A 144179-nucleotide genomic window follows, 5' to 3' on the forward strand; every position below is an offset into this window, starting at 1 on the left:
ACCTATTAAACAAGGTCTTCACCTACCCACATCAGGGACCTAAGGACTGGAGGCTCAACTTGGGTTGCCCAGCCACCCGCGACAGGGGTCCAGGGATAACTGGTACCTCCTAGTCCTTACAACTAAAAAATTTGGGTGCCCATGGTCCCCCTGCAGAGCCCACCCACCAACATGCTCTAGGGAAGAGAGACGCGTTTTCCTCAGAGACACTTGGGGGTCGGTTCTCAGCCTCCTGCCTTGTTCAGAGCGTGACCCCCTGCTGCAATCAGATATGGGTATATAAGCCAATCACCCCTGCCCCTCTAGGACTGGAGGACAGAGCCTGTACCACACACGTGATATCAGCTACCATGTGCTGAATTCATACAAGAAAGCTGAATGGACTTCTAGACTGATATACCTGATTACAGCTCTAGCCAGCTGGGAACAGGACACCAGAGCTCCAAAGGCAAAAATAATCAAGCGAGCTCACTCAAGCAACCCATAGGGGTATACCAAAACAAAACAAAGCAAGCAGCTACAACACAGTAAGCAAGCATAAACTAATATAATAACTTATAGAGGGCTGAAGACAACAGTCAATATCAAGTCACATAAAGAAACAGGCCATGATCACCTCAACAGGCTCTCAAAACAAAAAATTGAGGGATCTTTTAGATGAAAGTGCATTTCTGGAATTACCAGATGCAGAATACAAAAGTTTAATGTACAGAACCCTTCAAGACATCAGGAAGGGAATGAGGCAATACGCAAAAGAAGCCAAGGAACACACAGATAAAGCAACTGAAGAAATCAGAAAAATTATTCAGGAACATAACGAAAAGTTTAAGAAGCTGAAAAAAATCCATAGACAGATAGTAATCAGAAATTCAGAAGATTAATAAAATTACAGAATTAGATAACTGAATAGAAATTCAGAGGAGCAGAATTGAGCAAGTAGAAGCTAGAATTTCTGAACGTGAAGATAAATCACTTGGCACTAATAAATTTGAAGAAAAATCACTTAAAAGAATTAAAAATGAAGAAAACTTAAGAATCATGTGGGACTCTATCAAGAGAAATAACCTATGAATTATTGGAGTACCAGAACAGGGAGGGATAACAAAATACAGAGAAAATTGTTGAGGATTTGTTGGCAGAAAACTCCCATGATATTGTGAAAGATTAGAAGATATCTACCCAAGGTGCTCATCAAACTCCACATAAGGTAGATCTTAAAAGAAAGTCACCAAGACATATTATAATCAAGCTTGCCAAAAACAAAGATAAAGAGATAAGTATAAGAGCAGCAAGGGATAAAAGAAAAGTCAACTACAAGGGAGAGCAAATAAGAATAAGCTCGGACTACTCGGCAGAAACCATGCAGGCAAGAAGGAAATGGGATGATATATTTTAAAAATTGAAGGAAAAAAAATGCCTGCCAAGAATCATATATCCACCAAAACTGTCTCTTATATATGAAGGAGAAATTAAGACACTTCCAGATAAACACAGGTTGAGGGAATTCATAAAAACCAAACCAAAACCACAAGAAATAATAAAGGGAGTTCTTTGGTTAGAAAATCAGTAATATCAGGTATCGACCCAATAATAGAACACTGGGCAGAGCAACCAGAAGTCAACCCAGAAAGGGAAATCCAAAAAAAAAACAAACAAAGCAAGATTAAAAAAAAAAAAAAAAAAACCCAACACAGGGTAATGGTGATGTTATTATATAAAAAAAGACAACATTAAAATAATAAAGAGGGACGAAGAAATGCAATCATACTCCTTCCATATGAACAGGAAGGTACGGCTATAGGAAGACATAAAAGTTAGTTATAAATAGAAAAATGGGGTAAATAATAAGGTAACCACAAAGGAGACAAACTATCCTACTCATCAAAATAAAATACAAGGGAAAAATACAGACTCAGCAGAAACAAAATCAACAACAACAACTATAAGGAAAGGATCACATATAAAGCAAATCTACTCAGCACATAAAATCAAGTGGGAAAAAGAAGCTGTCAACACACGAAAACAGACACCAAAATGATAGCACTAAATTCATACCTATCTATAATTACCCTGAATGTAAAAGGACTAAATGCACCAATAAAGAGACAGAGAGCGGCAGAATGGATTAAAAAAGAAGATCCGTCTATATGCTGCCTACAAGAGACACACCTTAGAAATCAGAGACACAAACAAACTAAAGCTCAAAGGATGGAAAAAAATATATCAAGCAAATAACAATCAAAAAAAGAGCAGGATTGGCAATATTAATTTCTGACAAAATAGACTTTAAAGTTAAATCCATCAGAAAGGATAAGGGAGGAGATTAAATAATGGTTAAAGGGACAATACACCAAGAAGATATAACCATATTAAATATTTACGCACTCAATGACAGGGCTGTAAGATACTTAAAACAATCTCTAACAGCATTGAAAAGTGAGCTAGACATCTCTACAATAATAGTAGGAGACTTCAACACACAACTTTTGGTGAAGGACAGGACATCCAGAAAGAAGCGCAATAAAGACACGGAAGATCTAAATGCCACGATCAACCAACTTGACTTTGTGGACATAGACAGAACACTTCACCCAACAGCAAACAACTGTACTTTCTTTTCTAGTGCACATGGAACATTCTCTAGAATAGACCACATAATAGGTCATAAAGCAAGCCTTAGCAGAATCCAAAACATTGAAATATTACAAAGCATCTTCTCTGACCATAAGGCCATAAAAGTGGAAATCAATAACAGGAAAAGTAGGGAAAAGAAATTAAACACTTGGAAACTGAAAAATAACCTGCTCAAGAAAGACTGGATTATAGAAAACATTAAGGATGGAATAAAGAAATTCACAGAACCCAGTAAGAATGAAAACAATTCCTGTCAGAACCTTTGGGACACAGCAAAAGCAGTGCTCAGAGGCCAATTTATATCAATAAATGCACACATCCAAAAACAAAAAAGGGCCAAAATCATAGAACTATCCCTACAACTTGAACAAATAGAAAGAGAGCAACAAAAGAAACCCACAGGCACCAGAAGAAAACAAATAATAAAAATTAGAGCTCAACTGAACTAAATGAAATAGAAAACAGAAAAACGATTGAAAGAATTAACGAGACCAAAATCTGTTTTTTTGAAAAAATCAACAAAATTGATAAACCATTGGTCAAACGGACAAAAGAAAAACAGGAGAGGAAGCAAATAACCTGAATAAGAAATGACATGGGCAATATCACAACAGACCCAACTGAAATTAAAAGAATCATATCAGATTACTATGAAAACCTATGCTCAAACAAATTTGAAAACCTAGAAGAAATGGATGAATTCCTAGAAACACACTACCTACCTAAACTAACACAATCAAAGGTAGAACAACTAAATAGACCCATAACAAAAGAAGAGATTGAAAAGGTAATCAAAAACTATCAATAATAAAAAGCCCTGGCCTGGACTGCTTCAATACAGAGTTTTACCAAACTTTCAAGAAAAGTTAACACCAGTACTACTAAAGGTATTTCAGACCATAGAAAAGGGTGGAATACTACCAAATTCATTCTATGAAGCCACCATATTCCTGATACCAAAACCAGGTGAAGACACCACAAGAAAAGAAAATTATAGACCTATATCCCTCATGAATGTAGATGCAAAAATCCTCAACAAAATTCTAGCCAATAGAATTCAACAACATATCAAAAAAATAATTCACCATGACCAATTGGGATTCATACCAGGTATGCAGGAATGGTTCAACATTAGAAAAACAGTTAATGTAATCCACCACATAAATAAAACAAAAGACAAGAATCACATGATTTTATCAATTGATGCAGAAAAGGCATTTGACAAAGTTCAACACTCATTCATGATAAAAACTCTCAGCAAAATAGGAATAGAAGGAAAATTTCTCAACATAATAAAGGGCATTTATACAAAGCCATAGCCAACGACACCCTAAATGGAGAGAGCCTGAAAACATTCCCAGTGAGATCGGGAACCAGACAAGGATGCCCTTTATCACCACTCTTACTCAACATTGTGCTGGAAGTCCTAGCCAGAGCAATTAGGCTAGATAAAGAAATAAAGGGCATTCAGATTGGCAAGGAAGAAGTAAAAGTATCTCTATTTGCAGATGACATGATCTTATACACAGAAAAGCCTAAGGAATCCTCCAGAAAACTACTGAAACTAATAGAAGAGTTCAGGGGAGTATCAGGATGCAAGATAAACATGCAAAAATCATACAAAAATTGGATTCCTCTACACTAACAAAAAGAACACTGAAGAGGAAATCACCAAAGCAATGCCATTTACATTAGCTCCCAAGAGGATAAAATACTTAGGAATAAATCTTACCAGAGATGTAAAAGACTTATACAAAGAAAACTACAGTACACTTCTGCAAGACACCAAAGGAAGCTTACATAAGTGGAAGAACATACCTTGATCATGAAGAGGAAGACTTAACATCGTGAAAATGACTATTCTACCAAAAGTGATCTATACATTTAATGCAATTCCAATCCAAATCCCAACGACATTCTTTAATGAGATGGAGAAACAAATCACCAACTTCATATGGGAGGGAAAGAGGCCCCGGATAAATAAGGCATTACCGAAAAAGAAGAACTAAGTGGGGGGCCTTACTGTACCTGATTTTTGAAACTATTATACCGCCACAGTAGTCAAAACAGCCTGGTACTGGTCCAACAACAGATATATGGACCAATGGAACAGAATTGAGAATCCAGACATAAATCCATCCACATATGAGCAGTTGATGTTTGACAAAGGCCCCAAAACAGTTAAATGGGGAAAAGACAGTCTTTTTAACAAATGGTGCTGGCGTAACTGGATAACCATCTGCAACAAAATGAAACAAGACCCATACCTCACTCCATGCACAAAAACTAACTTAAAATGGATCAAAGACCTAAATATAAAATCTAAAACGATAAAGGTCATGGAAGAAAAAATAGGGACAACGATAGGAGCCCTAATACATGGCATAAACAGTATAGAAAACATTGTAAAGAACATAGAAGAAAAACAAGGTAACTGGGAGCTCCTAAAAATCAAACACTTATGGTAATCCAAAGACTTCACCAGAAGAGTAAAAAGATCACCTACGGAGTGGGAAATAGTTCTTAGCTATTTTTATGACATTTCTGATCAGTGCCTGATCTCTAAAATCTACATGATACTGCAAAAACTCACCTGCAAAAAGACAAATACCCCAATGAAAAAATGGGCAAAAGATATGAATAGACACTTCACTAAAGAAGACAATCAGATAGCTAACAGATATATGAGGAAATGTTCATGATCATAAGCCATTAGGGAAATGTGGTTCAAAACTACAATGAGATTCCATCTCACTCCAACGAGGCTGGCATTAATCCAAAAAACACAAAATAATCAATGTTGGAGAGGCTGTGGAGTGATTGGAACACTTATACACTGCTGGTGGGAATGTCAAATGTTACAGCCACTTCGGAAATCAATTTGGCGCTTCCTTAAAAAGTTAGAAATAGAAGTACCATACCCTCCAGCAATCCCACTCCTTGGAATATATCCTAGAGAAATAAGAGCCTTTATACCAGCAGATATATGCAAACCCATGTTTATTGCAGCACTGTTTACAATAGCAAAACCATGGAAGCAACTAAGGTGCCCATCAATGGATGAATGGATAAATAAATTATGGTATATTCACACAATGGAATATTACACATCGATAAAGAACAGTGAGGAATCTGTGAAACATTTCATAACATGGAGGAACCTGGGAGGCATTATGTTGAGTGAAATTAGTTGCAAAAGGACAAATATTGTATAAGACCACTATTGTAAGAATTTGTGAAATAGTTTAAACTGAGAATAAAACATTCTTTTTTTTTTTTTGTGGTTACGAGAGGGGGGAGGGAGGGAGGGTGGAAGAGGGGTATTCCCTAATTAGATAGTAGATAAGAACTACTTTAGGTGAAGGGAAAGACAGCACACAATACAGGGGAGGACAGCACAATTGGACTAAACCAAAAGCAAAGAAGTTTCCTGAATAAACTGAATCCTTCGAAGGCCAGCGTAGCAGGGGCAGGGGTCTGGGGACCATGGTTTCAGGGGACATCTAAGTTAATTGGCATAATAAAATCTATTAAGAAAGCAATCTGCACCCCACTTTGAAGAGTGGTGTCTGGGGTCTTAAACGCTAACAGGCAGCCATCTAAGATGCATCAATTTGTCTCAACCCACCTGGATCAAAGGAGAATGAAGAACACCAAGGACACAAGGTGATTACGAGCCCAAGAGACAGAAAAAGCCACATGAACCAGAGACTACATCGTCCTGAGACCAGAAGAATGAGATGGTGCCCGTCTACACCCGATGACTGCCCTGACAAGGAACACAACAAAGAACCCCTGAGGAAGCAGAAGAGCAGTGGGATGCGGACCCCAAATTCTCAGAAGACCAGACTTAATGGTCTGACTGAGACTGGAAGGACCCCGGTGGTCATCGCCCCCAGACCTTCTGTTGGCCCAGGACAGGAACCATTCCCGAAGCCAACTCTTCAGGCTTGGATTGGACTGGACAATGGGTTGGAGAGGGATGCTGGTGAAGAGTGAGGTTCTTGGATCAGGTGGACACTTGAGACTATGTTGGCATCTCCTGCCTGGAGGGGAGATGAGAGGGTGTAGGGGGTTAGAAGCTGGGGAAAAGGACACGAAAAGAGAGAGTGGAGGGAGAAAGCACACTGTCTCATTAGGGGGAGAGTAATTGGGAGTGTGTAGCAAAGTGTATATGGGTTTTTGTGTGAGAGACTAACTTGATTTGTAAACTTTCACTGAAAGCACAGTAAAAATTATTAAAAAAAAAAAGCCAAAGAAAAAAGTATAAAAATTTGTTTTATTACTCATTTAAAAAAAAAAAAGTTGCTATTTCTTTTAAAATAAGGAAGCTGAAATTATAACCTCTCAGGTGGTTATATCTGATTCCAAACTCCACAAGCAAAGGAAGTAAGCTTTTTTTCTCACCACAGTTAAGCCTGGGCCTCACAAAGAGCCTGCTTATAAAAGCTCAAAAAATAGTTGCCAAATTAATGATTAGATTCATAAATAATAATATGAATGATTATATGCATGTATGAATGAATACAACAGAATTTTAGTGAGCAGCATAATGATTGAGGAAATACAAATTGTTACATTATTATTTCATCCTTTTTTACATAACCCATTGCCATGGAGTTCATTCTGACAGGGACCCTCTGCCATCAAGTCCATTCTGACACAGAGTAGAGCTAAACTGCCCCATAAGTTTTGAGGAAGCTGACTGCTACATCTTTCTCCTGTGGAGCTGCTGTTGTGTTCATACCACTAAATTTGTGGTTATCAGCATAGTGCTCAAATACTGTACCAGAAACTCTATGGGGCAGTTCTACTCTGACCTATAGGGTCGCTATGAGTCAGAATCGACTCCATGGCACTGGTTTTTACTGGGTTTAGGGCTTCTTCCTTGTGTACAGACAAAAGATACCAAGCCACAAAGTAAGTCACTCATAAGTAATTATTTGGGTTTTTTGAAACTCAAAACATGAAACATTTCAAAAAAGTCAACTCATTCTGTTTATCCTCTTGAAGGAAAAGAAAAAGGAAAGGGAGACAAGGAGGGAGGGAGAAAGAGAGGGAGGAGGGAAGAAAAGGCACCTTCAGACTGGTTATATTTCTCTGTCATAATTATACTAATTTAATAAAATTTACTAGCATTGGCTAATTCCTCTAAGCACTATGTTAAAACTCTCCATTTGAATTACTTTTCTTGATATTCATCAGCATATTCTTCCTATTTTATAGCTGACAATGTAAAAATAGAAACATTAAAGAGCAGAAGACGATATTACTTACAGCTACTTATGAATTGACTTTAAATGCACGGCTTTGAATAAAAAAAACTATTGCATGACATGAATTTTGATGGAATTTCATAAATAGTAACAAATAAGAGACTATTTTAACATAAACAGAATTTTGGAACAATGATACTATAAGTCCTAAGATAGACACACATGCTGAGGGTAGAACTAGGAACTTGAAATCAAATCTTAACACAAATCTCTATCATTGACTAATTTTGAGTAAGTCCATACACTCTACATCTTTTAAACTTAATAGGAATCTTATGCAGAAACATATGGGTGTGTTCTTCTGGCCCAAAATCAGTGTAGAAATAAAAAAAACAAAAAAAATAAACAAACCCTTAAAGGGAAAATAAATCTGCACATGAGGCAAACAGAAAGGCATGTGCAAAAGAAGATAGGCTCTCAAACTTATCTCTGTAATGCTAACAGAGTTAGGTTGAGTTTGTATGTATTGACTGTTTCTGAGTACTAAATTGTGGATATTTCATTTACCACCTAGCTGAGGCACTGAAGCCAGTGCACAAATAATATGGGACCTTTGAATATATGGACTCTGAGATAATCTCTATAATTAACTATAAACTAAAAATGACACACACGCACAAAAACTTGTTGCCATTGAGTCGATTCTGACTCACAGTGACCCTATAGGACAGAACAGAAACACCCTATAGAGTTTCCAAGGAGCGGCTGGTGGGTTTGAACTGCTCACCTTTTGGTTAGCAGCTGAGCTCTTAACCACTGAACCACCAGGGTTCCAAGAATGGCACCCAAAGACAATGTCTATAAAAATCTAGAAACTATTAAACATATAAATTACAGTTGGATTGTTATATTTATTTGGAGAGCTTTTGGATAAGATATTAATAGCCACCATTTCTTGTATACTCATTATGTGCTAGGAATTCCACAAAGCATTTTCTAAGACATATATATATGGAAACGCTGGTGGCATAGGGGTTAATTGCTATGGCTGCTAACCGAAACGTCAGCAGGGCGAATCCAGTGGACACTCCTTGGAAACTCTATGCGGCAGCTCTACTCTGTCCTATAGTGTTTCTCTGAGTCAGGATCGACTCGACATCAACGTGTTTGGTTTGGTTTTGTATACATATACAGGAGTATGTATGAATATAGACAGAAATAAATATATACAGAAGTATGCATACAAATGTACAGACTTATACACAGTATACATATGCCATATAAAAATTCATATACATAAGAATATAAGAATAAAGCTATACTTGAAGGGTTCTTAACAGTGAAGTTTACTATTAAACTCATCAAAGGACAAAAAAGTGATAAGCTGGAATTTTCTTTATATAAATTGTATTCTAAGTATTCAAATATTATGTTTGCCTAAGAACAAGCATGGAGATCAATACAACAACTAAAGAAATATATGTGCATATATGTGTAAAGAAGCGATTTAACTGAACACACTGTCCATTCACGGAAGAACCACATTATGTGTCCTATACCTGGAGAATAAACTCAGAGATCACAGGGGCTGAGTCTGCAGAAGAGGAAGATGCACTTTTGCAGACATGAGGTTGAGTAGCATATAAAGAGTTAGCTCATCTCTGGACATTAAGTGGGAGTTCAAATATTGTGAGGCAAATTCAATCTTATCAATAGAATTAAAAGAAATAGAAAACTATTTTAAAATAGATTGTCTACAAAGAGCTTTTTGAAATGACGGAAGTACTAAAACTTACATGAGTCACTGCTGGGTTGCCATATGGACTTTACTAAGACAGTTGGAATTTGCCGACTCTTTTATTTCAGAAGTTCTACTGGAATAACCAGAGCTATCATGACATTAGAAATGTGATCTTCTCATACAGCTTGCAATCTGCCTCACTTGTACTTTGCACACTTTCTTTCAGAGGAGGTGGAGATGAAAATGTATTTGTCATTGAAGGGTAATTTTGTCCCAGTGGGATGATTACTAACAAGTTCTTTTATATCACAGACTAAAATATACCACAGACTAGCAAGTATTATTTCTACCTAGGGATTCACACTTCTAAGGATCATGCTCCCAACCTTTCTTTAGCCTCTTGTTACTAGTGTGGCATTAATTTCTTATGAATATTTATTCACAGGCAAGATGTCTGAGCATTTTTTAGAGTTATCATTAGAGTCTTATAAAGTAACTTATTCTCTCTGTGGGCTCTGTGAAATAAATATTGTTTCAAGCCACATTCCAATTGCTGTAATAATCCAGTTCCAGTTGTCATCAAATCAACTCCTATGCATGGCAACCTGTTAGGTGTCAGAGTAGAATTGAGCTTCATAAAGTTTATAATGGCTAATTTTTTTTGTTGTTACTTAAATGAAGGTTTATAGAGCAAATCAGTTTCTCATTAAATAATTAACACACATATTGTTTTGTGACGTTAGTTGCCAACCCCAGGCATGTTTACACTCTCCCCTTCTCGACTTTGGGTTCCCCATTGCCAGCTTCCCTGTCCCCTCCCGCTTTCTCTTCTTTGCCCCTGGGCTAGTGTGCCTTTTTTGTCTTGTTTTGTTTTATGAGCCTATCTAATCTTTGGCTGAAGGACAAACCTCTGAAGTGACTTCAGTATTGAGTTAAAAGGTTTTCCGGGGGCCATACTCTCAGGGTTTCTCCAGTCTCTGTCAGACCAGTAAGTCTGGTCATTTTGTGAGTTAGAATTTTATTCTACATTTTTCTCCAGCCCTGTCTGGGACCCTCTAATTGTGATCCCTGTGAGAGCATTTGGTGATGGTAGCCAGGAATCATCAAGTTGTGCTGGACACAGGATGGTAGAGGCTGTGCTAATTGTGGTCCATGAGTCCTTTGGGCTAATCTTTCCCTTGTGTTTTTGGTTTTCTTCATTATCCCTTGCTCCAGATGAAGTGGGACAAGTGGAGTATCTTAGATGGCCACTCACAAGCTTTTAAGACCCCAGACACTACTCAGCAATGTAGGATGTAGAACATTTTCTTTATAAACTATGTTATGTCGATTGAGCTAGATGTCGCCCAAGATCAATAGCTAATTATTGGGAAGTAGAACACCAGCCCTTTTTTCTGAGGCACAGCTGGGTAGACTTGAACCTCCAACCTTTCAGTCAACAGCTGAGTGCATTAATCATTTGCACCATCCAGGGACTGCTGCTCAAATAATAGATACAGCAAAATGTTGAAATGTAGCAAAACTATAACTCACATGGACAAAATGGAATGTCTTTTTTTTTCTATATCCCTCAATTAAATTTTATTCAATAATTTGAAAAAATTGAGTATCTACTACATCCAAAACCACAGGATAGCAAGTCAAGAATGAGTAAGACAAAGTGCCTATTTACATGGTGCTTGCAATTTAGAATGGGCAATTAAAGAAAAAGAATACAAAGAGAAAAGTATACATATTGCAAGAGAAGATCAAATAAAACTGCAGAGATATTCAGCATTGGGAGAGATTATATTTTTCCAGAAAGGAAGAAGTATGAAGAAAGAGAAGGATAGAGAAAGAAATAAATGCAAAGAAGAAGGAAAAAGACAAAAATATAGTATTGGTGAAGGGCCTTAAATGAGACATAAAGTATTGAAAGGCAGAGACAGTGAGATAAAAAAGGTTATGAAGTATATGCAGACCAAAATAAACAAAGGCATGAGTGAAGAAAAGTGGAAGTGACCCAAGGACCACTGCTGGAGCTTGGCTAGGGCATAGCATATGTCAGAGAGTTTTACTGGACTGTATTTTGGAGGATCTTAAACAAAGGCTTAATATTGAAGGATTCTACAGGGAAAATATTAAACGATGCAGGAAACATTAAAAGAAGATGGAAGGAATACACACAGTCACTATACCAAATAGAATTGGTCAGTATTTTAACCATTTCAGTGGATCACATATGATCAAGAACTGATGGTACCGAAGGAAGAGGTCCATGGGGCAGTGAAGGCATTTGTGAAATACAAGGCTTCAGGAGCTAACAGAATACCAATTAGGATATTTCAACAAAAAGACACAGCACTGAAGTGCTCACTCGTCTATGACAAAAAATTTGGAAGACAGCTACCTCATCAACCAGCTGAAAGAGATACATATTTATGCCTATTGCAAAGAGAGGTGATCCAACCAAATGAGGAAATTATCAAATAATATCATTAAGATAACATGCAAGTAAAATTTTGCTGAGGATCATTTGAAAGCCTTTGCAGCAGTACATTGGCAGAGAGCTGCCAGAAATTCAAGCTGAATTCAGAAGAAGATGTGGAACACTGAATATCATTGCTGATGTCTGATGGATCCTGGTCTAAAGCACAGAATACCAGAAAGATGCATACCTGTGTTTTATTGACTATGCAAAGGCATTCGACTGTGCAGATCGTAACAAATTATGGACAACATTGCAAAGAACGGGAATTCCAGAACACTTCATTTTCTCATCAGACACCTGTACATAGATCAAGCCATAGTCATTCAAAAAGAACAAGGGGATAGTGTGTGGATTAAAATCAGGAAATATGCACATCAGGGTTGTATCTTTTCACCATACATAACCAACCTATATGCTGAACAAATAATCAGAGAAACTGGACTATATGAAGAAGAAAGGGGCATCAGGGTTGGAGAAAGACTCATTAACAAACTGCGTTATGCAGATGAAACAATTTTGCTTGCTGAAAGTGCAGAGGACTTGAAGCAGTTTCTGATGAAGATCAAAGACTACAGCCTTCAGTACGGATTCCACCTCAATATAAAGATAACAAAAAACCTCACAACAGAACCAGGAAGCAACATCATGATAAACAAATAAAACACTGACGTTGTCAAGGATTTCATTTTACTTGGATCCACAATCAACACCTATGGAAGCAGCAGTGAAGAATTCAAACGAAGCATTGCATTGGGCAAATCTGCTGCAAAAGACACTTTTAAAGTGTTGAAAATCAAAGTTGTCGCCTTGAAGACTAAGGTGAGCATGAGCAAGCCAAGGTGTTCTCAATCGCCTCATCTGCATGTGAAAGCTGGGTAATGAAAAAGGAAGAACTAAGAATTGATGCCTTTGAATCGTGGTGTTGGCAAAGAATATTGTATATATCATGGACTGACAAAAGAACAAACAAATCTGTCTTGGAAGAAATACAGCCAGAATGCTCCTTAGAAGCAAAGATGGTGTCGCTATGTCTCACATACTTTGGACATGTTGTCAGGGGGGTCAGTTCCTGGGAAAGGACATCATGCTTGGTAAAGTAGAGGCTTAGCAAAAACGAGGAAGACCCTCAATGAGATGGATTGACACAGTGGCTGCAAGAATGAGTTCAAACATAACAAAGATTGTGAAGATGGTGCAGGATCAGGCAATGTTTCATTCTGTTGTACATAGGGTTCCTAATTGTTGGAACAAACTCAACCGCACCTAACAATTATAAAAACATATTTGTGTCAATTTGTTATAATCTACTACCAATCTCTGTTTTTCACATGGTGTATTTCGATCCTTTATGTTTAATGAAATTATTGATAAATTTGTGCTTACCTTGGCCATTTTATTTTTTGTTTTCTGATTGTCCCTCTGATGCATATCTGTTTTCTTTTTTTTTTTTTTTTGCCTTCCTGTTGGTTGTGGGTATAGGTAACTTAGATATTTATTAAAATGTCCTTTGATTTAACTAGTATTTTGAATGTATTTCTTTGGACAGCATTTATAGTGGTTTATCTAGATATTACATTATATCTACATAATATAGTCTACTTGTGATGCCATTTTTTCAGTTCAGTTGAAGCATACAAACCTTACCTTCCTTTATGCTCCTTTACCCTCCACCATCAATAATATAATTATCTCAAATATTTTCTCTACTTACATTTCAAATCACATTAGATAGTGTTATAATTTTTCTTCAGCCATTTAACAGGATCAGAACAACTCAGCGGATGAAAGAATATCTGTTGTATGTGCCTATATTTTTGATTTTTGTGTTCTTCCTTCCTTCCAGATGTTCCAAGATTGTTTTTTATTGGTTCCTTTCTGTTTATCCTTTATCCTTTCCTTTAGGATCAGCAGTCTGGCGACAAATTACCTCAATTTATCTTCATCTTAAAATGTCATTATTTTTCTTCATTCATGAAGAATATTTTAGTTGGGTATAGGATTCTGAGTTGACAGTTCTTTTCTTTCAGCACTTGAAATATGTTATGCCACTTCCTTCTGACCAAAACAGCTTCTGAGATTAAAGCCACTGTCATTTGAATTGTTTTTTCTTGTAGGTAAAGTGTTGTTTCTCTTTTAATATTTTCAGTGTTTCTTTTTTTTTTTTTTTTTGTCTTTAGTTATCAGGAGTTTGGCCACCATGTGTCTTGCTATGAATTTCTTTGGGTTAACCCTGTTTGGGGGTTGCTTGGGTTCTTGAATCTGTAGATGTATGGCATTTGGGAAATTTTCATTAATTATTTCAGGTGATTTCAACTCCACCTTCATTCTTTTCTCTTTCTGGGACTCTGATGACACAAATCTTAGATCTTTTGTTATAGTCTCACAGTTCCCAGAGGTCCGTTCATTTACTGAATTTTTTCTTTTTTGCCTAATGTTTTTCTCATGATTATATTCAGGATAGAGATTTTCTCATGATTACCCAGAATATGGGTATGGAATGAAGAACACAAGAAAAAGATTTCATACTCATCACATCATATGAAGGGTACATGTTATCAGCATAACCTATTACTATTGGCATTGACCTTGAGTATCTGGCTGAGACAGTGTTTGTTGTTCTCTCCACAGTAAAGTTAGACTTTTTTCCTCTTTTACTCTTTGGAAGAAAGTCTCTATGGGGAGCTCACACTTAAGGAGTGAGGAGTTATGCTCTTCCTCCTTGAACATACAGTGTTCTCATTTATTTTTAGTCTATTTTCTCTCAGATTATGTAATTTGTTTTTTTCTATGTTTAGTTCACTATTTTTCTTTACTCTAACTCCTCCACTCTGCTGTTAAGCCCATCTATTGAATTTATTTATTTATTTAATTTAGTTATTGCTAAAATTTTCATTTTGTTTTTCTTTATATCTCCTATTTCTTTGCTGAAAATTTCTATTCTTTGCTGAGGATTTTTATATTTATCATCTGCTTTGAATGTGTTCATAATTGCTCATTGAAATATTTTTATGATGACTGCTTTAAAATATTTGTCAGATACTTCTAACTTCTCTGTCACCTTGGTGTGGCATCTACTGTCCTTTTTCATTCATTGTGAGATCTCCTGGTTGTATGACTAGCAATTTTTTTTCTTGAAACCTAGGTATTTCAAGTATTATTGGAATGGACTTCATTTAAACCTTCTATCTTAGCTGGCTTTTCCTTATACCACTCTGTCAGTGGAATGGAAGGGGGGTGTTGCCTTGTTACTGCAAAGTGGAAGTAGAAGTGAGGTTTCCCACTCTACCTCCACTGATACCCAAGGAGGAGGGCTCCTTGGCACTGCTTGATGGTAGCAAGTGTTCTGACTTTCCACTAGACCTCAACTGATACCTCTTAGACTGGGAGTAGGAGAAATACTTTGTTATTGCTTTATGACCTCAACAGACCCCATGAGAGTGAAATGGTGGTTCCTTGCTTGACCTTCTTTGACCTCCACCACAGGCGGTTGGAGGGGAGAGTTGGGCCTGATATGAAAGGGAACTAGAAGTGTAGGATCCCCACTTGACCTATGCTGACATGAATGGGGTTGGCACCAAAATTTGTTTTTTTTTTTTGTGGTATTTGGCTAGAGTAGAGTGGTTAGCGTCTAAAAGTTTTCTGAATTGCTAGGCTACTTCTTTCCAGGTCCTTCTTTCTTTCCTTCCTTCCTTCTTTCTTTCTTTTCCTTTTTTTCCCTTTCCTTTTCTCTCATTACTTTCCCTTTCCTTCCCTTCTACCCCTCTTTTTCTGTCTTCCTTTTGCTCCCATTGATACTTCTGAATTTCTGGCTTCTTCACCTCCAAGAAAATTCAGGGAACTTACTACCAGGTCATTCCTTGAGTCTCTAGCCTGTCTGCCTTCGTCTCTCCAATTCTTAGAGTATTATTATGTTTATTTCAAAGAAAATTCTCATGTTTTCACTGGTAAATAGGAGAAGGAATACAGAAGAACAAAAAAAATCATTTTCCCAAATGCATCATTTACCTGCTTTTTTTTTGATGGTAATATTTTTATTCACTTTTAATATTTAAACCATTTTAAACATGTTCACTTCATATCTTTTTCCAATAGATTTATTACTTACATGGGAAAGGGGAGGTTAGCCTACTGTTTATTCTGTCTTCTAACACTTGTTCATTGTAGGTATGCTTCCCATGTGTTTTGTGAGTTTGATTATGAACTCGAATTTAGCAGGTTTTGGGTGCCGGAATTCCGTGTGGCCAGTGTTAAGGGTGTGACCGAACAGAGAGGTTTTTGTCTTTATTTTTCCAAATGCACCAAGAATTTCACTGACTCCTGAAATGAACTATATTTTATGCTGATTTTTTTTTCATATTAAAGCTCTTCTGACTATGCAGGGAGTATAAATTCAAACTCTGAATTCATATATGGACAATCCCATGATTATGATTTCCAAGAGTGAACAATTTTTCTAACCATAAAAACTAAAAAAATTTTTTTTTTTTTTTAGGTCAGGCAAATTAGAACACAGTTTTGGTATTTTCCCTGTGCTTCTCAGAACACTCTTCAAATCCACATCTTCATAGAAGGAAAAGGCTCTAAGAGCCTCAGATCCAAGGGTTCTAATTGTACTTCACACTCTTGAAAGGACAAAATTTCTACCTAATGGCTTCCTGTCATTTTGACTACCTGAAATCACTTCCCATCACCATTCTTCTCTCAAAGCTTGCAGTCTTTCAGATGCGATGACATCATATGTCTGTTTTAAAGAATGCTTCCAGAATTCATAGGCATTTTACTTAAAGTATTCTGAATACCTAAATTTCGACATTATCAGTAATAGAAGTATAATCTTCTTCTAACCCTGTCGTGTTTTGTGAATGTCAATTGAGATAATATATAAGATACCATTTGTAAACCATATTTAAAAAAAAATCCCAAACACTTTGCCATCGAGTCAATTCTCCATTTTGCCATCTGATGTAATTATCCTATGTATTATAAATCCGTACCTCTATGATGTTAAACAGGTAGGATTAGAGACAGTTATGTTAATGAGGCAGAACACATCTCCAGGATTAAGTTTATCTGCCATGAATGGAGCACCTTCTTCCGATCTGGAGTCCCTGCACTGAGAAACTTCTAGACCCAAAGGAAGATTGATGACAAGGACCTTCCCCCAGAGCTGACAGAGAGAGTGAAAGGCTTCCACTAGAGCTGATACCCTGAATTTGGACTTGTAGCCTCAAAGATTTTGAGAGAATGCATTTCTGTTTGTTAAAGCCCCTCATTTATGGTATTTCCATTATAGCAGCACTAGATGACTAAGGTAGGTGGTATGTGTTATATAGCAGGACCAGGAGATTAGTAAAAGAATACATAGAGCAAAGACATATATTTAGCAGTGTTGTTGAAAAAAACTTTTATTTATATAGAGTGAGACATTCATTACTGCATGTAGTCATTGAGCTACTGACTTTGAGTGGCAATTCTGAACTTTAATTTAATATGTTGAGACAAAGAAACACTAATTGTGGGTCCCTATTTTGATACTCGAAAGATGGTGAAATATGCTGCATTTACATGGTTAAGTACATGAACGTAATTTGGTTTCTGAGTTCACCAAAAATATTCACTATTTAGTCCTTAAGTTTGGATAGTTGGTAGAGTTCACATTGCAACAAATACCATTCCTATACCAAAAGAAATTACCTCCAAGTATTTAATTGCTTAGTTCAAATACAGCAAAGGATATAAGTGGATGCCTTTAGTATGGTTGTCATTACCACAAGGGAAAGCCAAGAAACCTTTAGGAACTTACTTGTTCTCTACTCAGTTTCTGCATTGCTGATATTATCTCCTTATTTCTGAATGTGTAAATAATGGTGTTTAAGAGAGGGGTGAAAACAACATAGAATATTGAGAGGATATTATTCACTAGGAAGCTGCTAAAAGGCCAGGCATAGATGAAAATGCCAGGCCCAAAGAAAAGGCTCACCACAGTGACATGGGCAGTCAGGGTGGCCCAGGCCTTGGCCATGCTTGCTGAGGATTGTCTCACAGTGACCAGGATGACTGTGTAGGAGATGAGCAAGAGCACAAAAGAGCTCATAGCTATTAGACCACTGTCTAAAAACATTAGTTTCTCAAAGATATAGGTATCAGTGCAGGCAAGTTTGATGACTAAAGGAAGGTCACAGAAAAAGCTGTCCACTTGATTTGGACCACGGAATGGAAGGTTTACTATGAAAACCAACTGGCTTACCGAGTGTAGGACCCCAATGAGCCAGGAGCCCACAACAAGGCCTGTACACTTGCGTACACTCATGATGGCTGCATAGTGCAGGGGTCGACATATGGCTACATATCTGTCATATGCCAAGGCCACAAGGAGCATCATTTCACCACCGGCAAAGGCATGATGAAAGAATATCTGGGCCATGCAGCCCTCAAAGGAGATGGTCTTGTGCTCCTTGAGGAAGTCAACAATCATTTTGGGTGCGGCAAAAGTGGATAGACACACATCAATGAAGGAGAGGTTACTGAGCAGGAAGTACATGGGTGTGTGTAGTGCAGGTTCAGAGAGGACTGTGAGCACAATGAGTAGGTTTCCCAGCACAGTGGATGAATAAAAAAGTGTGAAAAATGCAAAGTAGAAAAGTTGTATCTCTCGAGGACCTGAAAGACTGTGCAACACAAATTCAGTCACTCTTGAGTTATTTCCTTGGTCCATGATTTCAAGTTCCTGAGATCAGGTCAGGAAATGTCCTGTAAAGACATGGAATTAGAGATAATATCATAGGATTGTGGGAGTAAGTGAGCAAAACCAAGCCTGGCATCAAACCTTACTCTATATACTTATTTACTCTAGATTTTCGTGCTGTTGTTATGTGCAGTTGAGTAGATTCAGGCTCAGTGGATTCTGTAGGACAGAGTAGAACTGCCTCATAGGCTTTCCTAGGTGTAATCCTTACAGAAATAGAAAGCCAGGTCTTTTCTCTTGTGGAGCTGTTTGTGGGTTCGGATTGACAACCTTTCAGTTAGCAGCTGAGAGCTTAACCATTGCACCATCGGAGCTCCTTTAGATCCTGTTAAGCATGCAAATACACATTGTCTGTAGCCATTTCTTTTGTAGAGACTGCGTGTGCTTGGCTTTCATCTCTGCATCACAGCATAGCAGCTATATTCTGAAAATACAATTTTTACCCCTCACCTCCACCATTTAAAAATTCCTAGTAAATAGGATAATGAAGCTCTAGAGTCAAACTGATAGGCTTGAAATTCTATCTCTTGTAATTTCTAGCAGTATGACCTTGGACATGTTCATTAAGTTCCTGTGCTTCAATCTTTGCCTCTGTAAATCAGGGGAACAATGATATATGCTTCATATAATTGCTGTAAGAATTGTTATATTAGGTGAAATCCTTAAAATAGCTGTCAGACCCATAGACATTCAGTACTATGTCTTTTTTCCATCAATGATGAAAATATTTCTATATGCGAATTAACATGGTAGACAAAATACCAAAGTATTTTCTCATCCTACTTAACAGAGGAGGATATTTCATAAACTTTAGTGGCATCTATTTGCATTCAAGCATGTAAATAAATATTTGAGATAATATAATTAATGTCATTTTTTATCTTTTTTTAAGCATTATTAATTTAAACTATTTATAAAGTTGTGATGGCTCTTCTTCACCCAATGACTCTGACATTGAGTGAATTTAATATGTGATCGTCAGTATGAAGTACACAAAAAATGTCATATTTGCTGATATGATCAACCTTTCTTGCCTATAATTTATGTAACATATTTTATGATTCTGAAGGAAAGGGACCATGTTTTGTCCTTTGTTTTTCTTTGTTTGTTTTTCAAAGCACATTGCACATAGATTGTGTTCGATAATATTTGTAGATCTAAATGTATTTTTAGCTTCATAGCAGTCGAGAGAGAAGTGGTTTTATTTTACTGGCCAATTATATCTATGTTCTTTGAAGAAAGCACTAGAAAAAACTGTTTCTTAAGAGCCTCAGATTTTTTTTTTTTTTAATCTGAGAAATAAAACAGTTCTATTTTGGTAAATTTTTAAGTTTTTACTTGGTATGAAAATTAATTTACTAGGATAATTATGAAGAAGTTAAACAGGATGCCAGAATAAAGTACACCTGGATGCAACATCATAGGAATCTTGCCTTTAGAAATGTGGTCTCCAGATTTTTTTCATTGCACCTCTCTAATAGCAAAAGGTTATGACCAGGTTTATTCTATTACCCATAAATTATATACATGTACATATTCACTAAAATATTACATGCAATATAAAATATAATTGAAGTTTAAGCAAGAATGAACTACTAATATGTTTCTCACATTTGAGCACCTTACCTGCTGGGATACATATGTGCACCCTACTTTTGATTCCATTGATCAAGAAACGGAAGTGGCTCATTCTCTGGACAGAAATTCCCAAAAAATCCTGACCTGGGGGAGAGTTAAGTCATTGCATGTAGCACTCTATTTCTGGAAGAGAAGACAGGAAGTCACTGTAGAGCAATAAATTGCCTTCCATACGTTCCTTAGCGGGTGCAGTTAAGTACTTGACTACTAGACTAGGGGTTGGCAGTTTAAACCCTCCCAGAGGATTCTCAGAAGACAGATATTGCAATCTGCTTCCAAAGGGTCACAACATGGAAAACCATATGGATCAGTTATACTCTGCTCACACGTGGTCATCATGAGTCGGAACTGATTCAACAGCAGCTAATAGCAACAACAAAGATGCTTTCACACCTTGGTCAAAATTGTCAAGATGGTAAAGGACCTACTTTCCTTTGTTCACCAAATGTCAGTTAATTGCTTCTCTTGTATCTGTTCCCTTTTAGGATTCCAAGCTCATCAGGCCCCTTCATCCAGATAGCTGATGAAACCTGCATCGGGCAAAATAAACATTCTTAACTGTTCAAAACTCACTTTCTTTACTCAAAATGAAAGAAAAGTGCTATAGGGGCATGAAACTCACTTGCTAAAATGACTTCCACAGAGGTCTCTTTTTAAAATTGCAACAGACAGGGTCGCTAAGACTCAGAATAGACTCAACAGCACTAGGTTTCTAGGTTTTATATATACATAGAAAACTTTTCACATCCCTATGACAATGTTAAGGGTGGTTGTCTGTCTTAGTCATCTAGTGCTGCTATAACAGAAATACTACAAGTGGATGACTTTGATGAACAAAATTTTATTGTCTCACAGTTTAGGAGGCTAACTGTCCAAATTCAGGACATCAGCTCCAGGGAGAGGCTTTCTCTGTCTGCTCTGGAAGAAGGCCCCTCTGTGTGCTCCAGAAGAAGGTCCTTGTCATCAATCTTCCCTTGTTCAGGAGCTTCTCAGCACAGGGACCCTGGGTCCAAAGGATGCTCTTTTTTCCTGCTCTTTTTTCTTGGTGGTATGAGATCCCCACGTCTCTCTGCTTGCTTCTCCATTTTATATCTCAAAAGAGATTAGTTTAGGCACAATCTAATGTTGTGGATCTCATCAGTATAACTTCTGCTAATCCATATCATTAACATCATAGTGATAAGATTTATAATACATAGGAAAATCACATCAGATGACAAAGTGTTGGACAATCACATAATACTGGGGATCATGGCATAGCCAAGTTAACAGATATTTTGTAGGAACACAATTCAATCTATGACACTATCTCTGGAAGAGAGTCATTTTATTCTGTGTATAATTCTGTATTTCCTCAGGTTTTTTTTTTTTTTTTTTTTTGTCATGAGCATTTCTTATCATATTAACGAAGGAGGCCTGTTGGTGGAGTGACTAACCACTCAGCTGCTAACAGAAAGGTTGGCAGTTCAAACCCACCAACTGTTCTAAAGTACAAAAATGGTCTGCTTCCATAAAGATTACAGGCTAACAAACCCTATGGGGCAGTTGTACTCTATAGTATGGGTGGCTGGGAGTTGGAATGGACTCAAGGAGACATATAAACAACATTTTTTCTATCAGATTTAAAAAAAAAGTAAGGCTCTTTTTAATTGATAAGGTTCTATTTTTTTAACTTACAAAAGTCAAATAAGTTATATGATAAAATTAAAAATTATCTTTAATTAGAACACACAGGTATAATACCTATACATACATTAAAAAATGTATGTATTATCCCTGTGTGCTCTAATTAAAGGATATATGTATCACTATATGTATGTACTGTACATATTATTTTATAACACACCAGTCAATGATTATCATAAATGTATTTACATATCAACAGAGTGATTTTATACCAGCTTTTGAAAATATATTTTTGATATTTTATGAAGTGAATGTTTTCAGTTTTCCATGTTATTATAAATAGCCATATTTTTAACTAAAACTTTATGAGTATACTTATTTATTTAAGATATCTCATTATAAGTATACGCTGCAGAAACTTTCTGTTTGTTATATCACAACTCTTCACACTAAATTGGTGTATGAGAATGCCCGTTCTTCACCTATCCCATTCCTGGCAAGACAACATATCACAGTTTTTGTCTTATTTGCTTCATGAAAGTACATCTGAATGATGTTTCCATGCATTTAGCCATTATTAATGGGGTTGGCCATTTATTCATTCACTAATTGGCCGTTTGTATTTTTTTTCTCCTCAATAGCCTATCCATATCTTTTGACCCTTTTTCTACTGGGCTAGCCATCTTCTTATTATTTACCTATAAAGATGCATTAGCTATTCAGGTATTATCCTTTTTTACAGATACCTTGCAAACATTTTAGTTTATTGTTTTCCTTTTTATTTGTGTCAAATTTTCCATAAAATTATTTAAATGTTTTCTGCCTTTGTTGTCCAACTTAAAAAGCTTTTGTTCACCAATGTATATTCATTATTTAAAAAAAAAAAGTCAAAAAGCTTATAAATTGATAAATTCACTTTTTAAATAAAACTTTGAAAACAACGATGACTCTGGGAAAAGTATATTGAGTGAGTTCTTACTAGTGCAAGTTTGAGAGGCCACATCTTCAAATGCCACCTTTACTGGAAAATGGGCATACCAGTGCTGGTTGGAGGTGATTATGAAGGATTCCATTTCCATGGTAATGAAAGCCTTATGTTAAAGGAGATTAAATTCCCTCTTAGGAAATACAAGTACCAGTGAAGTGTTGAAGGATGCTAAGAAATGAACTTTTCAGCATGTTGCTGAAATCACTCCACAAAATTTCCAACTTTTTTTTTTTTATTACTTTTGCCTAGTACTAGGCTAAGAAGCCTCATAAGCAGGCTAATCTCTCTTGTGTGTTCTTGTAATTGGCCATATATTTTCTTTAACTTTAATCTCCTAAAATAAACCAAACCTTACTACATGGAGTTACCAGAGAAAGATGTAATAGCAGAGGCTCCAAAGATCAGAGGGTAGTCTAAGACATTCTTTATTATCCAAGGGAGGAGCAAAAACAATCAACTCAAAATAAAAATGCATAAAAAATTGTTTTATTAATCATTTAGTTGCTATGTATTTTAAAATAAGGAAGCTGAAGTTATAACCTCTCAGGTAATTAAATATGATTCTAACCTCCACAAGCAAAGGAACAAACCTTTTTTTTTTTTCTCACCACACTTAAGCATGGGTCTTACAAAGGGCCTGCTTATAAAAGCTCAAAAAATAGTTGCCAAATTAATGAATAGATTTATAAATAATACTAATAGGAATGATTGTGTGCATGAATGAATTAATACAATACAGTTTTAGTAGGCAGAATAATGATTGATGAAATACAAATTGTTACATCAACATTCCGCCCTTGTATATAAAAACCCATTGCCAACCAGTCCATTCTGACCCATAGCGACCCCCTAAGACAGAGTAGAAAGACTCTATAAAGAATGAGGAAGCAGGCTGGTACATCTTTCTCCTGCTGAGCTGCTGTTGTGTCCAAACCATTGACCTTTGGCTTATCAGTCTAGTGCTTAAATACTGTGCCACCAGGGCCCCTTTCTTGTGTACAGACAAAAGAAGCCAAGCCACAGTAATTACTTGGATTTTTTGAATCTTCAAACATGAAAAATTTCAAAAAAGTCAACTCACATTCTGTGTACCATCTTGAAACCATGACTATGCTAAAGGACAATTGATTTTTGAAAAGAAAGGAAGGAAGGAAGGAAAAAAGGAAGCAAGGAAAAAAGGGAGGGAAGGAGGGAGTAAGGAAGGAAGGAGAGAGGGGAAGAAGGGAGAAAGAAAGGAAGGGTGTCTTCAAACTGGTTTTATTTCTCCATCATAATTACACTAATTTACTGAGCATTGGTAAAGTCCTGTGAGCACTGTGATAAAACTCTCCATTTGAATCGTTTTTCTTAACATTCATCAGCATATTCTTCCTATTTTATGGCTGACAATGTAAATATAGAAACAGATATCGAAAATCAGAAGGCAATATTACTTGGAGGTACTGACTTAGGAATCACATTTAAATGCATGGCTTTGTATACAAAAAAAAAAAAGAAACCTATTGCATGACATGAATTTGGGTGAAACTTCATAAATAATAAGAAACAAGACACTGTTTTAACGCTAATGGAATTTCTGGATCACTAGGTACTGTAAGTCCTGAGGTAGACACACATGCTGAGGGTACAGGACTAGGAACCAGAGGTCAAATCTTAATCCAAATCTCTATCATTGATTATTTAATTTTGAATAATTCCATAGACTTTACATCTTTTAAAGATAATGGGACTCTTATGGAAAACCATATGGGTGTGTCCTACTGACCCCAAATTAGTATAGAGGGAAAAAAATAAAAAGAATAAATCCTTATAGGGAAAAAGCATATTCACAATAAGCAAGCAGAAAGGCACATGAAAAAGAGAAGATAGACTCTCAAACTTATCTCTATAAATTTAAGAGTTAGGTTGAGTTTGTACGCATTGGCCCTTTCTGAGTGCTAAATTTTTGATACTTTATTTACCAACTAGCAGAGGCACTGAAGCCAGTGTGCAAATAACATGAGACCTTTGAAAGTATGGAGCCTGAAATAATCTCTGTAATTAACTTTAAACTAAGAATGGCACCAAACAAAAATCATTTGCCACTGAGTGGATTCCGACTCATAGCAACCCTATAGGGCAGAGTAGAATTGCCCCATAGGGTTTCCAGGGAGAAGCTGGTGGTTTCAAACTGCTGATCTTTTGATTAGCAGCTGAGCTCTTAAGCACTGTGCAACCAGGGCTCTAGGAATGGCACCCAAAAGACAATAGCTGAAAAAACTTAGAAGCTATTAAATGTAAATTATAATTGGATTGTTGTATTTATTTTTAGACTTTTTGGATGAGATATTAATAGTCACCATTTCTTGTATAATCATATGCTAGGAATTCTACAAAGCATTTTAAGACTATTGATATATCTATTTCAATATATATACATATATACAGAAGTGTATATAAATATACACAGAAATATAAATATATGCAGAAGTATACACATATATACAGAATTATACTTATTGTTAATATATATAAACGTATATATGCCCTACAAAAATCCATACATATGCATACATAAATACATATATGCATATATAAAGCTGTATAATCTAGAATGCTTATAATAACACTTCAAGTATTCTTTTATTCTTATATAACAGAATCTCAGTGAAGTTAAACTATTAACTTAATCATATGACAAAGAAGTGACACAGGTAGATGTTTCATTATATAAATTTTAGCCTAAGCATTCTAAGATTGTCTAATTACTTGCATGGAGATAATGCGACAACTGAAGAAATGTACGTGCATGTATACGTAAAGAAGCAATTTAAGCAGACACACTGGCCATTCACAGAAGAACCACATTATGTGTCCTATAACTGGAGAATAAACTCAGAGATCACAGCGGCTGAGTCTGCAGAAGAGGAAGAGGCACTTTTGCAGACATGAGGTTGAGCAGCATTGAAAGAATTAGCTAATCTCAGGACAGTAAGGGAGAGTTCAAGCATGGTGAGACTAATTCAGTATCACTGGTGGGATTAAATAGAAAACTATATTAAAATAAATTGTCTACAAAGAGCTTTTTGAAGTGACAGAAGTATTAAAACTTACATGAGCCATTGCTGGGTTACCATATAGATTTTACTAAGAGAGTTGGAAATTGTCACCTCTTTTTATTTCAGAAGTTCCACTGGAATAGTCTCAGCCATTAGAAATGTGATCTTCTCATAGTGTTTGCAATCTGCCTCACTTGTACTTTATACACTTTATTTAAGAGGAGTTGGGGACGAAAATTTGTCATTGAAGGGTAATTATGTCCCAGTGGGACCATTGCTAACAAGTCCTTTTATATCATAGACAAGCAAATATTATTTCTACCTGGGGTTTCACGTGTCTAAAAATCATGCTCCCAACATATATTGAGCATCTTGTAACCAGTGTGGCATTACTTTCTTATGAATTTTTATTCACAGGCAAGATTTCTGAGCATTTTTTAGAGTTATCATTAGATTCTCTTAAGTAACTTTTATTCTCTCTGTGGGCTCTGGGAAACAAATATTGTGTCAAGCCACATTCTATTTGCTATAGTAACCCAGTTGCCAAAAAAAAAAAAAAAAAAAACCCGTTGCTGTCGAGTCAATTTTGACTCAGTGACCCATAGGAAAGAGTAGAACTTCCCCATAGAGCTTCCAAGGAGCACCTGGTGGATTTGAACTGCTGACCTTTTGGTTAACAGCCGTAGCTCTTAACCACTATGTCACCAGGGTTTCCAATCCAGTTGCAGTTGATATAAACTCAACTTCTACAAATGGCAGCCCCATGTGTGTCAGAGTACAACTGTGCTTCATGGAGTTTTTAACGGCTTTTTTTTTTTTTTGGTACTTTAGGTGAAGGTTTACAAAGCAAATTAATCTCTCATTAAACAATTAATACACATTTTGTTTGGGACATTGGTTGCCAATCCCAAATGTATTTACACTCTTCTCTTCTCAGCCTTGGGTTTCCCATTACCAGCTTCCCTGTCCCTATCCTGCCTTCTTCTCCTTGCCCCTGGGCTTGCGTGCCCATTTAATCTTGTTTTGTTGTATGGGCCTGTCTAATCTTTGGCTGAATGGTCAACCTTAGGAGTGACTTTAGTACTGAGTTAAAGGTGTGTCTGAGGGCCATATGCTCAGGGTTTCTCCAGTCTCTGTCAGACGAGTAAGTCTGGTCTTTTCTTGTGAGTCAGAATTTTGTTCTACATTTTTCTCCAGCTTTGTCTGGGACCCTCTATTGTGATCTCTTTCAGAGGAATTGGTGGTAGTAGCCAGGCACCATCAAATTGTACTGGACTCAGGCTGGTGGAGGCTGTGGTATTTGTGGTCCATTAGTCCTTTGGGTTAATTTTCCTGTGTCTTCAGTTTTCTTCATTCTCCCTTACTCCAGAAGAGGTGAACCAGTTGAACATCTTAGATGGTCACTTTTAAGATCCCAGACACTACTCATCAAAGTAGGATGTAGAACAATGTCTTTACAAACTATGTTATGCTGACTGAGCTAAAGATTCCCCAAGATCAATGGCTAGTTTTTTGGAAGTAGATTGCCAGGACTTTTTTCTGATGCACTGCTGGGTGGACTTGAACCTCCAATCTTTCATTTAGCAGCTGAGTGTATTAACCATTTGCATAAGCCAGTGGCTGCTACTCTAATAACAGATATAATGTTATTGAATGCAATGGGTTCGCTGCTTTTACTCTCAGTAAGAATAACTAAGAGTCAAGTGGATTTAAAACAAGGCATAGTTTATCACTTTCAGCAAGTAAGGAGAGAGGGAGATCACTCTCAAAGCACTGTCTCCTTGAACAAAGGACTGGAGAAAGTTTTATGCTACATAGGAAAGGGGAAGGCATACATATTCATTAAATTTGTGGGAAATAGCATGCATATTTACTGTGGGGCAGGGCTAGGAATTGGCCCGGAAGAAGCCAATGGACCTCATGTTTCTGAATGGCCTCGGCTGCTGCTGATGATATAAGTCCTATGACTTTTAGTTCCTTGTCATGAGTCTTTTGTTTCCTTGACATAAGTTTCAGAGCTCAGATTCAACTTCAGGTCCCCGATTGTCTCACCCCATATGCGCAGGGGTCTGGCTTCAGCTGGTTGACCTGAAAAACACCTGCAAGTGGAACGATTAGGAAGAAGTGAAAGCCATTACACTTAAACTTTAACTGCCCTTTAAGGAGGGGTAAACAATTCTTTGTGGTCAAGCCATCATGTTTAAACTTTAATTACCCTTTCAGTGGGTTAAGCCATGGTTTGTGGTCAACGCTATTCTTTTTCTAGAAAATTTTAACTGACACAGCTTTTTGTTTACGGCCTTTTTTCTATTCTTTGCTGCTCTCAACTTCCCACTGAGAAATTCACACTCCTCATTCTGGAGAAATTTAAGGACAGATGACTCCTCTTCTGAAACTGCTTCCTGCTGATTGAGAGCACAGAGGCCTAAAGGTTAGAGGAGTGGAACTCTGTGCTGCCTTTGCTAAAGTATCATGCTCTTTCTTATTCTCAAAAGGCCCTTCATATAGTGGCTTGATCTCGACCAAATACCTCTACAGTACTTATTCCACGATACTTACCTACCATCCTTGTTTTGTCTCTTGAACAGCCACTTAAGTCCTTCAACTGGTTCACGGGTGTATGACTCTCAATTTATGGAAGATTCATCAAGGTTTTCAGATGGTGGAAGAGGTTTGAGTTGAGAATGTTGGACCCATGGAGTGACTTCTTTTAACCTGAGAGCAGAATGGGTTGTTAATAATACCTGATACAGGCCTACTCATTTTTCAGCCAGTTGGTCTCCTGGGCTCCCCTCTCACCAAGTTTTCAAAAGCACCAAGCCTCCTGACAGGTACTTAAGCAAGTCACCCTTGGTAGGTTCAGGGAGTATCTGGTTGTCATATTTTTGGAGTGCTCTCTGCAGTTTTCCCAGGTTAATGATATATTTTAATGCTTGTTGCATCTCTTGATCCAAAATATCATCTACCTCGAGAAAGGGCCTCCCATAAGTCAGTTCAATGGACTTAATTTTGTAATTCTTTTGGGGACGGCCCATATTCTGATCAAGGCAATAGGTACCATATACATGTCTCCTAGGTTTCCTGACATAGTTTGGCAAGAGTTCTCTTCAGAGTCTAGTTCATCCTGTGAACTTTTCCTGAGGACTGAGGACTTCACACTGAGTGGAGCCTATATGTAAATTATTTTAGCAGTAAATGCAGGGACAATTGTCACTCTGGAGAGACCAAGATAGATCAGACCTGGGGATGATCTCTTTTCGAAGTCATTCACATACTTCAGTAGCTTTCTCAGTCCTAGGAGGAAGGCCTCTGCCCATCTTGTGAAGGTATCTACAAAGACCAACAGATATTTGAACCCTTGGCATGAGGACATCATTGTAAAATCTATTTGCCAATCCTCCCCTGGGTATGTTCCCCAATGCTGAACAGGTTTTATTAAGGGAAGAGGTATTGGGTGAGTATTTGGACTATTTCTTAAGTATATCTCACATTCTTTAGAAACCTGTTGTTTCACTTTCTTTAAGTGTCTTCCCGGTATAGGGTTTAAGCTGAAGATGCAATGTCTCCTGACGATAATAACTAGCCTCCTGGCTCACCTTAATTTCTTTTCAGAGTTAATTTCTGGAGATGTAAACTCTTTTATTTTCATTTTGGTACCAACTGTTGGCTTGCTTCTTAAATCCCTGAGTTTCTGCATCCTGAATATCTTCAGGACTGTCCTGGGGGTTAATGGCTGAAAGGTTGATGTAAGGAATTAGGACCGTCTTGGTTACCAAAGCCGCTTTCTTAGTGACAGCGTCAGGTTTATTGTTACCCCAAGAAACTGAAGTGCTCTCTTTCTGATTTGTCTGCAACGTATAACAGCCACTTCAGGGGGTAGTTGTATTACCTCTAGAAGTTCTAAAATAAGGTTACCATGCTTAATGGTGAATTCTTTGAATTTAAAATCCCTCTTTCCTTATAAATAGCCCCATGAGTGTGTATGATAGAAAAGGAATACTTGGAATCTGTACATATGTTAATTTTTTGTCTTTTGCCAATTACTGTGCTAGAGTGAGGGCAATAAGCTCTGTGTTTTGTGTAGAAGTTTGAGGGGGTTAGGGCTGTGCCTCTGTATTGTCATGTAAACTTACTGTGGCATAGCTTGTTATGCGGATACCTTGTTCCACCAAACTACTCCCATCAGTGAACAAGTCTTTATCTGGGTTTTCTAAGGGACTGCCTTTCAGGTCAGGCCTGCTGGAATAGACTTGGTCTATTGTTTCAGTAGAGTTATGGACTAGCTCGTTGTCTTTTGAGGTTACAGCAGGCAGGACTGTAGCATGATTTACAACCTGACAAATGTTTAGAGTCACTTCGGAAGAATCTAATAACGTGGTCTGTACTGGGTTATTCTGTCTCCTATAAGCCAGTTTCCTGCTTTAACTTCTAAAAGAGTTTGGAACTGATGGGGGGGTCAGCACCTCTGTAGATTGTCCCAAAGTAAGTTTATATGCCTCTTTAACTAGGATCACAATGACAGCAACTGTCTGTATACAGGCCGGCCAGCCCTGCAACACTGGGTCTAATTGTGTAGAAAAAGAGGCAATTGGTCTAGTGAGAGGGCTGATTTACTGCATAAGTACTCCCAGGGCTTGTCCTTGTCTTTCATGTACATATAACCTAAAAGATTTTGTTAAATCTGGAAGAGCCAATGAGGGGTCTCTACCTAATTCTAATTTGATTGTTTCAAAAGGTATTTGGCACTCCTGGGTCCATTCTAAGGATCCTTTCTCTTCTCCTGTTAAGGACTCATATAAGAGTTTTGCTATTAGCCCAAAGTTGGGTATCTGGATCCTACAAAATTCAAGCATGTCCAGAAATTTATACCGTTGCTTTTGTGTGGTAGGGGCTGGGAGAGAAGTTATGGCTAATTTCCTTTCAGGCAACAATTGTCAAATGCCTGGAGAGAGCTGAAACCCTAAATATTTCACTTCTTGTTGAGTAACCTGAGTCTTCTCAGGGGAAACCTTAGAACCTTGATTTGCCAAATGATTCAGTGTCTGAATAGTATTCTTGTCTGAACTTTCTTTTTCTTTGCTGGCTATCAATAGGTCATCCACATATTGGAGCAGTATTCCTCCTTCTAGTTCTAAGTTTTTGAGATCTTCAGCTAATGTTGAACCAAACACGTAGGGAGAATTTTTAAAAACCTGAGTGAGAACTGTCCACTTAAATTGGATTCTTTCTCTGGGGTCTGGGTCTTCTCATTCAAAGGGAAATAACTCTTTGGAGTCAGTGTGCTGGAGTACATAAAAGAAACCATCTTTTAAATCTAACACAGTAAAGCAGGTGGCAGCTGTGGGTACCTGAGTAAGCAGGGTATATGAGTTGGGGACCAGCTGGTGAATTATTACTACAACCTCATTTACTGCTCTTAGACATTGCACAAAGAGATATTCTCCACTAGGCTTTCTAACAGGTAAAATGGGAATGTTACAAGGGACTGGCAAGGTTCAATAAGTCCTTGTCTCCAGAGTCTTTCTATTAATGGCTTAATCCCAGCTCTTGCCCCTGGCTTAAGCAGGTATTGACTGCACCAAGGGAGGGCAACTCCCGGTTTTAGTTCAACCTGGACAGGGTTGGGATTGATAGCTCTTCCTGGTTGGTTCATATTCCCAACTAAAGGGTTCACTTATGCTCAGATATGTTGAGGGATATTTGGTGTCTTTCACCCTAAGCTCTCTGTCTCTAGGAGTGCCAGAAATTCTGCTCCTTCACTTTTATCTATTCTCACAGTGACTCGATACCCAGAGAGGAAAACAGTAGCCCCTAATTTGGTTAACAGATCCCTATCGAGCAAAGGAAATGGACACTTGGGTATATACAGGAAATAGTGAGATACAGTACATATACCTACCTCACAAGATAAAGGGAAGGTAAACCTCTCTGTCTGAGACTCTCTTGAGACTCTGGTTATCACACAATCATGATTGGAGAGTCTGCCAATACGTTTGTTCAAGACAGGGTAGGCAGCTCCCGAATCAAGTAAAAATTTGGTTTTCCTACCTGCCATGTTGAAGGTAACCTGAGGTTCCACAGGGGTGATGGAGATGAGCTGCTCTTGTTCCTGAGAGCCGGACTGTCTTCTGGGCCTCATCACTCGGAGAATTGTGGCATTTGCCATTTGGGGTCAGGGTTGGGAGAGTAACCAGACCGTCCTGACCGAGGGCAGTCTGGACATTCCCATTTCCAGTGTCCCTCCTTTTTGTAAAATGTACACTTTTGTGGCCCCAGCTTTGCTGGAAGCCCTGAAGTGTGACTCCTAGGCCTTTCTGCTTGTGGCTACTTACCTACAATTGCCCTAGTCCCCAGAGGTTACCTTAAGGTGGTCCTGAACAACTGCAGCCAAAAAATGGGCTTTTCTCTCTAGCCGTTTGTCTTTCTTTTCCTCCTCTGCCTTCTCTCCTTGGTTGAACACTTTAAAGGCTTCCTCTACTAGTTTGGGCAATGGGATCTGGGGTCTAGCCTCCAGTTTTTGGAGCTTCTACCTGGGCACTCTGAGTTACAAAGTGTAGGCCCAGCAGAGGGACAGATTCTGGTTCCTCTGGGTCTATGTTGGTAAACTTCTTAAAGTTCTCTGTCAGCCTGCTCAAGAAAGCCACAGGGTTTTCATTCTTTCCTTGAGTTATCTCTTTGAATTTTGAATAGTTAACTGGCTTGTGAATGCATATCTGCATTACTTCAACCACACAGGTCAGAAAATATTTTATTCTTCTCCAATCTAGTGGGGTGGGTTCTGATAATTCCACTCCTCAGTCCTGGGAACTGCCTCATAGCCTGGTCTCAGAACATTGTGCCTGGGGTTAGTGGGGATAAAGCTGTCAGCATACTCTCCTGCCTTTGCAAGTATTATTTTTTCTCATCAGTAGTGCAAAAAGTGGTTAAGATTACTATCACATCCGCCCAGCTAAGAACAAATTTAAGGCTAAGTTCAAGAAACTCCTCTCTGAATCCTTCTGGGTTTTCTGAACACTTACCCAGTTTATCTTATACAGACTTAAATCTGAAACTGAAAAGGGGACCTGTCCCCAAACCACCCTTCCCTGTCCATCTACCACTTCTTGCAGGGGATGAAGCCCACCTGAGGTCTTATTAGATTCTGGAAGGGGAAGATAAAGATTGTGAAGACAGAGGACCATTGGGTTAGAGGAAGCTCACTAGGACCTGTCACTAAAGAGGCTGTGGACCCTAAATGAGGAGTAAGGGAAGTGGGAGCAGCTGGAGTGTTAAGGATGAGATTAGAAACAGTGAGGGAAGAGGAGCTTGGAGGGAGGTATGCTGGAGGTCCAGGCAGAGGCATTGGCAGAGTCAGCACCAGATCTTGATTCAAGAGGGGGTCCTCTAAAATGTCTGCTTCCCCAGATTCCTTTGGAGGCTGTTTAGATCGAGTTTTGGCAGCTAGAGCCACATGGGTCAATTTCCATTTTGTCTGTATCCCCTTATTCTGGTAAAGAGCCAGAAAGGATTGAACCTAGTGGATTTCACCCTATTTTTCCTCCCTTTTGCAAAGTAAGTCCTGCTGTAAAATTATGTGAAAATTAAGAGACCCAAGCAAAAAACATTTTTCCTGGTCAGTTAGGGTATACTGTGGCCACGCAGTTGTGCAGAAAAATATAAGTTTCTTTCTCTTTAATTGATCCTAAGAAAAGAATGTTTAAGAATGCACCCTAGGGGTGAATCTCTTGGTGTGTTCTCCTGATTTCCCATTCTGTCCAAAGAACCACTCCCAAGAACCTAGTTTTTAATATTTACGAGTATTTGATACCACCAGTTTTTTTTTTTTTTTTTCTTTCAGTGCAATAAGAATTTGTCTCTCACACTGCAGCCAAGAGTTGTCCCAGCTCTGGAGGGAATCTCTTTTTGAAATCTTAACACTTTGTCCATAACATTCCCATTCTAGACTGAAAATCTCCTCTCCCCTTGCATCTCTTTCTTCAGCCCAATCAATGGATTCCCAGGAGTCTCTGCAGGTATATTCTAATTCAAGCTGAATTTCTTTCCACTAATCAATTTCCATGCTTGTACTCTTATTAGGAATAGCTAAGAGTCAAGAAGATTTAAAACAAGGCGTAGTTTGTTACTTGCAGTGAGTAAGGAGACAGGGAGGTCACTCTCAAAGCACTGTCTCCTAGCAGAAAGGACTGGAGAAAGTTTTATGTTACACAGGAAAGGGGACGTCATACATATTCATTAAATTTCTGGGAAATATCAAGCGTATTTTTTGTGAGGGCAGGCTAGGAATTGGCACAGAAGTAACCAATTGACCTCATGTGCCTGAAATGGTCATGGCTGCTGGTCATGATGTAAGTCCGGTGACTTTTAGTTCGTTGGCATGAGTCCTTTGGTTCCTCGACGTGAGTTTCAAAGCTCAAATTCGACTTCAGGTCACTGATTGTCTCACAGCACATGCATGGGGCTCTGGCTTCAGCTGCTTGACCTGAAAAACAAATTTAAGTAGGACTATTTTATTAGGAAGAAGGGGAAACCAATGCACTTAAGGTTTAACTGCCCTGTGAGGGGGCCAAAGTATGCTTTGTGGTGAAGCCATTGTGTTTAAACTTTAACATCCTTTTAACTGGGGTAAGCAATGCTTTGTGGTCAATGCTATCCTTTTTCTAGAAAATTTTAACTGACAACAGCTTATTGTTTAAGGCATTTTTCTGTTTTTAGCTGATCTCAAAAGCGTAATGTTGAAACGTAGCAAGACTAAAACTCACTTGGGCAAAATAGAATCTGTCTTATTTTTCTGTATCCCTCAATTAAATTTAATTCAATAATTAAAAATTGAGTGTCTACTTCATGCAAAACCGTAGAATAGCAATTCAAGAATAAGTAAGCCAAAGTGCCTATTTGCAAGTTGTTTGCAATTTAGAATGGGCAATTAAAGAAAATACATAAAAAATAATACAAATATTGCAAAAGAAGGGTAAACACAATTATGTACATAGTCAACACTGGAAGAGATTCTATTTTGCTGGAAAGAAAGAAGTACAAAGAAGAAAAAGGATTGAGAAAGAGATAAACACAAAAGAGAAGAAAAAGACAAAAATGTAGTATTTGTGAAGGGCCTTGAATGAGACATAAAGTTTTGAAAGGCAGGGATAGTGAGCAAAAGAAGATTATACAGTGCATATAGACCAAAATAAACAAAGGTGTGAGTGAAGAATACTAGAAGTGACCCAAGAACCACTGCTGCAGCTTGGCTAGAGCATATGTGTCAGAGAGTTTTAAAAATGCACACAACAAGAGAGAGTTTTACTGGAAAATAATTTGGAGAATCTTAAACACAGGCTTTAGGGCATTGTACTTAATCTCTTGGAAGACAGAACGCTATTCATGGTTTCAGTGCAGGGGGCTATGCTTTAGGAATATGTAGAATATGGATCTGGGAGTGTTTGTGGAATTGACTAAAGGGGGAAAGGCTAGAGGCGTGTGGGTACAATTGGAGGCTATTGGAGAAGTTCCCTGCATATGCCCACTGAAGTCGCGAGGTGGGTATGGATGGAGATGGGACTAAGATAGAAGCATTTCAAGGATAGGATGATTCCTGTTAGCTGCTGTCTAGTGGGCCCCTGATCCGTGGCAAGCCCAAGCACGTCGGGATCAGACCATTGTGATCCATAGGGTTTTCATTGGCTGTTGTTTGGAAGTAGACCACCAGGTCTTTCTTCCTAGTCCATCTTAGTCTGGAAGCTCTGCTGAAATCTATTCAACATCGTTAGAACATGCAGACTTCCACTGACATATGGGTGGTGGCTGTGCGTGAGGTGAATTTGGCAAAATCAAATTTGGGTCTTCTCATGGAAAGTGAGAATTCTACCCCTGAACCACCACTGCCCTCCAGGGATAAGACATTCACTCTTAATTAACCAGTTGAAAAGAAAGATCAAGAGAGGGTGGAAAATCAAATTGTGAAAAACCTGGAAAGAACCAGGTGGATACTCTAGTGCAGAGAATTTCACAATGTGGTCCATGGAACTTGGAGGTGCTGTTCTGATGCACCACATGCTCCTAAAGGGGAATGGAGGCTCCAGATCTGCCCACACTTCCAATATGCTACAGTCAGGCTGGCACAATACAAATAGCAATCCACAAGTTAGTAGGTAAATATTGTGGTGCATACAGTAGGGTAGTGCTCAGCAATAAGAAGGAATGAACTATTGAGAAACACAACGACTTGGATGAATCTCAAATAATTATACTGATGAAAGAAGCCAGACCCTCCCTCCAACAGAAGAGTACAAAAGATGGTTTTGGGGAGGGTTGGGAGAAAACTTTTGGGGTGATGCATCTGTTCATTATCTTGATCGTGGTGATGGTTTTTGAAGTACACATGACAAAACAAATTGTGCAGTTTGAATATGTTTGGTTTATTGTATATCCATTATACCTTAATAAAGTTTCCTTTTTTAATACAGCCACCATAAGGCTCAGTAATCTCACTACTAGGTATTTACTCAAGAGAAAGGAAAATATCTTCATCCAAAAATACGTACAACAATGTCTGTAGGAACTTCATTCATAATCCACCTAAATTGGAAACCTCTCAAATATTCATTATCTGTTAAATGGGTAAATAAAATGTGATACATCTATACAATGGAAAGCTAGTCAGTGATAAAAGAAACAAGGCAATGCTCAAGAATAATTGATTCACAAACAAAATGGTATGAATTTTAAATACATTTTGCTGCTTAAAAGAAGCCCTTCATAAGATACTCTGGAAAAGGCAAAACTACAAGAAGGAAAACAGATCAGTGCTTACCAGGAGTTGTGGAGAGAGGAAAGAGGTTGTCCATATATGGGGTAGCATGGGGAAACTTTTGGGGTGAAAGAAATGTTCCGTATGAAACTGTGATGGTGGACATGACTCTGTATTTGTCAAAATCCTTAGAAACACACACAACAAACAGTGAATTTTGTTCTTTCCAAACTTGAAAAAATCACGAATAATTAAAGAAAAAGGCGTACTTAACATAGCAAAAGTACAAACAGGCTGATGAAAGCAATACTAAGTGTCTAAAAGGGTGTGGAATGTGAGGACAATTCACAAAAGATAACTTCATGAGAAATCAAGGAAATGCAAAAGAAAAAAAAAAGGAGTCATTAAACTTTCTCACTAAATTAGCACATTAAAATTTGATACTCCATGATGCAAAAATCTATGTTTAGTATGCAGTAAGACAAATACTCTGGAAAGCAATTTTGAAAAATATAACAAGAAACTTCAGAATACTCATGTTTTGTCTTCCTAATTTAACTCCCTTTCAGTGGAAAAGGAATATAAACTTCCAGAAAAATATTTAAATAGTAAAAAATATGTAAAGATGAAACATACCCATAATGGAATAAAAAAAATTTTTTTTTAATGGAATATGATGTGTTTATTAAACTAATGATATTAAGAAATTTTTTGTTTAATATTTAGGAATATTAATTACATGAGTATATTTACTGTATGGAGAGTGATGGTACTTCTGGCTGGTGCCTGTGAATCACCTTAGGCTCTGGTCACCTCACCACCAGCACATATACATTAAGGAATAAGGAGATCCTTCGATCAGAGCCTGGCCAGGTAGAAGCTCTTCAACTACAAACTGACAAGCAGAGAGTTCCTGGGGCACACAGCCCAGGGCTGGGGTCCATGAAATGCCATTTTCTCAGAATCACCTTCTCCCATATTGGATAATGCCTCAGTAAATGTTTTGCTTGGGAGAAGAGACTCTATCCCATAATGAGTGTCTGACTCCAGCAGAGAGGGCTATGAATGAAGGTCAGTGGTGTGAGTGGCAGCTAAGGTGGAAGAGAGCATGCTGTGCAGACCCAGCAGGAGATGGCATTTCCTAGACTGACATTGTAAGGGATGGAAAGAGGTTTGGTCTTGCTCTTCTGCCTAGTTTTCTGTGGGTTTCTAGCTGTACTCATCTCATTCACAACACGGGCTATGCCTCAGACTCTGAGCCATGTGTTTCCAAAATGGAGTGGACAGATTTCTAGTCCAGGATTTATGGTTTTTCTAATACCAGTGACTGCATCGATATGTCTGATTCAAGTTCCCATTATAGATGTATTGCAAACCTTAATAATTTTCTAAGGAAACACTAGAGGAAGAAGTGCACAATCAGTCCTGATGGAGTAGTTTTTGAATGGAAAGGCCCAATCTATAATGCATGGCAGTTTCCCGATACGCTACTTGAAACATGCAGTGGTACGATCCTTTTTTTTTTTTTTTTGCCTATCCCAAAAGAAACACTTGTATTTTTGTGAAAATGAAGGGAATAATTGGATTCACGTCTTGAGGTGAAAAAAAAAAAAAAAATGATCACGTGGGCTTTGAAGGAAGAATACAAGACAGCTATGAAAACTAATACTCACCATGGAGATAAAGCCTTATTTTCCACTTTGTGGTGGTAAATTGCATACAGGGTATCTAGAGACAGTTGTTGATGTCCACATAGTCTTTGATTTTATTGCTGATTCAAGGAAAGAAGCAAGTAGAATGCAAGATTTATAGATCACCCAAACGAAAAGACCAGGATGATGGTGACAAGTTCTTGGGATGAGTTAAATTCCAAATCACAGTGCCTGCATAGTATGAGTAGGATACTTCCACAGAGTCAATGTCCATTTTTGTATTAGCTTTACCTGTCATTCCAGAATGAGATACCTTGAGAAAGTTGGGGTATACATGACACTGGAATAACATCAAAATATGTTTGTTCTCAGATCAATGTTCTCCAAAGTAACTTCCTCTTGCCTCTGCTGCCCTTTGAGCCAGTGTACAGACACCACGTCAAGGACAGATGAATATCTGATTCACAACATGTACAACGTGAGCCTTTTCCTATTTTTATGTAGTTTGAATTGCTAAGTGTTTGAAGCTTAATGTGTTGTGCTATGTAAATATTTTATTGCTTCAAAACTCATTAACTCTTATATTTTGATGTCAATGTGGCTTTAGGGATAAAATGACAAAAAACAAAATGACATGTGAACAACATCAAATAATTTAATATTTAATAAAGCTGAAAAAATTTATGGTGTGTGGACACCCATGAAGCTCTGAATGTGAGGAGGAAGAAATAAAAAAATGGTGGATATGAAAAGTGCTACATTGAAATTTTATAAATTATTTTGTACATGCTGAGTTAGTCCACAGATGTTTTTATTGAGAGCACAAACATTTTGATGTAAAATATGTGGAAAAAGAGTACAGATGGGATTATTTTTGTGCTGGAACTAGACTTTACAAATTACTAGGAGTATTTTAAACCATAGTGCAACACAGCATTTTAGTTTAGCTGCTAGGATTATGAACCTAAATTTTCAGGTAATTAAAATCATAAAATTTACATTTTACAATACTTTGTAAAGCAGCCTATCACTATTTTTATATAGTGATTCAATTATCTGCAGATTTTGTGAAAGCTGAAACAAGTTTTGGCTTCTTTCAAATCAAGTGCTCCTACAAGAGTGCTGCATCAGACTTATACATGTACTTGAGCTCAGACATCATAGCTTTTACAGGTCTTGACTTAGATCTCGTCCTTTTCTTGGCACACTATTTTACCCTTTTCTCATTTCATCATTTCTCCATTTCATTCAGAACTGGGGATTGAACTGGACCATGGCAGATGAATGTGTTCCATGGAGATTCCTTGTCATTAGCTATTTGCTGGGGTAAATGGCTGAAGTCCAGAGAGCCAAAACACTGTCAACCTTTCCCAACTCCCAGAGTTATTATCCTGTGTCACACTCACTGCCAATTATGAGCACTTTATTTCTAACAGATTTGGGGAAATTGGTTACTTCATGAAGAGTTGAATTGAATCTTTAGTGATATTACCCATAACAGGATGAAAAAAATGGAAAAGCTCAGCAGAGAATATCTGATCCTCTGCAATGGTAATGTATCATGAGTTTCTCTTTTAATCTTAAATGTTAAATACCATAAATACATCATCAAAAGTGAACATATTTGCACTCTAACAATATGCCTTAATTATTGTGTGAAGTGACAATATCATAACTTGGATGTGATGTGCTAATTTTTTTTAATTTTGAAACATAGAGAATATAGGTTATTTATTTCCTTCTGACAAATATTTTGTTTACTAAAGTTTTTAAAAAGCTTTGGATCTATGAATGCAATACTTAAAGGACAAGAAATTTGCACTCTACTTGTGTATGGTTAAATAAGCCCTGACCCACTTTTAAGTGCAGAGTTATTAAAAAAAAAAAAAAAGACATAGTGCAAAGGCATTGCAACACAATTGCTTTTGAGATGACGGGTAAGAGTTTCATAAAAGATTTTACTATGCAGTTTCTCATAACCTCCTCAAGAACACTTCATATTCCTATATAATTTTTTACCAATTCTTTCACGCATACTAAGACATATGGATATCCTCCTCTGACTTCCTTTCTTTTACTTCCCATAGATCTTTTTTTCTCCCATTTGTGGATTTTTCTAAGGCACAATGTAATGATTAAATAGAATAAGTAACTGTATAGAGCTTATTCTTAAGATATATCTCGGCCAGGTATATCCTACCTGATATGATGCATATCAGAAAAGGAAGCTGAATTCTCCACTTTATCTATTTTAGGGTTAATCCTTCCAGAGTAGTGATATTTATAGGTGCCTTCTTCTGTCATCAAATTACAAGAGAACCATGGTTCTATCTAAGTGATCTCTTGAAGCTCTTGAGATTTAACAATAGATAGCCAAGGTTCATCTTCCAGTAGTAATTATGAATACCTTCCACCAGATATTTCCACTGGAACAAAGCAAATAACATATCACATAGTTGACAGTTACAATGAGGACTGAAGAACCACAGGGAAAAAAGAAAAGAAAAGAAAAAACCGGAGGGTCCTTTCACCCTTGGGCAATATGTGGAGTCAACTATCTTCTGTGAACTCTGTACAATTGAACCGGCTACTCCAGGGGAAATGTGTGGAAAAGTACATGCTTTTGCCCAAATGAGAAATGCTTTGATTTGGGAATGGAAGTGAATACTGTTTTCTTGCCACATGAGTATGTGGTGACATGGGGGAAAGGCAATTACTTATAGGACATAACTTCTTATTTCCAACTAAGAAAAGATGATTGGAGAGATCACTTTAATTTTTCTGAGCCTCAGTTTATTCTTGTATAAAATGATTTTTAATATGTCAAACACACAAAAATAAAAAGAACTTTGAAATGAATATACTTAAAGTCCATGTTAAACTTTGACAAATCCCAATATTCTGCCACATTTTCCTCTATTTGCATCTTATGTATCACCATAAATCATTTTCCCACAACTAACCCATAGTCTGAATTTGATATTTAGCATTCCTAGGATCTTTATAGTCTTACCACATAAAAATATATCTACAAATACAAATATAGTCTAGAGTTGCATGTTTATGTACTTTCATACAAGTGGTATCATCCTCTATGCCTTCTTTCACAACTTTCTATTTCCACACAATAATTTGTTTTGAATAGTTTTCTATAAGGATATAGAGAATTTTAGCTCATTCATTTTAATACTGTGAATTTTTTCTCAAATACTTTCTTCATTTGTCCACTCTTGTATGAATGATCATTTAGGTTGCGTTTGATTCTTGCTTTTATGAACAGCAGTGTAACAACTGCCATGGATTGAATTGTGTCTCCTAAAACTATGTGTGATCTGTGTTAGGCCATGATTCCCAGTATTGCGTGATTGTCCTCTGTTCTGTGATTTTCCTATGTGTTGTAATTCATACTCTCTGTCTGTGGTTAAAGAGGATTAGGGTGGAATACAACACCCTTGCTCAAGTCACATCCCTGATCCAATGTAAAGAAAGTTTCCCTGGAGTGTGGCCTTCACCACATTTTATCTTACAAGAGATAAAAGGAAAGGGAAGCAGGCTGTGTTGGAGGCCTCGTACCACCAAGTAAGTAACAATGGGAGCAGAGTGCATCCTTTGGACCCTGAATTCCTGTGCAGAGAAGCTTCTTGATCAGGGGAGGATTGATGAGAAGGACCTTCCTCCAGAGCTGAAAGCGAGAGAAAGCCTTCCCCTGGAACTGAACCCCTGAATTTGGGTTTCTAGCCTACTGTGAGAAAATAAATTTCTCTTTGTTAAAGCCATCCACTTATGATATTTCTATTGTTGCAGCACTAGATGAATAAGACAGAATTTGGTACCAAGAGAGTGGTATACTGTTCTAACAGATACCTAAATGTGGAAGCAGTTTTGAAACTGAATGGATAAAACACTCGGAAGAAAATGAGGAGAACTGTTAACTTCAGAGAGGGCACAGATGGTGAGAAACAGCATCAGAGGGCTGGCAGCAGCAGCAAACTGACAGCAGCAGAACCAGAAGACCAGCGCCAGACAGCACTGGGGCTAACGCATGGAGCGAGAGACCTGACTGCCTGTGAGCAGGAGGCTTCCTGGCAGAGTGGGGTGCCTCCAGGCACTTATCAGTGGAGCTACTGAGCTTTGGAACACTTGCCCCAGTAGGGCAGATATGGCTGTGAAGCCCAAGGGCTGAGAAGCCAAGGAACAGAGAGAGCAGAGCTGCCTCAATCTCAAAAGGTATGGCTGCAACCTCTGTGGTTTCAAAGATTGAAGCCATGGCCTCTGGTGTTTCTAAGGGTGCAGTCACCACTCAGATGGACTAGAAGAATGGTGTGCCTAAAGCTGAGGGAGCAAGCTGCCATATCAGTGGGCCTGGAAGGCAGAGCTGAAGTCCAGGGCCAAGGGGTTTCCACTCAGAATCCCAAGAATATGGCCAATGCCTAGAGCCTGGAGGGCAGCACTATTGTGCAAGTGATTTCAGAGAACAAAGGATAATGTTCAAAGTCTTGAGGGCTAATGTAATGTGTTTTGCTGACTTGCTTGGTGCCTGTTATCCTTTCTTTCCCTGCAATTTCTTCTATTTGTAATGGAAATGTCTTCCTTTGCCTATTTTACCATTGTACTTTGGAGGCAGATACCTTGTATTCTAGATTTCGCAGATGAAGAGGGTTTTTTAGATTTTGGACGTGGAGTTGATTTAAAACTTTTACTATGATATGATGGGGTGTTTCCGAATGCCCTGAAGTCAGCAGTATGGGCTTGAAGACATCTATGGAGTCTGCTGTAGTCATGAGTCCAGAACACAGTCTCTGTGAATTGCAGCCAACACCTGGTAATAACCTTTCTGCAGTCATCTGAATATAGAAATCAGAGTTCCCATTCTGAAGAGTTCCTGTCCATACCACACCCAGACTTCCTCTGCTCCCCCACACCACTGGCTGTTGTTCACCTCACTGATACCCCACTCCTGCCCCACACATACTCCAGATGGTGGCTTATTGTTTGCCCAGCAGTTATAGACCAGTTCCAACCTAGCCAAATTAGTGAACGTCTTTATTATCTGGTTGAATGAGCCATACCTCCAAAGAGGCTTGAACTTTTTCCAAGTTTGTGTTTCGTTGGGTACTCTCCCTCCACACTAAGATAACATTAGCCCATTGGCATCAAGGCAATTCCAACTCACAGCAAACCTATTAGGACAGAGTAGAACTGCTCCAGGTTCCCAAGGCTATAATCTTTACAGGAGCAGACTGCCACATCTTTAACCTACCAAGCACCTGGTGGGTTTGAAGCACCAAGCTTTTGGTTAATAGCCAAGAACTCAACCACTAAGCAACCAGAATTCCTTTAGGGTAACATCAGAGTTTTCTTATATCTTATAACTATTTTACCCTATCATAGTTAATAATTATATATATTGAATTTCCTCTTTTTAATCAGTGTGGTTTCTAGCTCATTATTAGAACCAGCGTGCTACACAATTCTACCAACATGCATGAAAGCTCTGATGTTATACATGGTCAAACACACACACACACAAAGAACTAGTTGCATTTAAATCGTTTCTGACTCTTTGTGACCGCATGTGTGTCAGGGTAAAACTGTGCTCCACAGGATTTTTGATGACTGCTTTTTCAGAAGCAGATTTTCAGGTCTTTCTTTTGAAGTGCCAGTGGTTGAACTGTAACCTCCAACCCTTCAGTTAGAAGACTTTGGTGGATTGAAACTTTTCTCACTATTCAATGTTCCTCCCTGTGGTTGGTAATTTTTTTTTTTTCTGATGTCTACTCTATCTGATATCTGAAAGTCAATTTGCTTTCTTTCAATTAATGTTTATGTGATATATCTTTTACTATCCTTTTTCTTTCAAGCTTTCTACAGTGTTATATACTCTTATATTTGATATGTGGATTTTCTTTGACAAAAATCAGAAAGTTGGAAACAAAGAAGGAGGATTGGCAGTTAGAAGATAGGGCCTAGATGATGGAAATGATGCAGGAGATCTCATGATAGAACTTTGCAAGACCAGCAATTTCTTCATGGCAAATACCTTTTTTCAACGAAATAAAAGATGACTATACCCGTAGATCTTACCCAATGGAATACACAAGAATCAAAGTGACTATATCTGTGGAAAGAGATGATGGAAAAGTTCAATGTTATTCTTCAGAATAAGGCCAGGGGCCGACTGTGGAACAGACCATTAATTACTCATATTCAAGTTCAAGCTGAAGGTGAAGAAAATTAGAACAAGTCCAAAGAATGACTTTGAGTATATCCACCTGAATTTACAGACAATCTCAAGAATAGATTTGATGTGTTGAACACTAATGACCAAAGACCAGACAAGTTGTGGAATGACATCAAGGACATCATACATGAAAAATGCAAGAGGTTATTAAAAAGACAGGAAAGAAAGAAAATACCGAAATGGGTGCCAGAAGAAACACTGAAACTTGCTCTTGAAGGTTGAGTAGCTAAAGTAAATGGAAGAAATGATGAAATAAAAGAAGTAAACAAAGATTTCAAAGGGCAGCTCTAGAAGACAAAGTATTAAAATGATGTGTGCAAAGAGGAGATAGAAAACCAAAAGGGAAGAACCTGTTCCACATTTCTGAAAGAAGTGAGGGAAAAAAATTCAAGCTTTGAGTTGCAATACTGAATTATTCTATGAGGAAAATATTAAATGATGCAGGAAGCATCAGAAGAAGATTGGAGGAATATGCAGAGTTGGTATACCAGAAAGAATTGGTTGATGTTCAACCGTATGATCAGGAACCCAGGGTACTAAAGGAAGAAGTCCAAGCTGCACTAAAGGCATTGGAGAGAACAAGGTGCCAGAAATTGTGAGAAAACCAGTTGAGATGTTTGAACAATCAGATGCAGTGCTGGAAGTGCCCATTCATCTATGCCAAAAAATCTGGAAGAGAGCTACCTGGCAAACCAACTGGAAGAGATCCATATTTATGCCTATTCTCAGGAAAAGTGATCCAACAAAATGAGGTATTTGTCCAACAATATCATTAATATCACATACAACTTAAATTTTGCTGAAGGTCTTTCAAAAGCAGCTTCAGCAGTACATCGACAGGGAAATGCCAGAAGTTCATGCTGGATTCAGAAGAGGAGGTGAAACCAGAGATATCACTACTGATGTCAGATAGATCCTGTCTAAAAGCAGAGAATACCAGAAACATTTTTACCTGTGTTTTGTTAACTATATAAAGGCATTCAATGGTGTGGATCATAACAAATTATGGATAACATTGCAAAGAATGGGAATTCCAGAACAATTTATTGTGTTCATGAGGAATCTGTATATACATTGAAAGGCAGTTGTTTGAACAGAACAATGGAATACTGTTTGGTTTAAAGTCAGGAAATGTGTATGTCAGGGTTGTATCCTTTCATCATATTTATTTAATTTCTATGCTGAGGAAATAATCCAAGAAGCTGGACTATGTGAAGAAGAACAGGGCATCAGGATTGGAGGAAGACTCCCTAACAATCTACATTATGCAGATGACACAATTGTGCTTGCTGAAAGTGAAGAGGACTTGAAGTACTTACTGATGAAGATCAAAGAACACAGCCTTCAGTATGGATTACACCTCAACATAAAGAAAACAAAAATCCGCACAACCGGGCCAATAAGCAATGTCATTATAAAGGAAAAAAAGGTTAAATTTCTCAAGGATTTCATTTTACTTGGATCCACAATCAACATTCATGGAAGCAGCAGTCGAGAAATCAAACCACACATTGTGCTGGGCAAATCTGCTGCAAAAGAACTATTTAAAGTGTTAAAAAGCAAAGATGCCACCTTGAAGTTTAAGTTGCACCTCACCGGAGTCATGGCATTGTCTATTGTCTCATATGCATGTGAAAGCTGGATGAGGAATAAGGAACACCAAAAAAAAAAAAAAAATGATGTCTTTGAATTGTGGTGTTGGTGAAGAATACCATGGACCGCCAAAAGAAAAAACAAATCTGTCTTGGAAGGAGTTCTGCTAGAATTCTCCTTAGAAGCAAGGATGGCAGGACTATGTCTCATATACTTTGGACATGTCATGAATGATCAGTCCCTGGAGAAGGACATCATGCTTAGCAGAGTAGAAAGTCAGCAAAAAAGAGGAAGAGCCTCAACAAGATGGATTGACACAGTACCTGCAACGATGTGCTCAAGCATAACAAGGATTGTGAGGATGACATAGGATTGGGCAGAGTTTCATTCTGTTGTACATAGGGTTGCTATGAGTTGGAACCAACTCTACAGCACTTAACAACAACAACATAGTTGGCTCAATTTTTTTTTAATCCACTACCAATCTTTGTCTTTTACATGGGGTATTTCAACCATTTATATTTAATGAAATTATTGATATGTTGGGGCTTACATAGACCGCTTTATTTTTGTTTTCTGTTTGTTCCTCTGGTGTATATCTGTTTCCTTTTTCTTGCCTTCCTGTAGGTTACTTGGATATTTATTAAAATGTCCTTTTGATTTAATTATAAGGTTTTAAATGTATTTCTTTGCACAGTATTTGTAGCTGTTGCTCTAGATATTACATAATATCTACATAATTTATTACAGTCCACCTGTGGTGTCATTTTTCCAGTTCAATTGAAACATATAGATCTTAACCTCCCTTTATGTTCCTTTACCTTCCACCATCAATAATATAATTGTCTTAAATATTTCCTCTACATACATTTCAAATCATATTAAATAGTGTTATAATTTTTCTTCAACCATTTAATATGATTTGGACAACTCAAGAGATGAAAGAATGTGCCTATATTTTGCTTTCCATGTTCTTCCTTCCTTCCTGATATTCCAAGACCCATTTTTTTTATTGCTTTCTTTCCATTTATCCATTCATTTAAGGTTGGTAGACTGGTGACAAAATATCTTAGTTTTTTTTCATCTGATAATGTCATTATTTCTGCTTCATTTATGAAGGATATTTTAGTTGGGTATAGGATTCTGAGGTGACAGTCTTTTTCTTTCAGCACTTGAAATATGTTATGGCACTTCCTTCTGACCAGGATGGGTTCTGAATGTTAAATCCACTGTCATTTGAATTTTTCTTTTCCTATGTAGGTAAAGTGTTTCTTTTTTACTATTTTCAATGTTTTTTCTTTCACTTTAGATACTGGAAGTTCAGTTGCCATGTGTCTTGATATGAATTTCTTTGAGTTTATCCTGTCTGGGGTTTGCTCAGCTGCTTGGATCTGTAGATGTATGGCTTTTGCAAAACTGGGGAACTTTTCAGTCATTATTTCAAGTAGCTTCAACTCCACCTTCATTCTTTTCTCTTTCCAGGACTCTGATGACACAGTGGTAGAGTTTTTTTTTATAATCCTACAGTTACCTGAGGTTTGTTCATTTTTTGAATTTTTTTTTTACATTTTATTTTAGATTACTTTTTGATTTACAGAAAAAAAATGAATATAGTAAGGAGTTGCCATATACCCACTCAATTTTCTCTATTATTAAAATTTTACATTAGTATGGTACATTTATCACAACTAATAAACATTGATGTATTATTTTTGCCTAAAATATATACTTGATTTAAATTTCTTTAGTTTTTAGGTAATATACTTTTCTATTCCAGGATCCTATCTTGGGTGCCATATTGGATTTGGCACTCTTGTCTCCTTAGGCTTCTCTTGACTGTGACGGTTTCTCAGACTTCTTTTTGTGTGTGTGTGTGATTTTAACAGTTTTGAGTTGTACTGGTTAGGTATTTTGTGAAATTTCCCTCTACTAAGATTTGTCCAGTGTTTTTTTTTATCATGATTAGGCCAGGCTTATGGATTTCTGGAGGAAGAATACAGGAAAAAGATGTCATTCTCATCTCATCATATGAAGGGTGCATGATATCAGCATAACTTATCACTGTTGATGTTGACCTTGATTATCTGACTGAGATAGTGTTTGACAGTTTTCCCATTGTAAAATTAGTCTTTTTCCTCCTTTCTGTACTTTACTTTTTAGAAGAAAGTTACTATGGGGAGCTCACACTTAAGGAATGAGGCATCATGCTCAAATTCCTTGAGAGTCAAGAGTCCTGTTCATTTATTTTTAGTCTATTTCCTCTCAGATTATATAATTCTATTGTTCTCTGTTCAGTTTACTGTCCTTTTTTAGGCCAATTCCTCCACTCCGTAGTTAAGCCCATCCATTGAATTTATTTATTGTTAAAATTTCCGTTTTTTCTTTATGTCTTCTGTTTCTTTGCTAAAACTTTCTCTTCTTGGCCAAGGATGTTTTTGTTTGCATTTTTTCAAGTGTGTTCATAATTGATCATTGAAGCATTTGTATGACAAAGGCTTTTAAATATTTTTTTCAGATACTTGTAACATCTTCCTCACCTTGGTGTGGCATCTATTATCCTTTTTCATTCATGGTGAGATTCCCTGGTTATTTGTATGACTAGTGATTTTTTTTTTCTTGAAATCTAGACATTGCCGGTAATATAACCAGACCTGTTACTGTTAAGTCAATTCCAACTCACAGTGACCCTATAGGGCAGAGTAGAACTGCCCTGTAGGTTTTCCATGGAGCACCTGGTACTTTCAAACTGCCAACCTTTTGGTTAGCAGCCACAGCTCTGAACCTCTATGCCACCAGGGTTTCCATTATAAGAATGGACTTCATTTAAACCTTCTCTTTTACCTGGCTTTTTTTTACACCACTGTGGCGGGGGATGACGAGGATGCTGTCTTGTTACTGCAAGGTGGAGATAGAAGCCTGGTTTCCCACTCTACCTCCACTGATACTCAAGGGAGGGGGGTCCTTGGTACTGCTTGATGGCAGCGAGAGTTCTGACTCTCCTTTAGATCTCCACTGATTGATCTTAGACTGGGAGTAGTAGAAATGCCTTGTTACTGCTATATGGCCACCTCTGATCCCATGGGAATGAAGTGCTGGCTCCTTGCTTGGTGTTCTTTGACCCCACCACAGGAGTCAGTTGGGGAGGGGGAGTTGGGCTTGGTATGAAGGGGAAGTAGAAGTCTAGGATCCCCACTTGGCCTTTGTTGGCGTGAGTGGGTTTGGCTCCAAAGTTTTTTTTTTTTTTTTGTAGTGTTTGGCTGGAGTAGAATGCTTACTGTCTAACAAATTTCTGTATTGCTAGGTGCCTCTTTCCTGGTCCTATGGATAGAGAGAGTAGATTTTCCTTTCTTCTTTCTTTCATTTTCTTTCTTTTCCTTTCCTTTCATTCCTTTGTTTTCCCTTCCCTTCACCCTCTTCTTTCTGTCTTTATCTCACTCCCATTGACAGTTCTGCATTTCTGTCCTCTTCAACTCTGGGTCCAGGATATACAATCAAAAAGAAAAGCAGGGAACTTACCACCAGATCACTCCTTAAGGTCCTAGCCTATCTGTCTTCTCTTCAACTATTAGAGTATTATTACGTTTGTTTTGTAGAAAATGCCCGTGCTTCAGTAACGATTAGGAGTAGGAATACAGATAAAGAAAAAAAATCATCTTCCCAAGAACATAAATCATCTGCTTTTTTAATAGTAATATTATCTGTTTTATATTCACTTTGAATATTTAACAGTTTAAAATATATTCAATTTGTATCCTTTCCCAATAGATTTATTTCTTACTTAAGTGCAGAAGGGGCAGTTAGTCTGCTGTTTATTCGGCCTCCTAATGCTTGTTCATTGTAAATAGGCTCCCCATGTGTTTTGTTCATTCAATTGTGAACTCAAATTTAGCTAGTCTTTGTGTGTCAAAATCCTGTGTAGCCACTGTTAAGAGTATGGCCCACCAGAGAGGACCTTGTCTTTATTTTTCCAAGTGCCCCAAGAATTTCATTGATCCCTGGAGTGAACTATATTTTATGTTGATTTTTTCAGATTAGAGCTCTTCTGACTATGCTGAGAGTATAAATTCAAACTCTGAATTCATATATGGACGATCTCATGATTTTAATCCAGAAGTAAACAATTTTTCTATCCATAGGCCAGGCCAATCAGAGCACAGGTTTGATATTTTCCTTGTGCTGCTCAGAACATTCTTCTAAACCGCACCTCACTGAAGGAATAGGCTCTAAGGATCTCAGGTTCAAGGGGTCTAATTCTACTTCACTCTCTTCGAAGGACAAAATTTCTCCCTAATGGCCTTGCATCCTGTGATTACCTGAAATCATTTCCCATCACCCTTCTTCTCCCAAAGCTTCTACTCTTTCAGATGCTGTCTTAGTCATTGAGTGCTGCTGTAACAGAAATAACACACATGAATGGTTTTAACAAAGAGAAATTTATCCTTTTACAGTCTAGTAGGTTGCAAGTCCAAACTCAGAGTGTCAGTTCCAGGGGAAGGTTTTCTCTCTCTGTCGGTTCTGGAGATAAGTTTCTTGTCACCCAACTTCCTTTGGTCTGGGAGCATCTCAACGCAGGAACCTCAGGTCCAAAGGACATGCTCTGCTCCCGGTGATGCTTTCTTGGTGGTATGAGGCCCCGCAACTCTCTGCTTGCTTCCTTTTCCTTTTATCTTTTGTAAGATATGGTACAGGCCATACCTCAGGGAAACCAAGGTAAAGGATTTGACCTGAGCAAGAGTGTTACTTCTCAACCTAATCCTTTTTAACCACAGACAGAGATTATGATTTATAACACATGGGAAAATCACAAAATGGAGGACAACCACACATGGTCTAACCAAGTTGACACATATCTTGGGGGGACACAATTCAATTCATTACAATTCAATCCATTACAGATGCCATGACATTGTTTGTTTTAAAGAATGCTGCCAGAATTCACAGGTATTTTTAAAGTATGTCCAAATACCTAAATTTCAACATCAGTAATAGAAGCATAATCTTCTTCCAAGCCTGAGATATCTTGTGAGTATCAACTGAGATAATAAATAAAGAACAATTTGTAAATTATATAATGACCATTAAATATAAATTTGACTATGTTATCATCATTTTCATATTCATCTTATGATACAGTCCTACATTAGTATTTTTTTTTTAATTCTGTTTCAGAAAAGATTCAACAGAGTAGAGTCTTGCAGAATGGTGAAGCGATAATGGAGCAAAGTGAGTTAAACATTGTTTAAAGCCTACTTGATATTAAATCCTATTCCAATCTACCATTTGTCCCACAGTATTTCAAAAGCATAATTTCACTTTGGGGTATGGCTTTCAATATCAGAAGATTAAGATTAAGATGACTGCCTGGAATTAAAATGTGATATCAGTTAAAATGATTACTGGGTAAAAAAAAGTTGTGAATTAAATACCATTCTGAAACTTTAAAAATATTGTTTAAATATGTTATATTACTTTAATATTTTGTACATTTTCATATTTATCATGTTGAGTGGAGGAAGCATGAATTTGATAGAGGTATGAGTTTAACAGGAAAAGAAAAATGTTTTATTATTATGAATAATTTTACTCTAAAGCAAATAATAATTATTTCACAAACAAAAGATGAGGAGTCCCATTTTCCTTTTTTTCTAAAGTGGTCTGTTTTCAGTTATAAAAACAAGTGCTATAAAAACAAAGAAAATGTGCCCTATAATCTTTCAGATGTTACAGTAATTCACAAAGAACAGTGAAAAATGTAGACTTCTTATAAAAAGTCAAAACAATGACCTTATAAATTTTGAGAGCTTTGAAAAATGTGTATTTTCACTTATGTTTTATTGGGTGCTGTTATAGATTGAGCTGTGTCCCCCCAAAATGTGTGTCAGCTTGGCTAGGCCATAATTTCCAGTATTGCCTGGTTGTCCTCCATTTTGTGATTTAATATAATTATCCTATGTGTCTTATTTCCTAACCTCAATGATGTTAATGAGGCAGGGTTAGAGGCAGCTATATTAATGAAGCAGAACATATCCACAAGATTACGTTGTATCTTGAGTCAGTCTGTCCTGAGATATAAAAGAGACAAGCCAGCAGAGAGGAGAGCGACCTTATGTGTTTTTTGGACCTGGAGTCCCTGCACTGAGAAACTCCTAGACCCAGGGGAAGACTGATGACAAGGAACTTCCCTCAGAGTTGACAGAGAGGCAGAAAGCCTTCCTCTAGACCTGGCACCCTGAATTCAGAATTCTAGCCAGCCAGACTATGAGTTACTAAATTTCTGTTTGGTAAAGCCATTTGCTTGTGGTATTTCTGTTATAGCTGCACTAGAAAACTGAGACTGGTGGTGTAGATTATATGGCAGGACATGGAGACTGGTAAATGAATACAGAGAACAAAGGGATATATTTAGCATTGTTGTTGAAAAAATATTTTTTACATAGAGATATCCATTTTAGCTTGTAGTCCTTGAACCACTAACACTGAGTGGCAGTTCTGAACTTCAATTTCATATGCTGAGACAAAGAAACATTAATTGTGAGCCCAAATTTTGATATTTGTATCATGGTGAAATATGGAACATACATGGTTAAATACATGAATCTATTTGGTTTCTGAGTTCAGTTAATGAGCTCACCAAAGCTACTCACTATTTAGTTCTTAAGTTTGGGTAGTTTGTAGTGAGAGTTCACATTGTAACAAATACCATTTCTATATATAAGACATTATCTCCATTTATTTAATTTCTTAGTTCAAATATAAATAGTTTTAATAGCAAAGATATAAGTGGGTGGCCTTTAGTATAGTTGTCATCAGCACAAGAAAGAGCCAAGAAACTGTTAGGAATTTACTTGTCACCTCCACAGTTTCTGCATTGCAGATACTACCTCCTTATTTCTTAATGTGTAGATCAAGGAGTTTAAGAGAGGGGTGAAAACAGTATAGAATATTGAGAGGATATTATTCACCAGGAAGTTGTTGAAAGAGCAGGCATAGATGAAGATGCAGGGCACATAGAACAGGGTCACCACAGTGACATGGGCAGTCAGGGTGGTCCGAGCCTTAGCCATGCCCACTGAGGATCGACGTCTCACAGTGATCAGGATGACCATGTAGGATATGAGCAAGAGCACAAAAGAGCTGAAAGCTATTAGACCACTGTCTAAAAACATCAGTTTCTCAAGGATATATGTATCAGTGCAGGCAAGTTTGATAACTAAGAGAAGGTCACAGAAAAAGCTGTCCACTTGATTTGGACCACAGAATGGAAGGTTTACTGTGAAGACCAACTGGCTTACTGAGTGCAGGACGCCAGTGAGCCAGGAGCCCACAACAAGGCCTGTACACTTGCGTACACTCATGATGGCTGCATAGCGCAGGGGTTGACATATGGCTACATACCTGTCATATGCCATGGCTACGAGGAGCATCATTTCACCAGCAGCACAGACATGCTGAAAGAATATCTGGGCCATGCAGCCCTCAAAGGAGATGGTCTTGTGCTCCTTGAGGAAGTCAACAATCATTTTGGGAGTGGCAAAGGTGGATAGACACACATCAATGAAGGAGAGGTTACTGAGCAGGAAGTACATGGGTGTGTGCAGAGCAGGTTCAGAGAGGACTGTGAGCACAATGAGGAGGTTTCCCAACACAATGGATGAATAGAAGAGTGTGAAAAATGCAAAATAGAAAAGTTGTAGCTCTCGAGGACCTGAAAGACTGTGCAACACAAATTGAGTCACTCTTGAGTTATTTCCTTGGTCCATGATTTCAAGTTTCTGAGATCAGATCTGAAAATTTCCTGTAAAATGAAATGGAAAAAATATCATAATTTTGTGGGAGTAAGCGAGCAAATCCAAGCCTGGCATCAAATCTCACTCTATATACTTATGTACTTTAGATTCTCAGGCTGTTGTTCTGTTCTTTTGAGTAGATTCTGACTCAATGGACACTGTTAGACAAAGTAGAACTGCCCCATAGGATTTCCTAGGCTGTAATCTGTACAGGAGTGGAAAGTCAGGTCTTTTCTTTCATGGAGCTCTGTTTGAATAGCCAACCTTTCAGTTAGCAGCTGAGCACTTAACCATTGCACCATCAGAGCTCCTTTAGATTTTCAGAAGCACGCAAATACACATTAACTGCAATCATTTCTTTGGTAGTGAGTGTGTGTGCTCGGCTTTCATCTCTGCATCCCAGCATGACAGTTATATTCTAAAAATACAATTCTTACTCCTTACCTTCACCACTTAAAAATTCCTAGTAAATAGGACAACGAAGTTCTAGAGTCAAACTGATAGGTTTCAAATTCTATCTCTTTTAATTTCTAGCAGTATGACCTTCGACATGCTTATAAGCTCTCTGTGCCTCAGTTTCTGTATCTGTAAATTAGGGGAAGAATGATATATGCCTCAAAGAATTGCTATAAGAATTAAGAGCTATAAAAGGTGAAATATTTAGAATAGTGCCAGACACACATTTGGTACTACACCTTTTTTCCATCAATGATGAAAATATTTCTCTGTGCAAATCAACATGGTAGACAAAATATCAAATTGTTTTCTTATCACATGTAATAGAACAAAATATTTCATGCACTTTAGTGTCATCTATTTATATTCAAGCATGTTAATACTTGAGTTCATAACATAATTAATATATTTTTGTCTTTTATGAGGCATTATTAATTTAGACTATTTATAAAGTCATGATGGCTCTTCTTCACCCAGTGACTCTGATTTTGAGTGAATTTAATACATGATCTTTAGTCCGAAGTACAAAAAAAATCATCTTTACTGATATGACCGACCTGTCTTGCCTATAATTTATATAAATATGCTTTATGATTCTAAAGAAAAGGGATCATATTTTGTCCCTTGTTTTTCTTTGTTTTTCAGAGCACAGTGCACACAGATTGTGTTCAATAATATTTGTAGATCTAGATGTGTTTTTAGTTCATATCAATTGAGAGAGAAGTGGTCTTATAGGCTAATTATCTCTGTGTACTTTGGAGAAAAATCCAGAAACTGCTTCTTAAGAGTCTCAGATTTTTTTTTTTTTAAATAAATAAAAAACAGTTTTCTTTTGGTAAGTTTTCAAGTTTTAACTCAGTATGAAAATTGATTTGCTAGAATAATTATGAATAAACTACACAGGATGGAAGAATAAAGTACCTGGATGCAACAACATAGGGACTTTACCTTCAGAAATGTCTCCAAATTTTTTTCATTCACTCCTCTAAGAGCAAAAGGCTATGACCAAGTATATTCATTTATCTGTAAATTATATACATATACATGTTCACTAAAATATTACATACATGATAAAATATAATCGAAGTTTAAGAAAGAGTGTTTTATAAATAGCAAGAGAACTACTAATATTTTTCTGACACTCAAACAGCTTGCCTGCTGGGATATGTATGTGCACCCTACTTTGGATTTCATTGATCAAGAAATGGAAGTGCCTCATTTTCTGGAGAGAAATTTCAAAAAGCCTGACTTGGGAGACAGTTAAGTCATTGCATGCAGCGTTCTGTTTCTAGAAGAGAAGACAGGAAGTCATTGCAGAACAGTTAGGTGCATTCCTTAGGTTCCCTAGGTGGTGCAAACAGTTAAATGCTTGCCTACTAGCCTAAAGGTTGGCATTTTGAACTCACCCAGAGGCTCCTCAGAAGACAGACCTGGCAATCTGCTTCCAAAGGGTTACAACCTTGAAAACCGTATGGATCAGTTCTACTCTGCACACATAAGGTCACCATGAATTGGAACTGACAGCAACAGCAAAGATGCTTTCCGACCTTGGTCAAAATAATCAAGATGGTAAAGTCTATCTTTGGTTCCTTCTGTCTCTACATTCCTTTGTTCTCCCAAAGTCAGTAAGTTTCTCCTGTTGTCTCTGCTCCGTTTTAGAATTGCAAGGGCATCAGGACACTTTCTCCAGACAGCTAGTGAAACCTGCAGTCAGACAAAATAAACATTCTTAACTGTTCAAAACACTGTTTCTTTACCTGCAATAAAAAAGAATTACTATACGGGTATGAAACTTACTTACTAAAATCACCTCCAAAGAGATCTCTTTGTACTGTCCCAACAGTGTATATATACATAGAAAACCTTTTACAGCCCTATGCCAATGTTAACAGTGGTTGTCTAGTGCTGATGTAACAGGAACACCATAAGTGGATGGCTTCAGCAAACAGAAGTTTATTCTCTCACAGTCTAGGAGTCTAGAAGTCTAAATTCAGGGCATCAGCTCTAGGGGAAGACTTTCTCTGTCAGCTCCAAAAGAAGGTCCTTATCATCAATCCAGGAGCTTCTCAGCACAGGGACCCCAGGTCCAAAGGATGTGATATTCTCCTGGCTCTTTTTTCTTGGTGATATGAGGTCCTCATGTCTCTCTGCTCACTTTTTTTTATATCTCAAAAGAGATTAGCTTAAAACACAATCTAATCTTGTAGATCTCATCAGTATAACTGCCACTAATCCATCTCACTAACATCATAGTAATAGGATTTACAATACATAGGAAAATCACATCAAATTACAAAACGGTGGACAATCACACAATACTGAGAATCATGGCACAGCCAAGTTGAAAGATATTTTTGAGGGACACAATTCAACCTATGACATTATCTCTAGGTGAGAGTCATTTTATTGTGTATACATTTCTGTATTTACTGAGGTATTTGTTTTCCTGAAATCAGCAGGTATTATCTTTTTAATCAAGGAGCCCTGTTGATGCAGTGGTTAAGTACTCAGCTGCTAACAGAAGGGTTGGCAGTTCAAATCCACCAACTGTTCTGAAGTTGAATCAGTTAGGTTTGTCATGGATTGAATTATGTCCCTCAAAAAATGTGTACCAATTTGGCTGGGTCATGATTCCCAGAATTGTGTGGTTGTCCTTCATTTTGTGATTGTAATTTTATGTTAAAAAGGATTAGGGTGGGATTGTAACACCTTTACCCAGGTTACATCCCTGATCCAATGTAAAGGGAGTTCCCCTGGGGAGTGACCTGCACCATCTTTTTATCCTCAAGAGATAAAAAGGAAAGGGAAGTAAGCATAGAAGGGGGACCTCATACCACAAAGAAAGCAGTGCTGGGAGCAGAGCGCATCCTTTGGACCCCAGGTGCCTCCATGGAGAAGCTCCTAGTTCGGGGGAAGATTGAAGAGAAGGCTGGCAGAGAGAGAAAGCCTTCGCCTGGAGCTGAGATCCTGAATTTGGGCTTTTAGCCTACTTTACTGTGAGGAAATAAACTTCTCTTTTTAAAGCCATCCACTTGCGGTATTTCTGTTATAGCAGCACTAGATAACCAAGAAAAGGTTCTATTTTTTTTTAATTTAGAAATATCAAATAAGACATATAAAATTAAAAATTGTCTTTAATTAGAACACACAGGGATAATAACTATCTGATATATATATATATAGCCCTCTGTGTGTTCTCATTAAAGGATATACATATATCACTATATGTACAGTGCATATTATTTTATAACATATCACTCAATAGTTATCATAAATATATTTCCATGTCAATAGAGCACTTTCATGTCAGCTTTTTAAAAATATATTTTTGATATTTTATCAAATGGATGTTTTCAATTTTCCCTATTATTATTGTAAAATAACCATATTTTTAGCTAAAAATTTATGGGCATACATAAGTATTTATTTAAGGTATCTCATTATAAGTATACACTGTAGAAGCTTCCTGTCCGTTTTGCTACAACTCTTCATACTAAATTGATTTATGAGGATGCCCACTTCTTCACCTCTCCCTTTCTTGGCAAAAGAGCATGTCATGCTTTTTTTATCTTTACTTATTTGCTACATGAAAGTGCATCTTAATGATGTTTCAATGCACTTAGTGATTATTAATGGGGCTGGCCATTTGTTCATTCATGAATTGGCCATTTGTATTTTTTTCCTCAGTAGCCTATCCATGTCCTTTGACTGTTTTTCTGTTGGACCTTCCATCTTCTTAATATTTACATATAAAGACACTACCCATGAAGGTATTATCCTTTTTTGCAGATATTCCACAAAATATTTTAGTTTACTCTTTTCCTTTTATTTGTGTCAAATTTCCCATAAAATTATTTTAAATATTTTAATAAATTTAGATCTAATATTTTTCCAAATGCTTTCTTCCTTTGTTGCCCAGCTTAAAAAACCTTTGGCCACCAATGTGTTTTCGTTATTTAAAATAAAATAGTGAAAAAAACTTATAAATTGATAAATTTACTTTTTAAACAAAACTTTTAAAACAATGGTGGCTATGGGAAAAGTATTTGCATGAGTCCTTACTAGTGGAAGCCTGAGAGGTCAAATCTTCAAATGCCACATTTACAGGACAATTGGGAGTGCCAGTGTAGGGTGGGGGTGATTATAAAGGATTCCATTTGTATGGTAACCAACACCCTATGCTAAGGAGAAAAAAATTCTCTCATAGAAATTACAGGTATCAGCAAAGAGTTGAAAGAGGGTAGGGAATGAGGTTTTCAGCTGCCTCTGAAATCACTCCATGAAATTTCCAACTATTTCATCTAGCTGGTGCCTTTGCCTAGTACCAGGTTAAGGAGCTTCATAAATATGCAAATCTCTCTTGTATGTCCTTGTAATTGGCCATATATTATCTTTAACTTTATTCTCCTAAAATAAGCCAAGTTGTTAGCAGAAAAAGATGTAATATCAGAGGTCCCATCAATTGGAGAGAAGTCTAAGACATTCTTGTTTATTACCCAAGGGAGGACCAAGAACCAATTAACTCAAAGTAAAAATGGATAAAAATTTGTTTTATTACTCATTTAATTGCTAATTATTTTAAAACAAGGAAGCTGAAATTATAACCTCTCGGGTGATTAAATTTGATTCTGAACTCCACAAGCAAAGGAATGAAATTTTTGTTGTTGTTATGCTTTTCTTTTTTTTTTTTTCTCACCACAGTTAAGCCTGGGCTTTACAAAGGGCCTGCTTATAAAAGTTCAAAAAAATAGTTGCCAAATTAATTTATTCATAAATAATACTGATATGAATGATTATGTGCGTGCATGAATAAATATAACACATTTTTAGTAAGCAGAATAATGGTTAATTAAATACAAATTATTACATTAACATTCCTCCCTTGTGTATAAAAACCCATTGCCATCCAGTCCGTTCTGACTCATAGTGACCATCTAGGACAGAGTAAAACCGCCTCATAAAGTCTGAGGAAGCAGACTACTACATCTTTCTCTTGCTGAGCTGCTCTTGTGCTCAAACCATTGACCTTTGGCTTATCAGCCTAGTGCTCAAATACTGTGCCCCCAGGGCTCCTTTCTTGTTTACAGAAAAAAAGAAGCCAAACCACAGAGTGAGTCATAAGTAATTATTTAAATTTTTTGAGCCTCAAAACATGAAAAATTTCAAAAAAGTCAACTCACATTCTGTCTATTGTCTTGAAACCATGACGATGCTAAAGGGCAACTGATTTTTAAAGAGAAAAGAAGGAAAGATAGAAAGAAGGAAGGAAAAAAGGCAGGCAGGGAGGAAGAGAGGAGGGAGAGGGGGAGGGAAGGAGGTGGGAAGAAAAGGCCTCTTCAGACTGATTTTATTTCTCCATTATAATTATACTAATTTACTGAGCATTGATAAATCTTCTAAGCACTATGATAAAACTCTCCATTTGAATCATGTTTCTTAACATTCATCAGCCTATTCCGTTTTATAACTGTGAATGTAAAAATAGGAACAGATATTGAAAACCAGAAGGCAATAATATTACTTAGAGCTATTGACTTATGAATCAATTTTAAATGTATAGCTTTGAATAAAAAAAAAAAAAAAAAACTACTGCATGACATGAATTTGGGTGAAATTTCATAAATAATAAGAAACAAGAGATTATTTTAATATAAACAGAATTTTTGGGTCACTTGGTACTATAAGTCCTGAGGGAGACACAAATGTTGAGAGTAGAACTAGAAACAAGAAATCAAATCTTAATCCAAATCTCTCTCACTGATTATTTAATGTGGAGTAAGTCCATACACTCTACATCTTTTAAATTTATTAGGAATCTTATGGAAAATCATATGGGTATCTCCTTCTGGCCCAAAATCATTCTAGAAGTAAAAGGAACATAAAATAAACAAACCCTTAAAGAGGGAAAAAAAAAAAAAATCACAAGGGGTGAGCAGAAAGGCACGTGGAAAAGAAAAGATAGACTCTCAAACTTATCTCGATAAAGCTAGCAGAGTTAGGGTGAGTTTATACACATTGGCTCTGTCTGAGTACTGAATTATGGATACTTCACTTACCACCTAGCTGAGGAACTGAAGCCACTGCACAAATAACATGGGACCTTTGAATGTACGGAGCTTGAAATAATCTCTGTAATTAACTATAAACTTAGAATGGCAGCGAATAAAAGCCCGTTGCCATTGAGTTGATTCCAACTCATAGCAACCCTATAGGGCAGAGTAGAACTGCCTCATAAAGTTTCCAAGGAGCAGCTGGTGGATTCAAACTGCTGACCTTTGATTAGCCGCTGAGCTCTTAAACACTGCACAACCAAGGCTCCAAGAATGGAACACAAAAGACAGTATCTGTAAAAATTTTAAATATAACTTATAATTGGATTGTTATATTTATTTTTAGAGTTTTTTGGGTAAGATATTATTAGCCATCATTTCCTGTATACTCATTAGGTGCTATGAATTCTACATTTATAAGACTATTGATATGTATATTTCAATATATATCATATATACAGAAGTATATATAAATATACACAGAAATAAATATAAAAATATATACAGAAGTACAGATACATATATACAGAATTATACTTATAGATAAAATATGTACATATATACCACATAAAACTTTATATATACACATGCATGTATGTATAAATATATAATCTGGAAAGCTCATAATAATCCTTCAAGCATGGTTTTATTCTTATATAAAAGAATCTCAGTGAAGATAAACTATTAACATAATCATATGACAAAGTAACCAAGCCTAGATTTTGCATTGTATAAATTGTAGTCTAAGCATTCTAAAATTGTATTTGCCTAGTTAAGAGCATGGAGACCAAGGCAACAACTAAAAAAATGGATGTCTATTTTTTTTTTTTTTATACATGTGTAAAGAAGCAACTTAAGTGAACACACTGGCCATTCACAGAAGAACCATATTATGTATCCTACAACTGGAGAATAAACTCAGAGATCATAGTGGCTGAGTCTGCAGAAGAGGGAGATCCACTTTTGCAGACATGAGGTTGGGTGGCATATAAAGAGCTCATCTTTAGGGGAGTTAAAACAAGGTGAGACAAATTCAATCTCACTGATGGAATTAAAAGAAATGGAAAACTATATTAAAATGAGAGACTTTACTAAGAGAGTTGGAGTTTGTCGACTCTTTTTATTTCAGAAGTTCCCCTGGACTAGCCTGAGCTCTCATGACATTAGAAATGTGATCTTCTTGTACAGCTTGCAATCTGCCTCATTGTACTTTACACGTTTTATTTAAGAGGATGCGGAGGTGAAAATGTACTTGTCATTGAAGGGTAATTTTGTCCCAGTGGGATCATTGCTAACGAGTTCTTTTCTATCATACACTAGCAAGTAATATTTCTACCTAGGGATTCACACTTCTAAGAATCATGCCCCAAACTATCTTGAGCCTCTTGTAACTAGTGTGGTATTAATTTTTTATGAATATTTTTTCATAGGCAAGGTGTCTGAGCATTTTGTAGAGTTGTTATTAGATTTCCTTAAAGGAACTTTTTTTCCTTTGTGGTCTCCATGAAACAAATACTCTTTCTAGCCACATTCTAAGTGCTGTAATAATTCAGTTGTATTTGCCATTAAATCAATTCCTACTCATGGCAACCCCACATGTGTCAGAGTAGAACTGTGCTTCCTGGAATTTTTAATGGCTAATTTTCTTTTACAGTGATTTTTGTTTTTTATACTTTAGATGAAGGTTTACAGAGCAAATTAGTTTTTCTCATTAAACAGTTAATACACGTATTGTTTTGTGACCTTGGTTGCCAACCCCACAAAGTGTCAACACTCTCCTCTTCTCTACTTTGGGTTCTCCATTACCATCTTTCCTGTCCCCTCCTGCTTTCTCATCCTTGCCCCTGGGATGGTGTGCCCCTTTAGTCTTGTTTGGTTTTACAAGTCTGTCTAATTGTTGGCTGAAAGGTGAACCTCAGAAGTGACCTCACTACTGAGTTAAAAGGGTGTCTGGGGGTCCGTACTCTCGGGGTTTCTCTAGCCTCTGTCAGACAAGTAAGTCTGATCTTTTTTCTGTGAGTCAGAATTTTATTCTACATTTTTCTCCAGCTCTGTCTGGGACTCTCTATTGTGATCCATTTCAGAGCAGCCAGTCAAAGCCATTGTCATTTGAATTGTTTTTTCCCTGTAGGTGAAATGTTCTTTCTCTTTTCCCTGTAGGTAAAATGTTCTTTCTATTTTCAGTGTTTTTTCTTTGTGTTTAGTTATCAGAAGTTTGGCTGTCATTTGTCTTGGTGTGGATTTCTTTGAATTTATACTGTTGGAGTCTGCTAGGCTTCTTGAATCCTTAGGTATGGCTTTTGCTAAATTTAGGAAATTTTCAGCCATTATTTCAAGTGGTTTCAACTCTACCTTCATTCTGTTTTCCTTCTGGGACCCTGAAGACACAAATATAGATCTTTTGCTACAGTCCCACAGTTCCCTAAGGTCTGCTCATTTTTTGAAATAACTTTTTTTTTATTATTATTATTGCCTAATGTTTTTCTCATGATTATACCCAGGATATGGATTTTTGGATGAGGAACACAAGAAAAAATGTCCTTCTCGTCACATCATGTGAAGTGTACATGTTATCAGCATAATTTATCACTGTTGGTATTGACTTTGATTATCTGTCTGAGACAGTGTATGTCAGTTAGATTTTTTTTCTCTTTTCCATATTTTATTCTTTGGAAGAAAGTCAATATGGGGAGCTCACACTTAAGGAGTAAGCAGTTCTGCTCTACCTCCTTGAGGGTAGAGTGTTCTTTTCATTTATTTTTAGTTTATTCTCCCTCAGATTATGTAATTTGTACTGTTCTTTGTTCAGTTCACTATCCCTCTTTACTCCAATTCCTCCATTCTCCTGTTAAGCCCATCCCTTGGATTTTTTTTTTGTTGTTATTGTTATTGCTAAAATTTCCATTTAGTTGTTCTTTGTATCTCGTATTTCTTTGCTGAAACTTTCTATTGTTTTCCTGAGGATTTTTATCATTGGTTTCAAATGTGTTCATAATTGCTCATTGAAGACTTTTTATGATGATTGCTTTAAAATACTTGTCAGATGCTTTTAACCTGTCACCTTGGTGTGGCATCTATTGTCCTTTTTCATTGATAGTGCGATTTCCTGGTTATTTGTATGACTAGTCATTTTATCTTGAAATCAAGGCATTTTGAGTATTACAGGAATGGACTTCATTTAAACCTGCTGTTTTAGCTAGCTTTTTCTCATACCACTGTGTCAGCGCAATGGGAGAGGAGATGTTGCCTTGTTACTGCAAAGTGGAAGTAAAAGCAAGATTTCCCACTCTACCTCCACTGATACCCAAGAAGGAGGGCTTCTTGGTACTGTTTGATGGCAGTGAGAGTTCTGACCCTCCACTAGACCTTCATTGATACCTCTTAGACTGGGAGTAGTAGGAATGCATTGTTATTGCTATATGGCCTCCAATGACCCCATGGGAATGAAATGCTGGTTCCTTGCTTGACCTTCTTTGACCTCCACCACAGGCAGTTGGAGGGGAGAGTTGGGCCTGGTATGAAGGAGAAGTAGAAGTCTAGGATCCCCACTTGACCTTTGCTGGCATGAGTGGGGTAGGAGTCAATTTGTGTGTGTGTGTGTGTGTGTGTGTGTGTGTGTGGTGTTTGGCTAGAGTAGTGTGGTTACCATCTAAAAGTTTTCTGTATTTCTAGGCTGCTGCTTTCCTGGTCCTATGAATAGAGTCTTTTTTCCTTCTTTCTTTCTTTCCTTCCTTCTTTCTTTTCCTTTTTTTCCGTTTCTTTTCCTCTCATTACTTTCCCTTCTCTTCCTTTCTATCCCTCTTCTTTCTGTCTTTCTTTTGCTCCCATTGACGTTTCTGAATTTCTGCCTCCTTAACCTCCAAGAAAACTCAGGGAACTTACCAACAGATCATTCCTTGAGTTCCTAGCCTGTCTGTCTTCTCTTTAACTCTTAGAGTGTTGTCATCTTTGTTTCAAAGAAAATTCCCTTGCTTTTAGTGGTAATTAGGAGAAGGAATACAGAAGAACAAAAAACTCATCTTCCCAAAAGCATAAATCACCTGTTTGTTTTTTTTTATGATAATATTATCTTATTTTTATTCACTTTTAATATTTAACCATTTTAAACAAATTCACTTCATATCCTTTTCCGATAGATTTATTACTTATTTAAGTTGGGAATGGGACGTTAGTGTACTGTTTGTTCTGTCTTCTAACTCTTGTTCATTGTAGATATGCTCCCCATGTGTTTTGTGAGTTTGATTGTGAACTCAAATTTAGCAGGTTTTGTGTGTCAGAATTCTATGTGGCCAGTGTTAAAGGTGTGGCCCTCCAGAGAGATTTTTCTCTTTACTTTTCCAACTGCCCCAAGAATTTCATTGACGGCTGGAATGAACTATATTTTAAGCTATTTTTTTCCGATTGAAGCTCTTCTGACTACTCAGAGAGTATAAATTCAAACTCCGAATTCATATATGGACAATCCCATGATTATTATTTCCAAGAGTAAATAATTTTTCTATCCATAGACCAGGCCAATTAGAACACATTTTTGGTATTTTCCTTGTGCTGCTCAGAACGCTCTTTAAAACTACATCTTCACTGAAGGAAAGGGCTTAAAGTTCTCAGGTCCAAGGGATCTAATTCTACTTCAGATACAGGGACAAAATTTCTCCTTAATGACCTTGTATTGTTTTGATTACCTGAAATCATATCCCAACACCATTCTTCTGTCAAAGCTCCCACACTTTCAGATGCCATGACATCATATGTTTGTTTTAAAGAATGCTTCCAAGATTCACAGGTATTTTACTTTAAGTATCTCTGAATACCTAAATTTCAACATTGTCAGTAATAGAAGTATAATCTTCTTCTAACCCTGTTGTATTCTGTGAATGTCAACTGAGATAATATATAGATACAATTTGTGAACTGTATAAGTGACCATTATATGCAAATTTGACTTTAATGTCATCATTATTATATTCATCATATGACACAGTCCTTTATTAAGTTTTTTTGTTTCTTTGTTAAATCTCAGTTTCAGAAAGGAATCAACAGGGCCTCTTGGAATGGTGAAATTATAAAGTAGCAAAGTGAGTTAAACATTGTTTAATGCCTAATTGATGTTAAATCTTTTTCCAATTTGCCATTTATGCCAGACTATTTCAGTTTTTTTTTTTTATTTCAGAAGCAGGAAACCCTGGTGGCGTAGTGGTTAAGTGCTACAGCTGCTAACCAAGAGGTTGGCAGTTCAAATCTGCCAGGTGCTCCTTGGAAACTCTATGGAGCAGTTCTACTCTGTCCTATAGGGTCGCTATGAGTTGGAATCGACTCAACAGCAGCGGGTGGATTTCTGAAGCATAACTATACTTTGGAGTGTGTCATTCTCTTTCAGACACTAAGCATCAGGGGATCTCTTGATTGCCTCAAATTAAAATGTGATATCAGTTAAAATGAAGACAGGTAAAAGAAAATTATAAATTAAATACTATTCTGAAACTTTAAAAATATTCTTTAAATATGTTATCTTTAATATTTTGCACATTTTCATATTTATTATGTTGAGTAGAAAAAACATGAATTTGGTAGAGGTATTAATTTTAGAGGGAAAGAAAAATATTTCATTCTTAGGAATACTTTTAGTCTAAATCAAATAAAAATTATTTTATAAGCAAAAGATAGGAAGTTCCTTTTTTCTGTTTTCTGAACTGGTTTGTTTTCAATTATAAAAATGAATGCTATAAAAATAAAGAAAAGGTGTCCTATAATATTTCAAACATAACTACTTCACAAAGAAGAGTGAAAAATGTAGACTTCTTATAAAAAGTCCTTATATTTTTGAGACCTTTGAAAAATATGTATTCTCATTTATGTTTTATTGGTGGTGTTACGAATTGAATCGTGTCCTCCGGAAATGTGTGTCAACTTAGTTAGGCCAGGATTCCCAGTATTGTAGAGTCTTCCTCCATTTTGCCCTCCGATGTAATTATCTCATGTGTTGTAAATCCTTACCTCTATGATGTTAATGACACAGCATTAGAGACAGTTATGTTAATGAGGCAGAACACATCTACAGGATTAGGTTGTATCTGCCAAGAATGGAGCACTTTCTTTGGACCTGGAGTCCCTGCACCGAGAAACTCCTAGACCCAAAGGAAAATTGATGACAAGGACCTCCCCCAGAGCCAGTGGAGAAAGAGAAAGCCTTCCACTAGAGTTGATACCCTGAATTTGGATTTCTAGCCTCCCAGACTGTGAGAGAATAAACTTCTTTTTGTTAAAGCCATCCATTTGTGGTATTTCCATTATAGCAGCACTAGATAACTAAGATAGGTGGTGTAGATTAGATAGCTGAATCAGAAGATCGGTAAAAGAATACATAGAGCAAAGGCATATTTTCAGCAGAGTTGTTGAAAAAACCCTCTATTTATATAAAGAGAAAAATCCATTTTGGCATATAGTCATTGAACTACTAACTTGGAGTGTCGACTCTGAACTTTAACATGTTGAGACAAAGAAACACTACTTGTGGGTCCAGATTTTGGTATTTGGACCATGGCCAAATACGCTGCATTTACCTGGGTAAATACATAAATCTACTTGGTTTTTGAGTTAATGAGCTCATCAAAGCTATTCACTATTTAATCCTTAAGTTTGGGTAGTTGGTAGTAAGAGTTCACATTGCCACAAATACCATCCCTAAATACAAGAAATTAACTCCAAGTATTTAGTTTCTTAGTTCAAATATAGCAAAGCATATAAATGGATGCCTTTAGTATGGTGGTCATTATCGTAAGGGAAAGACAAGAAACCATTAGGAACTTACTTGTCATCTCTTCAGTTTCTGCATGGCTGATATTACCTCCTTATTTCTTAATGTGTAGATCAAGGGATTTAAGAGAAGGGTGAAAACAGTATAGAATATTGAGAGGATATTATTCACTAGGAAGTTGCTGAAAGGCCAGGCATAGATGAAGAGGCAGGGCCCAAAGAAGAGGCTCACCACAGTGACATGGGCAGTCAGGGTGGCCCGGGCCTTGGCCATGCCTGCTGAGGATCTACGTCTCACGGTGACCAGGATGACTGTGTAGGAGATGAGCAAGAGCACAAAAGAGCTCATAGCTATTAGACCACTGTCTAAAAACATCAGTTTCTCAAAGACATAGGTATCAGTGCAGGCAAGTTTGATAACTAAAGGAAGTTCACAGAGAAAGCTGTCTACTTTATTTGGACCACAGAATGGAAGGTTTACTGTGAAGACTAACTGGCTTACTGAGTGCAGGACCCCAATGAGCCAGGAGCCTACAACAAGGCCTGTACACTTGCATACACTCATGATGGCTGCATAGTGGAGGGGTTGACATATGGCTACATATCTGTCATATGCCATGGTCACAAGGAGCATCATTTCACCAGCAGCAAAGACATGCTGAAAGAATACCTGGGCCATGCAGCCCTCAAAGGAGATGGTCTTGTGCTCCTTGAGGAAGTCAACAATCATTTTGGGTGTGGCAAAGGTGGATAGACACACATCAATGAAGGAGATATTTGGTACTATGCCTTTTTTCCATCGATGATGAAAATATTTCTATGTGCAGATTAACATGGTAGACACAATATCAAAGTGTTTTCTCATCCTACTTAACAGAAAAGGATATTTCATGCACTTTAGTGGCATCTCTTATATTCAAGCATGTAAATATTTGAGATAATATAATTAATATCAAATTTTTGTTAGACATTATTAATTTAGATTATTTGTAGTCATGATGGCTCTTCTTCACCCAGTGACTCTGACTTTGAGTAGATTTAATATGTGATCTTCAGTATGAAAAAAAAAATGAAGTACACAAAAAATGTCATATTTGCTGATATGATCAACCTGTTTTGTCCATAATTTATGTAAATATATTTTATGATTCTGAAGGAAAGGGATCACGTTTGTCCTTTGTTTTTCTTTGATTGTTTTCCAGAGCACATTGCATATAGGATGCATTCAATAATATTTGTAGATCTAAATGTATTTTTAGCTTCATATCAGTCTAGAGGGAAGTGGTTTTATTTTACAGGCTGATTACTTTTGTGCACTTTGAAGAAAACTCTAAAAAAAAACTTTTCTTAAGACCCTCAGATTTTTTTTTTTCCATCAGAGAAATAAAAACAGTATTATTTTGGTAAATTTTTAAGTTTTTACTTGGTATGCAAATGAATCTACTAGGATAATTATGAAGAAGTTAAACAGGATGCCAGAATAAAGTACACCTACAACATAGGAATCTTGCCTTTAGAAATGTGGTCTCCAAATTTTTTTCATTGAATCTCTCTAACAGCAAAAGGCTATTACCGGGTACATTCATTTACCTGTAAACTGTATACATATATATATTCACTAAAATATTACATGCAATAAAAAATATAATTGAAGTTTATGTAAGAATTAACTGCTAATATGTTTCTCATATGCAAGCAGCTTACCTACTGGGATATGTATGTGAACCCTACTTTGGAGGCTTCCCATAGATATGAATAGATACAAATGGAAATGACTCATTTTTTGGACAGAAATTTCAAAAAAGACTGACTTTAAGTTACTGCATGCAGCACTCTGTTTCTGTTGGGTCCAAAGGATGCTCTATTCTCCTGGTTCTTTTTTCTTGGTGGTATGAGATTCCCATGTCTCCCTGCTTGCTTCTTCCTTTTATGAGATTCCCATGTCTCCCTGCTTGCTTCTTCCTTTTATATCTCAGCAGAAATTAGCTTAAGACACAATCTAATCCTGTGGACCTCATCAATATAACTTCCCACTAATCCATCTCATTAACATCATAGTGATAGGATATATAATACATAGGAAAATCACATCAGATGACAAAATGTTGGACAATCACACAATACTGGGAATCATAGCATAGACAAGTTGACAGATATTTGGGGGGAACACAATTCAATCTATGACACTATCTCTGGAAGACAGTCATTTTATTCTGTATATTTTTCTGTATTTCCTGAGGTATTTGTTTTTCTGTCATGAGAATTTATTATTTTTTTAATGAAGGAGCCCTGTTGGTGGAGTGGTTAACCATTCAGCTGCTAACAGAAAGGTTGGCAGTTCAAACCCGCCAACTGTTCCGAAGTACAAAAGTGATCCGCTTCCATAAAGGTTACAGACTAGCAAACCCTATGGGGCAGTTGCATTCTGTCTTATCAGTGGCTATGAGTTGGAATCAACCCAAGGGCACACAAAAACAACATCTTTTTCACCAGATTAAAAAAAAGGAAAGCCTCTTCTGAATTGATAAGGTTCTATTTTTTTTAATTTAGAAATATCAAATAAGTAATATCATAAAATTCAAAATTATCTTTAATTAGAACAAGCAGGGATAATAACTATACGTACATTATCCCTGTATATTCTAATTAAAGGATATATATATCACCATATGTACAGTACATAGTGTTTTATAACATACCACTCAACATTGTAAATATATTTACATATCAACAGAGTAATTTTATATCAGCTTTTAAAAACATATTTTTGATATTTTATTAAGTGGATGTTTTCATTTTTCCCTACTATTATATAATAACCATATTTTTAACTAAAACCTTATGGGTGTACTTATTTAAGATATATCATTATAAGTATACACTGTAGAAGCTTCCTGTCCATTATGCCACAATTCTTCACACTAAATTGGTGTATGAGAATGCCCATTCTTCACCTCTCCGTTTCTTGCCAAGGCAACATTTCACACTTTTTATCTTATTTGTTACATGAAAGTACATCAGAATGATGTTTCAATGCATTTAGTCATTATTAATGGGCTTGGCCATTTATTCACTCATCAGTTGGCCATTTGTATTTTTTTCCTCCCCAATAGGCTATCCACGTCTTTTGATCACTTTTCTATTGGGCCATCTCTGTTCTTATTATTTACATATAAAGACACATTAGCTATTAAGGTACTATCCTTTTTTAGAGATACTCTACAAATATTTTAGTTTACTGTTTACCTTTTTATTTTATTAGTGTCAAATTTTCCATAAAATTATTTAAATGGTTTTTGCCTTTGTTGTCCAACTTAAAAAGATTTTGTCCACCAATGTATTTTCATTATTTAAAAAAATATAGTGAAAAGCTTATAAATGGATAAATTCACTTTTTAAACAAAACTTTTAAACCAACGTTACCTATGGGAAAAATATATTGAGTGAGTTCTTACTAGTGCGAGTTTCAGAGGTCACATCTGCAAATGCCACCTTTAGTGGACAAATGGGAGTACCAGTGCTGGGTGGGGGTGATTATGAAGGATGCCATTTCTATGGTAATGAAAGCCTTATGCTAAAAAAAAAAAGCATGCTAAAGGAGACTAAATTCCCTCTTCAAAGTTACAAGTACCAGTGAAGAGTCGAAGGAGGTTAAGAAATTAACTTTTCAGATGCCTCTGAAATCACGCCACAAAATTTCGAACTATTTCTTCTAGCTGGTACTTTTGCCTAGTACCAGGCTAAGAAACCTCATAAGCTGGCTAATCGTTCTTGTATGCCCTTGTAATTGCCCATATATTTTCTTTAACTTTAATCTCCTAAAATAAACCATACCTTACTACAAGGAGTTACCAGAGAAAGATGTAATACCAGAGGTTCCAAAGATCAGAGGGCAGTCTAAGACATTCTTCTTCATTACCCAAGGGAGGACCAAAAACAATTAACTCAAAGTAAAAAGGTATAAAAAATTGTTTTATTACACCTATCTATTTTAAAATAAGGAGGCTAAAATTATAAGCTCTCAGGTGATTAAATTTGATTCTAAACTCCACAAGCAAAGGAACCAAGCTTTTTTTCTCACCACAGTTAAGCCTGTTCCTCACAAAGAGTCTGTTTATAAAAGCTCAAAAACAATAGTTACCTAATTAATGAATAGATTCATAAATAATAATATGATTATATGCATGCATGAATGAATACAGCACAGTTTTAGTAGGCAGAATAATGATTGATGAAATACAAATTGTTACGTTATCATTCTGTTCTTGTGTATAAAAACCCTTTGCCATCTAGTCCATTCTAACACATGGTGACCCTCTAAGACCAAGAAGAACGGCCCCATAAAGTATGAAGAAGCAGACTGCTACATCTTTTTCTGGCAGAGCTGCTGTTGTGCTCAAATCATTGAACTTTTGTTTATCAGCCTAGTGTTCAAATACTGTAGTACCACTAGGACTCCTCCCTTGTTTACAGACAAAAGAAGCCAAATCACAGAGTACGTGAGTCATAGGTAACTAATTAGATTTTTTGGATCTCAAAACATGAAAACTTTTAAAAAAGTCAACTCACATTCTATCATCTTAAAACCACAACTGTGCTAAAGGACAACTGATTTTTAAAAAGAATGGAAGGAAAGAAGGGCCCATTTAGACTGATTATGTTTCTCCACCATAATTATACGAATTTACTGAGCGTTGATAAAGTCCTCTAATCACTGTGATAAAACTCTCCATTTGGATCATTTTTTTCTTAATATTCATCAGGATATTCTTCCTATTTTATGGCTGACAGTGTAAAAATAGAAAAATAGAAAAAGATAATTAAAAATCAGAAGGCAATATTACAGCTATTTGCTTATGAATCACTTTTAAATGCCCAGCTTTGAATAAAAAAAAATCTATTGCATGACATGAATTTGGGTGAAATTTCATAAATAATAAGAAGCAAGAGACTGTTTTAACATAAACAGAATTTCTGGATCACTCAGTACTCTAATTCCTAAGGTAGACACACAGGATCAGGGTACAGAACTAGGACCCAGAAATCAAATCTTTATCCAAAATTCTATCATTGATTATAAGTAATTTTTTCAGTAGTTCCCCACACTCCACATCTTTTAAACTTAATAGAGACCTTATGGAAAATCAAATGGGTGTGTCCTTCTGACCGAAAATCATTATAGAAGTAAAAGGAACAAAAAATGAATAAACCCTTACAGGGAAAATAAATCTTCACAAGAGGCAAGGAGAAAGGCATGTGCAAAAGAGAAGATAGACTCTCAAACTTATCTTGATATAGGTAAAAGTGCTAGGTTGAATTTATATGCGTTGGCTCTTTCTGAGTACTAAATCGTGGATACTTCATTTACCACCTAGCTGAGGCACTGAAGCCAGAGCACAAATAACCTGGGACCTTTGAAATTATGGAGCCTGAAATAATCTCTGTAATTAACTCTAAACTACTAATGGCACCAAACAAAAATCCATTGCCATTGAGTTGATTCCGACTCGTAGCAACCCTATAGGGCAGGGTAGAATTGCCCCACAGGGTTTCCAAGGAGCAGCTGGTGATTTCAAACTGCTGACCTTTTGGTTAGCAGCTGAGCTCTTAACCACTCACTGTGCCACCAGGGCTCCAGGAATGGCACCCAAAGACAATGTCTGAAAAGATTTAGAAGCTATTAAGTATATATTATAATTGGATTGGTATATTTATTTTTAGAGTTTTTGGATGAGATATGAATAGGCATCATTTCTTGAATATTCATAATACACTATGAATTCTACAAAGTATTTTATAAGACTTGATATATCTGTTTCAATACATACACATATATACAAAAGTATGTATAAATACACATAGGAATAAATATAAATATATGCAGAAGTATACACACATATATACAGAATTATACTTGTCAATAATATATATATGCCTTACAAAAATCCGTATATATGCATACGTATAGTCATATATGCATATGCATATATATATAAATATATAATCTAGAAAGCTTATAATATTTCGAGTATAGTTTTACTCTTATATAACAGAATCTCAGTGAAGTTAACTATTAACCTAATCAAGTGACGAAAAAGTAATAAAGCTAGATGTTTCATTATGTAAATTGTAGTCTAAGCATTCTAAGATCGAGTGTTTGTCTAATTACGTGCATGGACATCAATGCACCAACCAAAGAAATGTATGTGCATACCTGTGTAAAGAAGCAATTTAAGCGAACACACTGGCCATTGACAGAAGAACCACATTATGTGTCCTATAACTGGAGAATAAACTCAGAGATTACAGTGGCTGAGTCTGAGGAAGATGTGCTTTTGCAGACATGAGGTTGAGTGGCATATAAACAATTAGCTCGTCTCAGGACATTAAGGGAGTTCAAACATGGTGAGACAAATTTGATCTCACAAGGGAATTAAATAGAAAACTATATTAAAATAAATTGCCTACAAAGAGCTTTTTTGAAGTGACAGAAGTATTTAAACTTACATGACTCATTGCTGTGTTGCCATATAGACTTTACTTAGAGAGCTGGGATTTGTCGACTCTTTTTTATTTCAGAAGTTCCATTGGAATAATCTCAGTTCTCATGACATTAGAAATGTGATCTTCTCATACAGCTTGCAACCTGCCTCACTTGTACTTTACACACTTTATTTAAGAGGAGGTGGAGATGAAAATGTATTTGTCATTGAAGGGTAATTTTGTCCCAGTGGGACCATTGCTAACAAGTCCTTTTATATCATAAGCTAGCAAGTATTATTTCTACCTAGGGATTCACAGTTCTAAAAATCATAACTCCCAACATATCTTTAGCATCTTGTAACCAGTATGGCATTAATTTTTTATGAATATTTATTCATAGGCAAGATTTCTGAGCATTTTTTAGAGTTATCATTAGGTTCTCATAAAGTAACTTTTATTCTGTCTGTGGGATTTATAAAATACAAGTTGTTTCAAGCCACATCCTATTGGCTGTAATAATCCAGATGCACTTGCCATCAGTTTGACACCTGCTAATTTTTTTTTTTTTTTAATGGTGACCGCCCACGTGTCAGAGCAGAACTGTGCTTCATGGAGTTTTTAATGGTTAATATCTTTATTTTTTTACAAATTTTTTTTGGCACTTTAGATGAAGGTTTACAAAGCAAATTAGTTTCTCATTAAAAAATTAATGCTCATATTGTTTTGTGACATTGGTTACCAACCTCAAACGTGTTTACACTCTACCTTTCTCAACCTTGGATTCCCCATTACCAGCTTTCCTGTACCCTCCTGCCTTCTTGTCCTTATACCCTTGGACTGGTGTGCCCATTTAGTCTTGTTTTGTTTTATGGGCCTGTCTAATCTTTGGCTGAGGGGTGAAGCTCAGAAGTGACTTTAGTACTGAGTTAAAGGTATGTCTGGGGTCCATACTCTCAGGGTGTTTCCAGTCTCTGTCAGACCAGCAAGTCTGGTCTTTTTTTGTGAGTTAGAATTTTGTTCTACATTTTTCTCCAGCTCTGTCCAGGACCCTTTATTGTGATCCCTTTTTAAAGCAGTCAGTCATGGTGGCCAGGCACCATCAAGTTCTTTCTGCTGGACTCAGGCTGGTGGAGGCTGTGGTAGTTGTGGTCCATCAGTCCTTTGGACAAATCTTTCCACTATGTCTTTGGTTTTCTTCATTCTGCCTTGTTCCAGATGAGATGGAACCGGTGGAGCATCTCATATGGCCACTCACAAGCTTTTAAGATCCCATACGCTACTCACCAAAGTAGGATGTAGAACATTTTCTTTATAAACTATGTTATGCCGATTGAGCTAGATGTCCCTCAAGATAAATGGGTGATTTTTTGGAAGTAGATCACCAGGCCTTTTTTGTGAGGCACTGCTGGGTGAACTTGAACCTCCAACCTTTCAGTCAGCAGCTGAATGCATTAACCATTTGAACCACCCAGGGACTGCTGCTCTAATGATAGATGTAGTGTTACCAAACACAATGGGTTCGCTAGTTGTACTCTCCTTAAGAATAACTAAGAGTCAAGTGAATTTAAAGTGAGGCATAGTTTATTACCTGCAGTGAGTAAGGAGACAGGGAGAGATCACTCTCAAAGCACTGTCTCCTCAAACAAGGACTTGAGAAAGATTTATGCAGCACAGGAAAGGGGAAGTCATACATATTCATTAAATTTCTGGGAAATAGCATGCATATTTATTTTAGGGCTGGGCTAGGAATTAACACTAGGAATTGGCATGGAAGTAGCTGATGGACCCCATATTTATGAAATGGACTCTACTGTCACTGATGAGGTAAGTCTGGTAAATTTTAGTTCTCAGTCTTTTAGTTCCTTAACATGAGTTTCAGAGCTCAATTTCAACTTCATGTCACTGATTGTCTCACAGCACATGCCCGGGGTCTGGCTTCTGCTGGTTGACCTGGAAAACAACTGCAAGTGGGAGGATTAGGAAGAAGCAGAAGCCATTGCACTTAAACTTTAACTGCCCTTTAAGGGGGGTAAACAGTGCCTTGTGGTCAAGCCATCCTGTTTAAACTTTAACTGCCCTTTAAGCGGGGTAAGCAATGCTTTGTGGTTAATGCTATTCTTTTTCTAAGAAAATTTTAACTGACACAGCTTGTTGTTTCAGGCCTTTTTCAGTTCTTTGCTCTTCTCACCTCCACCCTTAGAAATTCACACTCCTCATTCTTGAGGGGTTTAAGGATGGTGGTCTTTCTCGTTCTGAAACTCCTTCCTGCTGATTGAGAGCACAGAGGCCTAAAGGTTAGAGGAGTGGAACGCCCTGCTGCCTGTGCTAAACTATCATGCACTTTCTTTATCTTAAAATGCCCTTCATGTAGTGGCTGTGTTTCTTCTTGAGCTCAGCCTAATACCTCTACAGTACTTATTTTCAGGATACTTATCTACCGTCCTTGTTTTGTCTCTTAAACAGCTGCTTAAGTCCTTCAACTGGTTCACAAGTGTATGACTCTCTATGGAAGATTCATCGAGGTTTTCAGGTAGAGAAACAGGTTTGACTCAAGGATGATGGACCCACAGAGTGACTTATTTTAACACGAGAGCAGAATGGTTGTTAGTAATACCTGATCCAGGCCTACCCATTTTTCAGCCAGTTGGTCTCCTGGGCTCCCCTCTTGCCAGGTTCCAAAAGCACCAAGTCTCCTGGTTGGTACTTAAGCAAGTCACCCTTTGTAGGTTCAGGAAGTATCTGGTTGCCATATTTTTAGATTGCTCTCTGCAGTTCTCCCAGATTAATGATCTATTTTAGTGCTTGTTGCGTCTCTTGTTCCAAAAGATCATCTACCTTGAGAAAGGGCCTCCAGGAAGTCAGATCAAATGAGCTTAATTTTAGAGTTCCTTTAGGGGTTGCCCGTAGTCTGATCAGGGCAATAGGTAGCATATTGACCCATGGCTCCTGGGTTTCCTGACATAGTTTGGGAAGAGACTGGTTCTTCCTTCAACTTTTCCTGAGCACTGAGCTCACCACCCAGAGTGGAGCTTATACATGATGTCTAAGCATTGGGATAAATTCTGAGTTATTGTAGCCATAAATGCAGGGCCATTGTTACTCTGGAGATTCCAAGGTAGGCTGAACCTGGGTATGATCTCTTTTAGAAGCCATTCACATACTTCAGTAGCCTTCTCAATCCTAGCAGGGAAGGTCTGTACCCATCCTGTGAAGGTATCTATGGAGATCAATAAATATTCGAACCCTCAGAATGAGGGCATCATTGTAAAACCTATTCACCAGTCTTCCCCTGGGTGTGTTCTCTGATGCTGAACAGGTTTTACTAAGGGAGGAAGTATTGGACGAGTATTTAGATTGTTTCTTAAGCATATCTTGCAGCCTTTAGAAACCTGTTTTATCACTTTCTTTAAGTCTCTTCCCTGTATTAGGGTTTTAAGCTGAAGATACAGTGTCTGCTGACCACAATGAAGGGGTTCCTGTCTTGCCTTAACCACCTTGGAGTTGACTGCTGGGAATGTAAACTCTTTTATTTTCATTTTGGTACAACCATAGGCCTGCTTCTCAAATACCTGAATTTCTGCATCCTGAATATCTTTAGGACTGTCCCGGGGGTTAATGGTTGAAAGGTTGATGTCAGGAATAAGGGCCATCTGGGCTACCCTAGCTGCTTTCTTAGCAACAGTGTCGAGTTTATTGTTACCCTGAGAAGCTGGACTGCTCTCTTTCTGGTGTCCTCTACAATATATAACAGCCACTTCAATGGGTAGTTGTACTGCCTCTAGAAGTTCTAAAAAAGGTTACCATATTTAATGGGTGAGTTCTTTGAATTTAAAAGCGCCCTTTTCTTCTAAATAGCCCCATGAGTGTGTATGATAGAAAAGGAATTCTTAGAATCTGTGTATATGTTAATCTTCTTGTCTTTTGCCAATTGCAGTGCTCAAGTGAGGGCAATAAGCTCGGCTTTTTTGTGCAGAAGCTTGAGGGGGTAAAGGCTGTGCCTCTATAATGTCATGTAAACTTACCGTGGCATAGCATGTTCTGCGGATGCCTTGTTCCACAAAACTACTCCCATCAGTGAACCAATCTTTATCTGCGTTTTCTAAGGGACTGTCTTTCAGGTCAGGACCACTGAAGTCGACTTGGTCTATTGTTTCAGTACAGCTATGGACTAGCTCATTGTCTTTCAAGTTTACAGCAGGCAGCAGTGTAGCAGGAGTTACAACTTGACAAACCTTTAGAATCACTTCAGAAGAATCTAATAATGTGGCCTGGTACTGGGTTATTCTGCCTTCTGTAAGCCAGTTTCCTCCTTTAACTTCTAAAACAGTTTGTACCTGATGGGGGTCAGCAACTCCGTAGGTTGTCCCAAAGTAGGGTTAGATGTCTCTTTAACCAGGATCACAGTAGTAGCAACTGTCTGAAAACAGGTCGGCCAGGCCCACCCCACTGGGTCTAATTGTTTAGAGAAGTAAGCAACCGGTCTAGTGAGAGGGTTGATGTGTTGGGTGAGTACTCCCAGGGCTTGTCCTTGTCTCTCATGTACATACAACCTGAAAGATTTTGTTAAACCTGGAAGACCCAATGAGGGGGCTCTGCCTAATTCTAATTTGATGGTTTCAAATGCTATTTAGCGCTCCTGAGTCCATTCTAAGGGTCCGCTTTCTTCTCCTTTTAGGGACTCATATAAGGATTTTGCTATTACCCCAAAGCTGGGCACCCAGATCCTACAAAATCCGACCATGTCCAGAAATTTACGCAGTTGCTTTCATGTGGTAGGGGCTGGAGAGAAGTTATAGCTAATTTCCTTTCAGGCAGCAATTGTCAAATGCCTGGAGAGAGCTGCAACCCTAAATATTTCGCTTCTTGTTGAGTAACGTGAGTCTTCTCGAGGGAAACCCTGTAACTTCAATTTGCCAGGTAATTCAGGGTCTTAATAGTATTCTTGGATGAACTGTCTTTTTCTTTGCTGGCTATCAGTAGGTCGTCCACATATTGTAGAAATATCCCTCCTTCTAGTTCTAAATGTCTGAGATCTTTAGCTAAATTTGAACCAAGTAGGTGGGGAGAATTTTTAAAACTCTGAGGGAAGCTGGGTTCTTTCTCTGGTGTCTGGGTTTTCTCATTCAAAGGCAGGTAACTCTTGGGAGTCAGGGTGCAGGGGTACACAACAGGAAGTATCTTTTAAATCTTGCACAGTAATTCAGGTGGCAGATGAGGGTACCTGAGGAAGCAGGGTATGTGGGTTGGGGACCAGCCTCTGAATTGTCACTACTGCCTCATTTACTGCTCTTAGATCTTGCACAAAAAAGATATTCTCCATTAGGATTCCTAACAGGTAAAATAGGAATGTCTCAAGGGGACTGGCAAGGACCAGTAAATCCTTGTCTGAGGAGGCTTTCTAATACTGGCTTAATCCCAGCTCTTGCCTCTGGTTTAAGCGGGTATTGATTGCACCAAGGGAGAGCAACTCGAGGTTTTAATTCAACCCGTACAAAGTTGGCACTGATGGCTCTTCCTGGTTGGTTCACATTCCAAACTAAAGGGTTCACTTTTGCTAGGTATGTTGAGGGATATTAGGTGTCTTTCATGCGGAGCCTTCTATCTCAAGGAGTGCCAGAAGTCTTGATCCTTGGCTTTTATCTATTTCCACAGTGGCTTGATTCCTGGAGAAGAACACAGTAGCCCCTAATTTGGTTAACAGATCCCTATCAAGCAAAGGAAACGGACACTCAGGTATATACAGGAAGGAGTGAGATAGAGTACGTACACCTACCTCACAAGATAAAGAAAAGGTAAACCTCTTAGCCTGAGACTGTCCTGAGACTCTCATTATCACACAATCATGACTGGAAAGTTTGCCAATAGGTTTGTTCAAGACAGAGTAGGCAGCTCCTGTATCATGTGAAAATTCAGTTTTCCTACCTGCCACATCCATCAAAGGTAACCTGAGGTTCCACAGGGGTGATGAAGATTGGCTGCTGTAGTTCATGCGGAGCCGGACTGTCCTCTGGGCCTCGTCACTCAGAGTTGTGGTATTTGCAGTTTGGGGTCACAGTTGGGGCAGTGACCAGATCATCACGGCTGGGGACAGTCTGGACATTCCCTTTTCCAGTGTCCCTCCTTTTTGCAATATGCTCACTGTTGGGGCCCCAGCTTTGCTGACAGCCCTGAAGGGCAACTCCAAAGCCTATCTGGTTGGCTACTTACCTGTGACACCCCTGGTCCCCAGAGGTTACCTTGAGGTGATCCCTGAATAACCACAGCCAACAACTGGGCTTTTCTCTCTAGCATCTTATCTTTCTTTCCTTCCTCTGCCCTTTGTTGTTGGACACTTTAAAGGCTTCCTCTACCAGTTTGGACAATGGGGTTTGGGGTCCAGATTCCAGTTTTTGCAGTTTCCTCCTAATATCTGAGTGCTCTAAGTTACAAAACGTAGGCCTAGCAGCTTGACAGACCCTGGTGCCTCTAGGTCTCTCTTGGTAAACTTCTTAAAGTTCTCTGTCAGCCTATTCAAGAAGGCCGCAGGGTTTTCTTTCTTCCCTTGAGTTACACCTGGTTTTGAATAGTTAACTGGTTTGTGAATCCATTTCCGCATTCCTTCCACCACACAGTTAGAAAATGTTTCGTTCTTGCCCAGTCTAGTCGGTCCTGATAATTCCATTGAGGATCTGTGCTGGGAACTGCCCCATCCCCTGGTCTCAGAACATTGTGCCTGGGGTTAGTGAGGATAAAGTTGTCAGCATGCTCTCTTGCCTTTGCAAGTATTCTGTTTTTCTCACCAGCAGTGCAACAGATGGTTAAGATTACTATCACAACCTGCCAGGTAAGATCAAATTTAAGTCTAAGCTTAAGAATCTCCTCTCTGAATCCTAACCCAGTTTCTCTTTACACACACTTAAAACTGGAACTGAAAAGGAGACCTGTTCCCGAACCACCCTGCCCTGTCTATCCACCATCTTTCACAGGAGGATAAAGATTGTGAGGACAGAAGACCATTGGGGTAGAGGGAAGCTCACTAGGACCCATCACTAAAGAGGCTATGGGCCCTAAATGAGGAGTAAGGGAAGAGGGAGCAGCTGGAGTGTTGAGGATGGGATTAGAAACAGTGGGAGAAGAGGAGCTTGGAGGGATTGGCAATGTTTGAGAATGCTGCAGGTCCAGTTGGAGCCATTGGCAGAGTCAGCACTGTACCTCAATTCAAGAATGGATCCTCTAAAACGTCTGCTTACCCATATTCATTTGGAGGCTGTTTAGATTGAGTTTTGACAGCTACAGCCACACAGGTCAGTTTGAATTTGTTTATAACCCCTTATTCTGGTAAAGAGCCATAAAGGTTTGAACATAGGGGATTTCATTCCATTTTCCTCCCTTTTGCAAAGTAGATCTAGCTGTGAAAATTAAGAGACCCACGCAAAAGCCATCTTTCCTGGTCAACGAGGGTATATTGAGACCAGTCATTATTACAGAAAAATATGTTTCTTTCTCTTTTATTGATAATACGAAAAGAATTGGCAATGTTTAAGAATGGACCATAGTTGTGAACCTCCTGGTATGCTCTCCTGATTTCCCATTCTGTCCAATTAACTGTTCTCAAGAACCTAGCTTTTTATTTTTGTGGGTGGTTGATACCACTAGCTTTTTCCTGTTAGTCCAAGAGGAATTTATTTGTCTCTCACACTGCAGGGAAGAGTTTCACTCCATCCAGGAGAGAACCTCTTTTTGAAATCTTAATAGTCCATCTGGAGTGTTCCCTTTCTAGACTGAAAATCTGCTCTCCCCGTGCATCTATTTCTTCAGTCCAATCGATAAATTCCCAGAAGTCTGTATAGATTTGTTCTAATTCAACCGGAATTTATTTCCAGCAGTCATTTTCCATGCATCTCACATAAATCACACATAAGACGAGCAGATAGAGAGTGCTCAGACTAGACAAGCCAGAGAGGGAAAGGGGAACAAGGATGATTTTAGTGAGGTTCATTACTCCCCTTTCATGAGGAATGGGTAAGTCCCCACTTCAATCCTGCAGATAGCCCCTATCCCCAATACCAGATGGAGGGACTTCAATCTCCCAGTTGGGTGCTGATGGAGATGTCTACATCCACTCCTAAAACCAGAACCAGACCAGGGTGGAGGGGCTTCAGTCTCCCAATCTAAACAGATAGAGATGTCTATGCTTACTTCTCAGAACGAGAGTGCACCTACTAGAGACAGACAAGCCGAAAAACTATGCCTGCTTGTTAGCCAAATTGAAAGTAAACTCTCAAAGCCAGAACTCACCGAGCATGAAGGGCGCTGAACAAAAGGAGTTCAAATGGCCACTTTGTCCATCCAGAGAAGGTTAGATCAGCTCCGGTAGTTGACTTGGGAGACCCCAGTTAGGGTCTCATCTGGGTTGCCAGGAAATTTGTTACCAAATGCAATGGATTCGCTGCTTGTACTCTTGTTGAGAATAACTAAGAGTCAAGTGAATTTAAAGCAAGGCATAGTTTATTACTTGCAGTGAGTAAGAAGACAGGGAGAACACTCTCAAAGCACTATCTCCTTGAACAAAGGACTGGAGAAAGTTTTATGCTACACAGGAAAGGGGAAGTCATACATATTTGTTAAATTTCTGGGAAATAGCATGCATATTTATTGTAGGGCAGGGCTAGGAATTGGCACGGAAATAGCCAACAGACCTTATGTTTCTGAAAAGGAATCAGCTGCATAAGCCCCATGACTTTTAGTTCCTTGGCATTAGTTTTTCGGTTCCTTGACGTGAGTTTCAGAGCTCAGGTTCAACTTCAGGTCACTGATTGCCTCACAGCACATGCATGGGGGTCTGGCTTCAGTTAGTTTACCTGAAAACAACTGTGAACTGGAGGATTAGGAAGAAGTGGAAACCATTGTTCTTAAACTTTAACTGCCCTATAAGGGGGGTAGACAATGCTTTGTGGTCAAGGCTTTGTGTTTAAACTTTTACTGCCCTTTAAATGGGGTAAGCAATGCTTTGTGGCCAATGCTATTCTTTTTCTAGGAAATTTTAACTGACACAGCTTGTTGTTTAAGGCCTTTTTCCGTTCTTAGCTAATCTCAATAGCACAATGTGGAAAAGTAGCAAAGCTATTAACTCACTTGGGCAAAATAGAATCTGTCTTATTTTTCTGTATTCGTCAATTAAATTTAATTCAATAATTTAAAAAATTGAGTGTCTACGACATGCAAAATCATAAAATAGGAATTCTAGAATAAGTAAGGCAAAGTGTCTATCTGCAAGTTGTTTGTAATTTAGAATGGGCAATTAAAGAAAATAAAATGAAAAATAATACAAATAGAATAGCATGCTTATCTCAAGAGAAGAGTAAACAAAATTACATACATATTTAACATTGGGAGAGATTATATTTTGCTGGAAAGAAAGAATTGCAAAGAAGAAGGACTGAGAAGGAGATAAATACAAAGAAGGAAATACAAAAATGTATTTGTAAAGGGCCTTGAATCAGACATAGAGTTTTGAAAGGCAGGAATAGTGAGTGAAGGAAGATTACCCACTGTATGTAGAAGTGAAAGTGATCCAAGAACCACTGCTGTGGCTTGGCTAGAGCATAGCTTGTGTCAGAGTGTTTTAAAAATGTACACAAGTGAAAGTTTTACTGGAGCATAATTTGGAGGGGCTTGAACACAGGCTTTAGGATGTTGTAATTAATCTGTTAGAAGATAGAATACTATTCACAGTTTCAGTACAGGGGACTATGCTTTAGGAATATGAGAATATGGGTCTGGCACTGTTTGTTAAATTGACTAGTGGGGAAAAGGCTAGCGGCATGTGGGCACAATTGGAGGCTATTGGAGAAGTTCCCAGAATATGCCCACTGAAGTCATGAGATGGGTATAAACAAAGATGGGACTAAGGTAATAAGCATTTCAGGGATAGGATGTTCCTTGTTAGCTGCTGTCTAGTGGGCCCCAATTCATGGCAACCCCATGCACATTGGGATCAGACCATTGTGATTCATAGGGTTTTCGTTGGTGGTTGTTTGAAAGTAGATTGCCAGGACTTTCACCCAAGTCCATCTTAGTCTGGAAGCTCTGTTAAAACCTATTCAACATCATACGAACATGCAAACCTCCACTGATATATGGGTGATGGTTGTGTACGAGGTGTATGGTCCAGGGTCAAACTTGGGGCTCCTCATGGAAGGTGAGAATTCTACCACTGAACCACCGCTTCCCTCCTGGGATAGGACATTCAGACTTAATTAAATGATCGCAAACAAAGTCCAAGAGAAGGTGGAAAATCAAAATATAAAATACCTGGAAAGAACTAGAAGGATATTCTAGAACAAGGAATTTTACAATGTGGTCCATGGAATATGGAGGTGTTGTGTAGATTCCCCACATGCCCTAAAAGGGAGTGGAGGCTCCAGATCTCCCCTTACTTCCAATATGCTACAGTCAGGCTAGCACAATGCAAATAGCAATCCACAAGTTAGTAGGTAAATACTGTGGTGCATACAGTAGGGCAGTGCTCAGCAATAAGAAGGAATGAACTATTGAGAGCCACAACAACTTGGAGACTCTCAAATAATTATACTGAGTGAAAGAATCCAGACTCTCCCTCCAACATAACAGTACAAAAGATGGTTTTGGGAGAGTTGGGGGAAAACTTTTGCGAGTGATGAATAGGTTCATTATCTTGATTATAGTGATGGTTTCACATTATCTTGACCGTGGTGATGGTTTCTGACATACGCTTGACAAAACTTAACCAAATGCGAACTTTCAATATGTTTGGTTTATTATATATAAATTACACCTTAATAAAGTTTTTTTTTTTTTTTTTTTCCACATATAGCCACTGTAAGAACAAGTAGTCTCACTCCTAGGTATCTATTCAAGAGAAATGAAAACATCTTCACACAAAAATCTGTACATCAATGTCTGTAGCAACTTCATTCATAATCCTCCCAGACTGGAAACCTCCTAAATATCTGTTACCTGATAACTAGATAAATAAACTGTGATACATCCATACAATGGAAAGCTAGTCAGCGATTAAAGAAATGAGGCAACCCACAATGATGATAGACTCGTGTAACAAATGGATGAATTTTTAATGCATTTTGCTGATTAAAAAGGGCCATTTATGTGATACTCTGGAAAAGACAAAAGTACAAGAATGAAAAGAGATCAGTGGTTAGCAAGAGTTGTGGGAGGGGAAAGAGTTTGTTCATATATGGGGTAACATGGGGAAACTTTCGGGGTGAGGGAACTGTTCCGTATGGAACTGGGGTGGTGGACAAATTGTAAGGGGGAGGGGGAGAGCTTGCACTTGGGAAGAGGAAGAGGCAGGGGGTGGTGACATTCCTCAATAAGACAATCTCTACAAAAGAAGAGACAGGGGGTAGTGTCATTCCTCAGTAAGATGGTCCCTACATAGTTCAACTTTAAGCCAAGGAAATGATCTTTACAGGGGTCTTTGATTTGATAAAATCCTTAACTTGATAAAGCCCCTAACTTGATAAAGATCTCTAACTTGGTTATTAAACCTTAGGCCAAGGAAATAGTCTTCATGGGGCGGGGGGAGGGTCTTGTCCTGGCTTTTAAATGTTAATAGAAACAGATCAAGAGATAAAAAGAGTATAAAACCCTCAGATGGGACACTCAGATTCTTTCTCTACCTGAGTAGCCCGCTTGATGCTTCCTAGCCAAGTGTACTTTTACTACTAACCGTCTGCTTCCTAATAAACCTCTACTCACTTGGCACTATTTGTCTCAGTGTTTGAATTCTTTCCTACACCTAAGACAAGAACTGAGGCCATTCTCTGGTAACAATATGACTCTGCAGTTGTCAAAATCCTTAGAAATGCACACAACACAAAGAGAATTTTGTTCTTGGTAAACTTTTGAAAAAAATCACAAATAATTACAGACAAAGGCATACTTATCTTAACAGCAAAAGTACAAACAGACTGATGAAAAAAATACTAAGCTTCTAATAGGGCATGGAATGTGAGGACAATTCACAAAAGATAAAAAACTTCCCCAGAAATCAAAGAAATGTGAAATAAAACAGCAGTCATTAAATTTGCTCACTAAATTAACATATTAAAATTTTATACTCAGTGATGCAAGAATCTGCTTAGTATGCAGTAAGAAAAAAACTCTGAAAAGCAATTTTGGAAAACTATGTCAAGAAATTTTAGAATACTCACATTTTGTCTTCCTAATTTAACTCTGGGAGCCTTTTGGAAGAAAAGGATCATAAACATTCAGGATATTTCTAAATAGTAAAAAATATGTAAATGATGAAACATGCATATAATGGAATATCACATCTTTATTATACTCGTGAGCAACATCACAATAAACAGAGAAAAGATTGAAGTTATCAAGGATTTCATTTTACTTGGATCCACAATCAACAGCCATGCAAGCATCAGTCAAGAAATCAAAAGACACATTGCATTGGGCAAATCTGCTGCAAAAAAAAGGACCTCTTTAAAGTGTTGAAGAGCAAAGATGTCACCCTGAAGACTAAGGTGCGCCTGACCCAAGCCATGGTATTTTCAATCACTTCATATGCATGTTAAAGCTGGACAATGAATAAGGAAGACCGAAGAACAGTTGACGCCTTTGAATTGTGGTGTTGGTGAAGAATATTGAATATACCATGGACTGCCAAAAGAACCAACAAATCTGTCTTGGAAGAAGTGAGTCCACAATGCTCCTTAGAGGCAAGGATGCTGAGACTGCATCTTACATACTTTGGACATGTTGTCAGGAGGAACCAGTCCCTGGAGAAGGACATCATGCTTGGCAGAGTACAGGATCAGTGGAAAAGAGGAAGACCCTCAACGAGGTGGATTGACACAGTGGCTGCAACAAGGAGCTCAAGCATAACAACGATTGTAAGGATGGTGCAGGACCAGGCAGTGTTTCGTTCTGTTGTGTATAGGATCACTATGAGTTGGAATTGACTCGACAGTACCTAACAACAACAACAACATCATATTCATGATCATTAAGAATTTTTTTTTTTATATTTAGAAAAATGCTTAACTTGTTATACATGAGTATATTAGTAGTATGGAGAGTGACAATGACCCTGGCTGCTGCCTGTGAATCACTGCAACCTCTGGTCACCTCACCACCCACACATACACATTAACGAAGAAATGGAAATCATTCCATCAGAGGCTGGAAGAGCGGAAGCTCTTTATCTTCAACCTGACAAACAGAAAGTTCCTGGGGCACACAGCCCAGGGCTGGGATCCATGAAATGTCATTTTCTCAGGATCATCTGCTCCTGTTCTGGATAATGTCTCAGTAAATGTTCTGGTTGGGAGATGAGACTCTCTATCCCATAGTAAGTGCCTGACTCCAGCAGAGAGGGCTATGAATGAAGGTCAGTGGTGTGAGTGGCAGCTAAGGCTGAAGAGGGCATGCTGTGCAGACCCAGCTGGAGATGGCACTTCCTGTACTGACAGTGTAAGGGAGGGAAAAGAGGTTTGAGCCTGTTCTTTTACCTAGTCTTCTGTGGGTTTCTAGCTGCTCTGCTTTCGTTCACAGTGTGGGCTATGCTTCTGACTCTGAATCATGTGTTTTCAAAATATAGTGAACAGATTCCTAGTCTGGGATTTACGGTTTTTCTAAAACCAGTGACTCTATTGATATGTCTGATTCGAGTTCCAGGCCTTAATAATTTTCTAAAGATATACTAGAGGAACAGAAGAATTTTGCAATCTGTCCTGATGGAGCACTTTTTGAACAGAAGAGCCCAATGTATAGTGTATGTCAGTTTCCTGATACCCTACTTGAAGAATGCAGTGGTATGATCCTGATTTTGCCTATTGCAAAGATAACCCTTGTATTTTTGTGGAAATGAAGGAAGAAATTGAATTGAAGGCTTGAGAAAAACAAAGAAGCATGTGGGCTTTGTATGAAGAAAGACTACAAGACAGCTGTAATAAGTAATCCTCGCCTTGGATTTACACCCTTAAATTATTTTTCATATATTTGGGGAAATTTCATTCAAGGTATCTACAGACAGTTGTGTCTATCCAAGCAATCTTTGATCTTATTGCTGATTCAAGAAAAGAAGCAAGTAGAGTGCAGGATTGATGGATCATCCAAACAAAAAGAGCAGGATGATGGTGACAAGTTCTTGGGATGAGTTATGTACAAAATCACAGTGAATGCATAGTATGAGTAGGATATTTCTACAGAGTAAATGTCTGTCTTCATTTTGTATCATCTCTACCTGCTATTCCAAAGTGAGACCACTTTGGAGAAATTTGGGGTGGTACATGACACTGGAGTAACTTCATAATTTGTTTCCATATCAGTGTTCTCCAAAGTCACTGCCTATTGCCTCTGTTGCCCTTTGAACCAGTGTACAGACACTGTATCAGGGACTGATGAATACCTGATTGACAACACATATAATGTGGGTCTTGCTCTATTTTTTTTTTTTATGTAGTTGAATTGCTAAGCATCTAAAGCTTAAAGTATTGTGCTATGTAACTTTTTTTTTTTTTTAGAACTGGTTAGCTATCATATTTTGATGCCAACAGAATAAATGATACCTGAAAAGCATCAAGGAATTTTGCAAAACTGCAAAAAAAAAAGGGGGGGGGCGGAATTGTGATGTGTGAAGACTCATGAAGTTCTGTATGTGGAGAAAAAATAAAATAATGGTGGATTTCAAAAGTGTCACTTTGAATTTTTAAAACTTTTATTTTTACATGCTGAGGTAGTCTATGGATTCTTTTATTGAGGGTACAAATGTTTTGATGTAAAATATGTGAAAAAAGAGTACAGATGGGGTTACTTTTTGTGCTGGAATTAGATTTTACAAATTACTAGCAGTATTTTAGACCATAGCACAACATAGCATTTTAGTTTAGCTGGTGGAATTATGAATCTAAGTTTTCATGTAATCAAATTCATAAAATTTATGTTTTACAATACTTTGTGAAAAATCCTTGCACTATTTTTACATACAAGAGTATGGACACTAATTAAAAAATACGAACTGTGAAATATTTTAAAGATACTATAAAAGAAAAACCCAACCCGTAGCCACTGAGTTGATTTTGACTCATAGCAACCCTACAGATACCATAGCAAATATTATATATGAGCATATATATATAAAGTTAGAGAACACAGGCTTCTTTAATACAAATATTTGACTAAAAAACATACATTGCATTTATCAGTGTAAACAAACTAAAAATAATAATGGTCACGAGAATAAGGTAACATCTACATTTACTCAAGTCTCCTGTCTACTCAGTTCAACAAATTTACTCTGTGAAAGACTGTTGGAAAGGGAGCCTGGACCTTACATACTTGTCCTTAAGTTTATGCATTGCTGACTTCACCTCTTTGGCACTCAGTGTGTGAATAATGGGGTTTAATATACGTGTGAAAACTGTAGAGAACACAGAAAGGGCCTTATCCACCAGGAAGTTGCTGAAAGGCCAGGCACAGATGAAGATGTAGGGCCCAAAGAAGAGGGTCACCACAGTGATGTGGGCCATCAGGATGCTGCGGGCCTTGGCCATGCCTGTTGAAGATCAACGTTGCACAGTGACCAGAATGATCATGTAGGAGATGAGCAAGGGCAAGAATGAAGTCATCACCATTAGACCACGGTCCTAAAAGCATCAACACTTCAGGTACACAAGTATCTGTACAGGCAAGTTTGATGATCACACCAAGGTCACAATAACTATCCACTATGTTTGCGTCACAGAAAGGTAAGTTTACAGTGAAAGCCAACTGGCTCAGGGAGTGTATAACCCTAATAACCCAAGATCTTACAACTAGGCCTGTACATTTGCATATGTTCATGATGGTTGCATAATGAAGGAGTTAGTATATGGCTACATACATGTCATATGCCATGGCTACAAGAAGCTTCATTTCTCCACCGGCAAAGACATGGAACAAGAATATCTGGGCCATGTAGCCTTCAGAGGAAATAGTCTTGGGTTTACGGAGGAAATCATGAACCCGTTGTCTTGGGAGTTGCATAAATGGCCAGAAACACATCAAGAACAGAAAGGTTACTGAGCGTGATGTATATGGGTGTGTACAGGGCATGTTCATAAGCTACTGTGAGGAAAATGAGATTTCCCAGCTCAATGGTGATATACAAGAAGTTAAAAAACTCCAAGAAGAAAGAATGGAGCTCCCAGGAACTGGATAGTTCCAACAACATAAATTCAGCCACCCTAGAATAATTTCCCTGATCCATGTCTGAAGCCACAAGAGAAGTACATAAAAGAGATACATTGATTATTATCAAGAGCAAGAAAATTCAACCACGATTCTGAAGGATCCTTCTTAACGTTAATTTAAAATACATGAGGTTTATTCCTATTCAAGAATGTCTTATCTGTAACTTTGACAAATAAATTTCTCTCTCAATTATCCTTACTACTGAAGGATATCTGTGAAGTGCAAATGACGTAAATAAATCAACAAGTCCATTTTATAAAGTTGTGGGTTCAATCTAATCTCGAATGCTAAACAGATAAGAGCTGTACATTGCAAAGGGCACAATCAAAAGGGAGTGTTAAGGGATCCATTTCGTACTACTTTCCTTGCCCTCCTTCTTTTCATTATCCACTGACAATTATCTATAATTCTTAGAGAATTCCAAAGAGGCCACACTTAGAAGGAAAAGTCCTATCTTTTTAGCCAATTTTTTTTTCTTTTTGGTAGCTATGGTTTAGTATCTTCTTGCATTTTTCTACTACTTAACTCCTACAGCCACCACCATTAAAAGTATTTATCTCCGAATTTATGACAACTGATTTCATTACAGAAAAGTCCGTTGCAGTTAGTTAACGTTGAACTACGTGAGAAAAAGTAACCAGAAATGGCTAATATGTTGGTAAAGAATACCAATAGATGAGGTGATGATAGCTACAAAAAGCAAAAATCTGCTTTCGTTAAAGTTGTTGGAAAGCAGAACATTTGAAAGTCAATGGTAACATTTTAATGATTACTCCAGAAACTTTCCTGGATATAGAATGTGTAGGCTTTAACTAGGATTTTTCTGACCCAAAAAGACAGGCTATACTCTTTGAAAAATATCCAGCAACACAATTCTTTCTCCTTAAGCAAAAATTGAAATAATAAGCAATTTGTCAATATATTGTAATATAATCCATTCTGCCTATGTTTTCTCTGCAGCTTCTTTGGAACACTGCACAAAAGCTTCCAAGGAGATAGGCTGTGATTTGAATATTCATAAAAAGTGTGTTTAGAAGTTCAAGAATCTCCTTGCTGAAAGAAGGCAGGGTGCTTTTGTTGTTGTTGTTTGGAATAATTAGAAGCTATTATGTGTCAGTTTTTATAAAAGATAATGGAAAAAAGATGGTGTCAGTGGAAAAAACTGTTTTGTTTAAAAATGGTTTTCCATACTATATGTGAGCATCAAACATTACAACAATCTGATTGTAGGAAGAGATTATTTTCCCCATGTTACATATAAGGAAATTAAGACTCAGAGAGGTCATCTAATATATTCAAGATTATACAACCAGCAAGTAAAAAACCCAGAACCTCATCCCAAGCCTTCAGGACTTTTTCCATTACACTTCATAGTAGGGTCTCTAATGGAATCTAAAAGTAAGTTTATACCATGAAAGCTATTAGACAGATTCAAAAATGAGAGAATTAGTTTAGGGAGTTGATGTAAAACCTCTGTAAATATTATTAAATAAACTGTAATTGACTTTCATAATACGGGTTATCTCTATTTTAAAAGGTAAAAAAAAAAAATTAAAAGGTAGGAGGTAATATATATATATATATATAAAAATATATATATATATATAGTTTTCCAAAATGGCTAATACATTGTACTTAAAGGGTACATTTTAGTTTGCAATTTATTAGGTAGAAAAACTTTATTCCCAGTCATGAATTGAATTGTGTCCCCCAAAAATATGTGTGTCAATCTGGCTAGGCCATGATTCCTAGTGCTGTGTGATTTTCCACCATTTTTTCATCTGACGTGATTTTCCTATATGTTGTAAATCCTACCTCTATGATGTTAACGAGGTGAGTGTCAGGCTGCGTTCTCTAAAGAAGCAGAACCAGTAAAGTTTATAAATATATATAGATGGAGATTTATATCAAGGAAACTGTTTACACAATTGTAGCAGGTGGAACGTCCCAAGTCTGAATCAGAACAGAGGCTTCTCCTGAATAGTGTAGCCACAAGGGTTGGCAAACCCAAGATAGGCAGATCAGAGATCAGGGCTCTTGCTCACAGGCTCTGAAGATCAACGAATCCCAAGACTGGCAGGCAAGCTGAGAGCTCAAGTCCCAGGAACCGGAGATCAGGTGAACAGCCGGCAGCCACAGGATCCAGAGCAAGCAAAAAGCCAGAATGTCTACTTATATTTGGATGCAGGCCACACCCTCAAGGAAAATCCCTTTAAACTGATTGGCTATTCACAGCAGACTCCATCATGGGAGTGGTCACATATAAACACTGAGAATCATGGCCCAGGCAAGCTGACACACAATCTTAACCATCACATTGGGATAGGTGGCTTTTATGTTTATGAGACAGGACTCAATCTACAAGATTGGATTTTGTCTTCAGCGAGTTTCTTTTGAGATAGAGAGACAAGTGAGCAGAGTGCCAGGGGCACCTCATACCACCAAGAAAGCAGTGCCAGGAGCAGAGCGTGTCCTTTGGACTTGGGGTTCCTGCTCAGAGAAGCTCCTAGTCCAGGGGAAGATTGATGACAAGGATCTTCCTCCAGAGCTGAAAGAAAGCCTTCCCCTGGAGCCGACGTCTTGAATTTGGACATCTAGCCTACCAGACTGTGCGAGAATAAATTTCTGTACGTTAAAGCCATCCACTTGTGGTATTTCTGTTACAGCAGCACTAGGTGACTAAGGTACTCCTTTGTAATATCTGCTAAGTGTGGTTTGTTGCTATATTACGCTTTACAAAGATTCTTACAAAATCTTGAGTATAGAAAGAATCAGTGGCATGAGTAATGTATGCTGTGACAAAAGAGCTAAAACTGAACCACTCCAAAGGATATTTAAATTAACACTTATCACTCAGAGTGGGAGAGGATGCCCCTCCAGGGCCATTTTTTCATGGGACCAAAATTTGTTATCCAAAAGGAGCAAACCTCCTATTCTTGACCACATTTTGTTAGTTGGTCAGTCACTTAAGAAGTGAGGACTGTCTTCTAGTGAAAGTAAATGAGAAATTAATGGGGTAGGAGAAGGGGAGAAAGAAAAATCAGAAATCCTCACGGAGAGTGAATCTATACATTAGTCAAATGCTATTTTTGTGTAGGTGCTAGACTGCGCATGGATTAACTGAGATAAACGTAAAGTGACCTTATTATGCTTTGGTAGTCTCTCCTCTCCTTGGTACATCAGAAGGAAAGCCTTAACACCAATCAGTAAATCAATCAATCCAAATAATACAGAAATTGATTCCTAAGCTGTTTTACATCACATACAAAGTCAAATTTTATGTACCAGACAAACACAGACGTAATTTTTTTTTTAACATAAAACCATTTGAATAGAATTACAAGTCCAGATATTAGAAGTTATTGCCCCAAGTTTCTCCTTCTCTAGATAAAGGTCTAATTAACATTTTCCAAAAAGAAATTCTCAAGCAAATGGTAGACATAAAGAAAATGCACCTGATTCAATCATCTGCAGTTTCTGTGAAAGTTGAAAGAAGTTTTGCTTCTTCCAAAACAAATGCTCCTACAAGAGAGCTACATTAGATGTATATGTTTTTGATCTCCGATATCACAGCTGTTATAGGCCTTGACTTAGATCTTGTCCTCTTCTCGGCACCCTTTTCCCATTTCATCATTTCTCTATTTCATTCAGAACTGGGGATTGAACTGGACCATGGAGGATGAATGTGTTCCATGGAGATTCCTTGTCATTAGCTGTTTGCCGGGGGAAATGGCTGAAGTCCAGAGAACTAAAACACTGTCAACTTTCCTAACTCGCAGAGCTATTCCCCTGTGTCACACTCCCTGCTAATTACGAGCACTTTAGTTCTAACAGATTTGAGGAAATTTTGCACTTCATGAAGAATTGAATTGAATTGAATCTTTAGTGATATTCCCCATGTTAGCAGGAAAAAAATGGAAAAGCTCAGCAGAGAATATCTGATCCCCTGCAATGGTAATGTATGATGAGTTGTTCTTTTAAACTTAAATGTTAAAAATCATTAATAAGTCATCAAAAGTGAATATATTTGCATTCTTAGAATAAACTTTAATTATGGTGTCATGCAACAATATTATAGCTTGGGTTTGATGTACTATTTTTTATATTTACAATTTTGCGTATGGGTTTGTAAGTGAAATTGGCCAGTAGTAATATTAAGTCCCTGGGTGGAATCCCTGAGTGATACAAATGTGTAACATGCTCACCTGCTAATCAAAAGATTGAAGGTTGGAGTTCACCCAGAGGTGCATTAGAAAAAAGGCCTGGTGATCTACTTCCAAATAATTAGCCAGTGATCACCCTAGGTACACAGTTCTACTCTGACACACACGAGGTTGCCATGGGTCATAAAAACTTGACAGCAGCTGATTATTATTAAGTGCTATTCACACCCAGTTTTGGTGTTAAGACAATGATAGTCTCAAAATCATTTGCTGTTCTCAGGAAAATACTGCATTTCTACATGCTAGTATTATTTGTTCTTCACAGTTTGAAAAAACTTTTACATAAACTTGAATATATCTTGTGACTTTGAATGGTTAAACCTTTTACTTCCTTTCCAATGTATTCCATTATTGCTATATTTTACGTCTTCAATTTTCTTTGTCTCCTTTGGCAAATTTGGTATTTTATGTTTTCTTAGGAAATCAACAAATTCATTTGGGGTACTGTGAAGTCAGAAACTATGTTATTGTGTATTCCCAACCGACATGGTACAGAAAAAAAAAAAAAAAAAAACATTGGTAGCAGATCTGTTCTATAAGAAATACTAAAGCAAGCCTTCAGATTAAAAAAAAAAAAAGACATCAGAAAGTAACACAAAGAAAAAAAAAAAGTAAAGGTATTATGTAGGTAACCATAAAGAACTATTAGTAGATATTTTTCTGCTCAGATTCTGATTTGAAAGTCAATTTTATAAGTGTGAAATTTTATTTTATTGTGAGCATGCTCAAAATATATTTCAATACAGCTTCCAATAGAGTCAACCTGCTAATATGTAACCTGAAGATTCCTTAGGAAATGGTGCCATTTCAGAGTTTGTGCAATAGTGAACCTAATTGATAATCAATTATCCTAGCCAAATTAGTTATTACTTACCTCCTGGTTCATTGGTCCAATTATTCTATATTAGACAGATAGTGATAAAAACTTCCAATTCATTTGAGCTCTCACTGGGTTCTCTGAAAGTGCTAAAACTTTGGAACTAAGTTTCCAAAGCTTGCAGGAGTTAAAAAAAAAACTATTGCTGTTGCGTCCATTCTGACTCATAGCAACCCTACAGGAGAGAGTAGAGTTGCTCATAGTGTATCCAAGGAGCGGTTGGTGGATTCCAGTTGCCTACCTTTTGATTAGCATTAATAGCCCTTAACCACTGCATCACCAGGGCTCCAAAGTTGCAGGAATAGAAAACATAAATTCCATCAAAATTCACTGCATGTGAGGGTGAAAGGGATCATTCCTACTTTTACCCCTTGGTTTCTAGATCCATGTCTTCCAGTCGGTGAAAAGAAAAAAAAAATCTCCGTAGCTTTGACTCAATGGATATATGTATTTTGAACACCACTCTCCAACGATGCATTTGATTTTTGTATGCCCCCAATCGCTTTCCCCATCTTATTATTGAGTTTTAGGAGTTCTTTCTAACTTTGTTACAAGTCTTTCATTCAGTTTCTGTTTTGCAAATATTTTCTCCCAGTTGTGGCGTATCTTTTCATTCTATTAGCAGTGTCTTTCACAGACTAGAAGTTTTTAATTTTAGTGAAATAAAATTTATAAACTTTTTTTTTTCATGCATCACACACTTGGTGTTGTATCTAAACCCACATCACAAAACTCAAGGTCATCCAGATTTTATCCTATGTTATTTTCTGAAAGTTTTATAGTTTTACATTTTACCTGTAAGTCTATTATCCATTTTGATTTAATTTTTGTGAAAGGTGTAAAGTCTGTGTTTGGATTAATTTTTTTTTTTTTTTTTGGATGTGGACGCTCTGTTCCACCACTACTTGTTGAAAACCATCCCTTTCCAGTGAAATGCCCCCTTGTTTCTTTGTCAAAGTTTGTTGTTCTTATTGTGAGTCATCATGCCATTTCTAACTCATAGCAACCCTATAGGGTAGAGTAGGAATGCCCTATAGGATGACATTTTATTTTTAACTTATAACTATGAAGATGTAATACATAGGAATGGGGAGGAAGTGGAGATAGATTAGAGCAAAGTTCATATATTTTACTGGAATTAAGCTAGTTTTAATTTTTTTCCACATTTACAATTTAATGACCGATTATATTTTTCATGAAGTGTTACCATTTCACTATTTTTAAAAATATTCATTGTATTTTTGGTGAAAGTTATCACAGGAAATTTGCTTCCCATTTAACAAAAAAAAAAAATTTTTATACATATTGTTCAGTGACATTTTTCAAAACATACAATATTTCATCATTTCCATTCTGGTTGTTCTGTTTCTCTTCATCTAGCTTCCCTTCCCCCCTTTCCTTTCTCATGTTTGGCCTAGGGAAAATGTTTACCTTTTAGTTTCATTAAGATGATTGTTTAGAGAGGTATAGTACTTATGAGTGACTTTCTTTTTGTTTGTTTTTTTCGGATTTTTTATCTTCTTTGTTTTGTTTACTCATTTTTTGTTTGTATCTGGGTGTTTTCTTCTGATAAGCCTTTTTGTTAACTTGCTTCTTCTGACTATTTCTTCTTGGTGATTTCTTAGTAGTTACCACATATGTTGCATCACATGCCTTACAATTACTACAATGTCTAGCATATGAATAACTGTTAACATATAACCTTAACACAATAAATCTATTCCTGGTATGCTCCTCCGCTCTCTATTTCTGTTGATATGTCTCCATTAACATCAATATACAACCTATACTCAATAGATTTAGTTTGTTTTTTTTTTCTTAAAGTTCTTGCCTTTGCATTTGGAGTACTCCCTTGAGTAATACTTGCAAAGCTGGTCTGGTAGTGGCAAATTCTCAGAGCTTCTGTTTGCTTGGGAATGTTTTGATTTACCCCCTCATTTTTGAATGACAACTTTGCTCGGTAAAGTATTTTTTTTCTTCAGTATTTTATATATATATTGCTCCATTGTCTTCTGTCCTCTAGGGTTTCCAGGCAGAAACCTGCACTGATTCTTCTGAAAGACATTTGTATGTTAAATTGTGTTTTTCTCTTGTTGCTTTCAGAATTCTCTCCTTGTCTGTGGTTTTTCAAGAATTTTATTAGAATATGGCACAGAGTTAATCTTTTTGTGTCTCTTCTGAATGGGGTTCTTGAAGTTTCCTGTATTTGCAGGCTTGATTATCTGCTAAGGCCTGGGATATTCCCTCTGATTATCTCTTGGAAAGTTAAGATACATAATTCTAATGTTATGTGTCTAATTAAACTCCACATTTCCTTTTGGGTTTGTTCATAATTCTTTGTTCATTTCCCTTGTTTCTCTTGAGACTTGATAAATTCAGTTTTCTAATCTTCTAGTTCACTTATTCTATCTTCTGGCTGTTCAACTCTGTTGGCAAGGGTGTCTCTCCTTTTTTTTTCCCCTGATTTAGATGTTTTATTCTTCATTTCCAGTAGTTTTCTTTGTTTGGCTTTTTTTATGTAGTCAATTTCCGTGTTAAGTTTCTCATTTTGTTCCTCCATTTACTTTCTGGAGTCCACTAGTTTGTTTTCTGTGTGTTTTTTGCTTTCTTTAAACATATTTAGCACCATACTGTCAACATCAACAATTCTTTGCATCATTCTGGCCTCCATAGGAGAGATTTCCTCTTCTCCATGTTTTGGTTTTGATTTTTTCCTTCTTCTCTTATGCTTTTTTATGTTTTATAGCTTTTGTTGGACTTGAACCATTTTTTTTTTTTTTTTTTTTTAGTTTTTCATTCTGTTTATTGGGTGGGAAATTTTCTGCTTGGGTGTTCTGGTGGAGTAATGCTGTGAATAATTTGAGTGTACCTATCAGAAACTCAATTGGCTCCTACGTTTTGATTGCAATGTATAAAAATATCACGTGCTCAATTAAAGAGAATTATAAGTTTCTTGCAATGTGCTGTTGAGTCAATTCCAGCTCATAGTGATGCTATGTCACAGGGTAAAACTGCCCCACAGCATTTCCTAGGCTACAATCTTTATGGAAGTGGATCACTAGATCTTTTCCCTGCAGAGCCATTAGGTGGGTTCAAACTGCCCACCTTTTGGTTAGCAGCTGAGCACTTAACCATTGCACTGAAAAGCTTCTATTACAAGTTTAGGAACATGAATAGCATTTTATTCCTGTTAGAATCTATTTTCTTTATAGAATATTTGAAAGTATTACTAAATATTTGCAAGGCAATTGCAATTTTAGAATTTTATGTAATTCCCTTTCATTTTGGGGAAAATAAATTCCATAACTAAATAAACTGTATCATTAGCACAGATGGCAGCACAAAGCTGTGATCCATTGGAATTTTTTCATTTCCATACAAGATTATCCTCTCTCATGGTGGTTCCCTAGTTTTTCCAGGAGTTCACATGACTGTTTCTCAACTTCTGCGTGACTGATTTTACATTTTCTTTCTTCAGACAGTGGGTGTTGGTGTTCAACAGGGGTGTATGAACAGTATAGAACACAAAAAGGGACTTATTCACAGGAGGTCTGCTAAAGGACCATATGTAGAAATAAACACATGCTCTGAAGAAAAGAATCACCACAGTGATGTGGGCAGTTAATGTGGAAAGCACCTTGGAAGACCTACTGGACGGTGGTCAAAATGGTGGCGTAGAAAAGTAATTAAAGCTAGAAAACAGCTCAATGATATTAGGCCACTATTAGTTAGGATCATAATTTTCATTTCATAAGTATCCATGCAAGCCAGCTCTATCACCAGGGAAGGTCACAAAAGAAGTTACCTACCTCACTAGGGCCACAGAATGGCAGATCCACTGTAAAAACCAATTGGATCACAGAATGAAGAATGCCCACATCCAGAAAATAGATACAAAAATTATACATAGTCTCTGATTCATGATTGTATATAGTGTAGGGGCTTAGATATGACTATAAATCAGCCATATGCCATAGCTACAAGCAACGTAATCTCACTCCCAGCAGAAATGTGAAGAAGGACTACCTGGGCCATGCAACCCTCAAAAGGGATTAATTTTATGCTCAACAAGGAAGTCTGCAAGCATCTTGGGGGCGACAAAGTTAAACTGAAAGATATCACTGAAAGAAAGATTACTGAGTAGGAAGTACATGGGAGAGCTCAGATAGGAGTCAGAGGAAATGATAATAATAATCACAATGTTGCCTAACATAGATGCCACATATAGAGACTGCAAAAAAGAAAAGCCGAAGTTCCCAAGATCAGAGAGTCCCAGCAGCAAAAACTCAGAGACCATTGATTCATTTGTGTGAGCCATGTAGCCAGTGCACAGTACCTAAATGAAAGAAAATCAGGAGCATATCACAATTATTCACAATAGACTATAACTAGATTATATAAAAAATAAATATAAGCTTTCAATTAAGTCAATTCAACTGAATGAAATATGGTTATCAATTGACTGCTGTTTAAACCCCTATGAAGATGATAGGAAATGGAAGAAGCATGGGGAAAAAAATGAACAGATTAGACTCCTACCATAATTAAAAAGATAAGATTAGCATATTGAAAAATAAATAATATGAATTCAGAAATAGGCAAATATAAATGAGTGATAGATTTATATCATAAATATTAGCAAATTGAAAGAGATTATGCCAAAGTGGTAAGATAAGGTTATTATGGAATAGAAATTATTTGAGTTAAAACTTATTAAAACTTTCAAATTTACTAGACAAAAATGAAAGAGAAGTCTATTTCAGGCAGGGGAAATAATAAGAAGAAAAATACAAAAGTAAAAAAGCATAAGACATTTTCAAGGACCCATGAATGGAAGGGTCTACCTGACGGACAGGGTGCACATTAAGAAACAATAAAGTGTAAGCAGAGAACAGTAGATCAGGATGTAATTTGTGGATGTAATTTATCTTGAAAGCAAGGCTAAGTAGCCTTGACTAATGGTCTTGAAATTAAGAATCATAGACTTGGAAGTGTTTTAAGAAGTTTAAAGCAGCATGTTGCCATATTATTGAATGAAGGAGAGAAATTCTAGAGATAATGGCGATACTCTGAAAGTTTCTGTGAAGATCAAGAGTATTTCTTTTCAACCAATTTTAATCAAATTCAACTTCTGTCACATAAAGACTAATCAGTTATGAATGAACTATATATGTATCCGTCTATTTGCTCTTACCTTGTCTTTTACCTCTTAAATACTCTTTGGCACACATAGATTTATCAAAATCTGTAACATCTTTCAGGAACGCTCCTTTTGAAAATGTCCCATATAACTCAAATATACATGGTAAATTTTGAACACATAATTGCTTCTCAAGAGGAAAAATTTAAGTAGTGTGTAAATTGCCTCTGGAATGTTTTTTGACATTTTGCTTAACACACTGGGCACAAAGTGACCACTTGGTACAACAGGAAAAAGTTGTATACCATCTCCAGTGTTTAAAAAAACATATTTGGCTTTAGCCATGTACCCACCAATACAGAATAGATATTTGTCCTTATATTAATTGAAGATCTGCACCCCATATTCTTCAGTGGTTTGTTAAGACCAAGTTATTTATATATAACTAAAATAGCAGACATTTAAAACTTTTAAAAGTGAAAACTGTATAGGTAGCCACAATTTCATTGTATAATTTTACCCTAATTGTTGAAGTGCTAAATTCTAACATTTAAGGGTTTCCTTCTTTACATTTGAGGTATAACACCTAGTTTAAGAAGAATTCGGAAACTTAATTTACCCAAGTATACGATTAGGTCAGTGAGGCCAGAACTACCTAAGTATGAGTTACCACCACAGAATTTTCATTTCAATGTGGAAGATCTGAGGAAATGCTGGCATATCTGATTGTGTGTTTACATGGGCCCGGGAGATAAGGAAGCAAACAAACTTTAGAAAGGAAGTAGAGCCCCACTTCTAAGACTAAAAAACGGTCCTGAAGAGCTACAGTTATAAAACAATAAAAGCTGGCATTACAAGGGACTTCTAGAATCCCGTCCATTGTGTAAAGTCTGCTAAATATTATGGCAATTTCACAGATTAACACGCTGGAAGAAAAAGTCAGTCATCTGGGGCTAGCAAGCAAAATATTATTCTTAATACAGAGTATATACATACATTTGGAAGATAACAACACTAATTATAATCCATTATAATCACAGTAAGACTCCAGCATAGAACATCTTGTATAGACTTCTTTTATATCAAATATTATAAAATATGCTTTCCATAGTAATAACAGTAGTAATAAAAACTTTTATACCACCATGTTACGAGCATTCTCCTAAGAGCATTACATGAATTAACTCACTTAATCCTCACAATGACCTTGCAAGGTAGCTGCCATTCATATGTCCGTTTTACACATAAAGCACAGAGGAACTCCACTGTTCTCAAACTGATTCTTACTCATAGTGACGCTATAACATAGAAGAGAACTGCCCCATATTGTTTCCCAGGAGTGGCTGGTGGAATTGAACTGCCGACCTTTTGGTTAGCAGCTGTAGTTCTTAACCACTGTGCCATCAGGGCTAAGACTAAGTGAATTGCTCAAGTTTGCACAACTAGTAAGCTATATACTTACAGTAATGACTCCCACAGTGGACTGGGAGTGATCAGACTATCTCTGAAAAAAAAGATTTTTCTGAAAATATGCAAACTTCCTACAGATTCCATCATTCCAATGTCTCATGACTGGTAAGGTTTGTCAGTCCTTGCTTTTCAAAATATAACAAATTACGAGACAATTCCTCCACACTAACATTTCACGATTTTTTACTGCAAGTAAAACAGATCAGACTCAATGTTATATTTCCACTAACTACCTGTGTGACTAACCTTGGAAGACAGAACTAGATTATCCCCAATGCTGTCTCTGAAACTCTAGGTGTAGAGGCAGATAGGTTGTAATGGGAAGGTGAGGAGTTTGAAAAAGTCACTTAGAATTCCTTAAACTATGCCAAGAGCATCCAACATCTTCATTAACAAAACATCCATCCCCTTGCTTCCAGTGTACCACAGAGATAAAAGTGTTTACACATCTTAAAACACACCATAACAGAATTTCTCCCTGCTGATTTAAGACCAAATTTGATACACAGAAATTAATCTTACATTAATGTCCACCTCTAAAATGTATCAATAAAACTCTGAAACCATAAGCTTAATTTTTCTTGTCCTTAGTTTATCTTTTAAAAAATATGTAAGACTTTGTTATAAGACTAGAAACAAAAAGTAGGAAAGGACACCTTGTTGATCATTGTGGGTTTCTATTACTGCTCAATGGACTCAAACATACCAACCACCATGAAGATGGTGCAGATCTTGGCAACAATTTGTTTTGTTATACATGAGGGAGCCATGAGTTGGAGCTGGCTCAACAGCAAATAACAACAAGACAACACTGATCATTACTCTGCTTCACATAGCAATGCCTTTCTTCATCCCAGGAAAATTTTTTATTTTTATTTTTTTATTGTGCTTTAAGTGGAAGTTTACAATTCAAGACAGTTTCTTATACAAAAACTTATAAACACATTGTTATGTGACCCTATTTGCTCTTCATGCAATGGGACAGCACACTCTTCCTCTTCACCCTGTATTTCCCGTGACCATTCAACCAGGTCCTGCCCCTTCTGCCTTCTCACCTCACCTCCAGACAGGAGCTGCCCATTTAGTCTCATGTATCTACTTGGGCCAAGAAGCACACTCTTCACCAGTATCATTTTATGTCTTATAGTCCAGTCTAATCTTTGTCTGAAGAGTTGGCTTTGGGAACAGATTTAGTTCTTGGCTAGCAGAGAGTCTGGGGGCTATGTCTTTTGGGGTCCCTCCAGTCTCAGTCAGATCATGTCTGGTCTTTTTACTAGAATTTGAGTTCTGCACCCCAATTTTCTCTCATTCTATCAGGGACTCTTTGTTGTGTTCCCTGTCAGGGCAGTCATTGGTAGTATTTGGGCACCAGCTAGTTTTTCCAGTATCAGGCTGATGGAATCTCCAGTTTATGAGCCCTTTCTGTCTCTTGGGCTTATATTTTCCTTGTGTCTTTGGTATTCTTTGCTCCAGGTGGGTTGGGACCAATTATTGTGTCTTAGATGGCCTCTTGCTAACTTTTAAGACCACTCACCAAAATGGGATGCAGAACCTTTTCTTAATAAATTTTGTTATGCCAATTGACTTAGATGTCCCCTGAAACCATGGTCCCCAGACCCCCACTCTGTTACTCTGTCCCTTGAAGTGTTTGGTTGTATTCAGGAAACTTCTTAGCTTTTGGTTTAATCCAGTTGTGTGGATCTTCCCTGTATTGTGTGTTGTCCTTCCCTTCACCTTAAATAATTCTTGTCTATTATCTAGTTAGTGAATACCTCCCTCCCACCCTTTAACCATCAAAGAATGTTTTCTTCTGTGTTTAAATCTTTTCTTGAGTTCCTATAATAGTGGTCTCATGCAATATTTTGTCCTTTTACAAAACTATTTCCACTCAGCATAATGCCTTCCAGATTCACCCCTGTTATGAGATGTTTCACAGGTTCCTTATTGTTATATATCCTTATAGTTCTTTATTGTTGAGTAGTATCCCATTGTGTGACTCTACCATAATTTGTTTATCCATTCATCCATTGATGGGTACCTAGGTTGTTTTCATCTTATTGCTATTGTGAATAGTGCTGCAATGAACATGGGTGTGCACATATCTATTCATGTGAGGGCTCTTACTTCTCTAGGATATCTTCCAAGGAGTGGGATTGCTGGATCATATAGTACTTCTATTTCCAGCTTTTTAAGGAAGGGCTAAGCTGATTTTTAAAGTGGTTGTACCATTTTACATTCCCACCAGCAGTGAATAAGTGTTCCAGTCTCTCCACAACCTCTCCAACATTTATTATTTTGTGTTTTTTGGATTAATGCTCGCCTTGTTAGGGGGAGATAGTATCTCATTGCAGTTTTGATTTGCCTTTCTCTAATTGCTGATGACCATGAGCATTTCCTCATGTATCTGTTAGCTGCCTGAATATCTTCTTTGGTGAAGTGCCTGTTCATATCCTTTGCCCATTTTTTAGTTGGCTTATTTGCTTTTGCTTGTTGAAGTTTTACATTATCTTATAGACTTTAGGTATTAGATGCAGATTGGATTTGTCCTCTCCAAAATTTTTTCCCCAGTCTGTACGTTGTCTTTTTATTCTTCTGGTGATGTCTTTGGAAGAGAATAAGTGTATGATTTTTTTTTTCCATAGCAACCCAATAGGACAGAGTAGAACTGCTCCATAGTGTTTCCAAGGAGTGGCTGGTGATTAAAACAGCCAAACTTTGGTTAGCAGCTGTAGCTCTTAACTACTGCCCTGCCAGGGCTCCACATTGGGGAAAAATAGCTACTTTACTGAAAACAGTAAAATTTCAACATGATAATGGTTTTCTTATAAAAATAAATATAATAGAGTAGATGTTCTTAGTATGTTGTTGTCAGTTGCCATTGAGTCAACCGCTCCATAGGATCTTCTTATAATCTTAATGGGACAGATTGCCAGGACTTTTCTTTCAGGTGCCACTGGGTGGGTTTGAACTGCCAACTTTTAGATTAGCAGTCAAGCATAAACTCTTTGCCAACCTAGGGATCTTCCTAATATGTTAAGTAACCTCATATTAACAAAAATTTACCTTACTGCTGTTGCAAAAATGAAATACAGTTTTAGACAACTCTTTTTCTAAAGATACTGCTGGATGTATACCAGGCAGTGTCTCATTCTGTTGTACATAGGGTCACTATGCATGAAAACTGACATGACAGCACCCAACAACAATAACAAAATAACAATCTCAGAGGTGGGGCCAAGATGGTGAAGTAGTCAGATGCTTCCGGTGATCCCACTTACAACAAAGACCTGAAAAACAAGTGAAGCGATTATATATTGAAAAGCTAGGAGCCCTGAACATCAAAGGCAAAGTTAGGAAATCAGACTGAGTGACAGAGGAAGGGAGAGATGCTTTAGAAGAGGTGAGGGGTTGTCAGACCTGACTCGGCAGGAACTGGTGCCCCTCAGGCATGATCCCCTGGCATGACTGTGGTGGGGCTAATGGTAGTGTTCGGGATACAGTTTCTACAAGGTGAGACAGTGAGCCACACAGTCTACTCACACCTCCAGAATCAGAGAAAACCAGTGCTCTTGGCAAAAGCTAAGTAATTGGATCTAATTTACCACACCCCCAGCCTCCAAGCTGGCTTCAGTGGCTGTCGATTTCCCTGGGCCTGATATAGGTCCTGCTGCATGCTCTGAAACATCCTCCCAGCCTTGGCGAAGGAATAAATTAACAATTGGGGAAAAGAGTTAACCTGTCAGCCCAGCTCCCATAAGCTGGGAACTCAGGGCAGAAGCGGCTCCTGTCCAGGCACAAATGGTCCATGGACTTTGAGTACTTTTCACCCCTACACGAACCTGTGTGGTCCCATTTCAGGAGCTTCGGCCCTTGTTGGCAGACTGCAACAGTGGAAGTGCCTGAGATCTGACTTCAACTGTCTCAGCTGTTTGGTGGAGAAGTGAGTTTTTGACATTTGACTCCACTTTGTATATTAAAAGTGTCCTCAACTGACCACATCAGGGACCTGAGGACTGGTGACTCCACCAATGTCATCTAGCCACCCACGACTTATAGATAGTTCAGAGACAACCCCCCCCCCAGTGCAATCGAGTCGATTCCAACTCAGAGCGACCCTATAGGGGACAACAGTCAATATCAAATCACGTAAAGAAGCAGACCATGATCATTTCAATAAGCTCTCAAAACAAAGAATCTTCCAGATGAAGAGATAGTCCTGGAATTACCAGAGGTAGACTACAAAAGATTAATATACAGAACACTTCAAGAGATCAGGAAGGAGATGAGACAAAACACAGAACAAGCCAAGGACCACACGGATAAAACAGTGGAGGAAATTAAGAAGATTATTCAAGAGTGTAATGAAAAATTTAATAGGCTACAAGAATCCATAGAAGGACAGCAATCAGAAATTCAGAAGATTAACAATAAAATTTCAGAATTAGACAACTCAATAGAAAGTCAGAGGAGCAGCACTGAGGAACTGGAAGTAAGGTTTAGTGAGATTGGAGATAAAATACATGGCACCAATATATTCGATGGAAAATCAGATAAAATAGCAACCTCATTTGTCATTTATTCATGTGTAAATTTCTTAAAATGCGTATCATACCCTTAACTTGATTACCTAGAACTCATTTTGCCTGATTTCCCAAGATAGGTACCTAAACGTTTCATTTTCTTTGCCTGCTAAAATTAGATTTCGGCCAACTTATGTTCCCCTTGCTTAATGTTCTCCTAATTAACACATCTTTTAAACTAATGAAAGAATAGAGGAGTTGTTTTAGGATTTTCTTTTTCCGTAGATAGAATGATTACAGTATGAACCTCTCACTTCTAAAAATATCTATTAGTTTGGAATTAATTAATTCTTATTATTCAATTTCTCACCTCATTTTTTTTTTTTTCTGTGAAGATACAGCCCTGCTATATAAATCTAGGTTGGTAGAAATGGTAAAATTCTCAAGAGATCCTATTTCAGAATACTGTTAGTTCTGACAGTTAACTGTTAAACCAAATGTAAGAGCATAACGCTAGACTTACTTAAGAGCACGAACCTCTTTCATGGCCTGCTTATTGCATATAAGAAGCCAAAAATTTTCCTACATCTCTTGTATACAACAATAGCCTCTCATATAGATTGACGTGATTGCAATCCACATAGGAAAGCACTCAAATAGAGAATCATTTCATGCAGTCTTATTTGCAAGAACTTTCTGAGAAACATTTCAGTTGTCCACACTTTGCATGGTAGACTGTTGTAGACTCTGGAACAGAGGGAAAATAAATAAAGCTAACTCATAATAATTGCATAAATTGCATTAGCTACCACGATAAAAATGAAATTAGTCCTATAAGAGAACAATAAATGAGGGGATCCTGAAATATAACACACATTATTTTATCACTTTATCCCAACCCCCAGTGCACCCAGTGTAAGTTATTTTCTTTCTTTCCAACTTTAAAGGAGCCCTAATGACACAGTAGTTAAGTGCTTGGCTGCTAACAAAAAGGTTGGCAGTTTGAGTCCACTAGTGGAACTGCAGGAGAAAGATGTGGCAGTCTACCCGCATTAAGATTACAGCCTTGGAAAGCCTATAGGGCAGCTCTATTCTGGCCTATAGGGTTGCTATGAGTCAGACTTGACTGCAATGGGTTTGGTTTTTTGGTTTTACTGAATTTCTAAACTAAAGTTGTTCTTGCTCTCATGTTCATGGATTATGTTATCAAGTTCACCTAATGAAAATACTTACTATATGAATATCATGTATATAAACTAAAAGAATGAGGTAAGTTTCTAGTAAATGATGGATAACATTGTTAAATCTGCAAAAAAAAAAAAAAAAAATAGAGAAAAGAAACCTTGAGTTTTTGAAAGGCTGCTAGGTAGTGGTTAATGTGTTAGATGCTTGCATGTATGTTGTATCAAGTAATCCTCACACTGCCTCTATGCAGGCCACGTTATTTTTCCTGACCTGCAGAGGAGAAAATCTAAGATGAGAAAGGTTGACTAATCACGAGGCACTTAGACATCTAGTAAGTGTTGCAAAATCTTAGTGGATATTTGAAATCATATAATAAAAAATATATTAACATTTATTAAACATTAACAAAGTGTCCAGCACTGTTGTTAGCACTTTACATATTTTAATTCAGTCTTCTCATAACACTACATGGTAAATACACTCATTTATTGCATTTTTCAAAAAGAAATCAGAGTTCCAGATAAGTAACTGGCCGAGAGTTACATAGCTGGAAAGTCATTGAACTAGTACTTGAGCCCAGACTAGGACTCCAGAACTAGTCTCTTCAACACTACATTATATTGTTTCAGATCTGAATAACATAAAATCCACGCCATTTACATTATGCTACAATAGGCAGGCCCCTCAAGATATGCTCTTGATTCTAATCTTTCCCCCTATCATAAGGCTTTGGTCCTTAAGGTAATCCAGGGCTTCTCAATCTCCACACTATTTCTATTTTGGGTCAGGTAATTCTTTGTTGTGAGGGGCTTCCCTGTGCATTGTAGGATGTTCAGCAGCATTTCTGGCTGAACATCCAATTGTGACAACTGAAAGTCTCTAGACATTGCCAAATGTCGACTAGGGGGCAAAATCACCCCCATTTGAGAACCACTGAATTAAGCCATCATAAGGTTGCATTCGCCTAGTGGTTATGAGCTAGGGTGAAATAAAGCTATAAACCAAAAGGTCAGCAGTTTGAATCTGCCAGCTGCTCTTTGGAAACCCTGTGAGGCAGTTCTATTTTGTCTTTATAGGGTTGTTATGAGTTGAGATGGACTCGAAAGCAAAGGAAATAGTATAGTATCATTCGTGCTATTGCTGTTTACAAGTAGATTTCCGCTAAGGTCCTAGCTTCTAGGTTTTCATTTTTTTTCATCTGTCCTTTCTCTGCACTTCTTCTCCTCTTTTCTCTAATGTTATACCCCTATTTGTCTCTCTTCTTCTGTCTCTTCCTTGTTCTCTCTCTTAATCAGCCCTTCCATTCACTTCTGTCATCGATAATCACCTCTGTATGATGACCTCTAATTTTGCAGCACCATTCCTCACCATACACTCATCTACCAAAGGTGTTTCTAACAGTTTTATAGATATGAAAACCACATAGGCATCTCAGACTACAGCTCACGATTTTTCTCCTTAACTCAGTTCTTTTTCTTTTAATTTTTCTTAGTCATTCTTCTGGATTGTAAATCTCAAAGTCATCTTAACCCTTCCTTTTTCCTGGACCTTACTCTTTCACTTGAAACATCTCTCCTTAAAACAAAAGATTAAAATCCTTAGCATGACAGCCAAGCATGTATGATTTGATTTCACCTGTGTCATATTCTACTCTCTAGACAATATCAGACTATTCAGTGTATATTAAGCTTGTGAACATTTCCCATTGCTTTTCTGGTGTTCTTCACAGATGAGCTATTCCAACTCAATAGTCATTTCCTCTAAAAAGCCTTCCCAGAGGTTTAAGTTGAAATGTCTCTTTTTTGTAATGTTTCTGTAACACTTTGCTTACACTTACATTCTGTCCCAAGGTAAGAGTTTTTGTGTAGATATCACTCCCGAACCACACTGAGAGCTACTTGAACTCTCATGCTTCTGTATGTATCACTCACAGGATTTGGTATAGAGAAGTACACAGTGTATATTCTCAATGGATGTGTTAGTGTTAACTGAAATATATTTCACTTCAGATTTATCACTTATTCACCATTTCTTGTTTCTAATATTTCTATGCACAGAGACCTGTTCAATGAAAGGCCTTGAACTCCACAAACCCTAAAGCCATACACATAAAGTCCATCTCCACATGGGACAAAAATATTTCATCTCATTCATCTTATATTAATACAAGCTCATGCATAAGTCATTAAAACCAGAGGAAATTAATCAAACCAGCAAATTCAAAGGGGATAAAATAATACTTTTAGATTGAAGCATAGAGAAAATAGTTTCTTTCCGACAAATATTTTGGCTACCAACTTCTTAAAAAGTGATAAAACTATGAATGTAATACTTAAAGAATAAGAAATTTGCACTTTACTTTTATATGGTTAAATTCTTTCTGAAACATTCTGAAGTGCAGAGTTAGTCAATAAATCATCAATGCAAAGATGCTCCAAAAAAATTGCTTTTGATATGACAGGTAAGAGTTTTATAATGGATTTTACCAAGCAGAGTCTGTCATATGCCCCTCAAGAACACTTCACATTGTTACATAATTTCTTGCCAATTCTATCAAGCATACTAAGACATATGGAACACTTCTCTTGACTTTCTTTCTTTTACTTCCCATAGATATTTTTTTTTACCATTTGCAAATATCCTCTAAAGCACAATGTAATAATTGAATAGAATAAGTAACTGTACACAGTCAATTTTTAACATATATCTCAGCCAGGTGTATCCTACATGATATGATGCAAATTAGAAAAGGAAACTGAATTTTTCCCTTTATCTATTATAGGATTAACCACTTCAGAGTAGTGATATTTATAGGTGCCTCTTCTGTAGTCAAATTAGAAGAGTAACATGATTTTATTTAAGTGACCACTTGAAGGTCTTGAGAGTTAGCAATAGATAGCTAAGATTCATCTCCCAATGGGGGTTATTAATACCTTCCACCAGATATTCCCATGGGAACAAAGAAAGTAACATATCACATTGTTGACAATTATAGTGAGGACTGTAAGACTATAGGAAAAAAAATGGAGAGTCATTTAGCCCTTGGACAATATGTGGTGTCATGTATCTTCTGTGAATTCTATACAATTAAACCAGCTACTCTAGAGAAAATGCATGGAAAAGTACATTCTTTTGTCCAAATGAGGAATGCTTTGATTTGGGAATGGAAGTGCATACTGTGTCCTTGCCACATGACCTTGTGTTGATATGAGGGAAAGGTTAATTACTGAGAATTTAGGCGACATAGTTATTTCCAAGTGTATCATAACTAAGAATGGATTATTGAAGAAATCACTTTAATTTTCCTGAGCTTTGGTTTATTCTTGTGTAAAATGGTTTTTAATATGTCAAGTACACAAAAAATAAAAAGAACAATGAAATGAATATTCCTGTATTCAATATTTAACTTTAACAAATCTTAATATTTCATCGTGTTTACTCTATTTGCATCTTATGTAGCACCATAAATAATTTTTACAGGATTAACTCATAATCTGAATTTGGTATTTAACATTCCTATGATTTTTACAGTCTTACAAAATAAAGATATATCTACAGAAATATGAATAGTCTTGAGGTGTATGTTTGTATACTTTCAATGTAGTGATACCATCCTCTATGCACTCTTTCAACAACTTTCTATTTCCAGAACACCAAATTGTGCTCATGAGGAACCCATACATAGATCAACAGGCAGTTGTTTGGACAGAGCAAGAGGACACTGCATGGTTTAAAGTAAGAAACGGTGTGCATCAGGGTTGTATCATTTCACCATACCTATTCAATCTGTATGCTGAGCAAATAATCTGAGATACTGGACTATATAAAGAAGAATAGGGCATCAGGATTGGAGGAAGACTCATTAACAACCTGCGTTATGCAGATGACGCAACCTTGCTTGCTGAAAGTGAAGAGTACTGGAAGCACTTACTGATGAAGATCAAAGACCACAGCCTTCAGTATGAATTACACCTCAACATAAAGAAAATAAAAATCCTCACAACTGGACCAGTAAGCAACATCATGATAAATGGAGAAAAGAAGGAAGTTGTCAAAAATTTCATTTTATTTGAATCCATAATCAACACCCACGGAAGCAGTGGTCAAGAAATCAAAAGATGCAGTGCATTGGGCAAATCTGCTGCAAAGGACCTCTTTAAAGTTTTAAAAAGCAAGGATGTCGTCTTGAAGGCTAAGGTGTACCTGACCCAAGCCATGGTATTTTCAATCATATCATATGCATGCGAAAGCTGGGCCATGAATAAGGAAAACCAAAGAAGAATTAACACCTTCTAACTGTGGTGTTGGTGAAGAATATTGAATATCTCATGGACTGCCGAAAGAATGAACACAACTGTCTTGGAAGAAGTACCACCAGAAAGCTCCTCAGAAGGAAGGATGGCGAGACTGTGTCTTACATATTTTGGACATGTTGTCAGGAGGGATCAGTCCCTGGAGAAGGATGTCAGCGGAAAAGAGGAAGACCCTCAACGAGATGAATTAACACAGTGACTGCAACAATGGGCTCAAGCAAAACAACGATTGTGAGGATGGAACAGGACAAGGCAGTATTTCCTTCTGTGGTACATAGGGTCGCTATGAGTCGGAGCTGACTCAGCCACACCTAACAACATTCCCACATGATAGTTTGTTTTGAATAGTTTTCTATAATAATACACATAATTTTAGTTCATTTTATTACTGTGGATTTGTCTCAAATACTTTTTCATTTGTCCATTTTTGGATGAATGGTCATTAGGTTGTTTTTGATCCTTGCTATTATGAACAACAGTGTAATGACCATGTGTGTGAATGTGTCCTAATAATTGTGTGCTACAGGTTTTCCAGGGTGTAAATTTTTTTATTCTTAGGAGAGGAATTCTTAGGTTATAAAGTATATTAATCTTCAACATTACTAATTTTTTTTCAGAATTACTCTGAAAAATGGTTTTACAAGTTTTTGCTTTGTTTCAGTTATCAATTTATTGCCACTCAGATCCAAATACACCTTTCAACATACACTCTATGATGAACTTCTTTAAAATGAGCACAATCTCAAGCTTTCTCAGAAAACGTCATTAGAGGCACATGGCAGGAGGAAGATATACTCTAACTGTGTTTCCAAATATCCTGAAGTCAGTAGTGAACCCCAACCCTAGCTATGAGTCCAAAATGTGGTCTCTGGGAATTGCAGCCAACATCTGGTAACAATCTTTCTGCAGTCCCTTAGACACAGAAATCAAAGTTCCCATTCTGAAGGGTTTCTGCCCATACCGCACCCAGACTCCCTCTCCTTTCCCACACCACTGATTATTGAACACCTCCTTGATTCCCCACCCCTATCCTACCTCTACTCCAGATGGTGGCTTATTGCTTGCCCAGCAGCTCTAGATGAGATCCAACCTAGCCAGATCCTATCTGGCGGAATGAGCCACACCTCCAAGGAGGCTTGAACCTTTCCACCTTTGTGTTTTTCTGGGTGTTCTCCCTCTACCCTAGGATAACATTAACCCATTGTTATCAATTCAATTCCGACTCACAGCAACCCTATAGGATAGAGTAGAAATGCCCCGGGTTTCCAATGCTATAATCTTTACAGGTGCAGGCTATCACGTCTTTCTCCTGCAGAGCAGCTGGTGAGTTTAAACCGCCAGCCTTTTGGACAGTAGCCAAGCACTTAACCACTGAGTCACCACCAGGGCTCCTTTGGGGAAATGTTAGAGTTCCCTTACTTCTTATAATTATCATAGTTAATAATCATATAAATTTTCTTTTTAATCAGTGTGGTTTCTAGCTCCTTATTAGAACCAGAAGTGCTACACACTTCTACCAACTGTGAATAGAAGCTCCTGTTGTTATGCATGCTCACCAAAAAAAAAGTCACATTCAAGTAGATTCTGACTCATTGTGACTCCACGTGTGTCAGAGTAGAACTGTGGCCCATAGAATTTTCTATGGCTGATTTTTCAGAAGTACATTGCCAGGTCTTTCTTTGAGACACCACTAGTTGGACTGGAACTTCCAGCCTTACAGTTAGGGGCCTTTTGTGTATTAAATCTTTTCCCATACACAATGTCTTTCTCTGTCTCTGGTAATTTTTTTTTTTTTAAATTCTGCCATCTACTTTATCTGTTATCTGAAAGCCACTTTTGCTTTCTTTTAATTAATATTTGAGTGATATAACTTTTTCCGCCCTTTTTCTTTCACGCTTTCTATACTCTTGCACTTGAAATGAGTTTTTTTTTTTAATCCACACTGCCAATCTCTATCTTTTACAAAGTGTATTTTGACCATTCATATTTAATGAAATTATCAATATGTTGGAGCTTACATCTGCCATTTTTTTTTTTTATTTGTTCCTTCTGATGTTTTTCTATTTCTTTTTTCTTGCCCTCCTGTAGGTTAGTTGGATATTTACTAAAATGTCTTTTTGGTTTAACTATAGGGTTTTGAATGTATTCCTTTGAACAGCACTTGTAGTGCTTACTCTGGAGATTACATTATATCCTCATAATTTGTTATATTTCACTTGTGTTGTCATTTTTCCAGTTTCAGGGAAGCATTCAAATCTTACCTCCCTTTATGTGCCTTTACCCTCTACCATCAATAATTAAATTAAATACTTCCTCTACATATATTTCACATCCTCTACATACATTTCACATCACATTAGACAGTGTTATACTTTTTCTTCAACCATGATCTTCAAACATGATCTGGACAGCTCAAGAGATAAGAGAAAGTCTATTGTGTTGTGCCTATATTTTTGCTTTCCTTGTTCTTCCTTCCTTCTAGATGTTCCAAGGTTCCTTCTTTTATTGGTTCATTTCTGTTTATTCCTTCCTCTATTCTTTTAGGATCAGTCTGCTGTTGACAAACTATTTTTAGTTTTTCTTCATCTGATATGTCATCATTTTCTCTTCATTCATGAAGGATATATTTTTGGGGCATAGAATTCTGAGTTGACAGTCCTTTTCTTTCACTGCTTGAAACATGCTGTGGTGCTTCTTTCTGTCCAACATGGCCTCTGATGATAAAGCCACTGTCATTTGAATTGTTTTTTTCCTTGGAGATAAAGTATTTTTTCTCTTTTACTATTATCAGTGTTTTTTCCTATGTCTTTGCCCAGCCCAGTCTTTACTTATCAGAAATTTGGCCAGCACATGTCTTGGTATGAATTTATTTGGGTTTATCCTGTTTGGGATTTGCTCAGAATCTGTGGATGTATGGCTTTTGCTAAATTTGAGAAGTTTTCAGCCATTATTTCAAGTGGTTTCAACTCCACCTTTGTTCTTTTGCCCTTCTGGGACTCTGATGACACAAATAGTAGTTCTTCTGTTATAGCCCGACAGTTTTCTGAAGTCTGCTCATTTTTGAAATATATATTTTTTAATTTTACAATAGTTTTAGATATACAGAGAAATAAATTTGAAAATAGTAACAAGTTCCTATATACCCACTCAGCTTTCCCTATTATTAATTTTTTTTTTTTTTATGGTAGACTTGTGACAACTCATAAACTACTATTGATGCATTATTTCTTGCTAATATCTATACTTGTTTCAAATCTCCTGTTTAGGTAATATACTTTTTCTATTCCAGGATCCCATCCAGGGTGCCACATTGCATTTAGCAATCACGTCTCCTTGGGCTTTTCTTGGCTGTGAAAGTTTCTCAAGCGTTCTTTATTTTTGATGGTTTTAAGAGTTTTAAGTCATACTGGTTAGGTATTTTGTAAATTTCCCTCAATTGAGATTTGTCTAATTTTTTTTTCTCATGATTAGATATAGGTTATGGATTTCTGGAGGAAGACCACCAGAAAAAGAAGTCATTCTCATCACACGATATGAAGGGTACATGTTATGAACATAATTTGTCACTGTTGATGTTGACCTTGATTAGCTGGCTGAGATAGCGTTTCTCAATTTTCTCCATTGCTAGGCTAGTCTTTCTTCCTCCTTTCCGTACTTCACTCTTTGGAAGAAAGTCACTACGGGGAGCTCACACGTAAGGAGTGAGGAGTTATGCTCCTACTCCTTAAGGGTGGAGTGTTCTGTTCATTTATTTTTAGTCTATTTTCTCTCAGATTGTGTAATTTCTATTGATCTATGTTCAGTTCACTGTTCTTCAATTCCTCCACTCTGCTTTTAAATCCATCCATTGATTTCTTTTTTTTTTGTTAAAACTAAAATTTCCATTTTGTTTTTCTATATATCTCTGAATTCTTTGTTGACACTTTCTATTCTTTTCTGAGGATTTTTATTTTTTTCATCTGTTTCAAGTGTGTTCATAGTTGCTCATTGAAGCATTGTCATGATGACTGGTTTAAAATATTTGCCAGATAATTCTAACATCTCTGTCACCTTGGAGTTGTCATCTATTGTCCTTTTTCATTAACTGGTGAAATTTCCTGGTTCTTTGTATGACTAGTGCTTTTTTTTTTCTCGAAATCTAGACATCTTGAGTGTTATAAGACTGGACTTCATTTAAACCTTCTGTTTTAGCTGGGCTTTTTAAAAAAACAAAACAAAACAAAACACTATTCTATCAGGGGAATGTTAAGATGCTGCCTTGTTACTGCAAGGTGGAATTACATGCCAGGTTTCCCATTCTGCCTATACTGATACTCAAGAAGGGAGGCTCCTTGCTACTGCTGGATAGTAATGAGAGTTCTGACACTCCACTAGACCTCCACTGATACCTCTTAAACTGGGAGTAGTAGGAGTGCCTTGTTACTGTGATATGGCCTCCACTGACCCCATGGGAGTGAAATCCTATCTCCCTGCTTTACTTTCTTTGACCTCCACCACATGGAATGGGGGAATTGGGGCTGGTTTGAAGTAGAATTCTAGGGTACCCACTTGGCCTTTGCTGGCATGAGTGGGGTTGGGGCCAAAGTTTTTTTTTTTTTTTTTTCCTGTGGTGCTTGGCTGAAGAAGAGTGCTTACTGTCTAAAAGTTTTTTATATTGCTAGGGTGCCTCTTTCTTGGTTCTATGGATAGAAATACTAGTTCTTCCTCTTTTCCTTCTTTACTTCCTTCCTTCCTTCTTTCCTTTTCTTTCTTTCCCTTTCCTTTCCTTTCTTCCATTTCTTTCCATTCCCCTGCCTTCTTTCTTTTGCTCCCATCGACATTTCTGATTTTCTGGCTTCCTCACCTCCAAGTCTGGTATAGATGAGCAAAAAGAAAACCCAAGAATCTTACCACCAGTTCATTCCGTGCGTCCCTAGCCAGTCCGTATTCTTCTTTCCAATTCTTAGAGTATTACTATTTGTTTTATAGAGAATGCTCATGTTTTCAGTGGTACTTAGCAGAAGGAATATAGAAGATGAAAAAATAATCTTCCCAAGAGTATAAATCATCTGCTCTCTTTTTTTATTGATAGTGTTAGCTCATATTTATTCACTTAGAATATTTAACCATTTTAAACATAAAGAAAAAAAAATTCACTTCATAACTGTTATCCAATAGGCTTATTACTTACTCAAGTGGGGAAAAGCATGTTAGTTAACCATTTATTCTCTCTGCTTACACTTTGTTAATTGTAGATAGGCTCCCCATGTGTTTTGTGAGTTTGAATGTGAACTCAAATTTAGTAGGTCCTCCTATGTCAAAATCCTGTTTGGCCAGTGTGAAGAGTATAGCCCACCAGACAGTTTTTTGTCCTTATTTTTCCAAATTCTCCAAGAATTTCATTGACCCCTGGAATGAACTATATTTTATGTTGATATATTCATATTAAAGCTCTTCTGACTCTGCAGAGATTATAGATTTAAACTCTGGATTTATGTAGGGGCAATCCTATGATTATACTTTCCAAGAGTAAAAAAAAAATTCTATCCATAGGCCAGGCCAATTAGAATATATTCTTGGTCTTTTCCTTGTGCTGCTCAGAACACTTTTCTAAAACACACCCTCAGTGAAGGAGTAGGCTCTGAGGGTCTCAAGTACTTGGGATCTAATTCTAATTAACACTGTTGCAGGAAATAATTTCTCTCTAATGGACTGTATCCTTTCAATTACTTGAAATCACTTCTCATCTCTGTTCTTCTCCCAAGGCTTCTACTCTTTCAGATGCCATGAGATCATTTGTTTGTTTTAAAGAATACTTCCAGAATTCATAGTTATTTTTATTGGAAGAATCCCCAATTACCTATATTTCAACACTGTCAGTAATAAAGTAAATCTTCTTCTAACTTTTTACTTGGATCCACAATCCACACCCATAGAAGAAGTAGTCAAGAAATCAAACAATGCATTGCATTGGGTAAATGTGCTGCAAAAGCCTCTTTAAAATGATAAAACACAAAGACGTCACTTTGAGGAATAAGGTGCACCTGACCCAAGCCATGGTGTTTTCAATCACCTCATATGCATATAAAAGCTGGATAATGAATGAAAAAGACCAAAGAAGAAGTTATGACTTTGAATTGCAGTGTTGGTGAAGAATGTTGAATATACCATGGACTGCCAGAAGAATTAACAAATCTTTCTTGGAAAAAAGTAGTCGGAATGCTCCTTAGAAGCAAGGATGGCAAGACTTCATCTCGCATACTTTGGAAATGTTATCAGGTGGGATAAGTCCCTAGAGAAGAACATCATGCTTAGCAAAGTAGGAGTCAGCAACAGAGGAAGACCCTCAATGACATGGATTGAAACAGTGGCTGCAACAGTAGGCTCAAGCACAACAATTATGGGGATGGCACTGGACCCGTCAGTGTTTCGTTCTGTTGTAGGTAGGGTTGCTATGTGTCAGGCTCAATGGAACCCAACACTGGCAACTCATAGGTATCATGTGATGATCAATTGAGATAGTATATAGAGATACAATTTGTAAACCATGTAGAAAAAAAAAATAGTGATCATCAAATATGTTTGGCTTTCTTATCGTCATTATCATAATCATCATACGATACAGTCTTATATTAGTTTTTTTGTTTGTTTTCAAAAAGAATTGACAGGGCCTTGAAGAATGATGAAGTTATAAAGTACCAAAGTTAGGTAAACATTGTTTAAAGCATATATGTTATTAAATTCTATTCCACACTACCACCTTTTCCACACTATTTCAAAAGCATAACTTCCCTTTGGGGTATGGCTTTCTCCTTCAAACACTAGACATCAAAAGATCAAGATGATTGCCTCAAATAAGAATTTGATATCAGTAAAAATGATGACCGGTAAAAATTATGAATTAAATACTATCCTGAAACTTTAAAAGTATTACTTAATTATGTTACTTTACTTTTATGTTTTGTACATTTTCATATTTATGAAGTTAAATGGAAGAAGTATGAATTTGATAGAATTATTCATTTTATAGAAAAAGAAAAATATATTATTAAGAATAATTTTAGTCTGAATCAAATAATAATTATTTTATAAGGAAAAGATGGAGAGTCCCATTTTCTTGTTTTCTTTGTTGATTTATTTTCAGTTTTTAAAGCAAATGTTATAAAGACAAAGAAAATGTGTATTAAAATATTTCAAACATAACAGTATTCACAATGGACAGTGAAAAACAGATTTTTTTCTTATAAAAAGTGAAAACAATGACCTTATATATTTTGAGAGCTTTCAAAAGTGTGTATTCTCACTTATGTTTTATTGAGTGGTGTTATGGATTGAATTATGTCCCCCAAAAATCTGTGTCAACTTGGCTAGATCATGATTCCTAATATTGAGTGGTTGGCCTCCATTTTGTGATCTAATGTAATCATCTCATGCGTAGTAAATCCTAACCTCTATTGTGTTGATGAGGCAGGACTAGATGAAGTTGTATTAATGAGCCGGGACATTTCTACAAGATTAGACTCTGTCTTGATTCAATCTCTTTTGAGGTATGAAAAAAGACAGGTGAGCAGATAGCAGGGGGACTTTATGTCACCAAGAAAGAAGAGCCTGGAAAGCAGTGAATTCTTTGGACCCAGGGTCCTGGTAATGAGAAAATCATAGAACCAAGGGGAAGATTTTTGACAAGGACTTTCCCCCACAGGCAACAGAAAGAGAAAGCCTTCCCCTAGAGCCAGCAACCTGAATTTAGACTGATAGCCCCTCAAACCGTGAGAGAATACATTTCTGTTTGTTGAAGCCATCTGCTTGTGGTATTTCTGTTATAGCAGCGCTAGATTACTAAAACAGGTGATGTAGATTAGATAGCAAGACCTGGAGATTGGTAAACGAATACATAGAGCAAAGACATACAGTTAGCAGTGTTGTTGGAAAAAACCTCTATTTATATAGACACGGATATCCATTTTTCAGTGTAGTTCTTGAACCACTAACATTGAGTGGCAATTCTGAACTTTGATTTAATATGCTGAGACAAAGAAACATTAATGGGGGACCAGATTTTGATATTTGTAACATGGTGAAATATGCTGCACTTACGTGGTTAGGTGCATGAATCTATTTGGTTTCTGAGTTCAGTTAATGAGTTCACCAAATTTATTCACTGTTTAGTCTTTAAGTTTGGATAGTTTGTAGTGAGAGTTCACATTGTATGAAATAACCATTACTAGATACAAGAAATTATCTCCATCTTTTTAACTTCATAGTTTGAATATAGTTTTAATAGCAAAGAATAAAGTGAGTCCCTTTACTATGGTTGTCATTATCACAAGGAAAAGGCAAGAAACCTTTAAGAACTTACCTGTCGCCTCCTCAGTTTCTGCATTGCTGACATTACCTCCTTATTTCTTAATGTGTAGATCAAGGGGTTTAATAGAGTGGTGAAAACAATAGAAAATATTGAAAGAACTTTATCCACTGGGAAGTTGCTGAAAGGTGAGGCATAGATGAAGATGGTGGGCCCAAAGAAGAGGGTCACCACTGTGACATGGGCAGTCAGGGTAGCCTGAGCCTTGACCATCCCTGCTGAGGATTGACATCGCAGGGTGACCAAGATAACCGTGTAGGAGATGAGCAAGAGCACAAATCCGCTCATAGCCATTAGACCACTGTCTGAAAGCATCAGTATCTCAAGTATATAGGTGTCAGTGCAGGCAAGTTTGATAACTAAGGGAAGGTCATAGAAAAAGCTGTCCACTTTATTTGGACCACAGAATGGAAGGTTTACTGTGAAGACCAACTGGCTTACTGAGTGCAGGACCCCAATGAGCCAGGAGCCTACAACAAGGCCTGTACACTTGCGTACATTCATGATGGTTGCATAATGCAAAGGCCAACAAATGGCTACATATCTGTCATATGCCATGGCCACAAGGAGCATTGTTTCACCACCAGCAAAGGCATGCAGAAAGAATATCTGGGCCATGCAACCCTCAAAGGAGATGGTCTTGTGCTCCTTGAGGAAGTCAACAATCATTTTGGGAGTGGCAAAAGTGGATAGACACACATCGATAAAGGAGAGGTTGGTGAGCAGGAAGTACATGGGTGTGTGTAGTGCAGGTTCAGAGAGGACTGTTAGCACAATGAGGAGGTTTCCCAGCACAATGGATGAATAGAAAAGTGTGAAAAATGCAAAGTAGAAAAGTTGTAGCTCTCGAGGACCTGAAAGACTGTGCAACACAAATTCAGTCATTCTTGAGTTATTTCCTTGGTCCATGATTTCAAGTTTCTCAGATCAGATCAGAAAATTACCTGTAAAGTGAAAAAGAAATGGAAATATCATAGGATTGTAGGAGTAAGTGAGCAAAGTCAAGTCTGGCATCAAATCTTACTCCATTTACTTATGTGCTATAGATCCTCACATTGTTGTTGTGTGCTATTGAGTAGAATCCGACACAATGGACTTTTAGGACAGAGCATAACTGCCCCAAGTGTTTCCTAGGCTGCAGTCTTTAAAAAAAGAAAAAAAAAAATTTTTTTTTCTTTTTTTAAGGGAGTAGAATTCTAAGTTTTCCTCCCATGAACCCATTTGTGGTTCTGAATTGCCAACCTTTCAGTTAGCAGCTGAGTGCCTAACCCTTGCGTCACTAGGGCTCCTTTAGATCCTCATAAGCACGTAAATACACATTATCTGCAATCATTTCTTTTGTAGTGAGTGTGTGTACTTGGCTTTCATCTCTACATCCCAGCATGACAGCTATATTCTAAAAATACAATTTTTAGATCTCATTGCCACCACTTTAAAATTCCTAGTAAATAGGACAATGACGCTCTAGAGTCAAACTGATAGTTTTTGAATTTTATCTCTTGTCATTTCCAGCAGCATGACCTTGGACAAGCTTATTAAGTTCTCTGTACCTCTGGTTTTGCATCTGTAAATCACAGAAATAATGACGGATGCCTCATAGAATTCTCTTAAGAATTAAAAGTTATATAAGGTGAAATATTTAGAATAGTGCCAGACCCTTAGATATTAGGTACTATGCCTTTTTTCTATCTATGAAGAATATATTTCCAGGTGCAAATTAACATGGTAGACAAAATATCAAAGTATTTTCTCATTCTACTTAACAGGATACTTCATGCACTTAAGTGGCATCTATTTATATTCGAGCATGTTAATATTTGAGTTGATATCATATTTTTATCATTCTTTTTTTAACGGGCAAATTTTTATTCTTTTTTGTGTCCCACATAACTCTTAGTTTTTCTGCATTATTCTTCCTTCTTGTCTCTGATTTTTCCTCAAACAAAGTGGTTTCCGTGTATGTGTCTTCAATCTAATTGATTCTGTCTTACAGTGTTTCAAATTTGCCCCTGACACCTTCTATTGAGTTGCCCATTTCTGAAATTTTGTTGTTTATCTTTTGGATTTCTAGTTACTATTTTTGTACGATTTCTAATTGTTTAGTTATTTTGACATTTTTCTTGTATTTTTTTCTGAATTCTTCTGTTGCTTTGTGTTTTTCTTGACTTTGGCTACGTTTTCTTTGGTTTTGTCTGTGTTTTCCATGATTTATTCTGGTTTTTATTTATTTTTATTTTTTATTACTCTAACTTTAGATGATGGTTTACAGAACAAACTAACTCCTCTTAAACAATTAGTACACATATTGTTTTGTGACATTGGTTACTAGCCCACTAACATATCAACACTCTCCCTTCTCAACCTTCAGTTCCCTATTACCAGCTTTCCTGTCCCCTCCTGTCTTCTAGTCCTTGCCCCTGGACTGGTATGTCCTTTTCATTCCATTTTGATTTATTGACCTTTCTAATTTTGGGCTGAAGGGTGAACCTCAGTAGTGACTTCATTATTGAGATGAAAGAGTGCCCAGGAGCCATACTCTCAGCCTTTATCCTGTCTCTGTCAGGACATTAAGTTTGGTCTTTTTTCTGAGTTAATTTATTAGGCATTCTTAATTTAGACTGTTTGTAAAGTCATGATGGCTCTTCCTTACCCAGTGACTCTGAATTTGAGTTAATTTAATATGTGATCTTCTGTATGAAGTACAAAAATGTCATATTTGCTGTTATGATCAACCTATCTTGCCTATAATTTACGTAAACACATTTTATGATTCTGAAGGAAAGACTATATTTTGCCTTTTTTTATTTGTTTGTTTTTCAGAATATATGGCTGATAGATTATGTTCAATAACATTTGTAGATCTAAATGCATTTTTAATTTCCTATCAGTTAAGAGAGAAGTTTTTTTTTTTTTTTTTCCACTTTACAAGCTAATTATGTCTGTGTACTTTGGAGAAAACTCTAGAAAAAGCTGTTTCTTAAGAGTCTTAGAATTTTTTGAAAGAAAAATAAAAATAGTTCTGTTTTGGTAAATTTTCGACTTTTAATTTAGTATGAAAATGAATTTACTAAGATAATTAGAAGAAACTAAACAGGACACAAGATAAAGCATACCTGGATGCAACAACATATAGACCTTACCTTCAGAAATGTGGTTTCCAATTTTTTTCATTGCACTCACTCTTCTAATAGCAAAGGACTATTACCAGGTAAATTCATTTACCTGTAAATTATATACATATGCACTAAAATATTACAAAAAAACAAAAAAAATATATATATAAAACAGAATTGAAATTTATCAAATATATTTTATAAACATCAGGAGAACTACTACTATTTTTCTCACATTCAAGCAGCTCACCTGATGGGATACATACATGCATCCTACTTTGCATTCTACTGATGAAGAAATGGAGGTGACTCATCTTCTGGAGAGAAATTTCAAAAAAGCCTGAAGTGAGAGAGTTAGGTCATTGCATGTAGCATTCTGTTTCTGGAAGAGAAGACAGGAAGTCATTGTCCAGCAGTGGGATGATTTGCCTAGGTTTCCTGAGTGATGCAAAATGTTAAGCCTAAAAGCTGGCAGTTTGAAATCACCCAGAGGCTCCTAAGAAGACAAGCCTGACCATCTGCTTCCAAAGGGTCACAACCTTGAAAATCCTATGGATCAGTTCTGCTCTTCACCCATGGTGTCATCATGACTTGGAATTGACTGTCAACAGCAGCTGACAATAACAACAAAGATGCTTTCCCTCCCTGTCAAAATAGTCAAGAGGGTAAAGTTTATCTATAGTTCCTTCTGTCTCTACTTTCCTTTGTTCACCAAAAAAGTCACTTAATTTCTTCCCTTGTCTCTGCTCCATTTTAGGATTCCAAGGTTATTAGGCCCCTTTCTCCAGACTGCTAGTGAAACCTGCAGTCTGACAAAGTAAATATTCTTAACTGTTCAAAACTCTGTTTATTTTCCTGGAGTGAAATAAAAGTGCTATAGGAGTCTGAAACTCATTTGCTAAAGTCGCCTCCATAGAGATCTCTTTTTACTATCGCAACAGTATATATATACATAGAAAACCTTTTACAAGCCTATGCCAGTTTTAACACTGGTTATCTTCGGATGAGAGTCATTTTATTATGTATACATTTCTGTATTTCCTGAGGTATTTGTTTTTCTGCAATGAGCATGTATTATCTTTTTAATCAAGGGGCCCTGTTGGTGTAGTGGTTAAGCACTCAGCTGCTAATAGAAAGTTTGGCGGTTCAAATCCACCAGCTATTCTAAAGAATAAAAGACCTGGTGATCTGCTTCTGTAAATATTATAGACTAGGACACCCTATGGGGCAATTTTACCCTGTCCTATAGTGTGGCTAGGATTCAGAATTGACTTGTGGGCATTCATCAGATTTAAAAAGAAAAAAAAAGTAAGGCTCTTTTGAATGATAATTTTTTAATTTAGAAAAATCAAGTAGGCAATATGATAAAATTAAAAATTATCTTTAATTAAAACACACACACATATATAACTATATATAATTATTATCCCTGTGTGTTCTAATTAAAGGATATATACATATATATATCACTATAATACAGTACATATTGTTTTATAACCTAAAATTCAACAATTATGACAAATATTTATCCATGTCAATAGAGTATGTCACCCTCTAAAAATGTGTTTTTGATATTTTATTACATGGAAGTTTTTAATTTTCTTTATTATTATTATATAATAACCATATTTTTAGCTAAAACTTTATGGGCATACATAATTATTTAAGGCAAGCCTACAACTAAGACCAGTTAATGACTATTATTCAAATTTACTTACCACAGACTGAGGCCAAAGAGGAAGAAATTGAAGGTTTTTACCAACTTCTACAGTCTGAAATTGATCAAACATGTAATCAAGATGCATTGATAATTACTGATGATTAGAATGTGAAAGTTGGAAAAAAAAGAAGAAGGATTGGTAGTTGGAAAATATGGCCTTGGTGATAGAAATAATGCCAGAGATAGCATGATTAAATTTTGCAAGATCAACAACTTCTGCATTGCAAATAACTTTTTTTCATCAACATAAATGGCTACTATACCCGTGGGTCTCCTCAGATGGAATACCCAGGAATCAAGTCAACTACATCTATGGAAATAGACAACGGAAAAGCTCAATATCATTATTTAGAACAAGGCCAGGGGCTGACTGCCGATCAGACCATCAATTACCCATATGCAATTTCAAGACGAAACTGCAGACAGAACAAGCTCAAGAGAGCCAAAATATGACATTGAATATATCCCACCTGAATTTAGAGACCATCTCAAGAATAGATTTGATGGGTTGAACACTAATGACCGAAGACCAGACAAGTTGTGGAATGACATCAAGGACATCATACATGAAGAAAGCAAGAGGTCATTAAAAAGACAGGAGAGAAAGAAAAGACATAAATGGATGTGAGAAGAGACTCTGAACCTTGTTCATGAACGTCGAGTAGCTAAAGTAAAAGGAAAAAATGATGAAGTAAAAAAGCTGAACAGAAGATTTCAAAGGGTGCCTTGAAGAAGACAAAGTAAAATATTACAATAATGTGCAAAGACCTGGAGATAGAAAACCAAAAAGGAGGAACATGCTCAGTATTTCTCAAGCTGAAGGAACTGAAGAAAAAAATAAAGCCTTGTTGCAATTCTGAAGGGTTCTAAGGGGGAAATATTAAACAATGCAAGAAGCACCAAAAGAAGATTGAAGGAATACACAGGGTCACTATGCCAAAAAAGAACTGGTCGATGTTCAATCATTTCAGGAAGTAACATACGGTCAGGAACCAATGATACTGAAGGAAGAAGTCCAAGCTACACTGAAGGCACTGGTGAAAAATAAGACTCCAGGAACTAATGGAATACCAGCTGAGATGTTTCAACAAATGAATGCAGGGCTGAAAGTGCTCACTCCTCTATGCCAAGAAATTTGGAAGGTGGCTACTTGACCAACCGACTGGAAGAGATTCATATCTATGTCTATTCACAAGAATGGTGATCCAACTGAATGCAGGAATTATCGAACAATGTCATTAATATCACATGCAAGCAAAATTTTGCTGAAGATCATTCAACAGTGGCTGCAGCAGCATATCTACAGGGAACTGCCAGAAATTCAAGCCAGATTTAGAAGAGGATGTGGAACCAGGGATATCACTGCTGATGTCAGATGGATCCTGGCTGAAAACAGAGAATACCAGAAGAATGTTTACTTGTGTTTTATTGACTATGCAAAGCATTCAACTGTGTGGATCATAACAAATTATGGATAACACTGTGGAAATGGGAATTCCAGAACACTTAATTGTGCTCATGAGGAATCTGTACTGAGATCAGGAGAGAGTCGTTCCAACAGAACAAGGGAATACTGCATGTTTCAAAGGCAGAAAAGGTGTGTGTCAGGGTTGTATCCTTTCACTGTACTTATTTATCTGTATGCTAAACAAATAATTAAAACACCCAGACTATATGAAGAAGATTGGGGCATCAGAATTGGAAGAAAGCTCATTAACAACCTGAGTTATGCAAATGACACAACCTTGCTTGCTGAAAGTGAAGAGTACTGGAAGCACTTACTGATGAAGATCAAAGACCACAGCCTTCAGTATGGATTACACCTCAACATAAAGAAAAGAAACATCCTCACAACTGGACCAATATGCAACATCATATAAATGTAGAAACTATTGAGGTTGTCAAGGATTTCATTTTACATGGATCCACAATCAACACCCATGGAAGAAGGAGTCAAGAAATCAAAAGACGCATTGCATTGGGCAAATTGGCTGCAAGAGATCTCTTTAAAGTGCTAAAAAGCAAAGATTTCACCTTGAGGAAGGTGTGCCTGACCCAAGCCATGGTGTTTTCAATCGCCTCATATGCATGTGAAAGCTGGACAATGAATAAGGAAGACGGAAGAAGAATTGACACCTTTGAATTGTAATGTTGGCAAAGAATATTGAATATACCATGGACTGCCGAAAGAACTAACAAATCTGTCTTGGAAGAAGTACAGCCAGAATGCTCCTGGAAGCAAGGATGGCAAGGGTGCGTCTCACATACTTTAGTCATGTTGTCAAGAGGGATCAGTCCCTGGAAAAAGTCATCATGCTTGGTAAAGGGTCAGCAAAAAATAGGAAGACCCTCGATGCGATGGCTTGACACAGTTCCTGCAAAGATGGACTCAAGCACAGCAACAATTGCAAGGATGGTGCAGGACTGTGCAGTGTTTTGTTCTGTCGTACATAGGGTCGCTGTAAGTCAGAACTGACTGGACGGCAAGTAACAACAACACAACAGCATACGTATACACTTCAAAAACTTTATGTTCATTATGCCACAACTCTTCACACTAAATTGATGTATGAGAATGCCCACAGTTCATCTCTCCCTTTCTTGGCAAGGCAGTGTGTCACACTTTTTATCTTTACTTATTTGCTACATGAAAGTGCATCTGATTGATATTTCCATGCATTTAGTGATTACTAATGGGGTTGTCCACTTATTCATTCATGAACTTACTTATTCATGAATTGGCCATTTGTATTTTCTTCTCCTCAATTGCCTGTCCATGTCCTTTGACCATTTTTCTATTGGGCTTTCCATCTTCTTATTATTTACTTATAAAGACACTTTACCTATTAAGGTATTCCACAAACATTTTAATTTACTATTTTTCCTTTAATTTTATTTATGTCAAATTTTCTATAAAATCATTTAAAATGTTTTTTTAGAATTAAGATTATTTTCATAAATGGTTTCTGCCTTTGTTGTTCAGCTTAAAAAGCCTTTGCCTACCAATGTAGTTTCATTATTTAAAAAAGTTTAGTGAAAAGGTTTATAAATTAATAGATTCAGTTTTTCAAATAGCCTTTAAAACAATGGTGGCTATGGGAAAATTATATTGAGTGAGTTGTTAATAGTGAAAGTTTGAGAGGCCACATCTTCAAATTTTACCTTTCCTGGACAAATGAGAGTGCCAGTGTTAGGTGAGGTTGATTATGAAGGATGCCATTTTTATGGTAATAAAAGCCTTATGTATGCTAAAACAAATAAAATTCCCTCATAAAAATTACAAGTACCAGCAAAGAGTTGAATGAGTATAAGGAATGAGGTTTTCAGCAGGCCTCTGAAATCATTCCACAAATTTCCAACTATTTTATCTAGCTGGTACTTTTGCCTAGTATCAGGCTAAGGAGCCTTACAACTAGGCTGGTCTCTCTTGCATGTCCCTTGTAATTGGTCATATGTTATGTTTAACTTTAATCTCCTAAAATAAACCAAGCCTCAATACAAAAAAAGTTACCAAAGAAAGATTTTTTTTTTTACTCATTTAGTTGCTATTTATTTTAAAATAAGGAAGCTGAAATTATGACCTCTCAGCCTGATTGAATTTCATTCTAAACTCCAGAAGCAACACAATCAAGCTTCTTTTCTCACCACAGTTAAGCCTGTGCCTTACAAAGAGCCTGCTTATAAAAGCTCAAAAACGTTACCAAATTACTGAATAGATTCATAAATAATAATATGGATGATTATATGCAGGCATGAATGAATACAACACAGTTGTAGTAGGCAGAATAATGATTGATGAAATACAAATTGTTACCTTATCTTTCTGTCCTTGTTTATAAAAATCCATCACCATCCAGTCCACTCTGACTCATAAGAACCCTCTAGGACAGAGTTAGACTGCCCCATAAGGTTTGAGGAAGCAGACTGCTATACCTTTCTCTTGCTGAGCTTCTGTTGTGTTCAAACCATTGACCTGTTGGTTAACAGCTAAGCACTTAACTACTATGCCTCTAGGGCTCCTTCCTTGTTTGTACACAAAAGAAGCCAAGCCACAGAGTAAGGGAGTCATAAGTAATTATTTGGGTTTTTTGAACCCCAAAACATGAAAAATTTCAAAAAAGGCAGCTCACATTCTGTCTATCATCTTGAAATCATGACTATGCTAAAGGGCAACTGATTTTTAAAAAGAAATGAAAGAAAGGAGGGAGGGAAGGAAGAAGGAAGGAAAGACATCTTCAGAATGATTGATTATATTTCTCCATCATAATTACACTAATTTACTAGACAGCACTGGGTCTGGAACTAGCATTGGTAAAGTCTTCTAAGCAATATGATAAGCTCTCCATAGGAATCATTTTTCTTAACATTCACCAATATATTCTTCCTATTTTATAGCTGACAATGTAAAAACAGAAACAGACATTGAAAATCAGAAGGCGATATTATTCAGAGCTATTTGCTTATGAATCAATTTTAAAAGAATAGCTTTGAATACAAAAAAATTATTGCATGACATGAATTTTGATAGAATCTCGTATATAATAAGAAACAAGAGACTATTTTAACATAAACAGAACTTCTGGATCACTAGGTACTGTAAGTCTTAAGATAGGCATACATGCTAAGGGGACAGAACTACAAACCAGAAATCTAATCTTAATCCAAATCTCTATCATTGACTATTTAATTTTGAGTAATGCCATATGCTGTACATCCTTTAAATTTAATGGGAATCTTATGGAAAATCATATGGGTGCATCCTTTTGGCCCCAAATCATTATAGAATTAAAAAAAAAAATAATAAAATAAATAAACCCTTAAAGGGAAAATAAATCTTCACAAGAGGCAAGCAATAAGGCATGTGCAACAGAAGATAGACTCTCAAATTTATCTCAACATAGGTAAAAGCGTTAGGTTGAATTTATATGTACTGGCTCTTTCTGAGTACTTACTTGGGATACTTCATTTACCAACTAGCTGAGGCACCAAAGCCAGTGCACAAATAACATGGGAATTTTATATGGAGCCTGAAATAATCTCTGTAATTAATTGTAAACTAAGAATGGCACCAAACCCAAAACCCATTGCCACTGAGGAGATTTCAAGTTATAGCGACCCTATAGAACAGAATAGAAAATAGGGTTTCCAGACAGTGGCTGGTGGATTTGAACTGCTGACCTCTCAATTATCAGCTGAGCTCTTAACCACTGAGCAACCAGGGCTCCAAGAATGGCACCCAAAAGACAGTATCTGTAAAAATCCAGAAGCTATTAAATATATACTATAACATATAAATATAAATTATAATTGGATTGTTACATTTATTTCTAGAGTTTTTGGATGAGATATTAATAGCCACCATTTCTTGTATGTGCTAGGAATTCTACAAAGCATTTTATGACTATTAATATATCAATATATATATATATAAATAGAAATAAGTGTATATAGGAGTATACATACATATATACAGAATTAGACTTATAGATAATATGTATAAACATATATATATGCCATAGAAAAATTCATATTTTTTTTTGAAGGGTTATTATGAGCATTCTAGATTATATATGTATACATATACATATATATTGCAGAATCTCAGTGAGGTTAAACTATTAACCTAATCATATGACAAAAAAAAAACAATGACAAAGCTGGAATTTTGTTATGTAAATTGTAATCTAAGCCTTCTGTAATTGCATGTTTGCCAGTTACAAGCATGGAGATCAATGCAACAACTAAAGAAATGTATGTGCATACTTGTGTAAAGAAGCAATTTAAAGGAACACACTGGCCATTCACGGTAGAACCACATTATGTGTCCTACAACTGGAGAATAAACTCAGACATGCACTTTTGCAGACATGAGGTTGAGCGGCATATAAACAGTTACCTCATCTCAGGACAGTAAGAGGGGGTTCAAACAAGGTGAAACAAATTCAGTCTCACTGAATTAAAAGAAATAGAAAATATATTAAAATAGATTGTTGACAAATACCTATTTGAAGTGACAGAGGTATTAAAACGTACATGAGTCATTGCTGGGTCACCATATAGACTTTAGGAAGAGAGTTGGAAATTGTCAACAATTTTTATTTCAGCAATTCCACTGGAATAACTCCTCTCATACTGTTTGCAATCTGCTTCACTTATACTTTACACACTTTATTTAAGATTAGGTGGATATAAAAATGTATTTATCACTGAAGGATATTTTTGTCCCAGTGGGACCATTGCTAACGAGTCCTTTGATATCAGAGGCTAAGAAGTATTTTTTCTACCTAGGGATTCACACTTCTAAGAATCATACTCCCAACCTATCTTTTGCCTCTGTAATTACTGTGGCATTCTTTTCTTTTTTTGCCTGTTGAATACAATACTTTTTTAAGAGCTATTTTTTTTTTTTTTGTACTTCATATGAAGCTTCACAGAACAAACTAGTTTCTCTTAAAAGAGTTAGTATACACATTGTTGTATGACTTTGGTTAACAACCCCATGACATGTCAACACTCTCCCTTCTCAAACCTGGATTCTCTATTACCAGCTTTCCTGTTCTCTCCTGCCTTCCGGTCCCTGTCCCAGGGCTGGTGCGCCTCTTTAGTCTTGTTTTGCTCCGTGGGCCTGTTCAAACTTAGGCTAAAGGGTGAACCTCAGGAGTGACCTCATTACGAAGCTACAAAGGTGTCCAGAGCGGGGGGCCGTACCCTCAGAGTTTCTTCAGTCTCTGTCAGGCCAGGAAATCTGGTCTTTCTTTTTGAGTTAGAATTTTGTTCTACATTTTCTCCAGCTCTGTCCCGGACCCTCTACTGTGATCCCTGTCAGAACAGTCAGTGGTGGTAGCTGGGCACCATCTAGTTTTACTGGACTCGGCCTGGTGGATGCCGTGGTGGATGTGGTTCATTAGTCTTTTGGACAAATCTTCCCCTTGTATCTTTAGTTTTCTTTATTCTTCCTCACTCCCAAAGGGGTGAGAACAGTGGTTATCCTAGATGGCTGCTCACAGGCTTTTAAGACCCCAGATGCTACTCACCAAAGTAGAATGTGGAACATATTCTTCATAAACTATGTTATGCCAGCTGAGCTAGATGTTCCCCGGGACCATGGTCCCCGCAGCCCTCAGCCCAGTAATTCTGCCCCTCAGGGAGTTTGGATGTGTCTGCGGAGCTACCATGACTTTACCTTGTACAGGTTGTGCTGGCTTCCCCAGTGTTGTGTACTGTCTTACCCTTCACCAATGTTTCCACTTATCTTTTGTCTATTAAGTGTTTTTCCATCCCCACCACCCCCATAACCATCAAAGACTTTTTTTTTGTATGTAAACAATTTAATGAGTTTTTACAGAAGTGGTCTCATACAATATGGCCTCTTTTGTGATTGACATTTCACTTAGTATAATGCCCTCCAGATTCATCCATGTTATAAGATGCTTCACAGATTCATTGTTTGTTCTTTACTGTTGTGTAATTGTGTGTATGTACCACAATTTTGTTTATCCATTCATCTGTTGAAGGGTATCTAGGTTGTTTCCATTTTTTGCAATTGTGAACAATGCTAAAATGAACATGGGTGTGCATATGCCTATTCGTGTGACAGCTCTTATTTCTCTAGAATATATTCCTAGGAGTGGGATTGCTGGTTCATATGGTATTTCTATTTCTAGCTTTCTAAGGAAGTGCCATATCATTTTCCAAAATGGCTGTCTATCATTTTGCGTTCGCACCAGCAGTGCATAAGAGTTCCAATTTCCGCATAGCCTCTCCAACATTTGTTAATTCCTGTTTTATTGATTCGTACCAGTAATGCCAGGGTGAGATGGCATCTCATTGTGGGTTTGATTTGCATTTCTCTGATGGCTAGAGATCATGAGCATTTCCTCATGTGTCTGTTGGTTGATTGAATGTCTTTGGTTATTAAGTGTCTGTTCATTTCCTTTGCTCATTTTTAAATTGGATTATTTGTCTTTTTGTTGTAGTGGTGTTGGATTGTATTGTAGATTTTAGGGATTAGGGCTTTGTCTGATTTGTAATATCCAAAATTTTTTTGCAGTCTGTAGGTTCTATTTTCACTCTTCTGGTGAAATCTTAAGTGAGCTTAAGTGTTTAAGTTTTAGAAGATCAGTTATCTACCTTATCCTCTGGAGCTTGTGTGTTGTTGGTTGTGGTTTGTATCCTGTTAATGCCATGAATTAGTACCTTTAGCATTGATCCTATTTTTTCTTTTCTGAATTTCAAAGTTTTTAGCTTTAAATTTATGTCTTTGATCCATTTTGAGTTAGTTTTTGTATATGGTGTGAGGTATGGATCCTGTTTCATTTTTTTTGCAGGTAGACATCCAGTTTTGCCAGCACCATCTGTTAAAAAGACTCTTTTCCCCATTTAATGGACTTTGGGTCCTTTTCAAAGATCAGGTATCATACGTGGATGGATTTAATCTGGGTTCTCAATTCTCTTCCACTGGACAATATATCTGTTGTTGTACCAGTACCAGGCTGTTTTCACTACCGTAGCTGTATAGTAGGTTCTGAGGTTGGATAGTGTGAGTCCTCCTACTTTATTCTTCTTCAATAGTGCTTTATTATCCTGAGCTTCTTCCCTTTCCATATAAAGTTTATAAGTTTTTCCATCTCTTTAAAGAATGTTGTTGGTATTTGGGTTGGTATTGCATTGTATTTGTAAATTGCTTTGGGTAGAATTGTCATTTTAATTCACAATATTGAGTCTACCTATCCATGAGCATGGTATGTTTTTCCATTTATATAGATCTCTTTTGTTTTCTTGCAGTAGTGTTTTGCAGTTTTATTTGTATAGGTCTTTTACATTCCTGGCTAGATTTATTCCCAAGTATTTTATTTTTTTAGAGGCTATTATAAATGGTATTTTTTTCCTGATTTTCTTTTCATCATTCCCTTTATTGGTGCATAGAAAACTAACTGATTTTTGTATGTTTATCTTGTATCCTGCTAATCTGCTAAATCTTTCTATTAGTTCCAGTAGTTTTCTCATGGAGTCTTTTGGGTTTTCTACATATAGTATCATATCATCCGCAAACACAGTGAGTTTAACTTCTTCATTACAAATTTGGATGCCCATTATTTCTATTTCTTGCGTTAATGCTCTAGCTAGTACATCCAACACAATGTTAAATAGGAATGGTGATAAAGGGCATCCTTGTCTTGTTCCTGTTCTCAAGGGAAATGTTTTCAGCATCTCTCCATTAAGAATGATATTGGGCATTGGTTTTATATAGATGCCCCTTATTATGTTCAGAAATTTCCCTTCTATACCTATTTTATTGAGAGTTTTTATCAGGAATGGGTGTTGAACTTTCTCAAATGCCTTTTCTGCATTGATTGAGATGATCATGTGGTTCTTTTCTTTCTTTTTATTTATGTGGTGGATTATGTTGATTGATTTTCTAATGTTGAACCATCCTTGCATACCTGGTATGAATCTCACTTGGTTGTGGTGTGTGTTTTTTTTGATATGACGCTGAATACCGTTTGCTAGAATTTTGCTGATGATTTTTGCATCTATATTCAAGAGAGATATTGGTCTGTAATTTTCTTTTATTGTGGTGTCTTTGCCTGGTTTTGGTATCAGGGTTATGCTGGCTTCATAGAATGAATTTGGAAGTATCGCTTCCTTTTTTATGTTCTGAAATAGTTTGGATAGTACTGGTATAAGTTCTTCTCTGAATGTTTGGTAGAATTCTCCATGAAAGCCACCTGGGCCAGGGCTTTTTTTTATTGGGAATTTTTTTTTTTACTACCCTCTCAATCTTTTGTTATTGGTCTGTTCAGATTTTCAACATCAGTTTGTGTTAGTTTGGGTAGGTCTCGTGTTTCTAGAAATTTGTCCATTCCCTCTAGGTTTTCAAATTCTTTGGAGTAGTTTTTCATTATACTGTTATGATCCTTTTGATTTCAAATGGGTGTGTAGTAATGTCCCCATTTCATTTCTTATTTGGGTTACTTGTATCCTCTCCTGTTTTTCTTTTGGCAGTTTGGCCAGTGGTTTTTCAATTTTGTTGATCTTTCAAAGAACCAACTTTTGGTTTTGTTGATTCTTTCTATTGTTTTTCTATTCTCTCTTTTATTTCTGCTCTGATCTTTATTATTTCCTTTCTTCTGGTGGCTGTGGGCTTCTTTTGCTTTCTCTTTCTATTTGTTCAAGTTGTGTTCAATGCTTTGGCTTTGTCCCTTTCTTCTTTTTTATGTGTGCATCTATTGCTATAAATTGACCTCTGAAGATTGCCTTTGCTGTGTCCCAAAGGTTTTGGTATAATATGTTTTCATTCTTGTTTGATTCTATTAATTTTTTTATTCCATCTCTGATTTCTTCTATTACCCAGTGACTTTTAAACAGGGTGTTATTCATTTTCCATGTAATTGATTTTTTTTCCCTTACTTTTCCTGTTGTTAATTTCTACTTTGATGGCATTGTGGTCAGAGAAGATACTTCGTATTATCTCAATGTTTTGGATTTTATTGAAGGTTACTGTGTGGCCTAAGATTTGGTCTATTCTGGAGAACACTTCTTGTGCATTGGAAAAAAATGTGTATCTTGCAGCTTTTGGGTCTATTTATGTTTATGAGGTCAAGTTGGCTGATTGTGCTCTTTAGCTCTTTTGTATCTTTGTTGAGTTTCTTTCTAGATGTTCTGTCATTTACTGAGAGCCGTGTGTTGAAGTTTTCTGCTATTATTGTGGAACTGTCAATTTCTCTTTTCAGTTCTGTTAGAGTTTGTTTTCTGCATTTTGGAACCCTGTTATTGGTGCGTAGATGTTTATTATGGTTAAGCCTTCATAATGGATTTTCCATTTACTCATTATATAGTGCCCCTCTTTATCTTTTATAGTGGATTTTGTTTTAAAGTCTATTTTATCTGAGATCAGTATTGCCACTCCTGCTCTTTTTTGGTAGTTAATTGCTTGATATGTATTGCAAGAGAAGGTCAAACAAAACTGCAGAGATATTGAGCTTTGGGAGAAGCTATATTTTTCTAGAAAGGAAGAAGTATGAAGAAGGAGAAGGATAGAGAAGGAGATAAATACAAAGAAGAAGGAAAAACACAAAAATGTAGTATTTATGAAGGGCCTTAAATGAGACATAAAGTTTTGAAAGGCAGAGGTAGTGAGTGAAGATAGGTTACAGAGCACATGTAGATGAAAATAAACAAAGGTGTAAGTGAAGAAATTTGGAAGTGACCCAAGAATCACAGTTGAAGCTTGGCTAGAGCATAGCATATATCAGAGAGTTGTACTGGACCATATTTTGGAGGATCTTAAACACAGGCTTAATATTGAAGGATTCTATGGGAAAAATATTAAGTGACACAGGAAATATTAAAAGAAGATGGATGGAATACTCAGTCACTATACCAAAAAGAATTGGTCAGTGCTCAACCATTTCAAGAGGCCTCATATGATCAAGAACTGATGATACTGAAGGAAGAGGTCCAAGCTGCACTGAAGGCATTGGTAAAAAACAAGACTACAGAAATTGACAGAATACCAATTAAGATATTGCAACAAACAGATACAGTGATAGAAGTGCTCACTTATCTATGCCAAGAAATTTGGAAGACAGATTCTGGTCAAGAGACTGGAAAAGATTCATATTTATGCCTATTCCAAAGGAAGGTGATCCAATTGAGTGTGGAAATTATTGAACAACATCATTACTATCACACACAAGTAAAATTTTGCTGAAGATTATTCAAAAACAGTTGCAGCAGTACATTGACAAGGAACTGGCAGAAATTCCAGCTGGATTCAGAAAAGGACATGGAACACAGAATATCATTGCTGATGTCAGATGGATCCTGGCTGAAAGCAGAAAATACCAGAAAAATGTTTACCTGTGTTTATTGACTGTGCAAAGGCATTCCATTGTGTGGATCATATCAAATAATGGATAAGATTTCCAAGAATGGAAATTCCAGAACTGTTCATTGTTCTCATGAGGAACCTGTACATAGATCAAGAGGCAGTCATTGAACAGAACAAGGGGATTCTGTCTGGTTTAAAATCAGGAAAGTTGTGTGTCAAGGTTGTATTCTTCACCATAATTATTCAATCTATATGCTGAGCAAATAATCTGAGCAGCTGGAATCTATGAAGAAGAACGGGGCATCAGGATTGAAGGAAGGCTCATTAACAATCTGCATTATGCAGATGACACAACTTTGCTGAAATTGAAGAGGACTTGAAACATTTACTGATGAAGATCAAAGACCACAGCCTTCAGTATGAGTTACACTTCAACAAAAAGAAAGCAAAAACCCTCACAACTGGACCAACAAGAAGCATCATGACAAGCAGTGAAAAGACTGAAGTTGTCAAGGATTTCATTTTACTTGGATCCACAAGCAACACTCATAAAAACAGCAATCAGGAAATCAAATGAAGCATTACATTGGGCAAATCTGTCGCAAAAAGGCCTCTTTAAAGTGTTAAAAAGCAAATATGTCACCTTGAAGACTAAAGTGAGCCTGACCCAAACCATGGTGTTTTCGATCACCTCATATGCATGTGAAAGCTGGTCAATGAATCAGGAAGATGGAAGAAGAATTCATGCCTTTTAATTGTGGTGTTGGTGAAAAATATTGAATACACTGTGGACTACCAAAAGAACAAATCTGTCTTGAAAGAAGTACAGCCAGAATATTCTTAGAAACAAGGATGCCCAGACTACATTTCATATACTGTGGACATATTATCATGATGGGTCAGTCCCTGGAGAAGGACATCATGCTTGGTAAAGTAGAGCATCATCGAAAAAGAGCAAAACCCTAAACAAGAAGGATTGACACAGTGGCTGCGACGATGGGCTCAAGCATAACGATGGTTGTGAGGATGGTGCAGGATGGAGCAGTGTTTCATTCTGTTGTACATAGGGTCACTAATAATAGGAACCAACTTGACGGCACCTAACAACAACAACATAGTTAGATCTTTTTTTTTTTTTTAAATCCGCAACCAATCTCTGTCTTTTACTTGGCATATTTTGACCATTTATATTTAATGCCATTATCAATATGATGGGGCTTACATCGGCCATTTTCTTTTTTGTTTTCTGTTTGTTCCTCTGATGTATAGCTGTTTCCTTTTTTTTGCCTTCCCGTAGGTTACTTGGATATTTATTAAAAAGTCCTTTTGATTTTACAATAGTGTTTTTAACGTATTTCTTTGGAGAGCATTTGTAGTGGTTTCTCTAGATATTACATTGTGTCTACATAATTTGTTACTGTCCACTTGTGTTGTCATTTTTCTAGTTTAATTGAAGCATACAAACCTTAACTCCCTTTATGTCCCTTTACTCTCCACCATCAATAATATAATTGTCTCAAATATTTCTTCTACATACATTTCAAATCACATTACATAGTGTTATAATCTTTCTTCAATCATTAAAAACAACCTGGACAATTCAAAAGATGAGAGAAAACCTACCGTATGTGTCCATATTTTTGCTTTCCATGTTCTTTCTTCCTTCCAGATGTTCCAAGGTCCCTTCTTTTATTGGTTCCTTTGTGTTTATTCTTTTATCCATTCTTTCAGGGTTGGTAATTTTTCTTCATCTGATAATGTCATTATTTCTTCTCCATTCATGAAGGGTATTTTATTTGGGTATAGGATTCTGAGTTGACAGTTCTTTTCTTTTGGCACCTGAAATATGTTATGGCACTTCCTCTGGCCAAGGTGGCTTCCTAGGTCAAAGCCACTGTCATTTGAATTGTTTTTTCCCTGTTGGTATTCTTTCTCTTTTACTATTTTCAATGCTTTGTCTTTGTCTTTAGCTATCAGAAGTTTGGTCGTCATGTGTTTTCTTATGAATTTCTTTGGGCTTACCCTGTTTGGGGTTTGCTCAGCTTCTTGAATCTGTACATGTATGGCTTTTGCTAAATTTGAGAATTTTCAGCAATTACTTCAAGTGGTTTCAACTTCATCTCATTCTTTTCTCCTTCTGGGACTCCGATAACACAAATGTTAGATCTTTTGTTATAGTCCCACAGTTGCCTGAGGTTTATTCATTTTTTACAATTTTAAAATTATTTTAAAATAATCTTCAATTTACAGAAAAAAAAGAATATAGTAAGGAGTTGCCATATATCTACTCCAGTTTTTCTATTATTAAAATTTTACATTAGTATGGTACACTTGTCACTACTAGTAAACTAACAATGATGTGTTATTTTTGCCTAAAATATATACTTCATTCAAATTTCTTTAGTTTTTAGGTAATATGCTTTTCTATTCCAGTATCCCATCTTGGGTACCACATTGCATTTAGCAATGATGTCTCCTTAGGCTTCTCCTGACTGTGACAGTTTCTCAGACTTTCTTCGTAATGATTTTAAGAGTTTTAAGTCATACAGGTCAAGTATTTTGTAAAATTTCCCTCACTTGAGATTTGCCTAATGTTCTCTCATGATTAGGCCCAGATTATGGATTTTTAGAGGAAAAACACAGGAAAAAATGTCATTCTCATCACATCATATGAAGGGTACATGTTATCAGTATAACTTATCACTGTTGATGTTGACTTTGATTATCCGGCTGAAAGAGTGTTTACAGGTTTTCCCCTTTGTAAAGTTAGTCTTTTTTCCTCCTTTCCATACTTTACTCTTTGGAAGAAAGTTACTACGGGAAGCTCACACTTAAGGAGTGAGGAATTACACTCCACCTCCTTGAGGGTGGAGTTCTCTGTTCATTTATTTTTACTCTATTTTCTCTCAGATTATGTAATTTCTATTGTTCTATGATCAATTCAGCATTCTTTACACCAATTTGTCCACTCTGCTGTTAAGCCCATCCGTTGAAAAACATTTTTTTTGTTGTTGTTATTGCTAAAATTTCCATTTTATTTGTCTTTAGATCTTCTGTTTCTTTGCTGACACTTTTATTTTTTGCTGAGGATTTTTTTTTTTCCAAGCGTGTTCATAATTGCTCATTGAAGCGTTTGTATAACTACTTTAAAATATTTGTCAGGTACTTCTAAATTCTTTGTCAACGCAGAGTTGTCATCAATTGCCCTTTTTTCATTCATGGTTAGATATCCAGGTTATTTGTATGACTAGTGATTTTTTCTTATTGAAATCTAAACCTATAGAGTATTATAGGAATGGACTTCATTTAAACCTTTAACTGGCTTTTTCTCACATCTCTCTGGCAGGCAAATAGGAGGGGATGCTGCCTTGTTACAGCAAAGTGGAGTTAGGAGCCACATTTCCCCTCTAGCTCCAATTATAACCATTGGGTGGCAGCTCCTTAGTATTGCTTGATGGCAGTGAGAGTTCTGACTCTCCACTAGACCTCCAGTAGTATGAATGCCTTGTTGCTGCTCTATGGCCTCAACTCACCCCAGGAGAGCGAAGTCCTGGCTCCTTGCTTAGCCTTCTTTGACCCCATCAAAGATTGTTGGGAGGGTTTGGGTCTTTTATGAAGAGGAAGTAGAAGTCTAGGATCCCCCCTTGGCCTGGCTTTTACTAGCATGGGTGAGGTTGGCATCAAGTTTTTTTTTTTTTTTTTACTTTTTTCCTTTCCTTTCTTTCTTTTCATTCGTTTCCCTTCCCTTTTCTTATCACCACTTCTTTCTTTCTCTTGTTCCCATTGACATTTTTCAATTTCTGGCTTCTTCCCCTCCAAGCCCAGTATATATAATGAAAAAGAAAACCCAGGGAACTTAGCACCAAGCCATTCCTTGAGTCTCTAGCTTGTTTGTCACCGTCTTTTGTTTTATAGAAAATTTCCATGTTTGCAGTCGTAATTAGGAGAAGGAATATAGATGAAGAAAAAAATCATCTTCCCAAGAGCATAAATCACTTTTTTTTTTTTTTTTGGATAGTAGTATCTCTTTTTTATTCACTTTGAATATTTAACCATTTTAAACGTATCCACTTCATATGCACTTCCAATAGATTTCTTACTTACTGAAGTGGAAAAGAGGAGGTTATTCTATTGTTTATTCTGTCTTCTAATTCTTGTTCATTGTAGATATATTCCCCATGTGTTTTGTGAGTTTGATTGTGAACTCAAATTTAACAGGTATTTGTGTGTCAAAATCCTGTGTGGCCCGGGAACCAGACAAGGATGCCCTTTATCACCGCTCTTATTCAACATCGTGCTGGAAGTCCTAGCCAGGGCAATTAGGCTAGACAAAGACATAAAAGGTATCTGGATTGGCAAGGAAGAAGTAAAGTTATCACTATTTGCAGATGACATGATTATATACACAGAAAACCCTAAGGAATCCTCCAGAAAACTACTGAAACTAATAGAAGAGTTTGGCAGAGTCTCAGGTTATAAAATAAACATACAAAAATCACTTGGATTCCTCTACATCAACAAAAAGAACACCGAAGAGGAAATAACCAAATCAATACCATTCACAGTAGCCCCCAAGAAGATAAGATACTTAGGAATAAATCCTACCAAGGATGTAAAAGACCTATACAAAGAAAACTACAAAGCTCTACTACAAGAAATTCAAAAGGACATACTTAAGTGGAAAAACATACCCTGCTCATGGATAGGAAGACTTAACATAGTAAAAATGTCTATTCTACCAAAAGCCATCTATACATTTAACGCACTTCCGATCCAAATTCCAATGTCATATTTTAAGGGGATAGAGGAACAAATCACCAATTTCATATGGAAGGGAAAGAAGCCCCGGATAAGCAAAGCACTACTGAAAAAGAAGAAGAAAGTGGGAGGCCTCACTTTACCTGATTTCAGAACCTATTATACAGCCACAGTAGTCAAAACAGCCTGGTACTGGTACAACCACAGACACATAGACCAATGGAACAGAATCAAGAACCCAGACATAGATTCACCCACGTATGAGCAGCTGATATTTGACAAAGGACCAGTGTCAGTTAATTGGGGAAAAGATAGTCTTTTTAACAAATGGTGCTGGCATAACTGGATATCCATTTGCAAAAAAAATGAAACAGGACCCATACCTCACACCATGCACAAAAACTAACTCCAAGTGGATCAAAGACCTAAACATAAAGACTAAAACGATAAAGATCATGGAAGAAAAAATTGGGACAATCCTAGGAGCCCTAATACAAGGTATAAACAGAATACAAAACATTACCAAAAATGATGAAAAGAAACCCGATAACTGGGAGCTCCTAAAAATCAAACACCTATGCTCATCTAAAGACTTCTCCAAAAGAGTAAAAAGACCACCTACAGACTGGGAAAGAATTTTCAGCCATGACATCTCCGACCAGCGCCTGATCTCTAAAATCTACATGATTCTGTCAAAACTCAACCACAAAAAGACAAACAACCCAATCAAGAAGTGGGCAAAGGATATGAACACACATTTCACTAAAGAAGATATTCAGGCAGCCAACAGATACATGAGAAAATGCTCTCGATCATTAGCCATTAGAGAAATGCAAATTAAAACTACGATGAGATTCCATCTCACACCAACAAGGCTGGCATTAATCCAAAAAACACAAAATAAGAAATGTTGGAGAGGCTGCGGAGAGATTGGAACTCTCATACACTGCTGGTGGGAATGTAAAATGGTACAACCACTTTGGAAATCTATCTGGCGTTATCTTAAACAGTTAGAAATAGAACTACCATACAACCCAGAAATCCCACTCCTGGGAATATACCCTAGAGATACAAGAGCCTTCATACAAACAGATATATGCACACCCATGTTTATTGCAGCTCTGTTTACAATAGCAAAAAGTTGGAAGCAACCAAGTTGTCCATCAACGGACGAATGGGTAAATAAATTGTGGTATATTCACACAATGGAATACTACGCATCGATAAAGAACAGTGACGAATCTGTGAAACATTTCATAACATGGAGGAACCTGGAAGGCATTATGCTGAGCGAAATTAGTCAGAGGCAAAAGGACAAATATTGTATAAGACCACTATTATAAGATCTTGAGAAATAGTAAACCTGAGAAGAACACATACTTTTGTGGTTACGAGGCGGGGAGGGAGGGAGGGTGGGAGAAGGTTTTTTATTGATTAATCAGTAGATAAGAACTGCTTTAGGTGAAGGGAAAGACAACACTCAATACATGGAGGGTCAGCTCAATTGGGCTGGACCAAAAGCAAAGAAGTTTCCGGGATAAAATGAATGCTTCAAAGGTCAGCGGAGCAAGCGCGGGGGTCTGGGGAACATGGTTTGCGGGGACTTCTAAGTCAATTGGCAAAATAATTCTATTATGAAATCATTCTGCATCCCACTTTGAAATATGGCGTCTGGGGTCTTAAATGCTAACAAGCGGCCATCTAAGATGCAGCAATTGGTCTCAACCCACCTGGAGCAAAGGAAAATGAAGAACACCAAGGCCACACGACAACTAAGAGCCCAAGAGACAGAAAGGGCCACATGAACCAGAGACCTACATCATCCTGAGACCAGAAGAACTAGTTGGTCCCCAGCCACAATCGATGACTGCCCTGACAGGGAGCACAGCAGAGGACCCCTGAGGGAGCAGGAGATCAGTGGGATGCAGACCCCAAATTCTCATAAAAAGACCAAACTTAATGGTCTGACTGAGACTAGAGGAATCCCGGCGGCCATGGTCCCCAGATCTTCTGTTGGTACAGGACAGGAACCATCCCCGAAGACAACTCATCAGACATGAAAGGGACTGGTCAGCGGGTGGGAGAGAGACGCTGATGAAGAGTGAGCTAATTATATCAGGTGGACACTTGAGATTGTGTTGGCAACTCTTGTCTGGAGGGGGGATGGGAGGATAGAGAGAGAGGGAAGCCGGCAAAATTGTCAAGAAAGGAGAGACTGAAAGGGCTGACTCAAGAGGGGGAGAGCAAGTGGGAGTAGGGAGTGAGATGTATGTAAACTTATATGTGACAGACTGATTGGATTTGTAAACGTTCACTTGAAGCTTAATAAAAGTTATTAAAAAAAAAAAATCCTGCGTGGCCAGTGTTAAGGGTGCGGCCCACCAGAGAGGCTTTTGTCTGTATTCTTCCAAATGCCTCAAGAATTTCATGACCCCTGGAATGGAATATACTCTATGTTGATTTTTTTCAGATTAAAGCGCTTCTGACTATGCAGAGAGTATAAATTCAAACTCTGAACTCATATGTGGACAACCCCAGGATTATAATTTCCAAGACTAAAGAATTTTTCTATCCATAGACCAGGCCAAATAGAACACA

At 37.1% G+C, this 144179-nt stretch overlaps 4 protein-coding genes across 4 annotated transcripts; all 4 read right to left on the reverse strand.

Moving 5' to 3' along the window:
• Nucleotides 1-17852: 17852 nt before the first annotated feature.
• Nucleotides 17853-18776, reverse strand: LOC126084449 (olfactory receptor 4K15-like). Its single transcript, XM_049899037.1, has one exon. It carries the CDS (start codon nucleotides 18774-18776, stop codon nucleotides 17853-17855), a length of 924 nt encoding a protein of 307 aa, XP_049754994.1.
• A 34398-nt stretch (nucleotides 18777-53174) lies between these two features.
• On the reverse strand, nucleotides 53175-54086 carry LOC126084450 (olfactory receptor 4K15-like). Its single transcript, XM_049899038.1, has one exon. It carries the CDS (start codon nucleotides 54084-54086, stop codon nucleotides 53175-53177), a length of 912 nt encoding a protein of 303 aa, XP_049754995.1.
• Nucleotides 54087-67430: 13344 nt separating this feature from the next.
• LOC126084451 (olfactory receptor 4K15-like) lies at nucleotides 67431-68102 on the reverse strand. The gene has a single exon (XM_049899039.1). It carries the CDS (start codon nucleotides 68100-68102, stop codon nucleotides 67431-67433), a length of 672 nt encoding a protein of 223 aa, XP_049754996.1.
• Nucleotides 68103-77760: 9658 nt separating this feature from the next.
• Nucleotides 77761-121066, reverse strand: LOC126084452 (olfactory receptor 4K15-like). Its single transcript, XM_049899040.1, has 4 exons — nucleotides 120152-121066; nucleotides 99323-99521; nucleotides 89188-89408; nucleotides 77761-78189 (listed from the first exon to the last, which is right to left on the reverse strand). Exons 1-4 carry the CDS (start codon nucleotides 121064-121066, stop codon nucleotides 77761-77763), a joined length of 1764 nt encoding a protein of 587 aa, XP_049754997.1.
• Between the last annotated feature and the right edge of the window lie 23113 nt (nucleotides 121067-144179).

Source organism: Elephas maximus, chromosome 10 (genome assembly GCF_024166365.1).
Source record: "Elephas maximus indicus isolate mEleMax1 chromosome 10, mEleMax1 primary haplotype, whole genome shotgun sequence".
In the NCBI taxonomy this organism is placed as follows: domain Eukaryota; kingdom Metazoa; phylum Chordata; class Mammalia; order Proboscidea; family Elephantidae; genus Elephas; species Elephas maximus.

Bases quoted from the DNA above. Each gene is read 5' to 3' on its own strand.
- LOC126084449 (XM_049899037.1), bottom strand. From the start codon at position 18,776: ATGGACCAAGGAAATAACTCAAGAGTGACTGAATTTGTGTTGCACAGT.
- LOC126084451 (XM_049899039.1), bottom strand. From the start codon at position 68,102: ATGATTGTTGACTTCCTCAAGGAGCACAAGACCATCTCCTTTGAGGGC.
- LOC126084450 (XM_049899038.1), bottom strand. From the start codon at position 54,086: ATGGACCAAGGAAATAACTCAAGAGTGACTCAATTTGTGTTGCACAGT.
- LOC126084452 (XM_049899040.1), bottom strand. From the start codon at position 121,066: ATGGACCAAGGAAATAACTCAAGAATGACTGAATTTGTGTTGCACAGT. The intron at 99,522-120,151 runs GTAAGTTCTTAA...TCTTTCATTTAG, and splicing joins AGAAACTGAGGAGGCGACAG to GTACTGTGCACTGGCTACAT. The intron at 78,190-89,187 runs GTAAGGTCCAGG...GACCCCCATCAG, and splicing joins ATAAACTTAAGGACAAGTAT to GTACAAACTGTTTTAGAAGT.